The following is a 124275-nucleotide window of genomic DNA, read 5'->3' on the forward strand; positions in this document are numbered from 1 at the left end:
ATATATATATATATATATATATATATATGTGTGTATATATATATATATATATATATATATATATATATGTGTATATATATATATATATATATATATATATATATATATATGTGTGTATATATATATATATATATATATAGTATATATATGTGTGTATATATATATATATATATATATATTATATATATATATATATATATATATATATATATATATATATATATATATATATATCAGTATTGGTGAAATTCTAGCCGATAAATGGAGCAGATAACATGATCCAAACGAGGAGGAGGAGGAGGAGGAGGAGGGGAACTAGCGCAGCATGCCATTTTTGCTCTCATGACGTCAATATGCCACACCTGGGTAGAGCTGTGCAGTGTAGACTAGAAAGCCAATTTGGCACCAACAACAACAAACAACAACTTTAAGTCTCGCCCATATCTCTCTGGTTTTAAAGAAAAATAAAACCTTGTGATAACTGTGCATCTTATACCCCTTTTCCACTGGTCAAAAAACCCTCTTAAACCAACTAAGATCGGGCTTGTGTGCAATGGGAATGTTATCACCTCGGCTCAGCTTTGATCTAAACATAAGACCCGGGTGAACACGCAAAATTCCGGCACCCAAAATGATGACGCGTTATCAACATCCGGTGGTGGCGCATAAATGAGTAAGGAATTTGGGAAGTGGTTTTTTCAAGGACATTTTATTACTGGACACAGCGTTGGAGGCAGAGCCCCGTTTATTCCTATGACAACTGCTCAGTGGTGTTTTGAAGCCAAAAAAGCTTGACTTCCCAGCTATGAAAATACCTGGATCGCCGACCGTTTAGCACCCAGCTAACTTGAAGGGGGATAAAATAATTTAACATGCTGTGGGATTTCCTCTCGGTGAAGCAAGTGCTTACAGGATTGACTTCAAAACTCTAGTGCTGGTAATTACAGTCTCCAGTCTCCAGTGTGGCAGCAGAGCACAGGTCCGTCTAAGACAATTTACAAAATAATGGCCACCGCCTCTGCCGGCAATATTTCTTGACGCATCTGATTACACTCACGCAAGCAACAACCAAAGTTCACATCCATGTGCGGACCAGGAGAAAAGTTCAAAATTCATTCTAGGCTACAGCAGGTCAATTGAGTTTGATTTCTTGTAAATGGTTTGTTCATATTTTAATCATAATTGTCTAATTCTGTAAAACAGCATCCTTCATGGTTGCCTGTTTAGGTAGATAGGTGTTTTTAACAAGACTGGTGTCGACCGATAGAGTTTTTTCAGGACCGATATCGGTACTCGAGTAAATGTATTTAGTTATTCCACCTATGGAATTAACGGAGACCTAACATGCAGTTCTGTTATGTCTATATCTAGGTGCTGTATCGTAGGCAACTGGACTTATTTCAGTTTCTTGAAGACGTTTCATCTCTCATCCAAGAGGTTTCTTCAGTTCTAACTAACTAGGGTCTAGGGTCTAACTAGGGTGGCTTTAAAATTCTGTGTGGGAGTGTTCTTACAGAGTCGTTAGGGCCACGTGTGGGTCGTTGGTCAAACCGGCCTTCATGGGGGTTGCTAGGGCTAGGTGAGCCCAGGTGCGAAAGGCTGTTAAGCTGTCTGGGGAGGGAACTCAGTACTGCATTGTAGGTGGGTGACAAATAATGTCTTAGGCCACCTCCTCTGTTCAAAGACGGTCGTTCCAGTTTGACATAGATGGATTCTTTTACTCCTCTTTCAAACCATCTGTCTTCTCTGGCCAAAATGTTTACATTGTTGTCCTCAAAGGAATGATGTTTCTCCTTCAGATGTAAGTGGACAGCAGAGTCTTGACCTGAGGAGCTGGCCTTCCTGTGTTGTGCCATTTGTTTATGGAGAGGTTGTTTTGTCTCCCCAATGTACAAATCTGTGCAGTCCTGGCTGCATTGAACAGCATTAACTACATTACTCTGTTTATGCCTGGGTGTTTTTTTTAACAGGAAAGGTTGTGTTTTCACCAGCAGTAACTAAACATGACTCCTGAAACAGCTGAAAGTAAACAAGACAAAACAGTAAGACAATTATAATCTTTATAGTCTTTCTCTCAGGTTTCCTATACATACATGAGTTGAGTATCAATTTGAGGGGGAGATGGGGACTTATTACACATTAGCTGCAGTTATGAGACATCACCCCAGCCCGTGCCCGGCTTGGCCCTACTCTGGACCAGGTCTATCGGCAGTGCGGCTTGGCTCAACTCAGCGCAGTAAAACTGGTGATGGAAAAGTAAATCACCACAAATCAGTTTGACTCAGCGTGCCCAAACGGGCTAGTGGAAAACTAGTTTGAGGTGCACTTTGCTTCTTGGCACTCATCGCCTGTAAAAATTCAGCACACTCCTTCTCATGGTGTTTCTGCAAGTGTTTTATCAAGTTCGTGGTATTGAAGTTTCAAGCAGTGCTGCCACCCCTCGAAACAGCTGTTTTGCTTTCTTCTTCTCTTAGCTTCAAGTAAATCCACATAGCTTACACGATGAGTCTCACTCAAGCTCGCTCCAGCTATTCACGTGACACATATTGCTCTCTTTACAGCATGTCGCACACAGTTTTAGCATTTATGGGAGAGCTTAGGCTAATAAATCAGATCAGATTATACATTTTCCCCTCTCAGATATCCTAGCCAGTGATTTTGGCCAATATCGGACCAATACCAATACTGAATATCAGGTCGGCGCATCCTTAGTGAATACTTTTTATAGGCACTGGCTTGGTGAGAGGGGACAGCCCTCGGGGGATGGGCTGTGCTGTACTTCAGCAGGTGTAGTTTGAGTGTGGCTGGGTGTGGTCTGGATCTGATGGGGGTCTGTTGGGACAAGGGACTGTATGGAATTCAGTCTTGCTTGTGGACTGGGCAGTGTTTCTGTCCCTCTCCTTTAGCTCCTCTCTCAGTATAGCCAACTCAGTTCAACATTTGTCTCTGTCCTTCCTGAGGTGTTCCAGCTGTCTCTCTCTCAAATGAGTTGAAATTGTCTTGTTCTCTCTTGAATGTTGTGAGGACATCACTGACACTAGAATAATTAGGCTGCTGTTGGTCCAGCTGTTCTCTATGCTGAACCATCTCTACCTCCATCTGGGAGTACTGTTCTAACATGATGTTCAGGGCTTCAGAGTGCTTGGGTAAGGGAAGGTCGGTGTCGGCATCTGCAGGCTGCCGGTCTGAAGCAGGGAGAGATCAGGTGGGTGTGGCTCCCAGGGCTGTTGGGGTGTTAAAGAGAGTCTCTTTCTCCCTTTCAGCTCTCAGTCACATGTCAGCAAAGTCAAGCTCAAGGTTGCCTTGTATCACAGCCTTGTTTACTGTTATTGTTATAGTGATGATGTCTGAGTCATTTTCCTTGAGTATACTTATTTTCCATCCATTACACATACCTGTTCTCTTTACTGCTCAGTAATGAGTACTGATGGCAAAAAGCCAGTCATAAGGTTGATCATCATACAGCTGTTTGATAATTTGACTCATTAACACCAAAATTCACAGAATTAGATGACAGTGGAAAAACAAAGGATTCTACGAGGAGAGGAAAAGCAGCATAGTTAGCTGCACAATATGCAGGGACACATAATTATGAGGGACACATAATTAAGACATCACTGAATATGACAATCTTGAAACCATCTTAAACCTACACTGCCTCCTAATACATGTAACCTTTTAAATGTAAACAGTGTTTCCCACACGTGCCACACTTGGACAAGCCCAGGTATATCTGGCAACCCATTACAGCATTTTATACTGGTATGTGTCTTTTTTTTTTTTTTAATCTGTCAAAGAGAACGATGCCATTCATGAACGATTAACTGATGTTGGTGGACAATCTGCCCTAGCTCTTTCCGTTCCATCTACTGTCAATCACACACGCTCTGCAGACAGAGAGAGAGATGCTCACTGGTGTTACATCCCTCCTGTAAACACACTTTACGCACCAATGTCATTGTGATGCGACCTCTCCTATCTAATGTAGGCCTACTTATGCCATGTTTTGTACAAACTTGTAAGTGCACCCGGTTGTTGCTATGTCATTCAGTGAATTATGGTATTGATTAGTTACATACTAAACAAGCTTCCTCCACATGCAGCTCACCTGCCATAATGACAGCAGAATAGCAAGTGACAAAACCCTAACCACGAGGTGTGTTTTTTGGTCAACTTTATAAAAAGTAAATGACAAAGAAAGCAGATAATGCTGCTGGTAGAGAGAAAACAGAGGAAGAGGCAGCCGGTGTGTGCATTAAGCTGGACAATTAAAGCAACACAATGCAATGTACGCAAACTCTTAAAGGGATTCTGTAGAAAGTTAGTTGATTATAGGGTCTCATTCTCAGACCATAAAATACTGTGCTTGTGTTCATGCATGAGCAACCGTACCGTACCGAAGCACACCTCTTCCAACCATGCCAGGGCCAAGGAAGTGTACCTTCCTTGAGCATGGTACAGAGCGCTCACACTAGTTAAACAAACTGGACTGCACGGTACGGATTGCCTAGTGTGAGTGCGCCCTTCGAATACTTTTTCCACTAGTACTCTTTACTGAAAATCTTTTGAGCACCAACACAAAATTTAAGAAAGGTAATACATTTGTATTTTTACCATAATAACAGTATTCCTTAAAAATCTTTGGTAATAATAATGATAATTTAATAATAATTTACCTAAATAACAATTTTCAGTTTTATTTTAAAGGAAAAAGTCACAAAGTGAAGGAGCCCTTTCAGAGAAAGCATTTTTCAATGACTTCTTAAAGAGAGGCTTTCCGTGTTTCTTTGTCAAGGTGGGTTAAAATAACAGGATAAACCATAAAAGCTTTTAAAATTAGCATTGATAGCATTTCAATTACAAGTTATGATTAAGGGGACCCATAAACATATTTTTATATTAGCTGCTGCACTTGATTAAAAAAATCCAACTGACAACATTTGATGGTGATTAACTGATGAGAGAAGCTGTAATTCAGCAGCACTAAAACCTAATCTGGGCCAGGACACCAAAACGTGCCGAAACAGCCCTGCTCTGACAGTGCTGTTAGCAGCCGGCAGGAGAAATGCTCCATGTTGCGCTGCAATTTAAAAACTGAACTATGAGCAGGGCACACCTGATCCTGTGAAAATCTGCTGTTTTCACATCACAGACTGGATTCTCTATAAGAAAAAAACAGAGTCATATGAACGAGTCCAGCATGGGTTGAATGAACATCAGTAGATCCAATTTACATAGGCAACATCTCGTGTATGAAATATCTCTATCTACCCAATGCTGCATTTTCTTAAACTATTATAATCTGGTCATGGGTGATCTCGCCCGCAACTCCGCTGAGTCTCACTCCCTCCTTCTCTCCTTGGGAAGAGGGGGACAGTGCGGGCCTCACAGGTAAGGTAACAAACATGTTTGATAATAACCGTGTTTGTATTGAGGAAGTGGAAAAATAGTTGCAAAATGCAACTAAACGGTCACAGTCTGGAGCCCTGCTCCATTTTACTCCCTCTCCTTGAGGTTGCTCTCAGTCTCAAAAAGGTTGGCACCCCTGACACACACACACACACACACACACACACACACACACACACACACACACACACACACACGAAAAGTCAACCATGTTTTCACCATTTGCGGTGCAGCCCATTTGCCACTTCTTAACTTGTTTGGTACGTGACGCAATAGGTCAACTGGATGAAGGTACAGTAGCAACTAGTTGAAAGTGCATATCACTACGTACCGTCACGGAGTCGGACATACTTGTATCAATAAATTGATTCTCTACTGGTACTTGTATACTGAGACAATGGCAGTAGTCCAATTAAATGGCCTAATCGAGCTATGACCATAGCTAGACCTAAGTGTCCATGGAAACGTACTGACTAGCAGCTACTGAAAAAAACTTTTACAGTGGTCTGTTTTCTCAATCAAGTTCAAGTTTTATAAAACTTAAACTGCTAGTCTTGATTAAAAAAATGTAATTCTGATATCATACCACTTTCACACTGAATTAGTGTGTAAACAAGGGTTTGTTAAACGCAAGTAAACCCACTAATAAACGCAATTATTGGCGTTCACGTTGCCAGTGTACGAGTTTGCCTTTCTGTGTTTTTCCCTTGTGTGCCCCATTCGCCATCACCAACGCGCCAGAAAAACTGGAAAAGTAGAATGCAGCAGACTGTATACCTCATCAGAATACATCCAAAAGTCGTCAAACTTTTAAAAAGTCTTAATCAATAATATTCTGAATTAGACACATAATTTTTTTGTTTTTTTTTGATCTGATGAGTTGCACATGCACAGTACCGACGAGGCAGCTGACTAGGCTCAGACCACACAGAAGCTACGAACAACAGTAACTTTGTTAGTATCTTTAACTTCTGTCTCTCTCCCAAACTCAGCAGTGACACTGCTTGGCAGATACGGATTGAAAGATATTAGGCACATTTGAGATCAGCCAGTCCTGTGAAGAATCGATCAACAACGATCACCGCACAATGTGTGCCGGTTAGATTTGTGTCCGACTTGATCACGACATGACATCATGTACACATGACTGCAAACGCCTGGCTGTCATCCAATCTAAAAGCTGATTAGTTTAGATGTTGACTCAACTATATGATGTTTTATAGAAACATTTTATTTTTGCTGAATTGGAGAGATTTTGATGTTATTTGTATGATTTTGAAGGTTAAGGCTATTCTGTGCACAGAAAATATGCTGTGTGGCTGATGTGGATACTAAATGGCCTACATTTATAACATAAACTGCACACAAAAATTGTTGTCGTCTGTATAAACACTGGGCTAATTTCATTCGGCCTGTTGAAGTACTTAACAACACAAAAACTTCTGGTAAGTGGAATGTCAGGATTCAGATATGAAGGCCCAACAGCAGCCAACAGCCTACCTGACAGATCAATAATGGAAGTTATAGTCTTGTATTTCTCTTTTGTGTGTAACTGTTAATGTTTTCAGTTTATTTATATGGGTTGAGAGGGACACGGCTGCTCAGGTGATCTATAAACAGCAGCAAACTGATATGAAGCTGATTTACATGAGAATTTATGTGAAATAGTTTATTCATGACTGATATAACAGATTGCATGTGCAGCGTTTTAGTAGACTGTGGTGTCATAATTAAGAATAATTGAGGACAGCTTACAAACTGATGTATGTATCTGATACCATCAACAACAATCACAATCAGATCTAACAGGATGTGAGTTTCTGTGACTTCCTGTACAGACTGAAGACTGCTGGAAAGCTGTCCGACTAGATCGCAGCTTTTCGGCCCTGTCCCCTGCTGCTGCCGCCTGCTATCATCCACTTTCCAGCCAAGGCGCAGTTCATCTTGGAGGAGCCTAATAACATGTCAACGGCCTTAACTTCAATACACGTCATAGCATCGCGCCTGAATAAGGAGAGTGTATTAGCGTGTTCATATCACAGCCGGGCCGAGCCGGAGGTGAGCAATACCCGAGACTACTACATGGTTGATTGACCCTGGAGTAAATCCCGATTATATACATTCACATTGCACACATAAGCCAGATGTTAGCGGGTGTAACTGGGTTTTTTTGGCCAGTGTGAAAGGGGTATTTGTCACGTTAGCCGACCAGGCAATCATGACCCATTACACAAACACTGCAGCATCAAGTCAGGTTACTTTCAGCAACACATCAATGCATCCAAATGACTGACAGTGCGAACGATAGGTTGTAAAGTTAAATAGCTAAAAAAGCCGCTAGTTAGCTTGGTGGCTATCACATTGATTCACATGAGTACATTACGCTACCTTTTACTAGGTAGTAGTAGCTGCGCTACTTCAGGTATGTCAGATATGAATTGTAACGTTACTTCTGACAACACATCGTGACTGACGACTAGAATGACAGAAACAGACAGGAACGGACGCACGGCTAAGTTAACTATCTAGCTATTAGTTAGCTTGCATGGTCAATATGTCGCAAATGTGGTGAACAGTAACGTAAGCAAACATTGGCGTTAAAACGCACTTCGTTTTAATTGGCCCACAAACAGATTAACGTCCAAACAATGGGTTTTTGCACAAGCAGAACGGGCTATACGACTCCTGTTTGCCAAATAATCTAACTAGTTAGGCCCAGAGATAACTGCTAAGAGCAGCTAACGTTAGCTAGCATAGGTTACAACTTATCCTGTGTCGTGTTTAATGTCTGTTGACAACCAGAGGTTGACTTGTCATAACTGAAACTGATTGTGTCAGTGCTTCATAGAGGGCACCGGTGCTTACCGTGAAGCGCCGAAACCTGGAGAATCGCTCCCGAAGTGCCGTCAATTACTTTGATACTGCCACGGCTGGTAACGGCCAAGATAGCGTTGAGGGCCGGGTGGTAAGAGAGGCTTCGCAGGCCCTCCTCGTCGCAACGCAGGCAACCGTCTCTCAGTACAATCCAGTCTGAGGAGGTGGACGAGCCGGAGCCCGGCGAGGCCGCGGCCGCCATCTTTCCTTATTCTTCTCTTCCCTTCTGATGTTTGTTAGGATCCGGTGATACACGTAATACTGTTTAATCTGTAAGACTGGCTCCGAACTATCAGTCCTCTGCCACAGCCTACTCCTTCTGCGGCTTCTTCTCCTCCGTCCGTTGCCGCAGCAGTGGCTATTCACCATCAACGCTGAGGAACTTCAGGCAGGACTTTCTGTCAGTTACACGGAACTAGCGTATCTATGTCACCTCCCGCGATAACACCAGCTGTAAACGAGAACAACGGATGGACACAGTAACAAGAAATCAAAATAAGAGCTCTGCAGCAATAACAACTAACAGAAGATGCAATGTTTCTTTTATTGTGCCAAGCAGTTGTATACACAGCCTCAAGCAGTACTAAACAGTCAGTCTGAAATTTAAACATTAGCCCTGACAATAATTAGCATGTCGTAGGCTAAATGATATCAAGTTATCTATATTATACATGTTATCATTTGCATAGCCTCGATCATTTTTACTCACCTTGATTTTGCTTGTTGTGTTTACATGCGTGTTTGTTCAAATAAGAATGACACCAACATTTAAACCAACATGATGTCAGGATCTAGCAGGGTTTTCCCTACCACTTCAGCGTTTTTTCATATTGTATTTCACGTTAAGGTTGCGTGATATCTTTTTTTCACATTCCAGTTTCAGTGTCTGTTTATAAAGAATTAATCTTTATAAGCCCTGCATCTACAATTGCCAAAGTGTATGCCCGTCATTTTTCTCTTAAAAATACATTTCTAAATGTTGGACATGTCTCAGAATCAGAATCGGAATTATTTTATTAGTGCCGCAAACGGGGAAATTTGTGCGTCACAGCAGCCAAAGGACAGTAATATTACAATAACCAATAATAATAATAAAAAATACACAATATAATAAAAAGGTTAGAAATAGACTCGTATATACATACTATGTACAAATATAAACATTGTAAATTATAAACAGTGTGGCAGTGTATTGTTATTAATAAATAATAAATATGAGTATGAAAATTGCCCAGTTAGTGCAAACCAAAATCAGAAATGGGTTATGTATAGAGTTTTTATTGCACAGTGCACAAGTGAGGTCTACTAGGAGCAGTGCTGATTGTAGAGTCTGACAGCAGCGGGAAGGAAGGACCTGCGATACCTCTCCTTCACACACTTGAGGTGTATCAGTCTATCGGTGAAGGAGCTGCCCAGTGCTGTGATGGTGTCCTGCAGGGGGTGGGACTCCTTCACCAGCAGCAATGACAGCTTATCCATCATCCTGCTCTCTCCCACCCCCTGCACTGGGTCAAGAGGGCATCCCAGGATGGAGCTGGTATCAGGATAAGTGTATCAAGGCTATATAGGCTACATAGGCTATATTAATAATGTGTAAGTCAACTTGACAAGACAACTTAGAAAAGAAAAGGAAAAAAAAAAGTTTCTGTGTCCTTCTTGTCAGATGATGTCCCACCTTCCTTAGGTCATGCCAGAGACAAACCCTCCCAAGAAAAGGTCATTCTTACATAATAATGTTGATCACCCAAACAACACACTTATTACATCTGATATATATTTTTTGTGTATGGAATCATTTGTCCAACTGGCAACTGTAGTTTCCTTGTAAGTAATAATGTGGAAAGTCTAAAACATTGACGACCGTAGTGCTCATATCTTGCTGATTTAAATTCTAGAATGATGTACCATGGCTCATATTCTAGCCCCTTTCTAAGGTGCTAAGCTTGGATGTGTTCAGAAACATGTCTTTTCCAGTGTTTGACACAATTTAGCCCTCCTGGGCTCTCCCACTGTGCAAAGCAGCAGTTTTCAGCTCATGTAGTAGTTAAATCCATCATTAAGAAATGGAAGGAATATTGCACATGTGTAAATCTGCCTGGAGCAGGCCGTCCACACAAACTGAGTGACTGCGCAAGAAGGAGCTGAGTGAGGGAGGCCACCAAGACACCTATGACTACTCTGAAGGAGTTAAAAGCTTCAGCAGCTGAGATAGGAGAGTGGCAAAGAGAGAGCCACTGTTGAAGAAAGCTCGTTAAATCTCAACTAGAGTTCACCCAAAGGCATGCTGGAGACTCCAAAGTCAACTGGAAGAAGGTTCTTTGGTCTGATGAGACCAAAATGGAGCTTTTTGGCCATCAGACTAGACGCCAACACACCATCCCCACCGTGAAGCATGGTGGTGGCAGCATCATGGTGTGGGGATGCTTCTCAGCAGCAGGCCCTGGAAGCCTTGTAAAGGTAGAGGATAAAATGAATGCAGCATAATGTAGGGAAATCCTGGAGGACAACCTGATTAAGTCTGCAAGAGAACTACGACTTGGGAGAAGACTTATTATTATATTATCCAATAGAGAATTTGTGGCTGGACAGCGCCGCCCCTCCCTACACGCAGAACACGCGCTGTGCGTAGGGCCCCACGATCCATGGGGGGCCCCATTTTGCGCAAGGGGACACATTATCTGCAAATGCGCAAAGGATGCGCTGGACTCGAAAAGGGCTGTTCACATCCGATCCCTGTGCAACCTGACAGAGCTTGAGCAGTTTTGCAAAAAAAATGTGCATATTTACATTACATATTTTTAATTAATTGACATCACTTTGTAGAAATCTGTTTTCACTTTGACTACAGTGGGTTAAAAGGAACCACCAATGGAAAGAGGTGTATGGGGGGAGTTTTTGTTAATTAACCAAGTCTTTCAGCTGTTCAGCCACTTGATGCCACATGGACACATTTTCTTCTTTCACTCCGTTAACCCTAGCTGTCAACAGTTCTAAATATACATGTACAACATCTAAGAACATGAGAATCCATTGTCTAACAGTAAGGGAATGAGGAGGCCTCCATCGCAACGCAACCATCTTTCTAGCAGCAGTTAGTCCAGCTAGCACTTTGCGTCTTTTAGGTTGGGTGATTTTAAGCTTTGATAAAGCAATCAACAAGAAGAAGGGAATAGTTACTGGAATTAGTGCTGACACCAACTCAAACCATGCACCAGAACTGTGAAATCGATGGACAGTCCCACATCATATGAATGAAAGAGCCAGGAACCTTCAGACTGCATAAAGTGCACGTCATTAATCAGCCTCATGCAGTGGAGTCCAAGTGGAATTGAATATGTCCTGTGTACATAGTTAAAACTAAATTTGTTGATGATTGGGGTTGCAAGAAGCCTCAACAAAACTGACACAGCTCCAGTCAAAATCCAGGTTTAAATCAGAACAGTCATACCTCCACATCCTGTCAAGTGGTAGATTTTTATAGGAGAGCATGAGAAAGAACTGATATAATATTCACACCATACCTTGTTTTTCCCTTGCACAACAAATAATTTATACAGTGGGTGAATGGGCAGCGGTTACCATGGAACACCATATGCCTTAAGAGCTGATCTAACTTGCAAGTAGAAGAAAAGGGTGGAGTTCTGCAAAATAAAAGCAGCTCAAATGTCTTGAAAGGATGCAAACCAGTGTTGTTATATCGCACAAACAGTGTATGCCGCTATTATTAGAACTCAGTCATTCTTATATTTTTTTCCACAATCTGGCAACTACCAATACTGTTGATCGCTGGCAAAACACATACCACGTGATACCAACATTATACTTTTGGCTGACAAATCTTGGTAGAGGCTGGAACCAACCCTCAGGATTCTTACTATGACATAAACAAAACGATCCTTTTGGATTAGTCAAACATTTTAGAAAATTACTGACTCACTATCATTACAATGTTTAAGGAAAAGAGTTTTTTTTTTTTATTCTGCACCTCTATACACTTTTGTCAACGTAAAGATTTTATTAGTATGACCTGAAAAATTATTGATTCACCATCATAATAATGTTAAGGAAAAAGAGATACTCTGTGCCACTCTACAAGCTCGGTATTTTTAGTTTTTAAAAAAATGATTTTATGCATTAAAATGTTATCAATATGACCTTCAATACTATTGTCCAGGACCAGAGATGTAGAATTGTAATTGTTTCAAAAAATGTAACTATTTTGAATTATGTAACTTTCACAACATGTTGGCCCCCTGCAGGTAAAATGGGTAAACCCTTAGGGCCTTTCTCAAACCCAAGAATGCAAAGAATGGACTTGTGTTATTGGGGAGAATGTTCTTGCAAGATCACAAGCACATAGAACGCTGTTGACAGTTTGAGACAATGCGCTCTTGCTGATACTGCTAGCTAATATCGCTACCAGAGGCCACCAGCAGTGCTCAAAAATCAATAACGTTTATTTATCACATGCAATCATATAAAGTAAAATTAGTTAATGTGATCACAAATATTAACAAACAAACTGCTTTCATACTGCTTGTTATTTATTTTGAATATTACATCAGGGTTACATTACATACACTGTAACAAATTTCTGTAAAAATTAACGGCCAAATTCTGACACTAACACACTGTTTCCTTTTAAAACATTAACGAACTGTTTGAAACAATCCATTCTGGGCAATGTTTCCCATAAAATACTGTATCATACTGTAAATAGTTGATGAAGGTTCTCAGTCATCCAGGTCATGGTAGTTCTAAGTGCTGTATCGTAGGCAACTGGACTTGTTTCAGTTTCTTGAAGATGTTTCACCTCTCATCCAAGAGGCTTCTTCAGTTCTAACTAACTGGAGGGGAGCTGCAGGCTTTTAAACTCTGCTTGGGAGGGTTCTTACAGAGTCGTCAAGGACACGTGTGAGCTCTGAGTTTCAGAGTTGTTAGGGCCACTTGTGGGTCATTGACCCAACCAGCCTTCATGTGGGTTGCTAAGGCTAGGTGAGCTCAGGTGTGAATGGTCGTTAAGCTGTCTGGGGAGGGAACTCAGTACTGCATCGTAGGTGGGTGATAAGTAATGTCGTAGGCCACCTCCTCTGTTCAAAGACGGTCATTCCAGTTTGACATAGATGGATTCTTTTACTCCTCTTTCAAACCATCTGTCTTCTCTGGCCAAGATGTTTTTCATTGTTGTCCTCAAAGGAATGATGTTTCTCCTTTAGATGTAAGTGCAGAGCAGAGTCTTGACCTGAGGAGTTGGCTCTCTCTTAAAGCTGGGGTTGGTATTTCTGATCAGAAGCATTTTTTATTATATTTGTATAAAATCTCTTAACATTCAGACAGCAATCAAAATATCAAATGCGTTGGGGAAAAAAGGAAAATAATCCATGGTCTGTGGCAGCGTCAGGGCTGTAATAACTTCATCCAATCAATTTTAGCAGCCTGAAGATATTGTATGGACAGCCTACCTGTCTATCAATCTGTCCTTACCTGCCCACCCTGTGCTGACTCCATCACTCCCCATCACTCATTGCGGGGACGGCCTTTCATTCCGAAACACCTCCATTGCAAAACCCCTCCATTCCGAAACACCCCCACTCCGAAACACAGCTGTTCCGAATCCGACTTTCAAGTTCCAATTACTTCCCAATAGGGTTAGGGTTAGGGTTAGGGTCAGGGGTTCCCCAATAGCCTTTTCGGAATAGCGGGGTCTTTAGAAAAAATGGGAAACCCCGCCATTACGAAGAATGGAAGTCTATTTTCGGAACAGCAGGGTTTCGGAAAGGCGGAGTGTAACCACTCATTGCGTATGACCAGCGTCTATTCACTGCACTGCTGGAGCTGTGGCAGAGTTAGCTCATTATTTACAGAAAAGAATGGCAGAGAAAGTGCAGACACACTTTCCATTACCAGCTGTACCTACAGCAGCTAGCACTGCCAAACAGAGCAAGGAAAGGAAGACCAAACTGGAGAAGGCTACAAACAAAAACAAGTTGGATAGCTCAACGGGAGTCAACATTGGAGTGGCTGTTCAACGAGGGAGACAACTGATAGAGTCGAAGGCCTGAAAACGGACGCCATGTTAGCTGTGTCATCGTTAGCATTGTCAGCTTGTAGCTAACGTTAGCTAGCTAGCTATGATAGACTACTGCTGTATGACACATATTTACATGTAATGTTACCGTTTACACGCAGGCCAACATTTACATGTACTGTGGATCTAATCCATACAGCAGTGTTCACACATGCACTGCTACCCTGGGCTGTTTGGACATTAGCCAGACGAGCTGTATGTGAGGGGCGGGCTAATTCTTGTGTGCTACACCTGTGAAAGGCCAAGTCCACTGTTTGGAGGTCATGGGAAGATTGCATATATCTGTGAATATAGTTTGTATTGTATTTGTAAGCAGATGTCGTTAGATGGTGTTCATTCATATAGCCTTTGAACTGGACGTTTTAAAAATGTGCTGATGTTGCCTATTTCTGTGTTCTATAGTTATGAGAGGGACACATCAACTTCCACACCTTCTAAGAGTCAGTTATTTTCTTCATCTTATCTATTCATGCTTTTGACCAGCCCTTTATCTTTCTTAACATTTTTGTACTTACTGTGTTTATTGTTATGCACTGTCGTGGCAACTGAAAATCAGTCGCTTGTCTAGTGCAGATGAGTCAGTCAATATATGGACACAATATTTCTTTTGTAGAAGTTCTTTTTTGCTTTCAAGCAAGAGTCACTCATCAGCACCAAAATTAATTCAAATTGTGAAAAACTACTTGGCAAGAAATGTGATTCTAATTAGGGTACTTGTGTGTCCAAGTTACATGTCTGGTCGATATTCTGTACAAACACAAATAGTTGTAGGTGGTGTTTACCAGAAAAAAGCAGCAGAAATGTTCTACTTTAGATACCTGCTGATGTGCAATGAGTATGTCACCTGTCGCCCTCCCTTGTCCTTGTCCTCTGCCTCCACTTCCTTGGACACTGCTGGTTGCACTGCTGTCGTCCTCTCTGACCTGATGATGTGCTTCGCTCTGGCGTGTCCTGTCATCAAGACGACTAACTTTATGTTTTCTACAGGAGTCTCCTACATCTCCTCTCTGAAACACACACACACACACACAAACACACACACACACACACACACACACACACACACACACACACACTTTGCTTTAGTCTAAGCAGGAGTCTCCGACATATCTCTGAAGTGCGTGCACGCACACACACACACACACACACACACACACACACACACACACACACACACACACACACACACACAGATCTTTAGTCTAAGCATCAAATAACATCCAGACTTACTTGTAGAGTTTTTATTAAAGTTTTTATATATATACATTTATACTTATAGCCTACATTTAAGTATTGCACTTAATTACAATTTTGAGGTACTTGAACTTAAGTATTTCCATTTTATGCTACTTTATATTACATGCCACTACAATTCAGAGACAAATACTGTACTTTTTATTCCACTGCATTTATTTGAGAACTACACTAAATTTCAATTCCTGGTTGCTATCAACTTAATAACTCAACTTAGATTCAGTCTTGTGTTTGAAAAAAAAAATAGTAATCTAAGACTTCAGAGTAATGTGCCATTTAGCCCATCTATTGTTATTTCCCTGTACACATGGCTAAAGGTTTTACAGGACCTGCAACGGGTTGTGTTTGGATCCAATTGCAGCACACAGGATACCAGGAATAGCTGGTAATGACTTCATTGCCAAAATCAGCAGGTACAAGGCAAGGCAGGTAATAAGCACACAGCAGTCCAATACTCCAGTAAAGTCTCTTTACGACGTCAGTGGCAGACCGGCTCATACAGCAGGCCGAACCAGGTTGGGAAACGGGTGAATGAGCTGTGACACACAATTCAATGTCAGGCAACGGTACCATGTAGGCAGGCAGGCGTAGTCATGAAGGCAGAGGATCGGAAAGTCAGCAGGTGGGTCTTCACAGGACTCACACACAAGGGCAAATGTGGCGTGACAGTGAAAATCTCTATACCAAAGGAAATCATAGGTGAGCAAACAGAAACACTCACACTGTAGTGTTGTCGTAGCATGGTAACGCCAAGCAGCCACTGGAAAAACAGAAACCAAAGATGCAGAAGAAATCCTCGGCCTCGGCCTCAAGAAGTGCTGCTGCAGGAACTGGGTCCGTTGATAACCAGGATGACAAGTGAGCTTAGAAGAGTGCCCCCACTGGAGAACTTGAGACCTGACAGAATCAGGGACAAAGAGGCAGTTAGCGGGACAGGTACTGTAGTGTAATATAACCATATAACCATAAGTAAGTAGTTAGTGGTTAATGACAACTGGTAACAAGTACTGAGATATTAAAGAATCTAATAAAAATGTGAATGAATCATAAATGAATGGTTAAAACACGCATTGCTCTGCACTAGTTGATTGAACATGCACCTATTGATTGAATTGATGATTAAACTACTGAATTGTGTTAACTTGGAGTGAAATATAACCACAAATGTAAGAGTGAAATCATGTAACTAAATATACCACACTTTTTATTATTGTTGTTTAAAGAGATGCAGTCAGTAGGGCAGTAGAACATATCATGGAGGAGAGAAAAAAACGTCTCACAGCCACAGCACAGGGGAGGCAAGGCCACGACGTGGCAACACAGTAGATAAGATGTGCAGGGGAAGTCCAGGATAAGCAGCTGCAAAGGGACATCAAAGCGGATGCCCGGTGTGGAGGTTGTGTCGACAAAGGTTGGCATGGGTGGGCACATGTTTAGCCTCATGCAGGAAAATACCTGAGTCGGCAAAATTTGATACATAAACAAAAGAAAGAGCAAGGATTGGGGAGTATATTTTGTATTGAGAATTTGGGTCTTATCTGAGGAACTTTTGTCTGTGAGATCTCATGTTTTAATTGTCGATAATTAAACATTACTGCACTCAGCTTTGTAGGACTCCTGGAGATTATTTCCTTTTTATTGGTGACTTTTTGAAAAAACCTTTTTGGACAACCAAAGAATAAGAAATCGAGACACAACAGTACCTGGGTCAGGTTGAGTGCCTCCTTAACAATAGCCTCAATTTCCCAGATGGCTCTGCTGACGATGCAAGAAGGGGGCAGTTTCAGATTCTGCTAACACTGAATCAGGGAAATACTGGCGAGAGAGAGCATCAAGTTTAACATTGCAGGATCCAGGGCGGTAAGAGAGGGTGAAGGGGCCGGCAGGCTTGTCAGGCTTGTTTAGCTGACTGTAGGTAGGAGAGGTTCTTGTTGTCCATCCAAATGAGGAAAGGTACATCTGAACCTTTGCCTCCATTCCCGCAGAGCCAGAACCACAGCCAGCTACTCCCGATTGCCCACGTCATAGTTGTGCTCAGCAGTGAAGAGGCGTCTGGAAATAAAAAGGCACAGGGATGAAGCTTTTGAGTGTCAGGGTTGTGTTGGGAGAGGACAGCACCCACACCAGAGTCAGAGGTGTCTACCTCCACCACAAACTGTCACGTAAAGTCAGGATGCGTGAGCAGTGGAGCACTAGTGAATAATTCTTTCAACTTGAGAAAGGCTCCCTGAGCTTCAGATGTCCAAACAAAGGGAGAACTTGTGGAAGGGTAAGAGGGGCTGCAATCTTGCTGTAGTCTCGAATAAATCTTGTATAGAAATTGACAAAGCCCAGGGAGTGTTGTAGCTGCTTATTAGAGGTTGGAGTTGGCCGCTCAGCCAACAATAGATCTTTGCTGAAAGCCTTTACCAAGTCATAGGCGGGAAGCACAGGATATGTCAGGTGGCACTGGAGAGGAAATGACAAGAGTGTTACTGGCAGGGATGGCCGAATAAAGGCAATGTGAGTGGCAGGAAACGCTCCAGCTGGAGATGGTGGAAGTGACCCAATCAATGTGTGGATTATGTAACTTCAGCCAGGGGAGACCGAGGGAATAACAAAAGCTGAATCTGTTCACAATGATTCCTGGAGATAACCAAGGTAATTGGAACAGTTAAAAGATGAATTATTTCACCCACCCACACCCCATCTCCTATTAATAGAATGATAGTTGTTATGACCTGTCCTGTCTGATCAGAGGACTGAGATCTGCGCACCACATTACACACACAAAGACCCCCAACACCGTTCTCGTCCTCCAGTTAAATAGAGCATTTTGCTCAAATACAGTCAAATGGAGTTGTCATTATCTTTATTGATTATGAAACTTATCACGTTCGTACAATAAAATTAACACGTCATAATGTGAAACTTATCACCATTGTACAATAAACTTATCATGTTCGTACAATACGTTTTCATGTTATGTACGTAAGTGTTTTTTGTTTTTCTTATGTGGCAGCAAAAGCTTTCGTATTTAACAGAAGCTTTGTTTGCACAGAAATTAACAATCAGGTTATGAGGAGGGGCATCACATCCCTACATGTCCAATGAGAGATAAAAATGTGAGAATGAAGGAAGTGTTTGTCATCCGCTTCAAAGATATTTTAACTAGAGGTCGACCGATAAGGACCTCTTACAAACTTTTGTTATCTCGATAGGTGCGGCTCGATAGGTGCCGATGGCTGCGCAGCCTCCACCGACCACGCGGGGGAGTACATCACCATTTTGCATGGAGGATACGCTGAGTCAGTCATCATCATTTGAGGGCCACTTCTGCTGAAAATATCTAAATCCTCTTAGTGTCCCTCTCCCTCTTAATCTAAAGTAAACAAATTGACACAGACAGGTAACTGCTGTACGTTAACGTTAGATATACAGCAGCCATACCTGCGTTACATACTTTAATTAATGTCACGTTTTTCAAGGTAGATGAAGAGACTAACGTTACATCAGAGGTATTTTTTTCATAAAGTAATTCTCCACTCCATGAAATACCTTCCATGCATCACTCCGGCGACAGAGTTAGAAAAAATGGGCTTATGTTAAATCTTTGTGGTCCCAGGGTAACGTTAGACATTGGAACAGCTGATTTTACCGGAGGCTGACAAGTGTGGCATTCAAGTCCTATCTAGTCTCTCATAGCCAGACCTCTCTCATCTGATCCGTTTTCAGTTTATCTAGTCTTGGATATATAATGCAACATCACCTTGTCCATGATAGGGACAGGGCACTGAAGACAACCAGGCAGGCAGGAACAGAAACCATTCTGTTAATGTTACGTTACTTCATACTGTACTAGCAATGTGAAGTTCTCTCTTTCAAATAATCCAGTAACGTAACTGTCCATCCATTCATGAAATGAAATCGCACACTTTAGGATCCTCCTTTACCTGGGAATATGCACAAACATTAATGGTTTATAAGAGTGGCATTTAACAATGTTATGTTATGTGCAACAGAAGTAATCCTGGCCAGTTGAGCCACAGAACAGCGCGTCGTCCATTGTAAACAGAACAGATTCCAAGGATGTAATCCACTAAATCACACCGATCAGGCATAACATTATGACCACCTGCCTAATATTGTGAAGGTTCCCCTTGTGAAACCAAAACAGCTCTGATCTGTCAAGACATGGACTTAAGACCTCTGAGGGTGTCCTGTGGTGTCTGGCACCAGGGCGTTTTATAATGGATCCTCTGGGTCCTGTATGTTGGGGGGTGGGGCCTCCATGGAGCAGACCTGCTCCAGCATGTCTTACAGAAGCTCGATCAGATTGGGATCTGGGGAATTTGGAGGCCCGGTCAATTGGGCCCTTTATTGTGTTCCTCGAGCTGTTCCTGAGCAGTGTTTGCAGTGTGTCAGGGCACATTGTCCTGCTGGGGGGCCACTGCCATCGGGTAGTCTACAGCTGAGGAGAGATATGACAGGAGGAATCACTGCAGAATTACACAGAGACGAATGAAGCTACGGGTGGTGTTGCCAGTTGGATGGAGAGCCAATTGAGCTAGGCGTTGATTAGAGTTATGTTAAAACTGAGGCCATAAAGAGAGTCCATTACTTCACGGAGCATTAATTTGTGTTTGCCAACTAGGCCCCTTGTGCGGTGAGGGCTTGATGGAGGGTGGCTGGGTCCATTCCGTGGCCAGAATGTTCTATTACAGATGGGAGGTTGGTTGGGTTGTACTGGCTCTGGAAACGAAAAATAGGATACAGGAGTAAACTTAATGGTTTAACTAGAGAAACGCGTAAGAATTTTGCGAGAGGTTCAGTCATAGATACCACTTGGATAAGCGTAAACAATCTGGCAGCAAGTGGAGAGAAGACCGGTGTTCTTATGCTGAGGCTGATGAGTAGATGAGCTGCAGGTGTGTGAGGAACAGGAGCTCCAGCCAACAGGAAAACCACGTCCAGCCTCTGACAAAACACCTCAAGCACAGACACAAAAACACAGGAAAAACACTACACAAAATCCATGATTATCACACACTTTGCTGTAATACTTATGGTACTAAAGAGTTTTGCCACCCTCATACAGGTTAAAATATAACATACAAACAAAGCATAATCTGAAATTGAGAATAGTGGAACATAAAGCAGCCATCATAAATTAGATTTAATTCATAGGGATTGAGAGAGACACTCCTAACCCTCATTATTAAAAGGGAAGCATATTGGATATAAACACATAACTGCCACATGGGCTAAATGAGACGTTAGATTTAAGTCCATTCTTGTAGTGTGTATTTGTAAGTCTTACCTACATTGTCTCTGTACATACTTGTGACATATGTACAGTAAGTAGAGTTGAATCACTAACCCCCTCCTGACACAGCCTCTTGCCTTCTCCTCCCTTATTAATTATGCAAGTTTATGATTTCCTTATTTTTCAACTTTTTACTATGAATTAGATTGAACTTTATTATGAGGCTATTTTTGCACTATGTACCCTGATATCTTTGATATTTATGATATTTGCTGGCATTGTATAGATCCTGACTTTTGTAGTGTAGCGAGATGTATTACCGTCTCCTATTTTTTTTTTCTACCAGTTACGCATTTTATGAGAAATGTATGTACTTTTGTACTGTTATATATTTATATCCTATGCAACTGTATACATTCTGTGCCAACAGTAGTTGTCTGCAGTACAGTACTCATTATCTTATACAAAATGGTAATGTAAGTTTATAGTTTTGTACAGTGGGATTGTCGTGGCTATTGCCTATTATTGCTGATTTTTGTATTGGGGAATGTGACCTTGTTGGATTCTCTGCTGATCAGCACCTGATTACTTAAAGAAATACCTGTTGGCAAGTAAGTACAGAGCAACTCTGATGAAGCTACATGTGAAATGCGTAGTTCGCTCCTTCTTGTTTTTAATGTAACTGATAAATGTGCACTCTATAGTTTTGTGTAAGAAATGTTAATGAGCAGAAAAAGATCTTCATTGGCTGATTTTTTTTCTGTCTAAACAAACTAAATACACACACTTTCTTTGTTTGCATGACTACTGAATAAACAAACTGACCTTAAAGGACAACAAAATTTATACTGTTGATGAAGGTTCTCAGTCATCCGGGTCATGGTAATTATGAGTGCTGTATCGTGTACACGACATTACTTATCAGGTCAAGACTCTGCTGTCCACTTACATCTGAAGGAGAAACATCATTCCTTTGAGGACAACAATGTAAACATCTTGGCCAGAGAAGACAGATGGTTTGAAAGAGGAGTAAAAGAATCCATCTTTGTCAAACTGGAACGACCGTCTTTGAACAGAGGAGGTGGCCTAAGACATTATTTGTCACCCACCTACTATGCAGTACTGAGTTCCCTCCCCAGACAGCTTAACCATTCACACCTGGGCTCACCTAGCTTTAGCAACCTACATGAAGGCCGGTTGGGTCAACGACCCACAAGTGGCCCTAATGGCTCTGAAACTTACAGCTCACATGTGTCCTTAACGACTCTGTGTGGACACTCCCACACAGCGTTCAGAAGCCTGCAACTCCCCTCCAGTTAGTTAGAACTGAAGAAGCCTCTTGGATGAGAGGTGAACATCTTCAAGTCCAGTTGCCTATGATACAGCACTTACAATTTATACTGTTTTACTTTGTTTATATGTGGCGAAACCTGCCACCTTTCTAGCTTCAAATAGCTTCAAACAGTTCTGGGACCTTATTTTCCTCTGAGAACAGCTTGTTTATTCACTTATGGAAAAAATTAATAATTCGGAGTTTGAATTTAGTCCCCAGAACTACTACTACATTGAATATATACATGGCGAAAGGCTTCAGAGGACCACTGAAGAAGCACGTCAATAATCAAGGTAAAGCTAAAGTCCTAATGTTGTGCTTGTTGTACTAAAGTATGTGTACTGATTAGTGCCATGCCACACACATTCCTAAACAGTAGATGGCAGTGTGCGCCTGTCAAGTTGCTTACCTATTTGTAGGAAAAATTTATTTTTGAGTCTCATTCCCAACTTGTCAAATACTGACGCTTTGGGCTGGTAGGGCAGGATGGTCACCAGCCCAAAGCATCAGTATTTGACAAGTCGGGATGCCCTCACCGTCTCCGACGGAAACAGGAACATAAACATTCAATGGATATTTTTTAATTTAATTTTACTGTATTTATTATTTTTTACACATTTCTATTTCTTATTCTCTCCATATATCATAATTAATATTATGAAACATATTTTATTTAATTCTATTTTATTCAATTTTATTTATCTTATTGTTCATACAGAATACACTCTATTCGATAGTTTTTTTCATAATTTCTGTGTGCCGTTACATTGCTACTCTTGGACGTAGCAACTGTAACATGACCAAATTTCTCCACTTGGATCATTAATTTATTTATTTTTAAAAAATTTTTAGTATACTATTTTAATCCCACAAGGGGAAATTCTTTTTAAAGCAGGCTGGTTCTGATTCTAATTTAATAGTAGTCTTCTGTGACGAAAATTATTAATTGAATAATTAAAGGCAGTGCCACCCTTCTTTAATCACATTTTTTTGTCAGATATTTTTTCGTTCACCAGATAGGACAATCGGATTATTCTGCTATAGATAACAAGAAGCTTAATAATAGCCTATGGCCAGGAATTTAAAGGTTTCATTAAAACATCTTAAAAAGAAACCCGACATCATATGTGTTTAAGAACTTTGGCTTAAGCCAACTTTAGACTTTGTCATTAAAGGTTATGATAGCATTGCAGAGACAGAGGAGAGGGCAACGGGGGAGGGTGTGTCATATTTTTAAAAACAAAGATTGCAATATAGAGTTTGGGACAAAAGGAACATAGTTAGAATAATTAGTAATTGAAATGTGGGCAAGAGAAGGAAATGTCAAAATGGTTAACTTTTATAATCCATGTAAGAGGCTTTCAGAAGAGCTAATGGATGAACTGACAATGTTTAACAATGACAGTGGAATGGTGATTGAAGAGTTTATGGAGAGTAAAAATCTGTGTCTAAATGATGGAGGTGGTGCAAGAATCAATATTAGAACGGGCACAAAATCTGCCATAGATCTCACACTAGTGTCAGACTCATCAGCAGGTGTTTGCTCATGGGAAGTTGTGAGAGGAACGACTATAGGAAGTAATCACTATCCTATAGTAATTGAAGTAGGCTTGAGTTTGGAGGAACATGATCCAGGAGGACTGCAGAAATGGTCCAGTAATCCTGACTGGGAGAAATGTAACTTCATTAGTGATCAATAAATGCAAATAATTGATGTTAATACAGATGTTGATAATCTGAATATTTCTATTTGTAGAGCTACTCTCGATGCCGAAAAACAGTCGATACAGTGGAAGGGATGTAAACACGAAAAGAGGATTGCACCATGGTGGACAAAGAAATGTTATCAAGCAATTAAGCCTTGAAATGAAGCTTTTAGAATGTTAAAAAGGAACCACAGTTTCCAGAATCTGATCAAATATGAAAGCTTACCTCATAATAAACAGCAGAGAAACACTTTTGGATGTATTTTAACTCCTTGGGAAGAGAGACAAAAATTGATAACTCAATAGTTGGCTATTTAAAGTGGGAAACAATGGCACAGGCAGATGTGAATACTGTGGGCAAGAAGAAACAGTACAGCATGCAGTGGTTCACTGTCTGAGATACAGTATGAGGAAGATAGAAACCTCAGGGAAATAAAAGTACACTTTAACCTCATAGACATTCTACAACATTCTCAAGTCAAGTGTTATCAGATCCTGTTTCAGTACCTCGGAGAAACCAACAACATTGAAAGGATATAGCTTTTCTTTTTCTTTTTTGAATATTCCACCTACTAACTAGACCCTCTGATCACGCTCAGAACCAGTTGGGGGCGGTAATGCGCCAATTCGTTGCTTGCCAACCTCCAATGAAGCTCAAAAACGAAGAAGAGAAGCTACATGTCCTAGCGGAACAGACATCAGTACGCCTGCAGGTGACTGTGTTGTGAGATGTCTGTGGCTGGTGGTCGTCTGTCGCTCCTGTTCAGCCGTGTCGGACTCTTGTTGTGTCGGTGTGCTGCGGCTCCGTCATCAGTCCGTGTTGTTGGATGTAACAGAGGGACGAAGATACGCGCTGCCAGCGTCACCCTGACCCAAAACCGAGCACTGAGCGGCACGCAGCACAGTATTAAAGGTAGGCTAAGAGCTGCCAGCTAGGTAACTGCGACACGTTAAACAGTGTCCAACAGGAGTTAGTCAGCGGCGCATTCTGCCCATTCCCATTCAAGAGTGTGTTTACTCTCTCAGCTATACGCAATATCGTTATCTCAGGAGGAGTCCTCAGTCAGCCGGGGGCCATTCAGATAATACGGGGTGCGTTATTAGCTCAGTCATTGCTAATTCATACAGTAGTGCCGGTGATTAGACGGGAGAGACGAGCTCCCTGCTGGGCACGTGGCCAGCATCCGGTATTGTCCGACGAGCCTACTGTTGGTGTTGAAATGACTGACGGGGCTCTGTGTAGTGTTGGAAAAGAAACTGAAATGTGACAGTGTTTTGTCTCTGTACTCCAGCAAATTGGACATGAAGTGCAGACTGTTGTTTGAAGAATCAGGGTAACACCTACTCAGCTGCTCACATTGTAGATGTAAACAGTCTCATATTAAAACACTAACCACACAGTCACTGTGTCTTATCAATTCAATATCCTGGAGTACAGAGCCAGCACAAGCCTGTCCACTCACTGCTGTGCCTGTTGTGCATTTTAACACGTTTATCTCCCTCTGACCTCGCTACAGCCTACTGAGCCGAGGCCAGCACTGAGAGTTGTGGGTGGTGAAGTCTTGACTCACTATGTTGTCTTCCTTCCAAGGGAAGCTGGTGCGAAATGGAGAGGAAAAGAAAGCAGTGGTGAGTCTGCCCTGTGTGATCTGTGATCCTAGTTTTCATTTTGCCTACATTCATTCATCATAGTACAGTACATACCTGAGATGATCTACATTCACATTGCTGGCTGCAGGTTCTGCTGTGGTTTTTCCATTATTTCCTATTGACAGTGATTAAATACTAATAAATACTAAGAATCATTTTTCACACAAGCTCATACTTCATATCATAGTTTTATCATGTTTCTTCTTCATTTTCTTTAACCCCTGTCTCCCTGTCACTGTTCTCAGATCTGTATTGAGGGGAACATTGCCAGTGGGAAGACGACGTGTCTGGAGTATTTCAGCAAAACTAGCAACATAGAGGTAACGGAGCTAGGTCCTTGTACAGCAGTGGTGTGCATTGTGCAGAATTGTGTGTATGTGCTACAACACTAGTATCTACCCAGTTGTAACATAGCTGTCATGTGGCATGAGGGTGGTGGAGTTATTTTTTTCCAATGCATTAACAATGCTTATAATGAATAAGAAGTTCAAGTGTCTTAACTAGCTATTAACTAGATGTGACTGATGGGGCCTGTAATGCTTATTGACTTATACTCACCAATAAACACCTAGAAGAATCAAGTGTAGTCAGGACTTATTGTTTTCATCTCGTAGTGAAAATGAAGCCTCAGTGTATTTTGTGTTTTTCTTACTTTGAATGTGTTATCTGGGTTTAAAAACTTTGGCACATGCCTCAAACTGAGAAATGTTACTTATATTTCCTCCTTACATAATAATCACTTATGACCCAGCATAGATTCTTTAAAATGTATCAGAATGAATTACACGTTAATAACCTCCAAAAATGGTATGTCACGATGAAGCATGCATTATTATAGATGCCTCCATATGTACTTCACTTCACTTAACACATACAATGCAAACTTATGATAATGCATGGACTGCTATAGCATACAAGGAGTCCTGACTACAATTGATTGTTGAGGTGTGTAGGTAAGCATAGGTAGTAATAACATATTATTAGCCCCATCAGTCATTAGTTTAAACTAGTGGGCACTCAGTTTCATACAGATGAAAATTCAGTTCTAAAATCCAGTGTTTCAGCAGTGCTACTGTTGAGGCAAAGCCCAGACATTGGAAGCATTCATTAACGTTTAATTTCTCTCTTGTTCTGCAGGTCCTTACAGAACCAGTCTCTAAATGGAGGAATGTCCGTGGACACAACCCTCTGGTACTGCACATGACAGTGTTGTTGTCAGACTAATTGACAAGTATTTACAGGATACGTTCTGTGATTATTAAATAGAGTAGTACTTTTAAAATTAAGGTTTTAAAATCTGGTTTTAAAATCACAAACAAGCTAAGCTACCGCTGCCTCGGTAGCTTAGCTTGTTTGTAACTTTGATGTTTTAATGTATTAATACATCATTACGGACAGGACTTCACGTCCCCGGTGTTTAGAGGCTTGTAGTCTGATAAGGTATATGATCTGCTGCTTTCTACCGTTCGCTGGTTTTCTGGTACTCTCATGATAATGAACGTGACACACAAGAAAAACAAAACGGTACTTGTCTACTGACAATGGGAAAGAAGCCAAACACCCATTTTTAGTGGTAAGAGCATAAAAACCTGCACATACTTGATCATTTTGGTTTGAAAGATATGAAGACCTACAAGAGGCCCTATTGTCTGTTGCCATTTCAAAGACCATCAAACTACCTACACAGTTAGAGAGTGGAGAGGTTTGTTTGTTTTTTTCACCAAATTTGTGTGACTGACACTTGAATTTCACTGCAATCTGCCTAATTTATACAAATATCTCCTGTGTACTGTGTGTTTCAGTGAATTTTAGCCTAATTATAGCAATAAGTTCATAAAGGTTACCAATAAATATTATAATCTATCCTGAGGGGGCCATTATCAAGATCATACCATGTATGAAGGGTAAAGCTGTGTGATTATATCGATATTATATTGTTATGTTGTATGAGACTATACTGTATATGTATCTTATATACTGTATCTTAGATTTTGGATAACTGACGTTTCCTGATTTAAGAGGCTGCATTACAGTAAAGTGCTGTCGTTTTCTTGTTCTAATACTTGCCTGTACCCACATTATGTCCATATTACTGTTGATAATTTATCAAATATCTCATTGTGTTAATATTTTGTGAAAGTACCAATAGTCCAATAGTACCAATATTGAGGTATTTGGTCAAAAATATTGTGATATTTGATTTTGTTGCCCAGTTCTAACATTTATGAAATGCTTTTTAAGGAGATTTCAAAATATTGAGATATATACTGTGTATCACAATGTAGCCTAAATATATCACAATATTATTTTAAGGCATATACCACCCAGCCCCAGTCCTGTGGTTTGTATAGTATGGGGGTTGTGTCAGCTGTTTTTTTCTGTCCCTGCAGGCACTGATGTATCAGGATCCTGCACGCTGGGGCATCACACTGCAGACATATATTCAACTCACCATGCTGGATAGTCACCTGTCAACGATAGTAAGTGTACTGTTAGCGGGAAACACACATTTTATTTTACGCTAGTGATAAATGCGCTGGCAAACATGTTGGTTGCTGTGGACTGGTGATGCAAACATAAGACCTCATCAGGATTCAGCTGTATGTACTTAAAAGTCTCTTGTTGGTTCCAGTCAGCTCCTGTCAGGATGATGGAGAGGTCCATCTTCAGTGCCAAGTACATCTTTGTGGAGAATCTTTTCAAAAGGTAACACTTTGCACCTGGATCAGACCAAGAGACTAAATAAAGTGTCAGCTAAACTCTCCTCCTGCTTTGATGGAGTCTGATGCATAACAATTCAAGGTCATAGTCTATATTTAATACCTCCTGGAGGTGGAATTTATACAAGAAAAGGTTGCCAGTATGGATGACATTTTCTGTCATGGTTTACTACTATACTATATACTGTTTATTATATCACAATATAGCAGTATATTAAAATACAATATGTCACATATTTTCAAACTGTTTTAGAGAAAATGTCTGCTTTCTCAACCTATGAAGAGAATTAAATACCTGACACATAAAGGTACTTAATAACATTGATGCTACAGTGTGGTTAATCCAATATCAATATAAAACAACTGCTGGTTGATTTACAGCATTGCCCTATTTAAAGGAGATGTAAATATCCTTTAAATATGGTATAGAACATCTATGATGGTGGCAAATTTAGATTATATCAAGGTTTATATTAAATATTGCTTATATTGTTTGACAGTATACTGACACATGTTAATGCAAATGCTAATGTCCTCTTTATTGTTGTGTTTATTTACCCAGTGGGAAAATGCCTGAGGTGGACTTTGCTGTTCTCACCGAGTGGTTTGATTGGATCACAACTAACATTTCCATTCCAGTTGACCTGATTGGTGAGAAAACACAAAGCAGAAATACAAACACACATTTAATCAAGATTTGATGAATATAAGAAATGCAGTAGTTGCAGTGGTTTCTTAAGATTCCAGACAGAGGCTGATGGCAGATTGGCAACCTCTGCATGCCTACCATGATTTCAAAGAAGATGTAATAAGTACCTATAGGCATCCTATCTGAATAGAAAGAGTGAACTGTTAATGCATGATACACAGACAGGAAACATGATTTAGTATATTAGATATGCAAGTTCACTTAGGTTTGTATAATGTGCATATGGAGACACCAGAGTGTCTGCTTATTCAATATTTTTCTCTTGGCAATAAACCAGAAGACAAATCTGTAATAGAAGTGTGTCTAGAACAGGATGCACGGGGTCCCTTTGTTCTACACAGTGTTCACATACACAGAATCTATTGTCCTCTAATACATTCCAGTGACAGAAGTTGCACTACACTGATAAAGCACCACAATTCAGTAGATCATCATCCATAGAAATGGCACAGAACAAGTCGTCATTATCAAAGCGTTTTTTTAAAAACGCTGCAACTGAACTGAACCGGACTGCTGTTCGTTCTTTGACTGTTTGCTTTCTTCTCCAGTCTACCTGCAGACCTCTCCTCAGACCTGTCACGAGAGGTTAAAACAGAGATGCAGAGAGGAGGAGAAAGTCATTCCATTGGTGAGGACACACACTCAAACAACAAAAAAGACAAATTTAGATTTTCTTTTTTTTGAGAATTGCAAATATTAACATTTTGTGAGTAGCACACCAGTGTACCATCTTAAATGAGACCTCAATCCTCTGTGTGTGTCTGTGTTCACCAGGAGTATCTGGAGTCCATCCACCAGCTGTATGAGGACTGGCTCATCAACCGTACCTCATTCTCTCTTCCTGCTCCTGTTCTGGTGAGTGACCATCACGGCCAAGTTTTTTCTGTGGTTAATGTAGATACTGTACCTACATACAGCACATACTGTATGTTCAGGTAACCACACAAATTAAACTTTTTTCTGATGCTTTTGTTTTGCTGATCCTCCTCTCTTCATGTGATGTTACGGTGTCTTAGTGACCTTGAAATCTGTAGTTTCTTTGTCTCCTTCAGCATCTGATGGCCTGTAACTCTGATCTTTATCTGATAATAAATAGAAAAAACATTTTTTTCTGCAGGTGATTCCTGCTGACCATGACCTCCAGAAGATGCTCAACCAGTATGAAGAAAACCGTGACAAAATCCTAGCAGCTAGCTACCACTGATATCCAGTTACACACACATCTCTGCATGGAGACAGGACATCCCAAACCATTGTTATGCAATTGATCTGTTACATTTACTTAAAGCTTTTCACAACCAACTAGAGCTCTAAGATTTTGATTTTAATTTTTAACACTTTGACAACTCATTTTAAAAAGGGCAAATAACTATATGTAGACGCTTACCAAAAATGTAAATTGAATGTACATTAGGGTGAAAAAGTGGAAACAGAACTAACTTATATAAAAACTTATACAAATACTGAGTTTTTTAAACATAACCTGAGAAACTTTTAAGTGTCAAAGACTTTACTAAGAGCTCTGCAGACAACACTTAAACTGTGACATTTAGCAGATTTGTTCCACATTGTATGTAGTTTCTGGTGCAGTTGTTATTTATTAGTTTGCTTTTTATTCCACTGTGTAATGTAAAGCACTTAAGTTTATCGTTAATTGTCAATGATGAACAACAATGATGGAGTGGTTCACAAGGGGACCTCCGACACCAGTGTTTGATTTGTGGAAGTGGAGTGGAGTGTCGGCAACAACCAGCACTCCACCTGTTACAGTTATAGAATACATACCATAAAGTGATATAATTGATTTTGGGACCACATGAAAGTCATGTTGTGTTTACATGTTTCTGTTATTCCTTTGTATGAGGGAGTGTATGATGTTTGATCTTCTGCCATATTAAATCAGTTCTAATTAAAGTAATCCTAATATTTTTAAGCATTTTCATCTTTATGTATCTGTCGATATGTTAGTGGAAAAAGTTGGCAAAATAAAACAAAATATTAGATATGTTTAATTCTTGCCATGAAACAGTTAAGATTTTGTGGGGGTAAGTTGCTGCAAATGATTACTTATCATCAAACAATGTCACCTCACAAATGCAACTGAACAGACTGCAGCATTGACCGGCAGCATTGTTCAAACATAAGCTATTGCTCTCTCATGAACTGATGAATTTTTTTTTATCTTAAGTGCTGTTTTTATCCCTGCACACATTTTATATTTTTTTTCTGTAGCTCTGTTAAGGAAACCAACACTTGCTCAGCCGAGGGATTATTTAAAGATAAGTTCACTCAAAAATGAAAATTGAGCCATTAAGTACTCATCCTCATGCTGATGGAAAGTCGCGTGTAGTCCAAAAAACTTCTGGAGGTTCACAGCAAAACAGCGTTGCAGCATTCTCCTAAACTGAAGTAGATGGGGACTTGTTTTCAATGTAAAAAAACAACCGTCTTGTCAACAAGTTTCAAGACAGTTCAAGCACCAGTCGAGCACAACTTCACTTCTAATTTTTGAGTGAGAAATCAACTATGTAGGTTTCAAATCTGGGCAGTTTTATGAAAATCGATGGCGAATTGATAATATGTTTCAACATTTGCCAGTTGAGTGGCTACATTAAGTGTCTGTGGGGGTAGCTAGCTAACGCTAACTAGCCAGCCGGCTAACTGCCTTGCTGGTTGGCTTACAGACCCCTCTTTCCCCCGGTCACACAGACCACTGCAGCCAAAGCAGTCGATGACTTCAGCAACATTTCTGTCAACTGTATCACATTTATTCTGTTTATTTTCCATTATTACAGTTAAGAGCTGCTTTAGGTAAACTCCATAAGATGCTGTACAGAGCCAGAGACACAGATGCTCCTGGCCCTTTTCATGCTCAGTTGTCTCTGCTCTTCTGCTTGTTAAAGCACACAGACAGCAGCTGCCCTGTCCATTTTTTATTCTAATAATTATTTTAATAATAATAATAATTCTTTATATTTAAAAAATCAATTGCTAAGCATGTCTCTTTACCTTTCATCTCTAGTTGCCTTAAAATAATATTGTAAAATATTGGGCTACATTGAGTGGTGGACATGATGTTGATTAAAATTTGTGATAAACTATTTTCATTCAATGGTCGCAAAGTATATGAAAGTATGGAGGAGACTAATGTGATTGATACAGTTGTGTGATGTAGAGAAGATGCATTGTTTCAGTATAGCTTAGTGTGAATGCCCTGCTGATGGTACCAGTATGTACTGATGAGTGTGTAGTAGGCAGTATGTCAGTATGTGATCTCAAACATAGCGTCGGATTATGCCTGAAGAGCTGCATGGAGCTATTATATGTTGGGGTTTTTTCATGTTTTTTTAAAACATGTACTTGTGATGTGAAGCTCCAGAAATGTTTTGTGGACTATGAATCATCACCTGACTTTCCATGGCATGGGAATGAGTAGATAATGACTAACATTGGGTTAGCCTTTAATACTTTTATATACAAGCAGTTTGATTTCTTAAGTGACCATGGAGTTGGTTTGTTATTTGTTATTTGTTACAAATGTCTCAATCTTGTACCGCTAAGCCAAACTATCAACTAAGGTATCTGCATTATAACATGACCCTGTGGCCCTGTGTCAAAACTCAATTTAAATAAACATAGCACAAAAAGTAAGGAAATTTGTGTTTGGTAGATTATTTCTTTGTTGTAACAATGCTTTATGGCAATAAATCCTATATCGTTGGAAAGCCTGTTTATTTCCCTTTTAAATGGTGCCACATTTGTAAGGAACATGCATTTGTGGGATGAACAGCAGAGCTGAGTATGTGGGTTGCACCCATGAAAAATTTGCCAAATCTTCTCTGCCAAACAGCTCATTCTGCCACTGACTCTTGTTTGGTGTTGTTTGGTGGATTGGATGATTGAAGTCTGAAGAAACAAGACATATTGGCAATCACAATATGAAAAATAGAGAATATAAAATCACAATAGAGATTATATATATATAATATATCGTTTTTATATATTATATATATATTTATATATAGAATATCTATTGTGATTTAAAATGGAGAATATATAATCACAATAGAGATTATATATATAATATATCATTTATATATATATATATATCTACCTGCCTATCTGACTATGTATTATATGTATTATTATTATTATTATTTAAAATAGAGAATATACAATCACAATAGAGATTATATATATAATCTCTATTGTGATTATACATTCTCTATTTTAAATCACAATAGAGATTTTATATATATATAATCTCTATTGTGATTATATATTCTCTATTTTAAATCACAATAGAGATTATATATATAAATATATACAATATATATAAATGATATATTATACATCTACTGTGATTTAAAATAGAGAATATATAATCACAATAGAGATTAAATATATAATCACAATAGAGATTATATATAATATATCATTTATATATTATATATATATTTATATACGTATATAATCTCTATTGTGATTTAAAATAGAGAATGTATAATCACAATAGATTATATATATAATCTCTATTGTGATTTAAAATAGAGAATGTATCATCACAATAGAGATTATATATATAATTTCTATTGTGATTTAAAATAGAGAATATATAATCACGATATATATATTTATATATAATCTCTATTGTGATTTAATCTTTATTGTGATTGTGATTATATATATAATCTCTATTGTGATTTAAAATAGAGAATGTATAATCACAATAGAGATTATATATATATAATCTCTATTGTGATTTAAAATAGAGAATATATAATCACGATAGAGAATATATAATTATTTATATATATTTAATTATATATTTATATATATAATCTCTATTGTGATTTAAAATAGAGAATGTATAATCACAATAGATATTATATATATAATCTCTATTGTGATTTAAAATAGAGAATATATAATCACGATAGAGATTAAATATATTATTTATATATATTTAATTATATATTTATATATATAATCTCTATTGTGATTTAAAATAGAGAATATACAATCACAGTAGAGATTATATATATATAAAATCTCTATTGTGATTTAAAATAGAGAATATATAATCACGATATATATATATATTTATATATATTTATATATAATCTCTATTGTGATTTAATCTTTATTGTGATTGTGATTATATATATAATCTCTATTGTGATTTAAAATAGAGAATGTATAATCACAATAGAGATTATATATATATAATCTCTATTGTGATTTAAAATAGAGAATATATAATCACGATAGAGAATATATATATATAATCTCTATTGTGATTTAAAATAGAGAATATGTAATCACAATAGATTATATATATAATCTCTATTGTGATTTAAAATAGAGAATATATAATCACAATAGAGATTATATATATAATATATCATTTATATATATATATATCTACCTGCCTATCTGACTATGTATTATATGTATTATTATTATTATTTAAAATAGAGAATATACAATCACAATAGAGATTATATATATAATCTCTATTGTGATTTAAAATAGAGAATATATCATCACAATAGAGATTATATATATAATTTCTATTGTGATTTAAAATAGAGAATATATAATCACGATATATATATATATATATTTATATATATTTATATATAATCTCTATTGTGATTTAATCTTTATTGTGATTGTGATTATATATATAATCTCTATTGTGATTTAAAATAGAGAATATATAATCACGATAGAGATTAAATATATTATTTATATATATTTATATATATAATCTCTATTGTGTTTTAAAATAGATTCTCTATTACAATAGAGATTGTAATATATATAATCTCTATTGTGATTTAAAATAGAGAATGTATAATCACAATAGAGATTATATATATTACAATCTCTATTGTGATGATATATTCTCTATTTTAAAACTGACCGATGGTTGGAACCCCCACCCAGCGCGCCCCAAACACAATCTGCTGATTGCTGCTAATGAAAGAGATCATGACAACAATCAGGTGAAGGATGAGGAAAAGAGGTAAGAAGAGGTTTTGGTCATGATGTCTGGCAGCATTAGGCAGCTGACAACGATTAAAAATTCACAGAGATAAAACTGTAAGATGCGCCACAACTATCATTGTATTTTTTCCCCATGGTTTCATATTGTGGGGATGGCTAATATGTATATTATATAAATGTATGTATTCATTTATTTAGTTATATGTTATTCTATAGTCATTTAATCTAGTGTGTTATCTCTTCAAAAAAACACGAGTTGTAATTCGATGCTGAATATACAGCTCTGGAAAAAATTAAGAGACCACTGCAAAATTATCAGTTTTTCTGATGTTACTATTTAAAGGTATGTGTTTGAGTCAAATAAACAGTTTTGTTTTATTCTATCAACTACTGAAAACATTTCCATCACAGCTTTCATGCCTCTTGGCATGCTCTCCACCAGTCTTTCACATTGCTGTTGGGTGACTTTATGTCACTCCTGATGCAAAAATTCAAGCAGCTCAGCTTTATTTGATGGCTTGTGACCATCCATCTTCCTCTTGATCACGTTCCAGAGGTTTTCAATGGGTTTCAGGTCTGGAGATTGGGCTGGCCATGGCAGGGTCTTGATCTGGTGGTCCTTCATCCACACCTTGATTGACTTAGCTGTGTGGCATGGAGCATTGTCCTGCTGGAAAAAACAATCCTCAGAGTTGGGGAACATTGTCAGAGCAGTACGTGGCTTGATTCATGCGTCCTTCGCACACAATCTGCGGTTGCTGAGTGACGGTCATCCCGGTCAGTGGAGAGTCGTTTTGGCCCTCTGCCGGTCTGTAGCTTTGTTGTCCCCAATGTCTGAAGCTTGACCTTTTCCTTTTCTTACCGCCGTCTTAGAAATTTTAAGGATGGAAGCAACAGCAGCAGCTGACGCTCACTGTATCCCTCTGCCAGTCAAGCCAGAATTGAACCCTTCTTTTCCTCACTCAAAACTTTTCTTTTCAACTCTTTTGGCATGGTCATAGTTATTTTTTGATTCCAATTACTTTTGAGGTATTACTAGCACTGTTTTTGTCATCCAGCTGGTCCTATTGCAAGAGCATAGTGATGACCACAGCAGTGGTTTTTATACTTTACCTCATTAAATAAGATTTGGGTACTGGTGATCACCTAATCAGTACCTCATTAAGTAGAATGAGGTGTGCTTGGGTTGGAACTCAACAGACACTGGAATGGAATGGCTGTCATACATGTTGAGATGCTGATTTCAGATTTTTTTTTAAAAATTTTCCAGAGCTGTACATCTGTTTAATGTTTGGTGCTTTTGAAATCAAATACGTTTATCAATCTATTGTTGTTAAAACTATTTAAAGAAGCATACACTTAATGTTGAGTGGCATTGTGAGTAATGTAAGCGCCAGGTTTTGACAAGAGAGCAGAATATGTTGAATAGAAAAGATAATATATTTGTTCTGATGCATTAATTTTTTTATCCTCTTTTTCAGTCTGTCAGTTGTGTCTGAAAATGTAACAGAAGTTCAACGTTAAATCAGTGAAGTATTTAGGCCTGATATGCCTCTTATTATGCAGAGTTTCTTCTTTAGCCCTGAGATTTTTGGTGAATACGGACACAGGTTGGAATGTCAGCTAAAATTATTTTCCTAAATTAAAATCCTGCTGAACATGAAAAATGTGTCACATTAATAAATTATCAACATCTCTATGGCAAATATGTACTGAACACATAAAAACATTAAGATGAATGCAGTTAGTTTGAAGAGCTGCTCTCATCTGACTTTTCAAATGGGTTTAGATGGTCGGTTTTAAGGGCCAAAACTATAAATAAATACATAAATTACTGTATAATTGAATATGTGTGTGTGTGTGTGTGTATAGAATATAGTAAAATTGTTAAATAATTGATTAAATAAAGAATTATTTATTTGAATGCTTAACTGTGGACAGTTACACTTAAATAAAATCCAGTCTTAACAGTTAAGGAATTATAGACAATCTGTTTGTATGTGGTTCCACTATTTATCTGGAACAACCGGACTAGCAGTAAGGATAACCATCTGTGACAATACTGTGTGAACAATCCCAAATCGGAATAATGGGATGTTTGAATGTAACTTAACAGCCACGTGTGTCCGTTTGAAGCCTGCTATCCAAAACTGGTCACTATGCAGCTAAAGCAGCTGAGAGCACATAGAGACTTCTGTCAGTGTGTTTTTATTTAAGAAATGGTACAACACAGGTTATGTAACGCATTAGATTGCCCTTCATTTTATTAAATAACATTTCCTTCACCCACTCTCACTTGGCAGCTGATGTATTCACAATACAACATTTCACAAATATGTATCTGCAATGTTCCAAGGCACAAGCCCACACATAACATGTTACATGATTTAGAATACACTCACTCACAGTGAATCATCATCATTTAAAAGAGAAAGGAAAAAGCATTTCATTTATTTATGTAATTTATTCATGTGACTCAAGACCATGATCACATGGTATGGAGCACAAACTGAACATACATCAATAACATAATAACAGCACATACATAGCATGGCCAAAGTACAACAAATGTTACTTAAATAATGGAAGATCGTTCTTCAGAAAGGCATCTCGTTTATAAAAAACTTTCAGTTTATCTGATTGTAATACCACAATTAATTTAAAGGTGTCATTTGTAGAATATAGCCAGAATTTGAAGATGAAAAAATATATATGGGGGATAGCATATCACCAGAGCAATCAAGAGCTGCTGCTCTTTGCTAACTGTCCTTGGCTCTAGCAAGCTACCGCAAGCAAATTAGCTCATGGCTCAGTTAGCCAAGAAGTCGATGGCCATAGAGTTTATCTGGACCTGGACTTAAGATCATAGAGGGAGTCACCATGGGCTGCGTGGCTCAGCTTAGCTGGATTTGGCTGCCTGATGTGAGAGTGAACATCGGAGGCTTACTCATGCAGCTCCATCATGGCAATCTTACATCAACAATTATAATTCATAATAACACAGAATCACTGATTACAATCAATAGCCTTTATCCAGTGGGTAGTTCCCTAAGATACTTAAACTTCTCAAAGTATTGACAAGAAAGGTTCATTTCGAGTAGAACATTTTTCACAGACCCTCATTGTAAATTTACCCAAAATCATTACATCATTCAGCCAAGCAGTAGCAGAATGGAGGATGTCAAGTTGTTCTGCTTTTTTAAATCTCTTCTTGTGTACTGTTAAATTGTGATTTAAACTGACCGATTCAAACAGTATTGGTTGTGCTTATAGGGCTACAACTAATGATAAATGTCATTATATATATCAATATGTTGATTATTTTCTCTATTAATCAGAGTTTTTTGGTCTATAAAATGTCAGAAAATGGTGAAAAAAAATGTCAATCACTGATTCCTAAAGCCAAAGATTATCTCCTCAAATGTTTAGAGCTACTCAAGTTTTGGAGCCAATGCCAAAATTGATTTTAGGAAATTATATATTTATATAAATTATATATGTATATATATGTATATATGGGTTTGCTCAGTAGTTTTGTCATTATTAAGTTCCAAACATGTAAATGAACCTCGGAGCATGTGATGCTTGGCTACACTATGACGTAAGTGTGTGCCAGCTGCTCCTCCTCTCCTCTGCCTGCCTCTGCTCTTTCAGTGTCTTCTCCGTCCTGCTGCCCCGAGCTGCCTCCTCTACAGCTCTGACGGTCTGCCGTACTGACAGTCAGTGGTGAGGGCTTCTTCTGCTCTTTCATCACTGCAGGATCAGACTGAGAGGATCTGTTGCATCTCCTGGCAGCATGACTCCGCGCTGGACCTGTCTCTATCACTGGCCTCCTGAGGTTCTGCTCCTCTCCCTCTCTCTCTGTGCTTGCCTTTCTCTCTTTCTTCCTTCTCTCTTTATTTCTGCTCTCCTCACCTCTCTCCTTCTCTTCTTTTCTCTTTGTCTCCATTTTGGCTTCATGCACATGAAGCTGGCCCATCTTCTCTGCCAGCTCTCTCAGCTCCTGCTCCTCATCCATGGAGCTCATTGAGGGAGGCCCTGGGCTGGCCGGTCTCTTATTTTGTGGGTCTGTGAAATAAGAGTTTCACATTCACACCCCAGACTGTAATTCAGTACACCAAGTAACAAAACTGATTTCACAATACGGTAGGTTGTGTTGTCATTATGATAATATTAATCATAATAATTATGCATTTAGATTTTGGTCAGAACCAGACGGTTTTATGGAAGATGGCCGAAGTCATAGTCCACTTCATCAGCACACGGTTAGTGTTCAGCTGTGTTTGTGTGTGTGTGTTACCTGCTGTGGTCTGCTTTTGCTTCCTGGCAGGAGGTTCTGCTGTGGGCTGAGTCTCTCCTGGCTTCAGCCTCTTCTCTGCAGTGGATCCAGCTCTCAGTGTGATGTGCAGGGAAACGGCCTGAGGATGACTGGGCTCATCATCAATGTTACTGAAGTTGCTGCTGATGGCATCTCCTGGGACAGAGGTCTGACCACTACTTCTGCCATCCTCACCAAACACTTCAGCAGCTCTGCTGCCAAAATTTTTACTGCAGGTAGTTGTAGCAGCAGCTTTGGTGTCTTTAATAGAATCCTTTCTGTGGAGCTCAGCAGCTTTACTGTCATCACTGGAATTACTAGTGCTAGCAGTATGAACAGCTTTATTGCTGCCCCTGGTGCTGTTTGCTCTGTGAGGTTTGTCTGGTAGGAGAGGGCGGCCCCTGATGGCCAGGTCAGGGTAGGTCATCTGCATCTCCATGATGGAATGGTCTACACTGATGAGGTGGCAGGGTCGAGGCTTGAGCAGGGGGTTCACTGCAAGCCTGCTGTCTAAACACTGAGGTACCTAGAGAAATAAAAGAGATAAGTTTAGTACAGTCTGCAGCTGGTTTATTGTGTTATGTTGTGAACCTGATCCTCAGTCTATGGTGTCATCCATCCTCTCACAGTAGTCCACTACCAGGATGTCCTTCAAGATCAAAGAAGTGGTGAAACACCAGTGAGAGATGACGTCGGCCAACAGCACTGTCAACGGTGCATCAGGTAAGTGAACATTTGTTGTCCGCGCCTTCAACATAGCCTCAAAATCTTTTTGGACCAATGAAGTATTAAATGCACAATATGTAATTTCTTTTAAACAAAAGAGGGTAGGGCAGAGTGGGGGGCAGAGCCAGACCTTCTGGAGGCATAAACACCCAGAGTCACATCAGATTCTGTTCTGATCTGGAGACGTTTAGTGACAGGAGGAAAGCTCAGAAAGTACTTTCTAACTTTTGGGATTAAAAAGTGAAGTTCACTCCCTTTTATCAACCTGACTGCAGCAGTGATCCGCAAAGGTGACCTCCAGTGTCGGGTGTTTATTTTCTGTAAAGCTGCCTGCTGACTGGAGCTGGAGGGGAAATGTACTTTACTTCATGAACAAAACGTTACAGAGAGGAGAGGGGAAAAGAAGAGAGAGAACCAGAGTCTCTGGTGAGTGCTGAGTAAGGTGGAAGGTGGACCTGAATTCACAAACAAAGAAACACATACCTTGGTGTGTACCGTTGCTGGTTATCTTACGGCTGGAAGTGATCACACCATTACACAACCTACATTACTGATGAAAATCAATCTGACGTCATTTAGGCACAAATGTTCACAGAGAAGGTAGTGTTTTAGTTTTGTTTACGCTAGGTTTAGTCTCATTCAATGACTTCAATAGCTCCAAGAGTCTGGGATACTGCCTTTACTAGTTCACAGTGCTTTCACACAAGCCTGCTGCTAACACAATCAGGTTAAGAGAACCCAAAAACGTTATTGAACATTACGATGAGCTTCATGGAAACCAGAAAGCATTTAATCCATTATGATTGTGGCTTCTTTGTGATGTCAGTTGAGTAGGCTGTTCTCCAATGTGGCCCAGGCCAGGACATCGTGTGTACACACTGCTAAAAATATGTGGTCACGTGTCCCTAGCCACCTCCAAATGCGGTCTGACCGATCAGATCTCAGATGTGTCCTCAATGCGGCTCGAGGGTGTTCACACGTGTACTTAGAGCTGTTCACATGTGATCAGATCACTCAGGATGCATGTTGATAACCAAACCAACAACCAACCAACCAAAGTGAACCAAGTGCTGGTTCTGGGCTAGTATTAGTACTAGTTAAAAGTTGGTTCAACTTGTGAACCTTTTAAGAACTGCCTTGCTTTTCAGTTGGCATGAGAGCCACTGTATAGTCACATCATTCAGCCTCTGTAATTGCTAGTAACAGCTACAGCAGCTACATGGATCAGTCAGAAGGAGCTACACTAGCTCTGGTTTTTGAAAATGGCAGTCATGAATGGTTTTAGTTGGACCTTGGTCACAATAACCCCACCCTCAGCTCCTGACATATGCGGTTCTTTGTTCTACACCAGCAAAGTGTTGGTGCCTCTCTGGAACCAGTTTTCCTGGACAGGAGCCAGTTATTTGGCTGCGGAAATGCAAAAAAATGGTTCCAGAGAAGGCACTGGCTCCAAACCAGCACCTGAACTGCCTTGGTTGAAAGGGGTATGAGTCTATCCCGAAAGTTGCGGCAACATGAATCGCACCGTAATCTTGAGGAAACTTGTAGATCTCTCCAGGTTTGAACATTGTTGGAAACATTTGGGATAATGTAAGCACACAGCTTGTAAAGTATGCATATAACAGAGGTCTAGTCATTTTTAGATTAATTGTGATTAATAATCATCTCTATTATTAAAGTGACAAATAAAACCCTGTGATAGTCTGGTTTGAACTTTGATCACAGCTGTCAAGACTTAAAATCTTATAGCCTTATTTAGTCAAAGAAAAGGTATTTATTAAACAGTAATAGTTTATCAATGTTTATCCAGTTTTGTCTAGTATTTGTGCATACAAAATGTATAACGACAGTCTGACATACAAAATTACAAGTTGTGTTAGAGTGTGGGCATGCACATACATCTGTTTATGTGTGTGTTTACTTGACTGTGAGTGCATCTCAGGTGAGTAGGGACCATAAAAAAATCTTCCGATGGAACCCATCACGACCAGCTGATTCCACTATCATGTACAGCCATATACTGTACGTTAAAGTTCCCATGAAATAATAATTGATGTTTAAGTGTTTATATCACATGTGGCTTGCTCTGTAAGTCACCTATGCACTAGTATCAGGCCCAACGATGGCAAGAAATGTTAATGATCATCCTGCACTCAGGGGTGTATTCTTTGTCAAATAAATACTCTCGACTTATGACGCTGCTTTTGTGATTCCTAACTGCTGCTAAATCTAGCTGCCATTAGCACGTTAGCTGTCCTATTAGCTGACTCTGATTCTCAGGATACCATGAGCCAAACCAGGGAAGAAAACAAGCTTGGTACTGTAATTCTGGCCTGGTTCAGCCTTGTTTACTTGGACCTGCCAGTCAAGGGAGAGCTGGCAGACCGCTAGGCTATCTCTGTGACAAATGACACATGCAGTGACACCTGTATCAAAGCAGGAAGGTAACATCACTGATGTTGAAACATCTGTTGCGACCACAAAGTTGGGATTAATTTTTATTTGGTCCCACTGCTTTGCTGTCAGCTCCTTTTCTTCATTTCCTCCTCCTTCTCCACATAGTCAACCATCCCTCTGCACTCAGCCCTACCTCTTCTCTATCTGCCTCTTCCTTCTTCTCCTCCTCCTCCTCTTCCTTGTCCACAATTTTTGTCTTCTTTTCTGTGGGTTCTTCTAGTTTTGAAGCCTGCACTCTCCTCTGGAGAAGCTCCAGCCACTTCTGCAATGTAAGATTAAAACTGTCACAGGGAAGTCATGAAATGGGACCACTTACTGTGGCCTTTGACCATATCCTATGGCTGTGGTATAATCAGCTGCTGTCAATTGGACTGTAACATGGCAAAACATGGTTGGATGACTTCTGATCTTACCTGTGGTCCCGGCTGGTCCTTGTCAAGGAGCTCCTGGAGTCGGTAACACTCCACCCTAGCCAGCAGCAGCTCAAAACCCACCAGCATGGCTCTGTCTGGGTTAGCATCCTCGCTGAGTCTGTACTCGCTGAAATACATCAAACAGTGGAGTCAGCAACTGAGAAAAACAATACAAAAAGTGAGGAGAGAAAAATATAAATTGCTCCTCTCACACATCAAATTTCATTCAAAACATTAACAAGAATAAGAACAAGTTATTGTTTCCACACAATCCAAAATCAGATGGAGATTTTTTTCCCTACATTTAAGGGACACTGGGCACCAAAATCAAAAATACATATTTTTCCTCTTAGGCTGGAGATATGCTTGCTTCTGAACCACAATTTGGTGTAGACAACAGGCTGCGTTGTGATCGTAGTTGTTCACACACTAGCCTATATACTGAACGCGTGTTACTGGAGGATACAACTAGATGGCACACATAAGCTTATTATCCCTTTGTTGTCCTTGCTGCATTTGCGTAGCATTCATTTCTGACGACGTGCACAAATGGACGCGGGCCAGACTGCCCTCATGCCTAAAAAAGCAAGTACACTCCTCCAAATTAGTTAGGGATATTGGGATATGGGTGCATATATTTTGCCAAACAGTATATTTGTTGCTTCAATGGTTTTACTCATGGAGAGTCATGTGTATCTGAGTTATGAAAAATGGTTTTGTTTGTTTGTAAAACTGCTTCAGCTCAGCTGTGGGGTCAAACTCGACACTCACACAAATATGGTGGAAGCTGTTGTGGCCACTTAAAATATTCATAGTCAACTGATGTAAGCTGACAGAGCAGGAGCACCACCTGGCTTTGGCCTGTATCCAGTCAGGGAGTAGGCAAATTGATGTTGCAAATGAACTCCAAGTGTCTCAGAGTGTCATTAGCAGACTGGTCTCTAAAAGGTCTGGTAGTGGTGCCCCATGAGTCACAGACAGGGCAGATCACCAGTATCTGATGCCCTCCGCCTTACGCCACTGGGATGCCACTGCAACACAAGCAGTTGTTGTCAGTGGTGTCCACTGTTGAGAGCAGGATCACCCTGCATCAGAATGATGGGTGGCAACGCGTTTGGAGGTGTTGAGCACTATGCAGCAGTCAACATGGTCCCAAATCCTTGAGCTGGAGGAGGTGGTGCGACAGTGTTCTGGGAACTCCATGGACAGAAAAACTGATCTGGTGTTTGTCAATGGAACAGTCACAGGTCAGTCATACCTGCTGGACATCATCGAGCCCATCATCATCCCCCAGTGGCGCCAGTACGCCCTGAACTTCGTGTTCATGGACGACACCGCACCCCCACATCGTGCTCGTGTGGTCATCCCGCATCTCCAGCAGGTTGGTGTCCCTCACACGGAATGACTGGCAAAGTCACCCGACCTGAACCCCATAGAGCATCTCTGGGACCAGTTGAAGCATCATGTCTATGCCCCTGACCCACCACCACGTGATCTCCAGGAAGTCTGAGTGGCTGTCGTTGCAGAATGAAGTGCCATGGAGCAAAATAATATCTGACGTCTAGTGAGGATTATGAACCAAAGTTGTAAGGCTGTCATCGATGCATGTGGTTTTTGACTTTGTGCTGATTATTAGTTGTGAGGTCTGTGTCCACAGTTGGATAGTGGATATGCAATAACAGTTAAATGAAATGTGTCTCATTGTTTTTGGAGACCAAAAATATTCACAAAACAGAAAATAAAAATTCAGATATGTCAGAAAAATATCCTAATATCCCTCACTAATTTTGAGTAGTGTATATCATTGACCTTACCGGTAGTGTTGTGTATCTATCTAGCTCGTATTGGTGTGAGTTGCAGTTTGGAAGTTTTTCATTATTTTCTAAATTTTTATTATTAGAGCAAAGGCAAAAAAATAATAATTTTGAATTGGGATTGAACTGTACATGAAGACACTTGTAAATGAGACTTAATATCCCCAGGTATAGACACGTTTTCCCTATTTGGACGTTTATTTTAACACTGTTTTCAAATTGCTGTGTTTAGTGCATGTTTCTCCTGGCATGCAAACACCCTAACAGCAGCTAACAGGCCTTGTGACTTTATATCTAGTGCATCTGTAGTCACCCCTCTGGTTCATCTTGTTCCCTACCTTTGTTGAGTGTCAGTATCGGGAAGGTAGCCAATAGAGGCCAGCACGGATTGAATGGAAGAGCTGCTGAAAACTGGCAGGAGACAGTAAACAAATGGACCTGTAAAAGTCTGAAAAAGACACAGAGAAACAGAAATACATTTCAGTTTAAAACTTTATTAAGAATGTCTCAACTGTGACAATATGTAGGAAGTGGGCCAAACTTGTCAGTGCTCTGTCTGGACACACTGGCTGACAAACATATATTTGGCCTTTCTGTACTGCATTTTCTTCTTCCTTCTTAGCTGACATATAAAATAGGTATTTGCCATAAACTTTGTCAGCCGTTAATATCAGCCTGCCATTTCATCAGTCAGGCTTTAATTGTACAAGTGAAACATTTGCCCTGATGGTGGCGCTAGAGAAAACTCTACTTTCATGGAACCTGAAGCCTAATTGTTGAGAAATCTTACTTGCGCACACAACATTCTATTCACAGGCTAAAGTTAGTTACCTGGAAAGGTGGAGTGGCTAAAGAAAAGAAAAGAAAAGAAGAGAAAAGAAAGAAAGAAAGAAAGAAAGAAAGAAAGAAAAAGAAAGAAAGAAGGAGCCACCTTAAGTGTCTTGATTTCCTTCTTCCATGGTTGAAGGAACAGATTGACGCAGAGGGTCTCCAGCAGTTCGACGGCTTTGATAAAATCAGACACAAGTCTCCCGTAGTCTGTGCTCGGGGGTTCACCAGCCTCAATTAAAGACCTGTAGAATGGGAAAAGTGTGAAAGTTCCACTGGGCTCTGGTTCCCTCTGCAGGTACCGAGCCGCCGCGTCCAGCAGGCAGGCATCGCGGCACGGCCGAACATCTGTACATTGAAGATACCACTTTACGTAATCGTCATAAACCTCCTGACGGGTCACCTCCACCTGCTCTCCTGCTCTAATATCGTCCTTCATGACTGTCACACCGACCAACACACAGCTAATTTCTGTCGAACTACAATGAGGAAGTATACCTGTCAGACCACTTGAAGGAGGAAGTAAAAGTGAAAGAAGCTTCACCATCACTCTTTTCAACAGATTGCAGAAACAGCTGTGCCTTCATAAAATTTCAAAGTTAACCATTTAATTGGTACATTCCGAACGAAACTGTGCAACTGCTCAATTAGTCAACCAAAGTTACATTTTGTTGAAAAATTACAATGAAGAAAACCAAGGCTACACTGTTGTAGTGTTATTGTAAAGTGTATGTCATTTCAGATTGTTGTATACATTTATATATTTTAGAAAGTTGTAGGATGGCGGTGATGCTGTTATACAAGGTAAAACAATATATTTCCATATTAGTAATTATGCTGGGATATTTTCAAACAGCATCTCTAAAATGTACCACATAAGACTGTTCGTGTTTTATTTTGAAAGCCATCAACCGGATGTATTCATTATTGCTTCCGGGGTCGGTCTTGTGTCTGTAGTCACGTTGCCAGAATCCAAGCACAGTAAATAGTCAGTTTAACGGAAGAGTTGATGACATTGTGCTATGTGGTGTTTCTGTTGAAGTAAGTAACTACGTGTCACGCTCAAGTTGTCGTTCACTCAACAGTTTGAATGTGTGTGTGTTGACTCATTTGTGTTTCCACATTACAGACAGAAGTCAATGGGACACACACTATAGCTCGTCAACATCCCAAAGGAAATGTTACTATAAAGTCCGGAGTTCAAACCTTACATTCTGTTTACATCGCTAACTATTATCAGTGTAGTAGCTAGCTTAGATAGTGTGGCCTACCTTAAATGTGTATGTGTGACACTACTTTGACAGTGTGTAGAAATCTCTTGCAATGTCTCCATACTGACTGCATGACAGACACCATCATGGCATCTAATGTCACCAAGAGCCAAAGCTCAGCCTGTCTCATGGTGCCATTACATTCTTCTAGCTGTGGTTGCATTTCTGATGTTAGTCTTGTTGTGAATGTCCTGCTGCAGGCTCAGAGAAGCACAGACATGAAGAACAGAAGTGGTGGCTGGGTGGACAGTCGGCTCAGACAGAGAGTGGAGCAGGTACAAGTCTGTCTTCTTATTGACCAGGGGCTGTATGTTATGAGCCTGGGTGGGAATCACAGTAACTCATGATACAATTTACCACGTTGCCCATGGTAACGAGAGTATTACAATACAGTGATTCTGCAATAACCAGTACATTGCATGCCAGTCATCTACCGATACATCATGATATCTGTCTAACTGAAGCTGAACCCCTAAAAAGTCAAAGTGCAGTAATAATGTATTTATTCACCACGTTGTTGTGTCAGTTTCACAATTGAGATAAAGAATTTATAAAATTGTGCCTCTATATCTCACACAATTCAATGTAAAATAACCGAAAACTGCCACAGGCCGAACTGCCAGAAGGCAGAACAGTAAAATGTTTAAAGGAAAGAAACAAGTATGGCTCACTAAAATCTTGTTAATCTGTGCAAATTAAGTTTACAGAAGTTTAAACCACAAGGAGTCATGAAGTAGCAACTCAGGTCAGTCAACTTCTAGAATTTAGAAAACCCACCTGTTTTAATACATATGTAATATGTGTAAAATCTTTATATTTGGTGCCAGTGTATCAATAATCATATAGCAAGAGGAACTAATATGTTAAGTTGCTGTATCGATATTTTGTCCCACCCCTAGTTATGAGTTCACTGGTAGAAGTTTAACAAATATGCCTAAAAGGAAACAAACACACATACCCCTAATACATTCTAGAGTACACCCTCCACAGAATAAAGAACAATTCAATCTCTAATAAAGATATAAGAAATATAACACATTTTAGCACCAAGAATGAACTTGTATAGCACCTAAACTGTGTGGCCAAAAGTTTGTGGACACCTGACCATCAAACCTATATGAGGTGTAAGATTAAAATTAAAGCTCAAAATTATAATTATTAATATGGTGCTACTAATCGAGCAATTATTAATCCACTGAGGTAACTGCTGAGTCCACTTAATAATACCAATAAACCAGTCTTGTTTTACAGTCAAGGATAGGCCTATTAAAACACATATACATTTAGGTGAATAATCAATTGTAATTCATAGAAAATATAGTCAAACATGTATTCACTAATCTACAGACGAAAACATGACAACAACATAACACAAACTAAACTACAAACAAAGCTGGAACATACTGGGAAATCTAAGTTTGAACTTAGTATTTCTCTATCATAGCCTGCACTTATTGAACCTGTAAGCCAACAACCTTGTTCAACAATTGGAAAGCTTGGAATACCTGTAGGGGAAGGAGGAGACGTGTCTGATGAGGATGAAGAGGGAGGAGGTGTTGCGTCGATCCTCCAGTCGGCTTTTATTGGCTTGGGGTCCTGCCTCTCTCTCTCTATGTCTCTCTCTCTCGCTCTCTGTCGCTCGATAATGTTACAGAGCTTTATAGACATCAGGTTTTTAACAAGCCATTATAAATTAAAAATGTTTGTCTGTGAAGATTTCATGGTTATGTGCTGATTTTAGTAATGGGTATGGCTAAAACTACTGAATCTAATAATTAGCAGGAGAGTCCACTGACTTTTGGCCATATAGTGTGTATCAAACAGTAACTGAACAAGAGACAAAGATGAATGACAGTAGGGTCACTGTCCTGCCATCAGAGGAGATCATGATGAGACAAAAGTGGTGATGTCACATAAATGTAACAGCCCAAGTCTGCTCGTGTTCTTCCATGAATTTCATGCTGTTTCCATGTTGTTTTTCTTGCTAACTAGATATGTGATTAGAGAGTGGGTCTGAATTTCTTATATTGGAGTCAGTCATGTTGACTTTGTTTCATGTTGACTTCTGTTTTCAGTATCTGGCAGCCAGCAACAGGGAATATGTGGACCTGTCAGCCATGGCCCTGGATCTTCAAAAACTTCACAGGCAAGTTAATCAAAATAATGAATTTTTTCAGGAGGGGTTGTAGCCAATTCAGTGGTCTGTCCACTGACCATGGTCACTGTATATGGACCACTAATCCCTACCGCTAAGGGCGCTAAAGCTAGTGATCCAGTCCAGAAGGTGAGTGATCGCTGGTGTGGTCCGTACCACTTAGTGAGTTGGTGGTGCCATTATCCGTGTTAATCAGTGGTCCGTGGCGTGGTCCTTGTGGTCCCTGGTATGGTCCTTGTGGTCCGGACCGGTTGCTCAGTGGTCTGTGGCATGGTAAGGAACAGTTAGTGAGTGGTCCATGGAGTGGTCTTTGTGGTCCTAATCCACATTCTCCCATATCTGACTATGTTGTCAACGCTGTTGCCGAACAAATGTTGGAGATCATAATCTTTACCAATTAAATACATACTTTCATCGAAATGTCAGAGATTACAATTATTTGTATATTAAATATTATCGATTATGCCAACTGTCACATGCAACCTAGAGAAGTTTGGCTGAGTTGTTGATGTCAGAAGAGTTTGACATTATGAATGTGTATTGTGCTAAGGAGCTAAGATTAATATTTTGTCCACTCACAAAAAACAAGATGACATCATCAAGTATGCGACTTACTAAGCCATACACTGATTTGCGATCCTTTCAAGATATTAGAGCTGCTGTAAATCTGCAGAACTCCACCTTACCCCACCACTTTATGAATTATTTGCTGTGCAAGGAAAAAACAGAGGTATCGAGTCAATGTTATATCAGTTCTTTTTTTTGTGGTCTGATATAAAAATCTACCACTTGACAGGATGTGAAGGTATGACTGCCCTGATTTAAACCCAGATTTTGACTGGAGCTGTGTCAGTTTTGTTGAGGCTTCTCGCAACCCCAATCATCTGCAGCTGCAGCACAAACTACAAGCACAAAATTATTGTACTTTTTTAAAACTACATGTACTGTGAGCACCTTCATGAAGGGGGAAGTTTTTAGCACGCTTTTTGGATTAGGCAGGCCAGTGATTGTATGTTGATACATATGTCTGTTCATTAAAGTCATGAATTGTTTGCTTTATATCATATCCATAGAATGGAGTATGGAAGAAGAAACAAGACAGCATTCAGGATTCAAGTAGAGAAAGGTAAGAAAAGGCAAAAGCACTGTAGTTTGATGCCTTATTACACTTACACTTAGCCTGATTCAGCATGCATCTTGAGTGATCCGATCACAGGTGGACAACTCTAAGTACAGGTGGGAATGTCCCCAAGACAAATTGGGGATGCATTGAGGTTAGAGCACCTATATGTCTTCTGTAGGTGGCCACTTGTGACTAAATTCTTTTAAGAGTGTGTGCGCACATGTGTTTTGGGCCACATTGAAGGACCACCTACTCAACTTTCATCCTCTGTGAAACAAGAAGAAGAAGAAGAAGAAGCCACAAGAACAGGCAGAACTGATTACATACTGTCTGATTTCCATGTGGTTAACTGTGACATAAATTAATGTTTGGGCTCTCTTTACCTGCCAATGTTAGCAGCAGATGTTTGTGAAAACATTTTCTGTTTCAACTGATCCAACCACTGAACTGGTGAACACAATATCCCCAGACTCCCTTAAAAAATCTCACAGTTGTTAGAATTGTTGAGTGAGGAGACGCTTAATAGACTTTGTAAAATGGCTACGGTAAAATCGAAATCATTTGTGCCTTCTTGTAAATTTGGCATTAAATGCTAAACATGAAAGTGTTTCTTTCTTTGTAGAAAGTGTCCGTTAGTCGCAGCATTGCTGTTAAGTATCTTACCCCTGTTTGAACATGCTGATTTCATCATTTACACCAAGTTTATAAAAGAAGACAACATTTTATTGACAGCAAACATGTCAAATTTTACACATACAGTAATCAGTTATTAATATAGGCTACTAAGTCCCCAGACTTAAAAATGACTAAATTTTGTGAGTTGTTGAGTTAGGAGAAACGTTATAATATTTGTGAAACATTGTCTATGACAAATTTGTAACTATTCGGGCCTTCTTGTAAATCCAGCAAGTATTATACATGAAGACATTTCTTTCTTTGTTTTAAATATATTGTGGCAAAACACTAGTGGTCACTCGAGATGCATGTCAAGATGCATGTTAATGCCAGGTGTGAACTGACGGACCTTAAGCTGTCCACTTGTGATTGGATCACTCAGGATGGATGTTAATACCAGGTCTGAACAGGACCTGTGACAGTAGATTGGTGTAGATGACAGTAGATGTGTTACATCTATGATTATTTAAAACTTTAAATTCACACTGGAGTCGCGTTCTATTGTGGGACAGACAGGACGAGGATGAAGACCATTGTTTTGGTTTAGTTTTAGTCGGGATGATGGAATTATTGTCATGCAATCATAGGAGAAAAGACCCATCCATTTAAAGTAATACTCGTAATTCTGATAAACCAAAAATAATCACACACATGACCTCTCCAGCCTCACAAACCAACCAGTCCATTCCAGCTTTCATGATCAAATGCTTGTTTTGGAGTATGTACTGTGAGAAGCACTGATTTTTCTTTCTCCATCTACCTCTCCTCTAGTGTATGAAGCCATCACAAAGGAGTCTGACCTTAATGATCTGGAGAGCAAACACTTGGCCAAGAGGGCCAAGCACAACCACACTGACACTGGGTAAATGACCCTCTGCTTACTGCCTAGTTTGAACCAGTAGGATTATGCCATTTTCTATGACCCTCTCTCTACTGTATCCTCTATTTAAATATACAACTAATGCCATTCAAATGTGTGTGTTTACAGGGAAGGCAGCAGTAGTTCAGAGGAATCCTCTGAGAGTGATGACCATATTCTGGAGAACACTGTAAGAAATAATATGAAGGTTACATCTGAGGGCAAACTATGGTAGAAGCAAGTTGGTCATAGAGTTTTGAAGCTTATATTATTACATTATATAACCCACACCAATTGCTAATCAAACATATCCATATATTCAGCACTCAGAGAGGACTTGGCTCCACCTAGACTGCACAGCCCTTTTAATTTAGGTATTGAAATGATTAATAATGTTTAACATTTTTAGTCTTGATCTGGTTCTACATCATGTCAAAATACACACAATGCCAAACTATCAAGCTGATAGGAAAGACGACTCTGTGTAAATATTAAAACTTGAAGGATGAATGTTGAAAAACTTTCAGTGTGTCAAAATTGGCTCGATGGCGCCCCCTAACAGTTTTCAGGGGTCATACTTTTACGTCCTCGGCCGTTAATACAATCCACTTCAAACTTGGTCAGCCTACAGACAAAACCTTAAAGATCTTAAAGAGTTATTATAATCAGCATAGCCATGGCAAAGCATCAATTTGTATATTTTTCCATATTTTTCTGGTTACTTAAATTAAAGCCACAAACCTTTTTATGCCCCTGCTCCAGTGATAGCTTTGGCTGGAGGCATTATGTGTTTGGGTTGTCTGTCCAAGTGAAAGCGATATCTCTCAGTGCCTTGAGAGAATTTCTTCAAATTTGTCACAAATGTCCACTTGGACTCAAGGATGAACTGATTACATTTGAGTGGTAGTAAGTTCTATGATACATATGACAAATGATTTTTATTTTATTTTTTTATATAATTTTAAACAAATGTTTAATAGGATAAAATGATTAAGTGAAGACATTTTAATTCCTAAAGGTCAAGCTTCAGTCTGACATCACAATATTCTGCAAAAAATGTTCTGGCCATTATTCAACGTTACATCTCAGGAATAGCAACTTTGCGTGAAGGGGGTTCTTCTAGTTGACTGTGAGATTTAACCATACCTTGATGCTGCATTGTGTCATCCACAGCCCACCAACCACATGAACAGCTCTCTGACATCTCTGTACCGGAAAGGACATCCAGACTCCAGTGATCAGCTCACTGCCAGCAGTACTGCTAGCATAGCTAACCCCACTCCCAGCACAGGCACGCTGGTCTCCGCAGGAGGATGGTTCATTGACAAAGGCAGGGGCCCTGAGAAAAGCAACGTCCTCATTGACCTGTGTGACGAAGAGCCAACTAATGCAGATACAAATGTATGTATGTATGTATGCATGTATTTATGTATGAATGGAGGGGATGTCTGTACTCAAGATGCAGGACAGTTAAAGGTGCAGTCAGTTATCCTAATACAACACACTTCAAAATGTCATGTCAAAATGAAGCGTATATGTCCTCGCAGTAAGTTATCTAGGTGTGTTGGATGTTTGTACACATCCCTGGCTCTGTCAGGCACTGCCACACAACAATATTCCAGCCAATCAGCAGCAGTAGTTTTCAATGATTTTGATTTTAATAACCGAAGAATCATTGGAATTCTTTTAGAAAATGTATCTGGCCCTGAAATGAAGGGACAGGACTCCATCTGTGAAGGAGGAGTTTCTTCATTGCCTACAAAAACATGCCACTTAATACAACAACAAACTAAGTGAGGAGTGAATGAAAGTTAGTGTGGCCACCTGATAATGTGACCCTTCGACTGTTGGTATTTCATGTGGACATTTACTTTGTCGTTCAGCTGATGATGCTCAACTCGTACACTGATTGCCATGTATGTTTGTCTCCAACAGACAGATGTGTCCATGCTGGAGCCTGAGAAAACTCACAAGAAGTCAAAAAAAAGAATGAAGAGCTCCACTGACACTACTGAGTCCCGCACTCTGAACAAGAAAGGTACTATTCCGTCTAGATAGTGCAATTTAACTATAAAATACTTTATATTTCTAATGTATTATTGAACCCCACACAACAATGCAATCCATATTGAACTTTCATTATTTATGAATACATGTATTTTTGTTGACAGATAACTCTAACAAGCCGATCCCACAGTCAACTGTGATCTCTGTAATAGTCTGGTCTTTGTTCCATTGTAAGTTATTTTTTCTGTATGAATTACTTCTTAGCAAAATCCAAGTCCCCAGAGCTGCAATATCCCTCTTTGAAGTTTGAAGATGTGGGAGGTAATGAGGAAACATTAACGGTTAGTATCTTTAAACATCCTACTTCCAACTGTTGGTTGCTGCTAGGAAATTTGCTGGCAAAAAAAAGTCAGACATTGTTTAATCCCACATAACTGGACTGTTGAGTGTATGCTACATTCTGCATGTGTTTTGTAGTTTTCACCAGCTGTTTTCACTATTTGACATTGTTGCAGGAGGTGTGTAAGCTGCTGATCCACATGCGTCACCCAGAAGTGTACCAGCAGCTGGGAATGGCTCCTCCAAGGGGCTTTCTCCTCCATGGACCTCCTGGCTGTGGAAAGACCCTGCTGGCCCAGGCTGTGGCTGGGGTGAGTACTGGACTGCACCAGCTCATGGAGAAAATAGCTTACCATTGAAAGTTAACTGTTGTGTTTCAGCAAAGGGTACAAAGGAGGACAGAGGGTTAAAACATAATATAAATATAGATATATTAACTCCCATTCCCTGAAACCTAAAAATACAAACAAACAAAAGAAACAAACATTTCTGTACCAGGTCTGTGGTACAGTTGCACAAAGTTAATTATATGTGTAACGCGCATAACGCGCATAGTGGTGCACGTAGGGACCAACGACTTGGCCCGGGGCGCCTCCGAGCTCACCAAAAGGGATTTTACCTCCCTCCTGGACTTCTTGGGCACGTGTGGAAAGTCCGTATTCATCTCCGGTCCCATTCCCACATTTGGTCGCGGGGACGCGCGCTTCTCCAGACTGCTCCAGCTGGACTCCTGGCTCAAGCATGCCTGCTACGCTCGAGGTTTCAACTTCGCGGACAATTTTAATCTGTTTTGGAACCGCCCCTCCTTCTTCAAGCCCGACGGCATTCACCCAAACACCACAGGTAGTCGCATGCTTGCAGCCAACATACAACACACTGTACATTTCGCTCCACGAGAGTGACTATTTACACCACACACACCCTTCACCGACACTCTTCCTCATCCCTCGCCAGCAGAAGCACAGACCACTGTCCAGCTCACTAGCGCCCCCGTACGACCCAACCAGTCATTATCCCTCCCACTTGAAACATTCCCCATACAATCCATTATAACACAGAGACCACCCCGCCCATGCGGTACATCCAGGACTACGAACAACAACAACTTGCTCCCCATACACTGCACTCCTGCCACCCCCTCCTCGACTCAGATCCAAAAACACCTCAAACTGGTCCTACTCAACACCCGCTCACTGACCAACAAAAGTGCCATCCTACATGAACTTATCACTGACAATAAACTGGACCTCCTCTGTCTAACCGAAACCTGGCACAAACCTCTAGATTACCTCTCCCTAAATCAGACCACACCCACTGGCTACACCTACATTGACAAGCCACGCCCTGACGGACGGGGTGGTAGCGTTGCTGCCATCTTCAAGAAAAATTTCCTTGCATCCACTATCTCCATCCCTCCTGCTCAGTCTTTCGAACATATTGCCCTCAAACTGCCTGGTCCCACTCCCCTGGTCATCACCATCATCTACCGTCCCCCCAAACCAAACCACTCCTTCCTCTCAGACCTCGCCGAATTCCTCACCCAGCTATCCGCCATATCCCCCTCAATTCTGCTGCTGGGTGACTTCAATATCCATATCGATGACCCTAACTCCAAAAGTGCAATAAACCTCCTGGAACTGCTTCATTGCCTTCAATTCACCCAGCACGTCAACTTCCCCACCCACTGTCGCAGCCACATCCTGGACCTAGTCTGCTCTGCCGGTGTCACCCTTCATAAACTCTCCAGCCTCAACCTACAGATCTCTGATCACCTGGCCATCATCATGGATTTCATCACCCCCCTGCGTCCCCCAAAACTCAAACGCAACATTACCTTCAGGAACATTAAATCCATCTCCCCCTCAGCTTTTTCTGACTTGCTGGCCAACACTCTGTCCACCCCCCCTTTAAGTTTTAACCCCACTGACCTGGTCAACCATTACAACGACACACTGTCCCTCTGCCTCAATCACCTGGCCCCCTTAAAAACCAAATCAGTCTCTTTCACTCACTCAGCTCCCTGGTACACTCCCCAACTCCGTCAAATGAAAATCCGTAAGCGCCAGCTTGAAAGACTCTACAAGAAAACCGGTCTCACAGTCCATCTCAACATTTACACAGACCACCTCTCAGACTACAAAAACGCCCTCACTGCTGCACGGTCCAACTACTACTCTCAGCTTATTCACTCTGGTTCCAACAACCCCAAGACTCTCTTCTCCACCATCAACAAACTCCTCAAACCCTGCGACAACACCCTCACCTCCTTCACAGTCAATAAATGCAACTCCTTCCTGGCATCCTTTCAGTCTAAGATCGACACTATCTACAATCAACTTAGCACTTCCCCCCCCATTACAGCCTCTCCACCTCTCACCCCCCCCATCACCACCACCACTACTCAACCCCTGTCACAGTTCACCCATGTCTCTCCCCTGGAACTCCTCTCCATTATCACCAAGATAAAAAACTCAACTTCTGTTCTGGACCCCATCCCATCCTCCATCGTTAAATCCTGCCTCCCTACAATCTCCCCATTAATCGCCATCATTATTAACTCCTCCCTCTCCTCTGGCTCTGTCCCCGAATCCCTCAAACTGGCCGCTGTCACCCCCATCCTCAAAAAACCCGGCCTGGATCCTGACATCATCTCAAACTTCCGTCCTATCTCAAACCTCCCTTTCCTGTCAAAGATTCTGGAACGTGTTGTCGCCTCACAAATCCAAACCCACCTCCACTCTCATGAACTGTATGAACCCTTCCAATCTGGATTCTGCCCCAAACACAGCACCGAAACCGCTCTCCTTAAAATCACCAACGACCTCCTCCTCTCTGCAGACTCCGGCCACCTCAGTATACTCATCCTCCTTGACCTCACTGCAGCCTTCGACACCATCAACCACTCCATCCTCCTGTCCCGCCTACAAACATTTCTCAACATCACCGGCTCCGCTCTTTCCTGGCTCAAATCCTACCTCTCAGACAGACAACAGTTCATCCATGTCAACAACTGCTCCTCCTCCACTGCCCCCCTGCTTCAAGGCGTCCCCCAGGGCTCAGTGCTTGGTCCTCTCCTCTTCATCATCTATCTACTCCCCCTTGGCTCCATCATCCGTCGTCATGGTCTCCGTTTTCACTGCTATGCCGACAACATCCAACTCTACATCTCCACAAAATCCATCACCCCTGCCACCCACTCTACCCTCACAAACTGCCTGTCAGAACTACAATCATGGCTGCAAAAAAACTTTCTCAAACTAAACTGTGACAAATCTGAAATCATACTCATCGGCCCAAAACCCCTCACCACATCGACCCAGAACTTCTCCCTCAGCTTTGACAACATCACCCTGTCTCCCTCTCCCTCCATCCGTAACCTCGGCATTATCCTGGACAGTACTCTTTCATTCGAACAGCACATCAGTCGCCTCACCCAAACTGCCTTCTTCCATCTAAAAAACATTGCCCGCCTCCGCCCACTACTCTCCTTCTCTGCAGCTGAGACTCTCATCCACGCATTTATCACTTCAAGACTCGACTACTGCAACAGCATCCTCTATGGTTCATCCTCCAAAGTCCTCAATAAACTTCAATACATCCAAAACTCTGCTGCCCGCCTCCTCACCCACACCCGCTCCCGTGAACATATCACCCCCGTACTCCAAAACCTTCACTGGCTCCCTGTCCCACACCGAATCAACTTCAAGCTCCTCCTACTCACCCATAAAGCCCTCCACAACCAGGCCCCTCCCTACCTCACGGACATGCTCCACCACCACACTCCTTCTCGAAACCTCAGATCCTCAGACGCTAACCTTCTCTCACCCCCCCTCAGGACCAAGCACCGTACCTGGGGGGACCAAGCCTTCTCCATTGCTGCCCCCTCCCTCTGGAATTCCCTCCCCAAACACATCCGCGACTGCCCAGACTCATCCACCTTCAAGTCATTGCTCAAAACCCACCTCTTCAAATCCGCTTTTCATTTGCACCCGTAGCTGTCTGTTGTCCTCAACCTGTTCTCCCTAAAAACCTACACAGATCCATATCCTTCATACATTGTTCTTTTTTCTACATATTTCTCCTTCTATCGCACCATGCACTTGATTTTATGCACCATGCACTTGATTTTATGTATTCTTGTATGTATTCTATTCTTGTAAAGTGTCTTTGAGAGTTTTTAAAAGCGCTGTACAAATAAAATGTATTTTTATTATTATTATTATTAAAGGTCACCAGGCCCTCAGGTTTCTTAACTATGACAAGGCATGCTCATACATTTCACCGTATCCAAAGATTTTTTTTAAGCCCAGGTAGCAGTATGAGGCCGTTCTTGGCTAAATAACAGAATCAATCAGGGTTATCATCAACTGAGCTTAATACCCTAATATCCAAAGTGCTTTAATATAGCGGCCTTATTGTTCATATTAGTCTACGGCATTGATTGCATTGTTGCATGTGTTGTGGTAGATCTTTACTATAAGATCTATCACACAGACACATGTACTATACAGTTTGCATCAAGTGAAATGACATCGCTACCTCACGGTCGTCAGCCACAGAGGACAAGTGGGGAGATCTGCACACTAACTAAGGATTCATTCTTTAGAGTCAGATTTTTGGATTTGTGGTTGGGTTTTTTTTTTCTTTTTTAAAACAGTTTGGGCCAAAAATGTTCCAGCTAGGAATAAAAGTTCAATGTATTTTGTGCATTTGTTAAATAAAAGAATGTGATTGTGTGTTTCAGGAGCTACAGCTGCCCATGTTGAAGGTGTCTGCCCCCGAGCTGGTGTCTGGAGTGTCTGGGGAGTCTGAACAGAAGCTCAGAGAGCTGTTTGACCTGGCTGTGGTCAGTAGTATATTCTTCTTGATCATACTGTATTAGTGTTGTTATCAATAATGAATGATAAATAATGTTGACTTTGTCTTTGTCTCTGAACATCATTGGTTCTTTCCTCCCCTTGCAGAGCTCTGCTCCATGTATCTTGTTCATAGATGAGATAGATGCCATCACCCCTAAGAGAGAGGTGGCCTCTAAAGACATGGAGAGGAGGATTGTAGCCCAGCTGCTAACCTGCATGGATGGTAGGATACACTGCCTTTGCCCAGAGGACAAAAAGACTAGCTTCATTATATTGTGTATATATTCAGTTGTGGTCAAAAGTTTACATACACCTGTAAAGAACATGTATATCATGGCAGTCTTCAGTTCCAATGATTTCTACAGCTCTCATGTTTCTGTGATGGAATGAGTGAACACAAACTACTTTGTCACAAAAAACATTCATGAAGTTTGGTTCAGTAATGAATTTATTATAGGTCTTCTGAAAATGTGATCAAATCTGCTGGATCAAATATATACATACAGTAACTAGGTGATTATAGAAAGTTGTGTGAATCAAATGTTCTTAGTAGCATGGCCTCTTAACTTCTTCTGAGTGATTCTGATTGATAACAGCTGCTGACTTTTCTGGGCCCATTTTAATGGAGCTTGTTTGATACACCCATTAGACTCAGCCACAAACACTACAATGGAAAAGTCTAAGGAGCTCAGCATTGATCTGAAAGAACACATTGATTTGAACAAGTCAGGAAAGTCACTTGGAGCCATTTCAAAGCAGTGATATGTATGTATGCATGTATGTATGTGTGCATATGAACTTAAGCTGCAAGAGGAAATTGCAGGTCTCCTTGGACCTGATATTTAAATAACTGATGATCTATAATTGATAAACGACTGGTCTCCGCACACGCAGTTTGGTACACGTATTAAACACATGCAAACTTTAGACTTCCACAGGTGAGATAATTTTTTTTGGTGCTTTTGTACTGACAGACTTGAACAGTCTGACAGCGACAGCACAGGTCCTTGTCATCGGTGCCACCAACAGGCCAGACTCCCTGGACCCCGCCCTCCGCAGAGCCGGACGCTTTGACAGAGAGATCTGCCTGGGGATTCCTGATGAGGCAGCTCGTCTCAGGTCAGTTAAACATATTTAAGGAGAAAAGAGGATTCACATTATTATGTAAAAGATTGAAAGGGTGATAATTATTCATCTGTTATTAAATGTATCGGTTTGAGTTATTTCATAACTAAACAAAACGGAGAAGTAAAAATAAATTCAGAGTCAGGGTTTTCTGGATGGACGGAACAACTGACACTGTGCACTGAGAGATTATGTTGAATTATTTAGTCAAGATAAACTGCATATTTAATTTATTATATATAGCATGGCTTTGTCAGTTTCTGTTGATGATTTACTTTCAAATCATGTTTCCTGTGGATTGATTTGAACACAGGGATATGTGCATCAGTTGGGATTTAGGCATTCACCACTCGATGATCACAGTCTCTGACTCTGTTGATGCTCAAACAGTTTGAACACTTAAACCCAATGCTTTGTGCTCTGTCAGGATCTTGAAGACATTGTGTCGAAAGCTGAAGTTGCCGGAGGATTTTGACTACAAGCAGCTGGCCAGGCTCACACCAGGCTACGTGGGTGCAGACCTTATGGCTCTGTGTCGCGAAGCTGCTATGACCGCTATAAACAGGGTTCTGCTGGAAACAAGGGGACTGTCACAGAGCCACAGCCAGAGCTCCAGTAAAGAGCTGCTACCAAGCAGAGATCAGACCGAAGCTGATGTGACGGAAAAAGAGATCAGCGAGCAGCAGACAGCAGACATCAACCCAGGAGCTCAGGAGGAGTCGGGACAGAATCCCCAGCAGGTATGAGGAGCGTTGATAGTACACCTCAAAAACTCTACTCAAAGGAACAGTTCACCCAAAAATGAAAGTTCATTCACTATCTACTCACTCCCATGCTGATAGAAAAAAGCTTTAAGTTACTTCCAACCATAAAGACTGCTGTGTTTAGATGTTATGAATGTGTTTTCCTATCTGTAAGGAAGATATTAGTTTTCCTTTTCAGTCAGTATCAAAGCAACCTGCAGATCCTTAAAGATATAATATGTAAGATTTCTGCAGTAAATATCTAAAAAGGATTAGACTTTTATTGTGTATTTTGTTGAACTGTGTACTCACGATATCCCACTCAACAATGTTCAAACCCAGAGAAATCCACAATTTTATCAAGGTAGTAACGTGTTTCATTTAGTCACCTGTCGCCATAACTTCCCGGAGAGAGTCAGAAAGTGAGGAAGAACGTTTGAACAAGACTAAATGTAATGTGAACAAAACTTTACAACATTAACTCGTCTGTGAACATTTGTGCCTGTGTCACATAGAGGATTTCCATCAGCAATGGTGGATGTTTAACAACGAAGACAACAAACTCCCTTGATCCCACACTACTTGCAGCATATGTTTTGTTTTAATTGAGAGATCCTTAGGTGGCAGAAATGACATACTGTGCGTTTAGACTTTTTTATTGTTGTCAAAGTTTGACCCAGACAATCATGGAAGTTGGACTGATTGCTTTGTTGTATTTATTCGCTACACTTATGCCACACTGCTGTCTTTGTGTTTCACCAGACACAAACTAAACAATCTGTGTTTTGTTCATTTTGTAGATTTCTTATCTGTGGCCTCAGTCATGGCAGCAGGAGTTGCAATCATTTGAAGTTCAAATCTGTAAAGTTTTACCAAATAAACAGGGCTTTTAATTGATAAAAAAAAAAATCTGTTTATTTAGAATTTTTAGTGAAAATCCAAAAAAGTCATAAAAACATCTGGGTCTTGAATTATAACTCAAATATAAATAATTATTACTTATTAAATATGTTATAATACTGTGATTCAAGAAAAACTATTTGCAATGCAAGCTCTGTATTTAAACCATGAATTGATTTTTTACTACTTTGAGGGAATCTGGAACATTTTTAGGCTGATTATTTGCATTTTGTCCCCCTTTTTATGTTTTTTTTTCTTTTTGTATTCTATCATTGGAAGCCTTTTCTGAGCCAGGCTCATTATAAGAGAAATTATAAAATGCTGTGTACCTTGATGCCCTCCTGCAGCTGGAAAATCAACAACTGTTGAATGTGTGCAACCACAAAATCATGTGGAAAAAATGAAAGGGAAAAATAAATCCCCCCCCCAAAAAACCTAAAATGAATGAAAACCATAAATAAAAGTTTTGCATACAAGTTACAAAAATATTCACATGTATAACTGAAGAGTAGGGTCTATCTGTCATGATAATGTACGTCTGTTGCTGAACTACCAACATAATGTTAGTACCTGTCAGTTTGAGAGTGTTGGCATTTCCAGTTCTGTGTTTTGAACTTGTTTTTTATTTCCTGTGCCCATGTGTTATCTGATGAGTTGTGTTCTCAATCCAGCAGGGGGAGCTGTGTCACTTGTTGCACTTGTTGAAGAACACTGATACACTGTCAGAGGAAGAGTTGGCCAGCCTGTCCATCCTCATGTCAGACTTCCAGGCCTCTCTGGCCAGTGTCCAACCCTCAGCCAAGAGGGAGGGCTTCGCCACCGTGCCTGATGTCACCTGGGATGATGTGGGAGCCCTGCAGGACATCAGAGAGGAGCTCACCATGGCCATACTGGTAAACACCACATTTATTCACACTGAACATCCAGGATCCAGACTGAGTTAAGTTTCATTCCTGGCTATGGGTTCATTAATCTGGGATCATTTGTCATACTTTACCTTTGCCCTTACAAACTGTTGCCATAGATGAGGAGGGTTTTTTTTGGATCCCAACATTTGTTCTGCCCTGTGCTCTCTGTGATCTTGATATAAAGTCTTCAACTTTTTATTTTGTTGACAGTGAGTCAATCACCCTGTACTTGGTACTTTGTCACAAATGAGACTCAGCTAACCTCCTGCTGGGACCATCAAGTCCTGCAGGGGCAAAGGATAAACCTTGTTAGTGTAGATTGTCTTGTTGATTTATTCCATGACTGAGGACATCGTCCCTTTTTATATACGCTACTCGAAATTATTTTTATAGGATATTGGGATATTTTAGGGTTTCATGTTGTGATTGTTTATTCTGACATATCTGAATTTTTATTTTCTGTTTTGTGAATATTTTTGGTCTCCAAAAACAATGAGACACATTTCATTTGCCTGTTATTGCATATCCACTATCCAACTGTGGACACAGACCTCACAATTAATAATCAGCACAAAGTCAAAAACGGTATTCCCACCACGTGCATCGACGACAGCCTTACACCTTTGGTTCATAATCCTCACTAGCCGCAGATATTATTTTGCAGCATGTTGCTCCATTCTGTAATGACAGCAACGCAGACTTCCTGGAGGTCACGTGGTGGTGGGTCAGGGGCATAGACGTGATGCTTCAACTGGTCCCAGAGATGCTCTTTGGGGTTCAGGTCGGGTGACATGGCCGGCCATTCCATATGACACCACCAACCTGCTGGAGACGCGCGGTGACAACAGGAGCACGATGTGGGATGCGGTGTCATTGATGGAAATGAAGTTCGGGGTGTACTGCTGCTGGATGGTCCAACCAACATGTTGCCTGGCCTGCTGCAGATGTGCCTGACGATGCCTGGCATTCAAGGGTGTCACATGCAACGGTCATCTGGCGTTCTATTAATAGTGGTGCAGCCTGTTCCGGATGGTCTGATGAGACACATTGGTTCCTCTGACAGCCCTCAGATGTCTCTGTAGTTGTGTCCATTAGCAAAATCAATTTGCCTACTCCCTGTCTGGATAGGGGCCAAAGCCAGGTGGCGCTCCTGCTCAGTCAGCTTACGTCAGTTGACCATGACAATTTCAAATGGCCACAATGGACACTCACTCATTATCCAGTGCCTTTTAAAGCCCCCAAACAAACATTTTGTTCAATAACAGCTTCTACTATATTTGTGTGAGTTCTGAGTTTGACCCCTCATTCGAGTTATAGCCACAACTGAGCTGAAGAAAATATAAATGTGCCACTCAGTCTGTGTGCTGGCTGGTTCTCCACCTGTTATTGAATACAAGTCACTGTCATGTACTGACTGACATTATCCATAGCTACAACATAAACAGACTGGGCTCTTTAGAGTTCAGTGGTGGGCTGAACCTGCTGTGACCTGGCTGTCACTGTGCATATTCTGAGTGTTAGCACAGAATAACACAGCTGTCTGTCTGTGCGTGCGTGTGTGTGTGTGTGCTTGTGTGCGTGTGCATGTATGTGCGTGTGTGTATCTTGCAGGCTCCGGTGCAATCTCCAGAGCAGTTCAAAGCTCTTGGACTCAGTGCTCCATCTGGTGTGCTGCTGGCTGGACCTCCAGGATGTGGAAAAACACTGCTGGCCAAGGTTCCTCTTCACACCAACACAATCATTCCTATTAGTTAGCTGAGTAACACAGTCATGTCACTTCTTTGAACACCTTTAGTGCAATTTACTGTAAAATGTTTGGCAGTATCTGGTATTCTGTTATAGACTATCAGCTCACCACACATTTTCACAAATTATTCATAATGAAAATCTAGACTAAATTAACATTTTAGTCTGACATAGATGGCTCTAATATTTATTTACTGGTAAAGTATGTTCTTAAATTCATAGACCTGTTAAAACCTGAAAATTTGACTTATTCTGTTAGATATTCATAAAGCTTTGTGCACCTGTAAGTTCTTTGATAATAAATATAAAGCATTTTGAGACAAATAAAAAGATAATTTATGCATAGCATGTTATACATATTGGTACCAGAGATGTGAACTCGAGTCATTGTGACTTGGACTCAAGTCTACTAGAGTCACTGTTATGATGACTTGCAACTTGACTTGACAAAAAATGAAGGACTTGAGGCTCTACTTGGGCTTGGTTCAAGACTTGGGACTTGACTTGAGACATGGTGACTTCAATGACTTGCCTGTCTCTTGTCTGTTTCTGATTGTCTGGATCAGTGTTTTTTTTTATTTTTATCTGATAGTCGATAAATTAGTAGTATCCTTGAGTAAGATACTGAACCCCAAATTGCTCCTGATGAGCAGGTCGGCACCGTGCATGGCAGCCTCTGCCATCAGTGAATGAATGTGTTTGTGAATTGGTGAATGTGACAGGTGTTGTAAAGAGTGGAAAAGTGCTATAGAAATGTAAGTCCATTTACCATTTAATGTAGTGAATAAAAAGTAAAATATTTGCCTCCATAATGTAGTGGAGAGTAAGTATAAAGTAGCAGGAATTGGAAATACTCTAAAGTAGTAACTAAAATTGTACTTAAGTACTCAAGGTAAGTACTTGAGTAATGTACTTAGTTATATTCCATCACTGATTATCAATAGATTTAATTTGGGAATACAATATTTTGATGAAGTATTGTAGAAGAAATTGAGAAATGAATAATTTCACTGAATATCAATTATAATACAAATTGTCATAATGGGGGGCAGGTGACTTGACTTGGAACTTGACTGGCCTTGACTTGAGACAACCTGTGACTTAACATGACTTGCCCAAGAAAAATGAATTGGAACTTACTTGAGGCTCAGACCAAATAACTTGAGTCACATGTCTGGTTGGTACTTTGTAAGGGAATAGTTAAACATTTTGTGAAATACACTTTCTTTCTGGGAGTTAAATGAGACAATTAATAGCAAAGTCATGTTAATATATTAAGTACAGATCTGGAATCAGGATCCTTGCTTAGTGAAAGTTCAAAAATACACCTACTAACCCAGAAAGCAGCACAGACGAAACAGAAATGTAAGAATGACTAGTTATAGTTTTAGTTGGAGTTGCATGCTGGAACCGTTTCTTGTGCAGCAGTAGAAGTGCGGTGACTATGCAGCTTTCATAACGTTTTGTCATCTAGGTGAGAAATGGTTCCAGCACATTTTGACAAATTCTGGTCAAAGACAAAGTCTGTCCTGTCACTGTCTACGTTTGGACAGCTCTGCGCTGGAGGAGACAGAATAACTTTCCAGACCAAGAAATGCAAAGGTCCCATACTATGATTATTTTCCTGGTTCATATTTTTATATTCTTCTAGAATATGTTTATATGCTTTAATGCTCAAAAAACATATAGTGTCCATTGCTGCAGCACCCCAATTTACCCTCTGTCTGAACCCTCTGGACTTTTCCAGCGGGGGCTCTTAAAGGCACTAAAACAGTCTTCTCTGATAGCTCAGCTCCCACAGGTACTACCCACCATGCTTCCAAATCAGCTCTGCAGGTGTTCTTCTATCTACAGCTGTGCCGGGGTGTAGCTGAAGGCAGTGGCTGTATATTTGTGACATCACAACCTTACAGCAGTCCTGAAGATTGAAGGGATAGTTTCAGAATACAGGCTTTATTTCTTCATGTGTTGAACCTTTTGATACATTCACAGTACTTATGTAGCACCCAGACCTGCTTTATAATAAAAAAAATACAGAAAATCTCAGGTGGGACAATATTTGACCTTTTAATAAAATGTTTGTGTTCCTCTGCCTAAAACAGAGTTAGATCAAAATGTGCGGACAGATTTTTCAAAGCTTAGCCACTGACATCTAGACCAATATTTAAGTCTGTCTTTACAAATGGAGAGTGAAGCTGGCTGTTGTCTCACTGTGTCTCACTGTGTTGTCTCCTGATAGGCTGTGGCCAATGAGTCAGGCCTCAACTTCATCTCTGTCAAGGGTCCAGAGCTGCTCAACATGGTGAGTCACTGAGCTGCAGGAACATGTTGATGTAGTGCAGGCTGTCTTTGCATGGCTGCATTGTGTGGTCTTGGATCTTAGTACAACCAACAGAAACTCCCTTTTCAGCTTTTAGCCTCTGCCTGTAAGGGGCTCATTCAGTTTGTTCTGCTAGCATCACATCAGTGAGCCTGTAGCTGGTGTTTCTGTATACCTTGATGTTTTGTTCAGACTCTGCTCCCTTTTATTGAGTTTTCTTCCTTGTGTTATTTTCTTTACATCTTCACTCTAAATATTGCAACAGCTTTTGGAGCAATACATTATCCTTGTTCTTATTATCCTTATTCACCACACCATGTATCAGAATGAACTGATTGCAACTGAATCTGTGTGTTTCTCTACAGTATGTGGGAGAGAGTGAGCGGGCTGTCAGACAGGTCTTCCAGAGAGGACGCAACTCAGCTCCTTGTGTCATCTTCTTCGATGAGATCGATGCTCTGTGTCCTCGCCGCTCAGGCCATGAGGTGAGAGGTCTGAGATGAGGTCTGAGTGAATCCATGACCAAGACACCAGATTCTTCAGTGCAACACACTGTCCACACCATTGGAATACACTAGATGCATCATAAAGACACAAAAAGCAGTCAGTGTTTTAGTAGCAGTGGTTCTGCTTTTCCTGTTGATGTACATCTACCTTGTGAAATGTGAAATGTGTTGTTTTGGAGAGTTCTGAACAACTTGACATCGGGGTGGAGGCTTTCAAAACAATGGTGTCTCGATGTGAGTCATGTGCTGCTAGTTTGTGGCCATTAGTATGTAATTTCTGCCCCTAGGGCTCTCTCAATCAAAACAAAACTGCTGAGAACATTTTTGAACCGTTATGCATGTTAGTCCATAAGTTAATTTGCATACAGACACACTGTCTGCTAACTTCTCTACTGGAGCAGTCTGAGGTAAAAAGTGAAGCGTGCTGAAAGAAAGAAAGAAGCTTAGTGTGGTAACATTTTCACCAGAAAGGCACAAATTCAAATGTAAGATAAAATGTGCGATGCTACCAGTTTGTTGGTAATGTGGTACGGCATAGTGCCAGTACTACATGTCTGCCAATGGCTCACAGCCACTTCATCAGTGCTGACTGGGAGGTGCAGTCCAGTGTGCTCCTTTCTCCAGCACTGACACAGTGACAAAACAGATTGTGGAAACTATGTGAGACTAGTGTGCTCCTCACTCAGAGCCTCTCCATCTGTTGCATGCTGCACAGCCTCACTGAGATGCTGACACAGTGTGCTGCAGCTCATTGAGTCATTGGAGCACCAAACTAAATAGAAAGCACTTCCTGTAATTTATGTCATTTTGCTTTTTTTCTTCATTATTAACCATTTAGTTATTGGTTAATGGGCGTTGGGCTATCAAACTTCCCTCCCCACTCTCTGATGTATCATCTGATGTTTCCCACAGGAAGTCATCGTTACAGGCAACCAAATTAAACATTATATTACAAATATATAATGTAAAATAAATGATTGCAGTATTGGATGAATACTTTTTATAAGCACTGTAAGTACAGGCACTGCACTGTAAGTACACAACTCAATTAGAGACCATTTTGCGATGGGATCACACGAGCTGTGACACCTGTCAACATGTTCACGTTCTGACCCATGGGCACCTATTATACATTATATGATGACATGAGACTGCATCCTCGTCAAACTTGGCCTTCATTTTAACTCAATTACACACCTGTAGTTCCTCTAATGTTACAACCAATAACTCTTAACTCATTTCTTAATTTAGTGTTGAATGAATGTGTTCATTTTTTTAAAAATACAAGGATGATAGCCTGTCCAGCAAATAACACAAACCAAACAAACAAAAAAGATGACAGGATTTTGTAAAAAATAAAAAAAAATAAAAATTGTATTCTGGTTTTGATGCTGTAAAAGTCTGGTTTTGATAAACAAAGGTATTGAGCTGGCATGTAAATCAGTCAAATCTTTCTTGACTCAGTTTCTTGTTTTTAGCGCTCTCTGTAGTTGAAAATGATACTCACCAAAGGAACAAGAAAAAAACTTTAGAACGATACCACAGGAGGGCCTTTTTAAAGAGGGCTCCCCCTCCATGAAGATCTGCCGGTGGTGGGTGACGAGAGTGGGCTGATGGTAGGATGGTGCTGCTGATCAAACTGTGCTTTAAACCTGTTCCATACCAGGACTGATGGCTTTATAGAGCAGGTTGTAGTGAAGCTGATGATGTGGCGTTTGGTGCAGGTGATGTCATGATGGAATTGGAAGTATTCCAGTTAGCGCCCGACCGATATATCGGTTAACCAAAAATGCACAGACATACAGACATACAGACATACATATTCATTCTTCCCACAGGTAGCTCAAGCCAATATGTCCCATACCTGAGACCGTGACGATCATTGAAGCAACAATGCAGAGGCACCCCCAGAAATCTTTGATAGGAAGGCAAGAAGGGCCTTGTATCGGGGTGGCCATGTGATCTACTGTATAGTTACTGTTCATGCAGCTTGTTTTTGTTGTGACGTAGAGAAGTACTGCATGTGTATATGATGAGTGCTGGTGTGTCTTCAGTCAGGAGCCAGTGTGCGGGTGGTCAACCAGCTGCTCACAGAAATGGACGGCCTAGAGATGCGACGACAGGTGTTCATCATGGCTGCAACCAACAGACCAGGTACAAATCCGTCTTCAGTCAGACCTGAACTTCAGAGTATCAGAGGCTGACTGGAGTCTGAACCCAGCTCAGATGATTCCACCTCTTGGTTCACCGGAATGAGAGAACAGCTGGAAGAATTGTCTTTTTAGGGCACTTTTTAATGGTGATGGAAATTAACTGAGCATTTTAAGTTGTGCAGTAAGGATAATTTTTGATATACTTGTATTTTATTATTTCCATTTTATGCTACTTTACACTTTTATACATCCGTACTTTTACATAAGTAGCATATTGAATGCTTGTAAGGGAGTATTTAGACATTGTTGTATTGGTTTTTTAGTAGTATTTATGTATATATGATCCATCTATTCTTCCAGCACTATTGTTTTAACATGTAAATTGGATTTCAAACGTAATTAATTATCTGTTGCTCCTATAAACACTGACTGTCACTGTCTTATCTCTTGCCAGATATTATTGACCCTGCCATACTCAGGCCAGGTCGTCTAGATAAAACCTTGTATGTGGGTCTGCCTCCTCCAGCAGACCGCCATGCCATTCTGCTCACCATTACTAAGGTAAAGTAAATACAAATGAATAATTACCCATATGTGATCCTAGCTTGATCTACCTATCTACCTATCTACCTATCTATATAGATATATAGATATATAGATATGTATATATGTACTCAGCTCAGTGTCACCTGAATATCGTATGATGTTTTGCATGCCTTCTCTATCCACTTCCTTGTGTAAAGGGATTATAAAGGCTTACTTAAGGTTTTACCTGTGCCACCTGAAAACAGTTGTGCAATGTTTGGGAGCAAAATACCTCTTTTCATCCTTGGTAACTGATAAGCCTTTAAGCTGTTCCTGTGGCTACATTTTTAACTGGCAGCATCAGGTGTGTTGTTCAATTCTCTGTTCAGAATGATCAACCACAATCTAGTAGTTCAGCACATCAGGCAGCCAGAAAAGTGATTCTATCATCCAAAAGAGCTGTGTCACTGGGAGGTGAAGCAGCTAGGCTAGCAGTTTCCCTTTACCTCTAGTCTTTGTTCATTCAAAGATGGTCTGACATGGGGTTAGCCTAGCTTTGCACAGAGATGAAACAGCTGTTGATCTTCTCAAGTGACTCAGGATTCTTGTGTTACAGGGCGGGACCAAACCTCCACTGGAGCAGGATGTCTGTCTAGAAGAGATCGCCGCTGACGAGCGTTGCGATTCTTTCAGGTAAGTCTCTGCTGGAAACACCAGCTGTCCTCAGACACCAACTGAAATCTCCATACTGTATCTCCTCCCTTTCTGAAAAATTAACTTGCTTGAATCAGTAGACATGTTTTTTTTAAGTTGAATTTGCTACTGACTAAATGCAAATATAGGCAAATATAACAAACCGAATAAAATGTGATCCACACACATTCTGTGTGTGTGTGTGTGTGTGTGTGTGTGTGTTTGTGTTCGTGTTCGTTCCAGTGGTGCTGACCTGACTGCGTTAGTAAGGGAAGCGTCTGTGAATGCCCTGAGGGCCTACCTGAAGTCGCAGCATTCCTCAGCCTCTTCATTTGGTAACTTGACACCTGCCCCTGCACAGATGTTTAGTATTTACGTATGTAACTAACAGTTTGAGGTGTGGCAGTAACAATGGAGTACATTTGAATATTATATTGAAATATATATAGTGTTTTCTCGAGATTTGCATATTATTAGAAATAATTTAGCTACATACCAGGTCGACACCTTCAATTAAACCTGGTGTCTGTGATGTTTACCTTTATCTCTTATCTTATGTTCTATTTGCATGTTAATAAAGTAGTTCAGTCCTGTTTTTAGAAAATTACGTTCAGAGCACTCAAAGATGTACTTCACCCCTGGAAAGATGATCCCTTAAATAAAACTAGGTGGTTTTTAGCAGAAAGACACTAATATTATTTTAAGCTGGTGCTACATGAACAGAAAAAACCATTGAAAAAGGGGCTTTGGTATTCCCTTTTGCTCCAAAGGTAGAAAAACGTACAACAACCAGAATGCACCGCACCGCACCGGACCAATCAAAACTTGTGCTGATGCCTGAGGCACTTGCAAGTGGGCGGTGCTTGGTTTTGGCTGGAGTCCATGTTAAAACAGGAAACTGTACACCCAGCTGGTAACAAACATAAAAACATTTCAGGAGAAAAATAGACGATTAACATGACACTGGTTCATATTTGATCAGCTCTGCCTTCTTTTAAAGTTTAATGGTAGTTAATTCAGCCTCCATTTTCACAGTACAGACACAATATGGCAGCCACTACCTGTTCACAAGCTAAGAACAGTAGACTAAAATATGTCTCTGAAAACATTTCAGGCAGAAGTAGGCAGTGTAGTAACAGAATCGTGGTTTATCAACACTGCCTTGTTTCAACAGTTTGATCAGAGTTTGTTGGCTGGAGAGCAGTTTACCATTGTTCAGTTGCATATACCAACATTGTAGTGATACAAAGCTGGTTGAAAATCTGAAAAATATCAAAACTAATCCTGTTTTAGTCTGAAGCAGTTGTTTCCAGTCAAGTCAAAACTGTGACAATTCAGTTTCCTTCATCTTGTCTTTCTTTTATTCATAGTAAACAGAGTGAACTGTGATATAACGGCAATCAGTCAGTACAGTTCTTTAGATTTAAAGAATTCTGAAATGTCGTACTCAAGAGTACCACATGTTTCTATAATCTCAAATCAGATCATATTGTAGAGACAGAGAAAGCTATTTGTGCTTTTCATTTTTTCCAGAAGAGTTTACTTGTAACTCAAAGCCTGCTCATGTCTTCAAGTCATCCAGAATCCTGTAACAAGACCGCCAACCCTGACTACAGACAGATCACAGCACCCATATTCAGCTCATTTGCACTGACTGCCAGTTTTAGAATAGGCGGTGCGTCTCCTCTCGAGGCTAACAGACAAGCATGACAACCTTTATCCTTGGCTCAAACTGTGCCCTGTTGGGTCCTTGAGTTTGGGGGAATTTGGCCTAGAAATTCATTGAAAAGTCCCAGAATTTGATTAAAGTGTAATGAGCACTTGGATGTTAATATGAGAATGTGTCATGAAGCAGCCAGGACTGAGTCTCGTGCTGACTTTAACTCTCTTCAGATAATTCTCTTCATTGACTTGATGGTGTGTGTACTGTTACACATAGGTCACACGTACTCATCTGGCTCCGTCGCTGACATCAGAGTGAGCAAACAGAACTTGGATGATGCCTTCAAGAAAGTCCGTCCATCTGTGTCTAAAAAGGTAAGAAAATATAAACAGTACAGTAGCTGCTGTGTGTCATGTCAAACCTGAATAGATTTGTTAACAGTAGAGAAGCTATTAAATATCTTCAAAGTATTGGTCTAACCTGTGAGCTTTTACAGGTACAAGTGATGTTGGTACTGTGACATCCACTTTACATTTTCATCCATAACTGTGTTTACCTGACTAACCAAACAGGCTCTGTTGCTTTTTTGTTTCACTTCATTTTTATAATTTATCACCATGCATTCATATTTGAATCATTAAACAAAATGGAGATGTTAGCTGTGACTCACAGGCTGAAGCTAGGCTAACTTCTATGTAGTCAGATCAGACGAAGGCCTTCAGCACAGTGGCCAAAGTTAGACAAGAGGCTATAAACACATCCAGGGAGAAGCCACCAGAGAGGCAGTGTGTTTAAAAAGACTTGGACAACATTTATGCAGCTGACTTCCACCATCTAATGGCTTCATATTGATTTATGACAAGGTGAATGATCCATGTTTCTTTACTGGACCAGAGTGTGTCACATGACCTGCAGTGTAACTGGAGCTACTATTCTCAAAGGGCTGCATTGCCCAGTTTTGTTCCTGGGAGGTTTGATGCTGTTGATGCTGATTTCAGACTGATGCACAGATGCACAGACGTACTGTCCCTCAGCTTTGACCACTGTGCTACCTGTGGCATCCCTTAAATTTATTGTATTACTATTACCAGTATTGTGATACCTTTATTACTTTATTATTGGAAGTGTTTTTAAAATAAAGTTGAAATTATTAGCTTAACATCCCAGCTAACACTGGGTACCATTTAGTGTATCGGATACTAGTACAATATCGTACCTGAATTTCGTACTCCTTATGTTTAAACATGTATACATGCCTTAGTACAAGAACTCTTGATGCCTCCACGCCAGCAGTAGCCGTGGCCAGAGACATTATGTTTCCGTGTTGTCCATCTGTCCATACCATTTTCATGAACATTGTATCTCAGGAACACGTTGAGGGAAATTTTTAAATTTGGACTCAAGGATGAACTGAAAGCAACTATAATTCATTAATTAATATTAATAATGAAATAGAATACAGTCTAAAACTGGAAATATTTTCATTTAAAATCAGGATCTGATCAATATTTTGAATCTGTCCAGATGCAAAATATTGGTATTTGACAGATTTTGACACCATGTACCACCAGACACATTTCAGTCAATATAATAAAACTATTCAGGTTCAATACCCAGCTCACTTTATTACTAACAACTCATTTAATAATGCAGTGGTTTATTATGTGTCCAATACTCTGACAGCATTCCAGATCCTTCAAATAATAACAGACTGTGTGTGTCACTGGCAGCTCTATAATAAACTGTCTGTTAGATCACTGTCCTTCAACCTCCTGTTATCCAGTAGCAAGGAGAACCAGTCCGACCAGTCCCACAGTAAACACTGCAACATTAAACTGTGGATGTGTTCTCCAAATTCCTTTATACCCTCAGACAATAATCATATAAGCTTTACAGACAGAACACTTAAACGCCAGGAACAAATATTAGTGTAGACAGCGGTGAGGAAGCAGAGTCCTCTATCTCACTTTCAATCAACACCCAGTCAGCTAATCAGTCAGACAATCAGTCAGACAATCAGTCAGCTGTTGTTTGTTGTGAGAAGTGAAACTGAGAGAAGGGTGGACATCCTTGTTTTGGATCCTTTTAAAGCTGCTCAGGCTTTTGTTTCTGTGTCAAAACCAAACATGCAGTGACTGTCTGTGTTCCCTGCAGGACCAGAAGATGTACGAGCAGCTCAGAGAGTCCCTCAGCAGATGAGTCTAGACCAGAACCAGAGACATCACCAGCAACTGCTCGCCTTTGACATCCACCTCAGATATTAGTGAATAATTTTATTTCATGTATGTAACACATTTTTTTATGGTTGAATCCTTAATACAGATTCCTGATTTTGTAATAAAAAATGTATAAAAACGAGAAGATGAACATAATGTTTGGCATGTAAAGACTGAGTTCTTATCAGATGTACAGATCAGCTACTGTTCTGTCATCAGGCCTTTCTCTGAGCACCACTCCACCACTGTGCGACTGTACACATTCTACTGATAGCTGTCATGTATACACACACTTCATGTATTACATTTGTTATAAATCCAGAGTTTGCTGCAGTAAAAGATGATGACTGCTCCATGTGTCAGCAGTCATCATCTAACAGCGTGTATGATTATGTTGCATGTGAGTTTATCGTCCTAATGGATGGAGCTCGATGCTATGAAATACCAGCATTCTTCAGTCATATTAATATTGAAAGTTAAAGCAGAAAAGAAAGAAACTTTCATTTTTGTTGGACAAAAGGTGTCGATGGTGAAACGACATAAACTTTGTTTAAGCGCCGCACCACCCGACTACAAAGCAGATTCTTTCCTCAGGCTGTGACACTCCTTAGTTCATCCTCATCTTAATTTTCTGATTTATCAGACCTGGATTATTCATAATCTGACCCGGTGACTGGCATTAAGAATAATGATAATAACTATTGACTATATAGAAAAAGCCAATCTTCTCACGGGTGGTTTGCTTATGTAGGTCATATGAAGCATCAGAATTAAAAGTTCCTTGTATAGTGTTTAAAAACGTTTCCTTAATAATTAATTAGTGTACTTGGCTCCATCGCATATTTTAATTAATTTTCAATACTACAGCAAGCCTGTTCGTTACAAAGGTGCAGACTTAAGTTTTGTTTGCACTTGCATATCCTTGTGCAGGTAAGTCGGCTGGCAGCTAAGTCGGCTGGCTCAGTATAATGTGATGGGGACAGAACAGTTCTAAAACGGATTTTAACTCTTAAAGTGGAGTGAAGAAAAGGAACATGTTATTGTCATTGATGTGTTCCAATTGCAGTCTAAATGGGCCAGTTTCTGGACCTACAAGTCTTCGCTGCAGAAAAAGTACAGGTGTGATGGCTATTTTAGTTATATGTAATTCTTACCAGTGAACCAGCATGCAAAGTAACCTGGACCTTGGTAATGTAACACATTGAGTGCAGTGTTGGTTGTCAGTACCATGCTGTATGAAAATCAGAGTGATGTTCACATTTGACCATGTTTACAGTCTAATTTCAGCCCTTATTTGCCTCATCTTTGCATAACATAGGGCATAAGTTTTTAAAGCAACATGTGACAGCTGACTATGCCAAAGAGACAAGTTGTTGCTGTTCATGAGCTTAAATGAACAAAATGTATCTATTTAAAATGTTTGGGTTTTTTTGTTTAATTTTAAATATATTTATTTAAATGTAAATGTATTTATTTAATTACTGTACAGTCTGGTCAAACATGACAGCATACACAAAACTGGAACATTAACTGAAACTAACCAATAGAGATATTCCATCATATAGATTTAAAATTCTGCTAATGACATCTCATAATGACCCTGATCATTAAGTTGCTCCTGAGTTAAAACTGCAATAATAACCATAGACCCCCAGTATCAGTACTGATGTATGCAACCATAAACACCTGTAGACTGAAGTCGTACAGTCCACTAATAATGCTGACTCTGCGTGTGTAAATGTGGGTAAAACATTTGATGACACCTTAATAAAATTAACTCCAATGCAGAAACATCAGTGTACAGCTTCAAAATGTACCGCATACTCAGATCATCAACCATCTAATGTAGCATTTAACAAAGACTAGACATGAGGAAACTAGAATGGCACACATACCTCCACCAAGGCTCAACAGTCCCAACCCAATATCAAACTTACCTGGATTCCTGGATCCGCACCAAAAGTCGAGACCCATCCTCCATCCAAGTTTTGTGGGATTCCATTCACTAAATTTTGTGTAATCCTGCTGACAAAGCAACCATCAAACTAACCAACAGACTGACACCAGTCAGAACATAAAGTCCTTGGCAGAGGTTAACAGTCTCCAATCAAGGTCCACTGTGTTGTAAACTGTAGGTTTCCAACAGATTGCATGGCTTAACCAACAAGGAAGCCCCTTTGAAGTACTGATAGAAAGGCCTGTTTAGTGCCGTACTTAAATTTACTGGTCTGATTTCTTCATGATTCAAGTAGATGCCCTCTACAGTTGCTGCAATTGAGTTCAGTCATATGTGTTGACTGTGAGTGTAGCAGGCCAGACAGTCATGGTTTCACCTGATTGATATCCCTCAATGGTTTTTGCACCATGACAGGAAGCATTTGTTACAACTACCCATCAGCCCATTGAGGGGCATTATGGCTATGCATGGATGAACCTGGTCTACTAGTCTGTAATGGACCCTGTGAGCCAGTTGAATGATTACTTCACCCCCAATGTTCAGCCACAGTCTACCATGGTGCTGAACTGGGACTCATCAGAAAGTCTTCATGCAGACACTGGCAACCACTTCCCATGTGCAGCGACCCTCAGAAGGATACATGTATTGGAGGTACATTGTAAGATTGACTAAAACTAAAAGGTAAAATTTGAGGCATTGCATTACAACAAAGAAGAATGGAAGTGAAATAGCCGTTAATAACATAAGCAAATGAAATAAAAAAGGGATTTGTTTTGCAGAAGCAATGTTTTTATTTTTCAGTTTAGAAATGTCAAGGATCAGACAACTGAATTTAGAACTATTGCAGACAAATTATTATTGCATGACCACAGATTACTATCCTGGTTTTGTTGGAAATGATTTATCTGGAACTCCCAGGAGAGAACAACATGGACAATGACCCGCAGGTCATTTGGGTTTAAGGCCCCTGATCTTCACTACACTGCCAGGAAAATAGTCTTTACTTATGTATTTAATCATTTATTTTATTGGCTTTAAGTAAGACAAAGTTAACTACTGAATATCAAAATAGCAATCATTTCAATAGCAATCATATGTAATTTGGTTCCGAGCTGCTAAATCTCCATTTCAAACATAAAACTTATCTGTTGGAAACTAATGTGGAATTGAAAACAAAGTTCTGAGGCAAAGATGAGAAATACACTTAGAACTCACTTCACACAACGTCACACTGACACAGTCGCAGTTCGAATGCATGTCAGCAGATTGTATGATGTTGTGGTATATTAAAGTGCAGCTAGTTAAAAAGCAGAGCAGTTGGGGAGCAAAAAGGGTCATAGGCCAGAAAGGTTAAGGACTACATTTAACATAAAAGGCAACTAATACTGTACATATGATTAAGCCCATCAACTCAATACATGTGATGTCAAATAGGCCAGATCACGCTTACATGACAGCAAAATGTTGCAACAAACTTGATTCATATGGAGGGATCTTAATGAGTGAATTCAACTTTGGTTCACTTTCTCACACACACACACACACACACACACACACACACACACACACACACACACACACACACACACACACACACACACACACACACACACACACACACACACAGTGATGGTGTTGACCAATAGCAAAGCTGCTTTTATGTCCAACATTAAGAAAGATATCATTTACATTCATCCAGTTGTATACAATGTATCTCTGTGGCAAACTACAAACTGCAACGTGAACACTATGGATTGCCCTCAGTCACCATACAGGAGTAGCTTATTTTTACTCGACTGTGTAGCTATCTTGATGACTCAGTTTTGGGGGCTGGTTGCATAAAGACATGTTAGACTGGTCTACAGAGGAGCCAGTTCTATCTTACAAGTCAAAACAATTCAACAAAAATAAAGACTGTCTACAGATTAATTTAAGCTGTAGACAAGCTTCAAACAGAGGACAATATGGCTCAATGGATGGTTTACTCCTGTAATGCAGTGAGTACTTTATGCTACTGCTTCACTCATCGATGTTTTTTTAGTACAAGGTCCTTTTAAGGAACAACTTTCCCAAGGCACAACAGAGAGAGGGAGAGCATTTCATGATAGCAAGGGGGAGGTTTCAGTTCTCTCACAGGCTGCATCACCACTGCTTTTATTTAGCCATTAAAGCCTTAATGGCCACTGTGAGTGTGAAGGACACTCAACTCCAATTCATACAGTGAGTCAACAAATGATTTTCCTCATCCGCTTTATTTAATATCATTAGAGAGTGAATTCTGCTGCTGCTTTGTAGGTTTATATCATTAAGTGTCTATAGCCATGGTAACAGCTCCGTGAGGCTGTACAGTGGTACTAAATGTTAATATCAGCAAGCTAACATGTTCACAATGAAAAACACTGTTTAGCAGGTATTGTTTAGTTGATTTAAAGGAAATTCATTGCAATCTATTTTGATAATCGATTAATCGTTAAAAAAATGTCAAACAATTGCTGGTTCCAGCTTCTTAAATATGTGGATTTGCTGCTTTTCTTTGTCATTTATAATTGTATATGAAGAGTCCTGTTGGTTGGACACTTTGGGGTATTTGAGTGAATTGTGATGAGCATTTTTCACTATTATTTTTGACATTTTACAGACTAAACAATGAATCGAATAATAGTGAAGATAACCTGCAGATTAATCAATAATGAAAACAATAGTTAGTTGTAGTTCTACTATGGTCACCATCTTAATTTAGCATGTTTGCATGCCAAGTACAGGAGAATAATAATCTTCCACTGATTATGACTGCATCATATCATATTCTGGTTCTCCTCAGTGTCCAGAGTGGTCCAAAAGTCCACTGGAAGTGTTTCAGAAGCACATCTGATTATATTTGAATGTTGGTCCAGTGCATTAATTGCACTCACATATCCAGTGCACATTAGCACGCCAGCTAGAAAGGGCAGCAGATCATTTGAAAGCTGTGAAAGACACTGAAGAAATACAGTGACCTTAAATGGACATTTGGAACTAGATTCAAACCAATGTATGGGACAAAATCCATCCTGAGAGGGGCATGAATGTCTATAGCATATTTCATGGCAATCCATCATTTCATCATCATCATCCAACATTTCTTCCTTGTTCAGAATCAATAGCAAATAAGATTTATCTTAATCTTAACTGAAGTCTTTGTGCAACCAGTCCCGAGATCTTCCTACAGCCACACTGACAAACTCCACTCATATTTTCAATGTAACATCACTGGGCTGAGTTTTCTGAACTGGTTAACAAATATCTAAAACTATTTTCTCTTGTGGAGGAAAAGCACAATTCCAAACCCATGTACACAATTCACCCATGTTTCACATGCAGATGTATTAATAAGCAGAAGCTGTTAAGTTCATAAGTTGGTGAACCGGGCTGCTGTCAGGGTGGATACTGCAACTTTGTTCCTGAGAAGCTTTTGGTGAAGTTACTCCTGTTTGACATCTCCCTTCAGCTTCCTCTTGACTCGAGAGTATGGGCTCAGTGCATCATCCATGATGAAATCGTACAGGACCTTCACCCACGATGTGTACTGAGGCAGGTCATCATAATACTCTGCTGCTATTTTCTTCACCTGGAAGCAAATGAGAAAGAATATTGAACACTGCTGAATGCTGCCTTAGAAGAGTTTAAATTTCAAAGAGCCCCTTCCTGTTTACGCAGCCTTTTGTTTCACAAGAGTAAAACAGTGGCTCTGACAGACCTGTAACAGGGCTGATACAAACTTCATAAAGAAATCCAACTAATTTTGTAATGCTAATTATATAAAATCCATTTTCAAATCCCACTGTAGTATTTATATTATTCTTCTTTTATATTAAAGATTAAAAGTTCACCCAAAAAGGAAAATTCAGTCATTATCTTCTCATCCCCAATGTTATAATAGTTTTGGATTTTTCATTATAGTTTAGTTTGAGTTAGTTTTGACTTTTTTTTCTCTAATTCAGTTAGTTTTAATTAGTTTTTAGAGCGGGTTTGCTAGTTTTAGTTAGTTTTCGTTTTTTACTAAATGCTTAGTTTTAGTTTAGTTTTTATTAGTTTTAGTATTAGTTTTAGTTTTTTCATACTTTGGTCTCAATAAACATATTTACGAGTGCATCTTCCCGCTTGTGGTGTTCCTGCGTGTTAACTAACCAGCATCTATTTGGTCGTCGGTGAAAGCAGTCCATTATCGATGTCTCCTCCTTCCCGGTGCTACCTGGCCGGGATGTTGCTTCACTTTCAGGGGAGCGACTTAGAGAGGCCACTTTGTCAAGGTACTCGCCATTAGCCTTCTTGTGCAAGCTTCTCAAATGGACTTTCAGATTCGTGGGGTTTTTTCCCTTGAGAAGTATTCCACAGATTGTATCACCTGTTTCCACGACAATGCACTTGCTTTTGTCTTTCTCGCTGTCATATTCAAAAAAAATCCCATATAGGACTCTGTCGCTTTTGCCCAACTTTTGACGCCATTTTTTGCCGTAGAGGGGCGAAGAGAAGCCGACTCTGGCCGGCTCTACACGAGAAGTGACGGACCGTGAGGTGCCGTATGGCGCCGCCAGCTCACGTAAAATTGCTTGAGCGAAATAAATTGATTTCATATCAATCCGAAATTGACAAAGACGAAAACGAAGGGAATTTTATCTATAATTTCAGTTCGTTTTAGTTAGTTTTGTAATCACACAATACAGTTTCAGTTAGTTATCGTTTTTTTCTTTTAATTATAGTTTTTATTTATTTCAGTTAATGAAAATGTTTTTTCAATTCTAGTTTTCGTCATTTCGTTCGTTTTCGTTTACGATAATAACCTTGCTCATCCCCATGTTTCGTAGTCCACAAATCATTTCTGGAGCTTCACTACACAACAGTGTCGTAGAAGCCCATGGATCCCACATGGATTTGAAAAGATGTTAGAACATTCTAATGATAATGACTGGATATTCATTTTTGGGGTTTCCTTTAAGGTCGTTGTAATAAGCATTAGTTAAAACGTAATCAGTCCTAATAAGATGATTGTACATAATATTAATAAGACTGTTATATTATATAATTGTTAAACATTTACTAAGCTGTAATTAGAAGATTACACACTTTATTAAGCACTTATTAGCAGAAACTCATAAGGTTTTTATTAACATTTTTAAGCAGTATATAGACTGTGAACAAGTTTCTTATACGTGTGCATAAATGTCAATTTAACAAAAACGGCGGGTTTATTATGCTATTATTAACACTTATACAGTCTTGTTAGTGTTAATAAGCATCTTATAAGGACTTGTGAGGGCATTATTACCTCACAAGTCCTCACATTAACTTATTACAAGGACCTTAATATAAAGTGTGACCAAATCTTTTAGCCATTGCACAGCAGATGACCCAATAACACAAAAATCAGGATCCGTCTACAGACAATTATTCATTATTATTATTCAACATACTGTAACAAAAGCCTGTGCTGTTTGAGTCTGCTCTTGAGTACATAATCATTGAGCTGCTGTGTCCAAGTTTGACCTACTTTACAGCTTTTTTTATGATGAGCCTTACACCCTGGTATATCGTGTACAGCACGTGTGTCAGCATTTAATTGGTGTCTTATCTTTGCTGCTGAAGATTAGTTTATCTTTCTGCTCAGACAGGTGCCAGTAAACTATGAGAAAAAATTAGATCAAGTCCAAAAGGTTCTGCTCCATGACTGTGGCTGGAGATTTATTTTAATTAAGGGAATATCATATCTTTCTAATCTACTATGTAGGTAAGGATATAAACATACACACATTCAGCATACTAACAGAATTTAGTAACTAACTAGAATTTTAAGAACAAAAAGCCAAAATGTTCACAAAATGTGAATATTTCCTGCTTTCTTTATTTCATTTCAAAGGGATTGGATTGGCCTGAAGCCACACAGCCACATTAACCAACCCACCTTCGTAGGTGTCCCATTGGCTGATATGTGTGTGGACGCATTTGGTTGTTTTTTTATATATATTTTTGTTTCTTTCTGAATTTTTCCCCACTTTATATCTAAACAATTTAAATGTTGTTTGTAATTTATTGTTCTAAAAATACAAGTGTTGCTGGAGTTTTGACCTTGTGTCTTTCCACTTCTATAACAGTACACTGAATATCTTTGGGTTGTGGACAAAACAAGGCGTTTGAGGGTGTCATGAGCACTTTGCTGCAGGTTGTACCTTTTTGTTGGATGCTGTTTTGCTGTGAAGCTCCAGAAATGTTTTGAGGACTATGAAACGTCACCCTACTTTCCATCTGCATGAGTGTGCATTGATAATTACTAAATTGTCATTTTTTGGGTGACCTTGTCCTTATATTGATATCCTAGGGGACAATTTAAAAAGTAAATCTGAGTTTCTGTGTAACACTGTTCTCACACACTAACATGTTTGCACAGCTGTACTAACCATGGGCAGCCTGCGTCCTGGGATGCTGGGGAAGTCATGGTGCTCATTGTGGTAGCCCACGTTGAAGGTGAGCAGGTTGAGGGAGCCATAGTAAGAGTAGGTCTCATGGCCCTTAAGGAACATGTAGTGCTCAGCTATGAAGTGACCAGAGATGGGGTGCAAGCCCATCCCCAGCATAGAGCCAGCCAGCATGTAGACCACAGGCTTGGCCCCCCACAGCCAGTAGAGCAGGATGTTAAAGGTGAGCTGGACCACCAAGTTGGTCACCTCCAGCTGAGTGATGGGTTTGGGGTTGATGCAGAGGGGCCGGATGGCATAGAAGAGAGGCTGCAGAATAATCCAGACAAACTTGCGGAAGCGCGTGCAAAAGAACCAGCCTTCAAACTCAGTGGGAATGTCTACATCGACGCCGTCTCCTCCCAGGTAGCGGTGATGATCCAGGTGATAGCGTTTGAAGGAGGCAGAGTAGGGCAAGCCAATGGGCAGGTTGGCAAACATGGCAAAGTAGCGGTTCCACATAGCCTTGTTGTTTCCAAAGGCAGTGTTATGGGAGACCTCATGAATAGCAAGGGTCATTGAGTGGTTGATACAGCTGCCAAAGGCATAAGTCCAAAACAAAACCCATTTCCAGTTCAAGTCTTTGACCAGGTAGAAAGCTAAAAACTGTATAACCACCATCATGCACACGACCCACTTCAGCCTCGGGTCAGGACCCATCAACGTCTTGATTTGTGGGTATTTGGCTGTAGGAGAAAAACAAGAGACTCAGTCAAAATTCATATGCTGCAAAAAAATATATATGTATCAGTTCATCCGTTTTCACAACAACACATTTGAAAGAAGGAATTCTGTTGATTGATTCAAGTTTGTTTGTGTGGAAATAACAGAAGTAACACATTTTCATACATCAGTATTATCTAGATTCAGACTGGGCAAAAAGAAGTGTTTCAGAGTCAACTACTGATTGGCACCTTGTGAAATGTATTGCACCATGCAACCAAGTAGGCAGCAGCAAAAACAAATAAACTAAAAGTGGCAGACAGTCCTTTTATACAAGTTCTCTACAATACAGTCTGGTATACAAGCACCTCAAAGGTTCTACTTCCAGGAGGGATTAACTGTACAGTTACAAGGCTTACACATGCAAAATATTTAAAAAGCAGGGGAGAATTTTTATATGTTGTCACCATTTAAGGAAGTCCAACTCTACACCACACTGTGCTTCCTGTCATTTCTAAAAAAAAATTAACTTGAAATAGAAACTCCTTTGTGAAGCTTGTAATTATGTGATTTTTGTTAAGACTGTGCTAGCGTTGTCATTTTTAGGCTGTAGATTGTGATGTTGTACAGGGCTGCCTCATACTGCAAGGTTCAGGCCCCTCTGTTTGTGCAAGAAGTGAATGAAACAAAAGAGCATCTTACAACATAATGCAATTTGACATAAGCTAGCACTGCCACACACGAGCTTAAGTAGGTAATAATTGCTTACTTTGGCAATAATCTTTTATCTTGGGAAAGGAAAAAACTCCCAACTAGTGTATATTTTTATGATTGAATCTTTTATAATGAACAAGTAAATTACCAATCATAAATTTGCTATCAATGATTATAATATGCTTGTAAAATTTTATTAATCATTTGCAAGTAATCTTATCAAAAATGATTCCAAGAATTTATCTCATCAATTTTTTTTATTATAAAACAAATAAGTGGGTCGCAGTTGTGTAATTTATGAGCAAACACTGCCATAAATAAAATGGCAGTCAGTAGAGTGTGTAACAGTCAACAGTCCCCTTTTGCACTCACCTGTAGAAACCAGCTACCTACATACACTTGATTTTATTTAGTCAAGATCCATACATTATTCCCTAAGGAATTAACGAAAAGGTTTCAAAAAAAAGAAAGAAAGAAAAAAAGCCCTATGTCTTAAAGCAACATTATGTAGAAATAAAAATTTTGTGCGATTTGCCGCCCCCCACAATTTGATTTCAACACCACTATTGTAAATAAAAATCCCTGGTCTGCAACGATCTGTCAAAAGTAGGGTTGTACCGATCCGATCACGTGACTCGGAAATCGGGGCCGATCACGCCACTGAAGACTCGATCGGGACTCGGATGTTACGACCCGATCAGAGATCGGTTTTATATATATTTATTTAGTCATTATTTGTATTAGATTGTTGATATATGGGCTATTGGTGATTCAAAATAAAAAAAAATAAAATGAGTATTTACTACCACCGTTTACGACATGCGCATGCGCAGAAGACCAGCACGCCAGTTTGTTTTGAAGCGGAGTGGCGAGTTGTGGCGCACCATGTCTGCTGTGTGGAAGTATTTTAAAGTGAGTGACGAGAACGATGCAGTTGCAAACTGTCAGATATGTAAATTTGGGATATCGAGGGGTGGTAAAATATAATAAAAAATAAGGGACACCTTGGATAGTTTTCTTCGATCTTTTTAATTTTTTAAATGTATTATAAGAGTATCGGATCGGGACTCGGTATCGGCAGATACTCAAAAATCAAAGGACTCGGACTCGTATCGGGGGCAAAAAACCCTGATCGGAGCATCCCTAGTCAAAAGTAATGTAGGTGGTAACTACAAATAAAACTAATTAGGTCATAACAATGTAATGTGTTGAAAACTTGTATCTTGAAGTAAACATGTATGTAACGCTGTGATCCTACCCTATCACATAGTGCAGAAACAAGTGATAGAGATGGCGGAGTGGCTGTGACAGAGACACCATTCACTCTATTACAAGTCACTGCACCATCAAAATGATTTTAAAACTGTTTTTAAGGTTAAAAAAATTTACAAAATGTTGCTTTAATATAAAAAAAAAAATGAAAAAATGAGAGAAAAAAATCCTGAATCTGTCCCTTTATCCGGATCTGCACCAAAAGTTAATGGGGTCTATTTTCCTCCATCCAAGTTTCATGGCAATGCGTTCAGTAGTGTGCTGACAAACCAACCAACTAACATCCTTAATGGTAAATGCCATCCGGAGATATTTAGCGTATTGCACAATATTAACTGTGAAAATGTTGATGGAAATGTTATCCTTGTAATACTGCCATTTCATTTGTAATAACCATGAAATAAGCCTTCAAATACTCACATATGTTGGGCCATGTTGCTGTAGATGCAGCCTTATCAAATGTTGAACATGCTAACACATATCAGTCATGAGCTGATACTATGACTTTTGGCTCTCACCTCTCTAACTGGGGTAGCAATGGAGACGTAGGCTGGAACTATGCAGGAAAGCCTTTTATCTCATCTTTGTTATCTTAATTACTGATAGGAGACCGAAGAACAGTAAACATGTACGGGAATCTCAGGTGACTTGCTGAAGTCATGCAGCTCCAGGCCTTTTCTGCATGTTCAGACTTGAGACTAAAAGACTTAATCAGTAATCCACAGGACTAGTGGGCTAGCCAGTGCAAAATATTACTAGACCAGTGTTCATGCAGAGCAACTCAGATTTCTCTCTATAACCAGCAACCAGGCTGTTCTATTTTTTATGTTTCAATATGGCAGTTTGGTTGTCCACATAACTACAGGCAAAAACACACAGGTTCAGCATAAAGGTCATTCAGACAGGCTTGATTCTTCAAATACCAGAATCCTGTTGATCATCTAACAACAGATATGTTTTAACTCTTCCCAATTGCAAGACAATGGTGTTGCAATGTTTTGTTCTATCTACAAACCACACCGTTCAAGCTGTGAGAAGGTGTATTTGTTTAATGACGTTAGGAGCAAAAAGACTTCCCACATATTTTCCACATCAGTCTTGTGTAGCCTCTCTGCCCCAGTCATTGATCAAATACACAACTGATCCTTCTTTAAACTACATACAGACCAGTAAAGAGTCTGAATCTATGTATTTCTTCCTTTAGAGAAGTAGACTATTTGTTGTACAGTTTAAGCATGTTTTTAAATGGCTAGGTTAAGCAGAGTGCTTCCATACAGATGTATTATCTATAGCTTCGTTGTTTAAGAGAGGGGAAAGGCTGTATCAGATTGATATCGGTAACGCAGATACTCTGTTGTCTTATCGGTATCGGACATGAAAACCGGTATCGACCCATCCCTAGATAAAATGTGTGCACAGGATGCGTATCTAGCAACATCACTGCAGATGCTGTTAGTGCCGACTGTCCTTTGCTCCAAACTGAAATTAAGAGGAAAATAAGCGGTTGCTGTAAATCATCAACATTAGTACAGACTTCCCAACTTTTTCTTCAGAGCTCTATTTTCCATTGGACCGTTAAACATGATCTTGAGACCCATACTTTCACCCAGCTTTGTACTGATTCAGTCTATATACGTATAAAAAACATTTAGTTATGTATTATATTTGTTACTCAGTCACTGTCTGTCTGTCTGTCTCATTTGAACATGTTAAATTTCAATTAGCTGCTTCTTCTTGGATTACTTCAGGCCTTGCACCAGTCATTGTCCTCTCTGGTGGGTCAATCTCAGTCTCAATGACTCTATTAGACCTTATACTTTGAGTACATGTTTGTCCTGCCGATGAGAATACTGTTAACTTCCTGAAAACCTCTGCATCTCTCAATAACTCCCAAGTCATAACATTTGGGGATTTCATACTCAGCTTTAAATAAACTTAGTATCCTGCTCTTCAGAGACTATGTCTGCTGCCTCTGTGGCAATACATTCATAGCAACCTGGCTAATCTGTAGTGTAGCGGTGCCTGAGAGTCTCCTGACACGGTTGCATTCACTCTGTACTAACATGAATAATTTAACCCAGGAGACAGCTCTGCTGTCAATGAGTATCTTTCTCAGTGGATCTGGTCTCACTCTCCACACAACGGCAGTACTTTGTGTTGACCAATTAACTTAAGTGTGTGTTATGTTAACAGAAAACCTATACACCCTCAATCATTCAAAACGAAGCCGCGGCCCCAGGGGACTCACACCACCTGATTGTCATATTAGGTCAGTCTGACAAAAGCCTTTTGTTTGCCGCAATAAAAGGAGCAATGCATATCGACCTGCTGCTTTAATTCAATGACGTGAATCATTTGACACACGTTAGTGTCTTAGTTTAAGTGCCCTATTTTTTTTTAATTTCTTCTTTGGCAATGCTCAGGCTTGTAGGGAAGTATAGGAAGATCCTGAACTTTGTAAAGATAGCTAAGATGTAGGCTAATTTCACAAATAGCATAATACATTTTAGGGCTGGATCTAACAAATCTTTTCATAATTAATTCATGTGCTGATTATTTTCTTAATTAATCAATTAAAACTTGGTCACATGAAATTACCACACACCCAGGAGAGATTTCTTGTGTTGCCCTACCAACAGTCAAAAACCAGAGGTGTTCAAATTACTACAACTGTAAGACAAAGAAAAGCAGCTAATTCTCATATTTAAGAAACAGGAAACATAAAATGTTTGGCAATATTGTTTGAAAACCTGCTGCAACAATGAAATGATTATCATAATTATGGATGAGATAATCAGATGATCAGACTTGATCAACATAAAATTAATCAATCACTCTTTTCAGGAATTAGTTAAGTTAAAATATCATAAATGAGGCTGTTCCTGCTCCTCCAAAGTCACATGTTCCATGTGTCTTTACTGTATCAGTAAGCATACCTTTGGCTTTGTACTGATATGCCTCAGTACGTAGTTAGCACCCAAGATAACAGCTGGTTACACAAAAAGGGTTTAGTAATTTTCTCCTAATGTGTTTAATTAACAGTGGCTACAAAGCCAACAAAACACTTCCTGAGGCACATTTTTAACAAATGACATAAGTGTCAAAGACTTGTCCGAGTCTAGTCTTCCGTTATGTTGTGTCCAAACCGTTACTGCAACTTCGCTGCGAGAAGCTGAGGACTGAGTTATGTCATTTCAAGGAGTGGCCACATCACTAAGTGGCTGTAACGTTGCATTGCTAACGCCGATGTGCATCTAATTTCTACATATTAAATTATATAGGTCGGAGTAACATCCATAGTGGGTTCTGTCAGTCATTTAAACGGGCATAATAAATCTTTCACCAACATTAACGCATCTTGTGCCTGTCAGCTAACATCGTGTAGCAAATACACGGGCGGATATGGAACCGTTAGCTTAACGTTAACTAGTTACGTTACCAAACTGAGCCTTCTTACGCTGGCAGCGTATCTATATAAGCACCATTACACGCTTCACTCATTTTAGTACTCGAAGCAGCCACAAAGCTAAGTAAACATAGTTATATCTAAACTAGGTTAACAATAGGTTTATCCAAAAACTTGCTAACGGATAAGCTAACTCACCCAAGATCTCTTTTCTTCTGTCGGCATGCGGCTGGTCCGTATACACCCATTCGTAGTCTTCGCGGGCGACCCGGTTCCCCATCTTTTAGATTAACGTTGCGGTGTTATACAACTTTTTTTTGTTTAAAAAACAAGTATCCAAATATCACAGAGGTCGTTTAAAAAAGAACTTCTCCGGTTCTTCTCCCCTCCTCTGAAGTGCTCCCACTCTCCTCTCTGCTCAGTCTGCTGACCTGCCCGAACATCAGTCAGCTCTCGCCCCAATCTGCAGCTCCTCCTACCGGCAGGCCGATCACTGGAGCCACCGTGCACCGCTGAGCCAACCGCTGACACTGGTGAGATAAGTGTAATCTGTCAGCCAGCTTCAACAATCACGTAACTTTCAGCTGACATAATATACATCCAGAATATCAGCCTTCAGGGCAAAAGCCACGCTGATAGGGTTTTTATGTACGCCTGTGACATTCATCAGTTCTCTGTCTATCAGCCCTGACTTGTTTGTGTTCAGTGAACCTAAAAGAGAAAGAAAGGTCATTGGGTGACCGAGTGTTGCTCTGGGGCCCAGACTGTGGTGATAGTTGTATTGAAGTCTATGGGAGATGCATGGAGAAACACACTCAAACCCAACATATTCACATCTATGACTTCTGATGAAGGCATGGCTCCAGACAACAGACCACACTTCAGAGAGTGGGTTAAACAAAGTCCAACCAAATATGAGCACAGTCCTGCTGCTTAGGCAGTACAACTTGGGCACATCTATATAATCTATGTAAGTGCAGTCTATTTACCATACACTTAATAAATGGCAGCAGCAACTGTGTTGGTGCTTAGTCCCCACTGACCAGAGTGACAGAGTGAACAATAGCCTGAGAATATTCCTCCCCAACAACAGCAGAGTTGTATGTTCAACAGAGGAGCACAGTGTCCTTCAAATAAGGCCCAGAGGGATGTCATCAAGCCTAACTGGTACAACTGGGAGAGTGTAATCATGTGGAAAGCAAAGACGATTACTGTCAAACTGTTATTGTCCAGTTGCAGTAATTCATAAGCTTCTCTCATGAAGATGTATTCTGTGGTGTTTGAAGGTATCAGTGAAGATGTTGATCGGGACATTGATTTGATTATTTCAACATTATAACACTGACAGGAGATTATGTCACAATATTTTAAATATATCATAGAATTATATAATGTATTTATATATCCAAAAAAGTCAGAAAAAGTTGTGATGAACCATGAATCCAGAACATATTAAAGGGGGACATAATTCTACAAATGGTTAAATATAACTGTCAGAATATAACTTAAAACGTGTGCACATGGCTTGGTAGTCTGACACATACCATGCACTCGCAACATCCCGGCTTTGATTCCAGATTGGGAACACTGTCAGCTGTAAAGTTCCCGTTATGCTTCCCCTTCCTGTTTGTGGTTCTTTAGAACTTTAGCTTTAGATATTTGGATTGTTTAGCATTTGTAAATAATTGAATAAAATGTGATTTACGTAACAGATAGCCTCTGTGTGTATATAAAAGGATGGGCAAAATTATAGTGAATTCTGTTGAAGCCAAAAGAAGGGGCGATATGAACAAGATTAAAGAATATAAGAAAATACTTTACTGATAAAGATAACTGTATGCCAGTAAAGTTACAGAACAAAATATGTAATTAGATTACAGATATATTCAGTAAAAAGGGGGATTACTAACGGGATTACAAATTTAAAATAAAGAATGATATTCTAGTCCATAACTGTGCACATGTGCACACATGACAACACTTCCTGAGTCTCCCAAGTATCCTTACAGGATACACGCTCGTTATTAAGATTAAACAAACGTTGTCTTATTGATGTTTATTTTCTCTGGTCTTTATTTGCATATTATTGGTATTGAGGTAATCCATTTTTAAGAAGAGCATTTTGCAGTTTGTATAAATTGTTCTAGACACATCTTTGGCTGTAATGCCATTACATAACACTGCTGTTTCTCTCCAGCTTATCTAAGTGCAGGGCTGCTGCAGCTGTAGAACATATAACAATGGAGCGCTTCCTGTTTTGTGCCACACTTGCTAAGTGCAAGATGTGACACATTCAGCTATGTGACCTGTACTTGGAATGCAAAAAATGTGAACTCTGCAGTTGGGGTAGAAAGGCACCATAGTTCTCTGGATTGTGTCTTTGTGCCACGTTGTCTCAAAACCATGTCCGAGTCAGGTACAGTTATAGATAGTTGGGTGCTCAAAGACACTTACAGAAGGCAGTGTGGGTTACAGTGACCGAATGAGAATGCACAAAGTTTTGTACTTGAAGTATTGACAGATGAATTCTATATTATGTCTGTGCTTAGGGACAAGTTAGGAGAACGTTTATAGGTGCAACCAGCTCCCACAACACCTAAAATCAGCAGCTGAGGGGCACTCCACAGATTTTAAAGCTGCACTAATGGATATTTTTAGATGAACAATTTGTGATGAATATGTGTAATGTCACAATGGCCACCCTGGTATAAAAAAAGAAAAGGCACAGACAAGGCTTTACATCTTAATGAAACTTAAGAAGGCTACATTTCTGTGCCAAGTTCTAGTCAACTTTCACAGAGGAGCAATAGAAAGCATCCTGACTGGAAACATCACACACTGGCATGGTTCATCAGGGCCCAGGACAGGAAGGCTCTGCAGCAATGATTAAAACCTCCCAGAACATCACTGGTACCATATACAGAGCATCAGTGACATCAGTGAAGTGAGATGCCTGCACAGAGCCCAAAGATACTTTAAGACAACACCCACCCAGCCACAGTCAGTTCACCCTGCTGCTATTTGGAAAAAGATAGACGTATCCGCTGCTATACCACCAGATTACAGAACAGCTTCATTCATCATGTGACGTTCCTGAACTCATCCACCACAGTCCGCCATGAATTGTTTATTTTTGTTTTGTCTCTCTATCATTTTTTGTGTTTTTGTGTGTATGTATCTTAGGGAATAACAACAGAAATGCCATTATAGAATCTTGTGTTGCATAATGGCAATTAAATTCATTTTATAATTTGAAATATTTTTTGCTTTTGTCTACTTCTTTGGTTTATGGCCAAATATCTGCAAAATGAACGGCATTATCATAAGCCTCAGTTGTATTTGAGCTAGTTGCTAATGTTAGCAAGCTAACACATAAGATGGTAAACAAGGTAAATATTATACCTGCTGTATTTGTCCCCGCATTCCGCTTAGGGCACTACCAGCCTCACTAAGTCCCTATGGCTGGCTGTTAGTCTTGTTTTATTGTGTCTCTCACAAGTTCACCAACTTTATAAACTTGCTAAACTAAATCTTTGGAGTACCCCTTTATATATAAACAATATAAATTCACCCACATAATGATAAAGGGTGTAGAACAAGAGCTGTAAAAATAAAGCCTGTAATGGGTTTAAACATACAGAGATAAGTTAAGTTGAGTTTTTAATAGGTTTGATTTGTACATTTGTAACAGTAATGTGTGCAACAAAACCGTACAGTTAGCCCCAAGTTGGCCAACCCAAAAGATAGTTCTCTTGGTATACATACATGAAATAATTCACAATCTACACTTTAAAGTACATGAAGATTACAGTATTTTTTTCTAAACTGAGACGCAGTCTCAAATTAAGCCACTAGATATATCTTCTTGTGTGTCATTATAATACACGCGAGTGTTCACCAACACGTGAACTGTATTTCCAAAGTTTCTTTACCAAAGGTTCATGCCATGAGTGGTTCAGGTCATCCAAACAACAGAAAAGCTTCAAACAAAGAAAACAAAAGTGCTGCCACAATATGGGCTCACAGCTAACCTAGCCTTACAAGGCAAGAGATGAATTTGTACAGGAGAGAAGAAGAGTACCGCTGCACAGGGGAGTTCGACAACAGCTGGGGAAACTAATCTGACTCTGAGCCTTTTTGTTTAGCAGTGACATTTCCAGCACCACTCTATTGTGGCTGCAAACCAGTCATATGTTCTGGTAGCTCCCTTAAACCAGTGTCAATGGGCTGATTTTAAACTTCACTTCTAAAGTTGGTGTTACAACATGGAAAAGTGCCACCATTCTCTCTTACTTCCCTCTGACGGTTTCCATCCATGCAGTTATGCTTAATGATATTCACTTCCCTTATTTTGGGGCCGAGGCAGATGTCTCACAGGTTTATCTCTACATAAGCAAAAACAAAACAAGCATGGCACTAGAGATAAAGAGAGACAGACCCTTTGAAAGTCATTACATAGACAGTATACTTTCATAATCTTATATAATTTCTGCTTCGACTTTAAAAGGTGCAATATGTAAGAATTCTAGTTGACAACATTCAAACATGAACTAAAATTATCAACAGAATGATAAGAAATGTTTTGAAGTGTAATGACGTCTACGTATTGTTGCAGAGGTATCTACTGAAGATGGCACGGTAACCAGCTAGCCCCAGTGTGTCACGGTCCAAAGCTCCTGTGCTAGTGGTGTAAACACCAACACTCCCCCACTGCTTTTAGACCCCAGTCCAGATAGCTAGCTGCACGGCTAGTTGGGCACATCAAGTATCCAATAGCAGCTATAGTTTGCAGGAGCTAGTGGTTACTCTGTGATATGCTGCGCCCTATTGTTTTGGAGTAATAATTCCACATAGGTAGCCAGGTCAACATGTTGCACCTTAAAGGACCATAAAAGTCTTTTTCTCAATTTCTAGCCGTCTGCTACAATTATTAGCCGAGGAATCGCTAAGTGTCTGAGTCCAGCAGGTATGTGTTGGTGTAATCTGGCATAATGTCAGCACTATATATGATGATCTGATTCACAGTCTCTAGAAACTGAGTGTCAACGTTTGTTCTTGTTCATCCTTGGAAACAGACCAAACTCCATCCACTGACGGCCATGAGATGCAGCTGAAAGCTCTGAAAAGAACTAGGAAGTGGATCTTAAGTTAAGGTTATACTGTGAAACTAGAAACAGAAGTTTGATGAAAAAATATACATAAATGTCCACTTACTAGCTTTTCCAGAGCTATAAACAACATCTGGAGGTCTTAATCATTGGAAATTGTAAAAGTATGATTGTGCAATTGCATTGTGTTTTTCTCTCATTCTGAAGAAGAACATTGTAAAAAAGTCTCTAGCAACAGCAGCCATGTTTTTTATAGTTTCAAAATCAAGGCAAGTCATGACATGCAGGTTTCTGCAGTGAAATGACTGTAAATCAATGGCTGTTGGGTAGAAAGTAGAAACACATTCAATAACTGTCAAACTCAGGGTTTCTCATGTTTCACTGTACTGAGCTGTAGTTATTGTAGTAAATAGGCTGTAATATGTAAAAACACTAGTATGATCCTCAAAGGACAGATGCCAAATATTGTTTTAACATTAGTTTCTTTGTCCTCCTCAATACAACACATACAGCAACATCGCATATAAAAGAGAAGCATGAACATCAGGTGCTTTCAGGCACACCAGAGCTAAAAGGTCTGCTCTCGCTGGAAACTTTTGAAAGAATCTAAGGATCAGAGGACAGGGATATCAGTCAGTGGCTGCAGAGGCACAGTGGAAAGAAAAATCCCCTCACTAATTATAATCTACCTCTATGTTGCACCGCTGACAGGCAGGGGAGCAAGAGTCAGCAGATGACACTTGATTAATGTTACCTGAACAATGCCTTCTTCCTTCTTTAAGATCATCCTTCGTTTTTAGACTGAACTGAACTGACCTAAGCAGCAATGCTGGATGGACAAACCAGGCTACTGGTAAGGAATACTGATTACTTTGTAGATGATTTTTATTGCACTTGGCCTAAGTTAGAAAGCAGTAACTGTGAATGACATGAATGCTTGCGGATTTAGACTTCCTACCCATGTGAAAATGGAAAGGAGATCACGGATTATTTCACTGATTCAATTATGTTGAAATTTAAGGCCTGTTATGACTCGTGTGTGTTTCCGAAATAAAATCTCCTGGCAGATTTGATTTCAGACATATGAACTGCATTGATCACATGAGCAACATGACTTGTGTTAATTCAAAGACAATCAGATTTTTCGCTTGGTAAACCGTTTTTTTTTTTGCAATCACGTCAGCCTCTTAGAAAAATTTAAAATCTGTACAGTTGTTTAATGTAACCTTCAATAAATAGTCTTCTTGGTCACACTTTATAACAACCATCATTAATAAATGGCAAATGTATGTTAATTCAACTAAAGTTAATAGTTATTTGACTCTTAACAATGAAATGATTTATAAACCATTTATCAAGCAATTGTTTACTAAAAGTTTTAACAGATATTTATAATACTGTGGAGTTCATCTATAAACATTATTTAGATGGCCATTATAAAGTTCCAACTTGTGTTTATAAAACTTTACAATTGCTTAGTGAATGGTTTACAATGCATTTCACTGTTAACAGTTAAATAACTATTAACTAAAGTTAAATTAAATATACATTTACATTTATTATTAACATTTATTATAAAGTGTTATCATGTTCGTCGCTGCATGTGGCAGACCTCCTGCCCATATACTGATTTAGTTAAGTGGGTAAGAACGTTTGTAAGGATAAGTTGGGTGATATTCTACGTTTTTCTTCTTGTCCATAAGTCCCATGTACAGAGCAGAGAGAGAACACTGGTAAAGCAAAGTGTACAGGGATACTCCTGGTTCATCTTAGACAGTACAGGTGATGAGTGACGCAGGGATCGGGGATAAGGTGTGATCGGTCAGACCAGAAACCAAAAAACAAAACTTCAACTAAATGACACACTGAGTCTCTTATTTCTTGCTGCGCAGTCGTTTGGACTGTCGTGGAAGGTCTGAGCTCTTTCTGGTGCGTTTGAGTGATGACCCTCCCTCGCCCTCTGGCTCTAAGGGTAGAGAGGTTGCGGCCACGCTGCCACCTGGCAACACAGTACCAGACGTGCTGGCAACAGTGGAAGACACAGCAGCACTGCTGGACGTGGAGGGGACAGCTGTGCTGGGCCTGGGACCTCCCATAGCAGCAGCACTACTGTCCATCAGTTCGCGGAGCTTGTGTTCCAGCTCGGCCAGGCGGGCGTTTTGCTCAGCGATCACCTGGGTCTGTTCCAGCAGCTTCTGCTCCTGGTCCTGCAGCTGCTTCTGCTGCTCCAGTTGCTTGACACGAATTTCCTGCATCTCCCTTCGCAGTACTGTCATTGACGCCCCGTTCACCTTCACCTGCTGCTGCACTTTGGTCATCTCTGAGCGCGATGGCGTGTTCTTGGCCAGCAGAGACATGGTGGTTAGGGAGGTTGATGGACCTGCCACTGAGGGAACAGGACAGAGGGTCAGAGGTCTGAAGGATTTTACTGGTATAAAAAAATGCAAAACAGAAGAGATTCTGCAAGAGGAAAGCTAAAATGCAACAGGCCAAGACATTTTATTTTGGCTGATATTGAGCATGAGAAGTGATCTTTGTTTGGAAGATTACTGCTCTAAGCGCACAAGGGGACACAAACTATTGCAAAGTATGCCTTAAATCCAATTAATACTACTAATTACTACTACTAAATGTTTATTGACAATTTTTTTTCTGTCAGTCATTTTTTCAATTAATTAGTTTCAGTTAATTACTACAATGCCCCTCCTGCGAAGGGAGATGAAGGAAACTCAACACCCATACCCAATAGTCCAGGTGATATGCTGCAAATTTGAGGTGAATCGTTCAGTTTTTCACAAAAGCATGAAACTCTGAAACTACACATTTTTTCAGAAATGGGGCCATCGCAAAACTGCCACATGGCGGCCATTTTACTTTTATTTGCCATAACTGAATTATATATTTTGCATATCTCCTGAACCAAACATGATAACACAGACGAGGTGATGTCTACCCCTATGTTTTGATAGTCGAGGATTACAATGATACCATAATTACTTCATCAGATTCAGGTGAACAGTTAATGCTGAATTCAGTGACATTGTGAGAAGGAAACAACAGAATCTGAGAACCATAGTGAGAATTAATGACGTCATGTCAGTTGCATACACGTTATGAGGAGTTTTAAAAGCTTAATCCTTTTATTAACCCTGTTTACACAGTGACTGTAAAGAGTAGAACAATATTAAATATATACATTTTTTAACCTTAATTTATTTAGGAGAGTTTCACTGAGAGCAATGCTCAGGAATGCCCTGATCACATTCACAGTTTCCCATTTACACCTGGAAGCTGCTCAGTACAACCACAGTCTGATCTGCCAGCCACTGAAGCAGTTGGGGTTAAGGGCCTTGCTTAAGGGCACCTCAGTGGTGATAATGGGGGAGGGGCAAGCGCTTCTGATCCAGGGATTAAGCTACCACTGCCTCCAATGACCATAGCAACTTAGACTAAAAGGAATTTCTGGACAGATTTTGTCAACGCGATAGTGTCCCAATCCTGCTAGACGCAGGCATTTCAAAACCTGCTGAAATTATTCATTGGCTCTAGGCAGACCAGGATCTTTACAAGATCTTTATGACATGAGGAGGGGGTGCGCAAACAATCCACAGGGGCCAGAATCAACAAAAAATAAAAGTTCTTTGTAGTTGCTTTCAGCTAAGTTCTCATGGTCATATTGAATATTACATTTATAGTCACTGTACTGTCAGGGTTAATTTACGATATTATTGTAAAGTCTGGCCAAGGTTCTCAGATACTGTGATTACATGACAGTGTGTCTGGTCAAGTTTTCAACTTGGGAGTCTGTGTGTGTTTCATCATGGCAAAATGTGGTTCTGGTGACACCTACTGTAGTAGGAACCAGCCACAGAAGCGGTTTTGAGTACTAGCCAGGTGATATGTCTGTCTGTGAACACATTTTGTCAATGTGATAGCACCATGACGGTGCAAGATGCAGTCATGAAGCTTTACAGGTGTGTAGTTCAGATCAAAATGAAGGCAAAGTTTGAAGATGGGTGTGGGCTGACCCATGACTACCGAGTACTGTAAAATCCCCAAACTTAAAAAAAAGCCTCTTGGTGCCGTGCTCTACACTCAACATAAAGCAGAACATTTTTAATTTAATGTTTGTTTGATGTGCACCTTTTTCCATTTACATGTGCATTACTTTTGTGAACTCCAAGTATATCCACCTCAAATGTAGTCAGCTTCAGTCAATCTTAAGACTTTGAGAAAAAAAACAGGAAGTTGTTGTAACTTGACTGAACATTGACAAACCTGCCCCAAATTTGACATGCTTGATAAGCATCCCAGCCTGAAGATATCTACATGCAAATATTGAGTCATAGTCATAGCACCACCCACTGGCAACAGTAAACATGCCTAACTTTACAAATATTCAGTTTACATCACGTTTACATTGTGTGGTATACACTTGATATACAGCAACATAATGCATAATTAGTGTGTGTTCTCTAGCGCCACATAGTGGACACAGGACGTGGTATTTAACTCCTTCACTCAAAGTCCAATATTAACATTAAAATTATGTCAGACGACCTCCATTTAATGCATCACTGCAATAATACCTCACTTATGTAGCACCACCTGCTGGCAACAGGAAGTGAAGCCAAGGTAACACATACATATCAATATGTCATCTCCAGTAGGGACACAATTATTTTCATCAGTGATTAATCTGCTGATTATTGTCACAACTAATCAATTGTTTTGTATATAAAATGTCAAATAAATTGTTAAAATCAAAATTTCCCGGAGCCCAAAGGGAAGTCTTCTGCCCAAAAGACCCTGAATTTACTGTCAGAAATATTTAAATGCTGGAGGCAGCAAATATTTGACATTTTTGCTGAAAAATGACAGAAACTATTTAAGGATCATGAAAATAGTAAGTTTCTTAGGATCACTAACTTATTGACTAACAGCTCCATCTCAAGTGCCAAATAATCCACACAGGAAATAATAACTTACTCATTCATGCAGTGTACAATAGTCATAAAAAATTGACAGCTGTGTCAGCCAACCTCCAGTAACAAGACCACAGCTGCCATTCCCCCGACACTTAGCGGTACAAGGCTCGTGTCTGCCTTCAGTTTAATTTGTAATGGGAACCTCTGTCAAAATTATGCCCAATGTGCTGCACCAAATGTTCAAATTTGTGTTTTTATGTATTTAAGCTATAAACACCTGTTTCTTTTGTTAATGAGAAAAAAGGCATCTTGTGCTGAATAGTTCATATCTAGCTGTCTAAACACTCTTTTAAAAACAAACATCTAACAGAGAAGCTTCAACCATCAATGATAACCAATGTTTAAATTGTGACTGAAACTACAAAAGTTTCCATTTTAACTACATATTGGTACCATCTTATTGAGAGCAGAGGTAATGGGAGTTGCTCTGGGTTAAATTTTCTTTTGAAGTCTAACTTTAGCCAGGACAAGCACATGTCTGTTTACCTGGTGCAGAGCCAATGAGGCGGCCGGACAGGTCGGCCCCTGGAAGCTTCTTCTTCAAGATGGGAACAATCTTCTCATCAAAGTACTCCATGGCCATGGAGGAGATGTCCCTCAACTCCTGCAGAACCTCATGAGCTCGCTGGGGGGCTCGAGTGGAGTTCACGTAGCGCAGCACGCGGTAAATCTCATCTATCACCTGACAACACACAACAGTACATGATCAGGACATCACAAATAACACAACAAAACCAGATAACACCCAACAGACATGACTTAAACACAAACAACTGCATGGGCAGCTGAAAAACTGGGCTCTTTGTGTTCATCACATCATAGTTGTCTATCTTTTAAAGTCGACACATGCAGAATTTAAAATGTGTTACCTTAGAGTACATGTTAAATTCAGTTAACACAGAATAAGCATCGACGGCAGGGAAATAACATGTATATCAGAAGAGATGGTGCCAAAATGCTGACTGAATATTGAACCTGTCTTCGAGCCTGTCTTACTTGGACGTTTGTTAGTCCATGAAACAATACAGTGGGTATTGTGTCACTTTGATACACAAACCCTGATACAGTAAAACACAATTTCGACCTGTGTTAATAATAACTGATAGGATTACTATGGACAGCTAAAAGGAAACCTGAGGTTCCAGCTGCAAGAAAACATCACTCAAATCAAACTGACATAAATTAAATTGACAAAATCTCACTCAATAGCATGTTGTGTACTTGACTCCATTTCTCAAGATAGGGATGGTACATTTAAAAAGTATTGCTGTGTATTCAATGTTACTTTTCCTCTAGTGTTTTTTTTTTCTTTTTCCTCCATTTGAATGTTGGAAATTCACTGTGTAGAATGATGTGTAGTACGGTCTAGACCACCAGTTCAAATATTTATATTTTGTATTTCTTTTGAATGTATTATTATTTTTCATTTCAAATGATAAAATCAGCTTAGCAGTTTGAGTGAAAAGTTAAATCTTTGTAAAAGGTCAATGAATTTCTATCTCTTAATATTGGTATGTCCCCATTGGCATTAATGACAGCATACACTCGAGCTGGCATGGTCTCCAAATATGAGCCCAAACACTCAAAGCTTTGACAGAACTACATGAAGACCAAAGAAGACCAAGGAGTCCTGACTGTCATGGACTTTCCTCCACAGTCACTTGACCTCAACCTCTTTGAACATTTAAGGGGACAATTTAAGACTGAGAAAGCCAAGCATCCTATGACATCACAAGAAGCTTTCTGGAACACTGTTAAATCATGCTGGGATAACATGAATCGGCAGGTTTTACACAAACTTGTGGAGTCCATGCCAGCTCGAGTGCATGATGTCATAAAGCAAAAGGTGGACATACCAAACACTATAAAGATATTGTGAAATTCATGGACATTTTTCAAAGATTCAACTTTTCACTCAAATTATTAAACTGATCATTTGTAGTTAAAATAACAGTCTTATATCCTCCTGTAAATGTTAACATATTTGCTATTTAGGAAATTTCAAAGAAATTCAGATCTTCCAATAAGCCAAATATCAAGCTACACCATTTAGCGGTTAAATCTGATCTTACTCCTAATAACACCCCCTCATGGACTTATCATCTTTACAGGACGGGGACAAATTTTTTGTTGTCTCTACACAAGACCAAAACTCGGGGTATAAACTGTGAGTGCATCTAAGACATCACATCATGCATAAAATAAACCTGTCATTAATGTGAGTTTGCGGCTGTACTGAAAAGAACCATTTTTATGAGGCATTAGGAGTTGATAAGTCTGTAAGACTATTGTTACTGCCGTTTGTGGGCCACAGACACCTGTGCTGACCTTTCCAGGGATGAAGCAGCAGAGGTTGGAGTCGACATATTTCATGAAGGTCATGTTGAGCAGAGAGAGGCGCGTCTCCACGGCAGCCAAGATGTCAGCATGACGGGCCAGTGAATGGTTTCTCCTCTCTGACTCTCGCCTGGAGACACATCATGATAAACACACTGGTGAAGACAGGTTTGAGTATTGGACCCCTTGTAATGAGCCTCAAGAGACACAACTAAGCCACATAGCCTGAAATACATCTGGAAAATACACCAAACAGCCAACCAGCTGTGTTTCTTCATTTCTGCTGTAAGAGAATGAAAACCCATCCTCTCTGTGTCCAGTGAACACCAGACATATTTCAACTGCGTTTTTCAGTGGCCTATCTCACGTGTGTCTGATTGAGCAGGTATAGTATGCTTCAGTTTTATTCAGCAGAGCTGTGTACACTGGCCAGTAGCTGCATATCAGCTATTCCTTTACAGGCCTATCTGCAACCTGAAGAATTCTTTCAGGCTTTAAGTAAATTCTTGTCTTACTACTGGTGTACAATGTTCTGAGTGCACAGCAGTGCTGTGCCTGAACCCCTCCAGCACAGAGAGGACTGAAGCTTCTGCTGTTTAGTTGCTGACATGCCGCTTTCACCACGGCCAGTGCAGACAAGTTGTAAGCTCAGCTCCAGGCTTGTTTAAATGCTGTCAGCTTGAGTCTAGAGCAGAGATGTCCAAATGTTTTCCCTTGGAAGACCAACAAATGAAATGTATTGGCGGGCCACAAGCCAAGAGCAAACAGCTATTGTATTGTAAAAATGCAAAATGGCACCAGGATCCCAAGTTTACTTAATTGACTGACTTCTTGTGTCACGCTGCTCTTCCTGCCTAGATTATGAAAAGGTCCAATATTCAATATTCAGCCTCACTAGATGTCAGGAAACAACTATTTACTATGTACAGATATAGTGGAGTAGCAGAGTGTGATGTCACACTCCCTCTCTGTGTGTTAGCATTGAGCTTCTCTGTTTTTTGTTTTGGAGCCAGTTTGGCTGCATGTGCAGGTTAGTGCATGTGAGCCACCTCCTGTTGGAACCTCTGTGCTGCTGAGAATGACGGCGGTGGAGAAGGCGGTGTGGTTGTGGGGTGGTTTGTTTTGGTCTAACATGCTTGTGCCGAACTGCGACCACTAGTGGTGCTCAATTTGGCATTTAGGCAGGCTAACTTTGCCCACAGGCCCCATTTTCGACAGCCCTGGTCTACAGAAATTCATGTTAGACACACATTACGTTTCTTTTGTAACCTTTTTAGGATCATTTTCAAGTGGAAAGAAATATATTAGATTACACATTATTTTAAGTTAGAAAAAAAACTATATATCAATTTTAAAAATCTTCCCCTGCCCCCTGCAATACCATTCCTGACCACAAGAGGGCCAAAGACCCACAGTTGGTAAGTGAAGGAAGACATTAACTCCAATCCAGTCTTCAGAAACATTTGTGCAATCTATGTCCATGTCTATTCCACAATTTGAGGCTGTGCTGAGTGATACAGACCTGGGCAGCTGGGCTTTGACTTGCCTCTGGCACAGACTATGGTAACGCTCCACCTTCAGGAAGCCCTGATTCAGGACACGCTGACAAATCATGTCCATTCGCTTACACACCTAGAGAAGACGAACAAGAGAAAACAGGTGAACAACAGGTAATCCGTTTTATAAGAAAAATAGTGAAATAGTGTTGTACCTCTAGTCTCTAGTATTGCCATTTTTACAGTTGAACTTGGCATTTATGATTACACTTGGGGGTGGCTGTTTTGACAAACTTATTCATGATCTTGAGGACATGTTTACTATCCTCTTGTAATCTGCCAAACTATTCCCTCCAGTGTATGGTCAACAGGAGGATTATCCTGTTTCACAAGTTACATATGCATCCCATGACCCATTCACTTACCATTTTTGGTTAGCTCAAATAAGATAGATCATTTGAAAAGTACTGGCTAAAAGTCTAACTTAAGCCCAATACGGACAGCACTAGTAAAACCAGGGACCTCATGTGATTTCGAATGACAATCCTATGTTTGTGTTTTGTTTAGTTAAGTCTTTATTTTACTCCTATTTACTGACATTATCTTCTGGATATGATGTCAAAGTTCTGTGTAACATAAACTTTCAGAAGTGAAGCGTCTGTTCTTCAGCAGCCACATTAATAATATAATTTAGAGTTGATTTGCCCACTTTAGCATATGTTACAGCATAAATACACATTTGCAGATCAAGAAGAAGTTGCTTTGTGGTTGTACTTGAATATGACTACATATTGTCATTCCTAACCTTCTCTTTCATCACATTTAAACACCGATACAGCCATTATCACAGGACAGCTGTTGACTGATGTTCAACATAATATGAGCTGTGAGCAATTTTTTTTGTTTAGACAACAGAAAACTGATGTTTAAACAGAAATACAACCCCAAATCACTGACATACCAACATTATCACATGACCTGTGTATTTGGTGGAAATATGCAGTGGAATTTCTAACTGACAAATTACAGACATAGCTCATGGACATGTATTAAAGATGTCCTCTGCAATTATTACTAATTACCAGAGGTCCACAGGTAATTCTAGTCCCTCGTGAATAGGGCTTTAATGTTCACCAGAGGAGATACTTTAGGGAGTATTAAAGAGGAAACACTTTTTTTATTTTTTTTTATTTTGTCTTCCTGTTGTTAGTCTCTGACTCTAAAATCAATGCAGAGGTCTCACATTCAGAACCACAGGCCTACCGGTTACAGGCCTGAGGGCCCCTATGCAAGAGTCTGTCTGAAGTGTATTTAAAGCTAGCTGGGAGGGGACTTGTTACATGTCTGTGCTCGGGGGCCATTTAGTCACTCATTCAGAACAAAGACTGCATGAAAGGCACAAGATGAGGCTGATCATTTTGCATGGCAAGAACTGTATTAAGCAACACAACATGACTGCCATACAGTCACCCTGTATGGCAGTCATGTTTAAACCTCCAAGAGCAGCGCAGCACTGGCAGAATGAAGAGGCTGCTGAAGAGCTGCACTGAAAGGCTCAGCCAGTGTGCAAACAGACTGATAAATGATTCCAAGCTAACCTCACCTGCACCTTTTCTATCCACAAAAGGGACGGGCAATGTCTGGTGGGTCGGAACATCTACACACGAGTCAAATTTGAGACCGTTCGGGTTTTCCTTCCTCCTATCGATATTCATCTTCTGCTGTCTGTGTGTCGTGTAACATCATTCCAGGCACTGCTTAGCTAGGCTGTCCTGCTAATTAGATAACAGCACAAAAAGCACTGCGGGCCGTGGCTGCAGGTAGACGGCTGCACAGACACTTAACACCGGCTAGAAATACTATCAACAATTATTTACGACGATACAAAACTAGTATCCATATATAAGCAATGCATGCGGCTAGCGTTAGCTTTGTTCCCTTCCTAGCTGGATTGTTTTTGTTCCCCTTACCGAGCGCAGCAGGCTGATCTCATCGTAAGACAAAAAATTGAGAATAGTCTCAATGGCCACGATGGGCAGTCCTAGCAGCGGGTTGTTCTGGTCCGGTGGAGGGCTTGACTGTCTCGGTGACACCGCGTCTGAGTCCAATGACCCAACACATCCATCAACTCTGTCTACGACGGTCGCCATCTTGCTTTGCGAAGGAGGAGGCGGAAGTGACGTTTCAAACAGGAGCGCTGGCTACGTGCACTAAGAAAGTGAAACAATTCAAGTGACTTCATCAGGGACTGAATATATCAGCTGGTAATGGAGATAGTTAGTAATTTAATCGGAAACAAAACCGAACTGACGGGAGCAAAAACTAAACGAGTTTACAAACCTGAGTTTCTGTTAATAATGGAGAATCATAAACACAGAGGATGATCTATTTCCTCAGGTCTTTTCCATGTGTCTGTGTATGAACAGGATATTTAAGATAGGAGCAGCTGATGTTATCTGTTGTTGAATACTTTCTATCGAGAAGTGCACGAGTCCTTTCTCTTTTACAGATGTTGGGCATCTTGACAATGAAGCTCCTGCTGTGTCCCTGAGCTCACTTCTGCAAACTGAAGTCAGAACTGAGAAAACAATGATTTCTTTATGTTTGCTGTTCTTGTTTGAATTTTCTGGGCCTGTAGTACAGTACAATAATAATAGTTAGAATATATCTGAAGAAGGCACCGGCGTATGAACTGCTACATCTGGTTCAATCAGCAGGAAGAGGCCTTGTGTTCAAATCATTGTTGACCCTCTCAACAAGAAAAGCGGAGAGTTGTTAAAAGGCTGTACACCACTTGACTTTGGTGAAATTATTATCACTATATTGACATGTTTGATTCCAGTAAGAAACATTCTTAAGAGACTATTTTTATGGAGAAGTACAGACGACAGATAGAGAGCTTTGTCACATGGTGCAACAACAATCACCTGTGATCAATGAGCAAAACCAATGAGCTTGTGTTGGACTACTGCTGTATGTCTGTTAGTGTGTAAGTTCATTAAGAGAAACAAAAATCAATCGAATTCCTTGTATAAATCTGATTCTGATAAACACAAAGAAGCTACCAATTGTAAAATGTTGATTCTTCACACACAGCTTCAAGATGGAGACCCAAGATTAGAGTCACCAATTCAGTAGTCCCTCTCACACTGCCCTTTCAGTGGGGGAATCGTGCACTGATACTTGGCCTCGCCGTCTGTGTGAAAGTCACAGATGGGGGACAGTTTCGCTCCGACTCTGATCTGCCTCCAGAGGTAGTATCAGAGCCGCAGCAGAGGCGAGCCGGCAGCTGTGTGAATGTAAAAGCCAGAACAGGTGTGTTGGTCTGATGGTGTTCACAGTCTGATAACTAAACAGATCCTTCACTCAACTAATAAAAGAGAAATGAAACACACTTAAACTGACAAAGCAACGTTACAGGACCAGACAACAGTAATGTGGTAACTGTCTTTGCCAACTTATATGAGGAAAAAAATACTGCATCCGTACGTGGAAAAGCCTCTGTCATCCTGTCTGTCCTACCGACTCTTCGTCACATTTCTGCCTGAAAAACAGCGTCTGTCCCCGGCAGCAGAGCCAGGTGGCTCCTGCAGTTGAATGGCGATGATTATGTGACGTGATTTAGAGCAAAAAACTTTAACTCACTATGTCTTTGTCGCCTTCCATTATTGTGTTGTTGTAGTTACTGTCTCTGGAAACTTGTATTGAAAAATATCACCGCGACAGTCAGCCCTCCTGATCGAGACTTCAGTGAACTTTCCAGCAGAAAAAATCATCCCTCCCTGCGAGTGAGTCAGACAGGGTCCTCTATATACTGATGGTTATTATGTCATTTAGAGCAAAAAAACTTTGTCACTTTCCACGATGCATGTGCCAAATTTGAAGAAATTCCCTCAACTGCCTTCATGAGAAATGGATGGACAAGTGTAAAACTTTATGCCTCCAGTGATGGCTGTCGCCGGCGTAAACGCATAAACTTGGGTGATGCTTGGTATCTCGACATCCTAAGATGTTTTTTAAAATGTTATTTGTACAACTTTTGCTCAGGAACCCATTGGAATTGAAATATCAAACTATGTTAAAGGTTTTCATGATGCAAAATATTTGCAGGTATAATTGCTAACTGAATAAATAAAATATGGAAATAAATAAACATTTTATTTGTGCTGTGTGTCTGGCTGTGGCCCATAATGAACTGTGTAGGACATTTTACAGTTGAAATGGAACATTTTCAGTGGAAAAGCAAATTCAGTTCAATTCTAAATACTTTATTTGTCCCCGGGGGCAATTTAAGAAAATGGAGACGCTGTCTCTAATGTCAAACATTTCTGTGCTGCAGTTCCTTGTTATCAGCCAACAAATACACCAAAATGACATGATGTTGTGTTGCTCCCAATAAAATATGATAGGAAAATACAATCTGTGGAATATTGGGATAAATGAGAATGGCGTATTCCTGGTACTTTATTGTAGAGAAACACACAGCCTTGGGAATGCTATTGATGATGTTTTTATTAAATTCCTCATGTTTTTTGAAAGAAAACTGAGCTCAACAACTCAAGAACGGCATATAAAAAAACTAGAGACAGCAGTATATACATACTTACACACAAGTCTACCCACCATGATAACATCGGCTTTGCAAATTCTGATAATTCAGTGTCAGTTTTATAGACAGAGCTACTCAACTGTGAGCACAGTATCATCAATTCAACCCGATAGGCTGTGGCATACGTCAGTGTCAGAACCTTTATGGTGGGTGTGAGCATGCTCAGTTATTTCACTTGATGTCAGTAGAGTCCAGTTCATTGAGAAACCTCTGACACTTGGCCATGAGGACTTTGATGGCCTCTGTGACCAGGACATCTGGAGGCAGGATGCCAGTCGACTCCACAGTAACTGTATGAGAAAGCAGATCCATCAACATAAGTAATACAAATCGCTTTATAGACATGCATTTAAGAAATTACAATATAAGATATAAATTGATTTCCCCCTAACTTTTAATTAAAGAACCAGAGGAGTCACATGACAACATTACTCATTTCTTCTTAACTTGCTGACTGACCAGGTGGAGAAATAGAAATAAGTCATTGTAGTTTTGGGAGCACCAGCTGTTATTTCACAGAACTACATCACAATCAACAATAGTCAAGAATTATGACGTTGTCTGACTCCGTATCTCCTCACAATAGCTTTCTATTTACTGTACAGACATCAGTCATTCCATGCCAACTCACCCAAAATTAAGAACTTTTTCCAGTTCATGTCATGGATTTCTGGAAAAAATCCATTTATGTAATCTAAATTCATGGGACATTGCAAATGTTATACCTGTCCTAAACCTTTTTTAGTATCTCTGCAGTTCTTCTTATGTGGATTCTAATCCTCACCAATTGCTTAATTTAAAACAAACAAACAAAAAAATTCATACATGAATGAAGACTTTCATCTTGCTAAATATAGCCTTGGAGCTGATAAATTCACTTTTTAAAATTATTTTGACTGTCGGTTTTCCTATTGAGCCTGCTTTTCTTTGGGATCAGGAAATTTGCAAGTTACACCTTACAGCATGCATTGCATATTAACACTTTCACAAAAAAGTTTCAACATAATTAAAGAAGTCCTTCTTGGGAAAATATATAGTCAAAATACCTTACAAACAAAGATTTGCAATTAAAAAAAGTATATGGAGTACAGCTATAAAATTTTGCTAGGTCACATGAAATTAAAAGAAGTTTCAACATGACTTTTTTTAAAGAAAATGCATGAACCTAGGTGAGATGGTCTGGAATGACCCTCATTAGAATGGTATTGATCTCCACTCAAAATTCTCCACTTAAAACTTTTCCTTAAAGGTGAGTCCTGATTCTCATTATTGTTTTAATTTACAGGGATTTAATGAATTTTAGTGCTGCAGAGTCTGAACGCTGTCTTTAAAGCAGTAATTAAATATATGAACATACAGATGAAATGGTCTCGCACTCTCCCGAGCTTCACCACATTCTTCAAGTCATCATGTCGGAGGACTTCCCTGCTGCATGTATCCAGACGACTGTTCACCACTTTGGCAACCTTTTCCCCTGAGGTAGATGACACAAGAAAACAATGATGATATTTACAGATCCAGTGGCTCACTGCAGACTGAGCAAGAATTAAACTCAACTGCCATCCTAAAATCTTTCCATTCTTGCTTGATCACTGAATAAAACAGACCAAGATATTTATGTCATATAAATGATGGAGTGTTGAGAATTTAAGATTGTAACTGGAAAGTTTGACTGTTTTTTCCTGTACTTCCCAAGTCATTGAACCCTTGCTTAAATCACTACAAGTCTCTCTCTCAATTAAAGAAAAGTCTACCAGCTGCTAAAGTGGAATTGTGCTACATACTTGCGGAGTACCGCCTGCAGACCAAAAGTCCACGTATTTAGTTTTTCCATCATGTCCTCTGTAGAGTTGGATTCTATTTGATTTCAGATTAGGTCTTTCTTACCATTAACATCTTCCAGGTCGATAACTCCTCGTGAGAAGCAACGCTTTAAGCGTTCAGCCTTCTCCCCCTCTACCTGCTCCAGCAGGGTGATCTCTGGGAGGAGGCGGTAGCTGGCTGTGGCCACTGGAGAGAACTTAGCATGGTCCTTACCTGAACCAAGAACACACTTCAGTATCTGGGTGTCTGGACTGATAACATGATCAAAGCACATGTAGTATGTGTCGAAGTATGCAGCATATGAAAAAGTAAGGTATCCCACTGAGATGAGTTGTAACTTTCATATTATTTATATTAAATATATACATTTAACTACAGAAACATGAAGGTCAAAATGTGCTGAGATTCAGACCCTGAAAAGCTCTTACCAATTCCTTTGACACAGTGCATGATAATGTCCAGCTCCTGTCCTGGTCGTAGCTGAGCTATCAAGATGTCATCATGTACCGGCCCGATGCTGGAGTCTGCAAACACATCTGCCTGGTTCCCAATGGGGACCCACTTTATGTCCCTGGAATAAACTGAGACGAGACAGATCGTTGGTCACATTAATGTTCGATCTTATCCAGGGATATTCTTTCTGGCATAGATATGCTCTCCCCCTCGTCTAACTGATCATTTTCAACAATCACTCATTTGTCTGTATCTGCAAACAATACCAGTAATCGTTGGTTCACTTGTCGTCACCTGAGACCTACCCATGTGGTTCAGATACAGTTCTCGTGGATCAGAGGAGTCTTTGCTGGCTCGGGGGTTCCTGCTGCATTTAATCTTCAGCTGTAGTTGAATTGTGTCTATTTCTGAACCTTCCTCCTCTGCAGCCTCTTCACCTGGAATAAACAGCATAACCCCACATGTTAAATGAGATTTACGCACAGTATGTAACCCTGGTTCTATGAAGTCTGGATGACAGACACAGGCAGAGCTTAACACTGGATGTTTTCTGTCTTATAATATTTGATGCACTGTTGATGTTAATGTGATATTTGACAGCCCTACAATAAAACTGTAAAAAAAACAACAACAACAATAGCAGTTTTTTTAACAATACTGACACCTAAGAACTTGGTATAACACATTAGTAGCTATCATGTTCCTCATATCTAGGCTTTGGTTTCAATAGTCACTTCCATTTTGGATTGGCTGACAAACTGAGATCTACCGAGCTCACCAGTGGTAGATATTATCAGCTGGAGTAAATTCAAATCAATTCTCTGAGTAACGTGACCGAAAGCCAAAATGGGTACATGTCTGTTATATGGTTAATGTGCTCTCTGCATGTCAGCGTCTGTACCGACTAAACATGGTTGGTTAGAGACATATGTACTACTCTCTATAATCACTGTAGTATCGCCAGAACACCATGTTATTTTGAGGTGATGGATGAGATGATCAGTCAATCAATCACATGAACCTTTATACATATCATGTCAATATACCTTAAAAGGTGTCATTTGTAAGAAATGGCCAGAATTCAAAGGTAGCTCCAAAACTATAGGGGGCAGCATAACCCCTAACTGCTGCTCTATATACTGTTTGCTGTAGATTTCTTTGACTGTAGTGACTACTTGACGTTAGCAAGTAAGTCAATTAGCTGTGGATCTAAATGGCCCTTTCAAACCCTCAGGAACAGCACCAGGCTTTGAAGCCAATTCAACATAGTGGCCCAACTGTGCAATTGCAATGTTTTGTGATGCACAGGGGCCCAAAGACTTTCCCCTAAGCTTACATTGTCAAAGAAGCGGGGGAGTAACCACAGCTGGTTAGCATGCTAACATCAGAAAACATCTCTAGGACACAATAAACAGACGTCTTTGCCAATATAACTAAACTGTTGTCTTCAATTTTTGTTGATAACATAAGTTCATTTTTTGAATGTTTTAGACTAAAATTCTGACCAAATCTTATAAATTCAGCTCACAGTATGAATGCAACAAATCTGCCTCCATTATTTGGAGCAAGTAGGTGGTGAGAAATAAGGCGTAAAAGTCAGTAGATTACAGCTGTTATTACACTGTACCATGTACATATTAAATCAGCATTTCATAGCTGCTGCTGTTCTACTGCATTATGTATGAATGGCTCACTGTGTAGTCTTACCAGTGTTCCTGTACTCAAACAGGCGAGGGTCAGCTCTGATGGGGATAAGGCCTAATCTGTGGGCCAGGACTTCATCCTGGACGATGGATGTGTTGTTATAGATAAACACCTTCTCTATAGCCATGGTAGGCACCTACAAGCAAAGATAATGCAAAGCTCTCATAATAAACTTCCATGAAATAAAAAAAAACTTAGACTACTTTTCTTACAAACTGCCCAGATACACAAAATTGACCATGTCTTCACATCAAGTTCCATATATGTCACTTACAAAACAAACTGGGTAGAAAATGGCTTTAAAAAACCTGATTAGTTTATAGATATGATACATAACACAGCTGAAAAAAGCTGATTGAATGGGACTCCCACCTCTGCTAGCAAGATCCTTCTGAAGGCATTGGCAATGGCTGCATCAATCCCCACCATGTCAAACTCCATACTGCTCTCATCAAGATGCACTATGTCAATTCGGAAGTTCTGCAAACAGAGAGGAGATTTTCATGTAATAGAAGTGTAATCACATATCAGTCTGAGTGCTCATTGGTTCAAAACACAAATGACACTTTAAACTAAGTTTGACTGAAAATAAGAGTAAATTCATTATTTCTTGTTAGTCATTTAAAATTATGTTTCAGTTTGACCATCCTAAGCTTCTTATGGATAGGTACAAATACATTTTTAAGATATAGATTTAGAGATTTTTTGTAGATCTGATTTCTTGCATCTCTCTTAAGGTTACTTAAGTGCTTTCTAGTGCTCATCCAGTCTACATGTTTTGTGGACTTGGAGGGGTCTCACTACCCTGTCCACTAATAAACCCTGTGTCTGGGCTCACCCATAGAGATATGAGGTAAGACATCTAGGAGGGAGCTCAGGGTAAAGTTACTTCTCCTTCAAGTTGAAAGGAGCAAGATGAGGTGGTTCATATAAAATATTTCATTGTGCTTGGGAACACCATGGGACCCCTATGAGGAGCTGGAGAACGCTGTTGGGGAGAGGGACATCTGGACTACTTTGGATGGATAGAATGGATGGAGTCTGGAAAAACTGAATTTAAAGACAGATCCAAAAGTCTTCCTCATCACCAGAAGCACCTTTCAGCTGTAAAATGACAGAAATGTACCTTTTGAAATTTCTGCATGTCCCAAGTGTCATCATAGCCGGGGTAGTTTCCAGGGAAATCTGATGTATGAACCTAAAAGCAACACACAAAAAAAAAAAAATCAACCAGCTGTTACTCCAAGGTGTAACTTGAAAATTTGGGAGTGCTTCTTCTGATGGAGCTCTTCTGAATATTCTGCTGCAGTCTGCACCTGTACCTGTACCTGTGACTGTACCTGTACCTGTGACTGTGACTGTGACTGTACCTGGGACTGTGACTGTACCTGTGACTGTACCTGTACCTGTGACTATACCTGTGACTGTGACTGTACCTGTGACTGTACCTGTACCTGGGATTGTGACTGTACCTGTGACTGTACCTGTACCTGGGACTGTGACTGTACGTGGGACTGTGACTATACCTGTGACTGTGACTGTACCTGGGACTGTGACTGTACCTGTACCTGTGACTGTGACTATACCTGTGACTGTGACTGTGACTGTACCTGGGGCTGTGACTGTACCTGTGACTGTACCTGTGACTGTGACTGTACCTGGGACTGTGACTGTACCTGTACCTGGGGCTGTGACTGTGACTGTGACTGTACCTGTGACTGTACCTGTACCTGTGACTGTGACTGTGACTGTGACTGTACCTGGGGCTGTGACTGTACCTGTGACTGTACCTGTGACTGTACCTGTACCTGGGACTGTGACTGTACCTGGGACTGTGACTATACCTGTGACTGTGACTGTGACTGTACCTGGGGCTGTGACTGTACCTGTGACTGTACCTGTGACTGTACCTGTACCTGGGACTGTGACTGTACCTGGGACTGTGACTGTACCTGTACCTGGGACTGTGACTGTACCTGTGACTGTACCTGTACCTGTGACTGTGACTGTACCTGGGACTGTGACTGTACCTGGGACTGTACCTGTACCTGTGACTGTACCTGTACCTGGGACTGTGACTGTACCTGGGACTGTGACTGTACCTGTACCTGTGACTGTGACTGTACCTGGGACTGTGACTGTACCTGTACCTGGGACTGTGACTGTACCTGGGACTGTACCTGTACCTGGGACTGTGACTGTACCTGGGACTGTGACTGTACCTGGGACTGTGACTGTACCTGTACCTGGGACTGTGACTGTACCTGTGACTGTACCTGTACCTGGGACTGTGACTGTACCTGGGACTGTGACTGTACCTGTACCTGTGACTGTGACTGGCCGGCAAATGTCGTTGCTGAGACTCTCTGAACAGACTAACAGTCACTATGATATAATATTATACTTTTATCACACGAGGAAAGATTCATTAACCATCTACTGAATAGCTCCAAAAGGACACATTTTTAACGTAAAGGCTGATGTCATATATTAATATTTGGGTAATATTGGGAAGCCGACTATACTATACCAGAGCAAAATCATTAGTTTCAATACGAATATTTTGAATACAGGTGTTGTAACTATATAAATTATGTTATGAACAAGAATGTCGTACTTTAAGTCCAGACAGCGATATGACAGGAAGTTTAGGGTCATGTTACACATGTCAGCCTGCTGACTGTTCTACAATGACACTTGTATTTACACTCATGGTATATTTACCCACGAGGTACTGACGCTAATCATTTAGCGACATGAACCTGATTAAGTTAGTTCATGTCAAACCTACCTGAACGAACACACAGACACACAGACACAGACACACACACACACACACACACCGTAAAGTGTGCGACAGCTAGTGCTCAGCTCTGCACACACGCGGTGACGGTGACGCGGGCCTGTACCTTTCAGCCTGCACATCATGTTGTCATAAATCCATTAAGAAGACGGTACTTACATTCCTCACACCAAATTCCCCAAGAATTACTCTATTCCGAATCTCTTCCACGTTCTTCATGGTCGCAGCCATTTTGCCAAGCAGTCTGCTTTGCTCCGCCCACACTTCCGCTCCAGTTTTGATTGGCTGTTCTCAGGACCGTCGCGACCGTCCAGGACGTGAGGCCACGCCCCCGGTATTTTTTCTGGGTCTTTGATATGTTCATCTTAATATCTGTCATATCATTAAAATAAACAATTACATATTTTTAAACTATTATTAGCATTTTTTTTTATTGTTTGCAATTGATGTTAATAATATTTTGTAAATGGTTAATAAATACTGTCATTCATTTATAAACATTATTTGGCCATTAGAGAGTTGCAACTGATGTTTTTAACCATTAAAATAAATAATAAATGTTAAATGAACCATGGCATTGTTTCTTAACAGTGAAATGACTGAAACTGTATATTTACTATTCATTAATGATGGCTATTACAAAGTTCTTTTTTTAGCATAGAAATAAGTTTAAATAAGTTTCATACATTTAAGTCAAAATTAGCCATATTTGTTATTTTCTTCTTCTTCTTCTTCTTCTTCTTCTTCTGTCGGAATTGGAGTCCAATTTAATCCGTTTCCTGTAACTGATATTATTTCCTAAGTGATTATTGGTCCTGTGAAAATGCAGAGAAACGTACAGATTTATACTATAGACTAAAAAATGTTCTTGGTGGATGGGTGGGGTTGAGGGGCATGACCTCAGCATTTCTAAAATCCTGGCTACTGCCTAGTTTTTAACTGCTTCCATGCTGTTTATACCGCAGCATCACAGTATACTGTGAATACTGCATTATGGCAGTGTAGGGCGTTTACGTTCTTTACACAGAATCATCTTTGCAGTGTAAATTTACTGTGTTCATGATGTTCACATGAAGTCACACCCCTTCCTGTGGACCCCTTTGGGTCCTTATTGGGTCCAAGAATATTTGAGTATTGTTAATGAACAGTAAAATTAGATAAAATCGACTGATAAACTCGGGTACAGCTGTATCATATCACATACTCCTGATACATATGTCTACAAAATACAAATAAAGCGGTTTATTTCCATGGTTCTGGCAGGGCGCGTCTACCGAACGGCAAAGCATCATCCTTCATCATTGTCAGGAGAGAATACAGAACTGATCAGAGCTTTTATCATCTATTATGATAACAATTAAAGGAGCACTCTGTAGTTTTGGAGAATAAATGTTAATGAGCATTGGCTGATTTTCTTCTGCCTAAACAAACTAAATAATCAAACTCTCTTTGTTTTCATGACTAAATCATAAACTGAATAAACAAACTGACCTTAAAGGACAACACAATTTATACTGTTTTACTTTGTTTATATGTAGCGGACCCTGCCACCTTTCTAGCTTCAACCAGTGTTCTTGGACCTTATTTTCCTCTGAGAACAGCTTGTTTAATAAAAAAATATATTTCTGAGTTTGTATTATTACCTCATTATTATTGTAAATATTAAAATTTGGAGTATGAATTTCTTCTCCAAAACTACATAGTGCCCGATTAATAATACTGGTTAAGACATATTATCAGCGTTATAAATAATATTACAGTGTGAAGAGGGTCATTTGCGTGAGTCTCACGCACAATACATGAATTTGGCAGCTCTGATGATGTCTTTGTCCAGACCACATCTCACCTGGCAGTGCAATATGACTTCAGAAAAATACCTCCCCATTAATCACTATCATCTCATTTTCAACCTACAAATGAACAAATTATCCGAATAATTACTCATATTTGTGTTTTGTGACACAATGATGTTGTGACACAATGATGTTGTGACCGCATTTTAGACATTCAGACCGGAAGTCACACAGGTTTTCTTCTAGAAATCAAAGTTGAATTCTCGCGGTGATGACCCTGGTCAGTGGACTGTGGGAGTGGAAGAGGGAATGACACTGGTCCTGACATGTCTTCACTACGGAGCCCCTGTAGGGCCACATGGTAGCAAAATAAATACATTTTAAAAAATGACTGTGGAAATCCATGCACAGTTTGCCTTTGACAGTGATCAATAATCAATAAAGATGATGACTGTCCGTGTATCATCTGTTTATTCAATTATTCCATTCGATCTGGCAAACGAAAAATGAATGAATTGATGGAGGGAACACGTCTCATTTTCTTAGGAGCTACTTATTTCAATATGTCATAACAATGTGAGTTAAAGGATTGGAACAGTCTCAGTCATCGACCTCAGTGTGTGATGAAAACACTGCACTTGAAAACCTCTCCACTGACATGTGGATGCGTGAGGAACTTACACATTTGCAAGATGGAGATCCAAAATTAAGAGACATGTTGAACAAAACACAGTCATGGTCAGTGAAAGGAGCTCCTCAGTATGACCCCTGCTGTGTGAAGGGCCAGACACCTGCTGAATAAAATTAAAATACTCAGTGATATTAATAAAAATCAGTGGCGAAGGTGCAGGAGGCATCATCAGCATGAATATTAAAATCACCAACCATGATGACTCTTTATAATAGAGCATAAAGATTCACTGAAATCAGTTATAAAAGAACTATTAAAACCAGGGGGTCAATTAATTCAAAGACAATAAAATGGATTTAAACAACCAACTTTGGTTATTTGCGGTTCCAGGAGGAGAAAGCACTAGCTCACTGCTCGATTTGGAAAGCAGCTCCTGTAAACCACTGCCAGCCCCCCACCACGGCCCGAGGTCCTGGGAGTGCTGATAAAAGTACAGCCGGGTGGACATAATTCTATTATCCATGTCCTTCTGCCAAGTCTCAGTTAGAAACAGAAAATCCAAAACTTTTGGAGACTGTCAAATTGTTCAATATGAAGGACATTTGTAATGCACACAGCATTTAACGGAGCCATCCTAATGCTTTGTCCACACTGGCTGCTTGTTTAGTGCATGGTGGCTGCGTTGCTGAGCTGCTGCTGTTCACTCATGTGTGTGTGTCCACACAGGCAGCATTGCTGCAGCAGCACAGCTCCTGCCTGCCCTATCTGGTTACATGGAGTTTGCCTTTGATCATTATCAATGAATATGACCTGATTTACCTCCATTGAAAGAGCGAGAAAGCCGGAGGTGGAAAGAGAGGAAGAGAAAGAAAAAGAGTGCACAGGAAAAAAAACTGCCCTTCACCTGTTGTGTGTATTCTCTTCATGTCTGTGACATATTCTACAGATGCAGACATGAAAACTGTAGTGGAACACTGCTATGATGTGGATATGACTGTGCACAGGTCATTTTCAGGTCTTTTTTTTTTTGCTGAGAATTGTACACGTGATGTGATAAAAATAGGCAAGTCTGAATCATTAGATGACGCACCGCTACAACCTCGCTTGTCATGCTGGTGAGACGCTCTAGTCACACTAGCAGTTTGAAATAAAAGGGGTCCGTGCTAACAGGTAGCTCGTCTGTGGCAGGCGATCCAGACCATCATACAAAAGCAGGAGCGCCACCATCATGTGTGAGGCCACATTGCCAGATGAGCTGAACACATTTTATGCTTGCTTTGACCTCCTCAACAAAGACTCAGCTGGAAAGTCTAATCCACCTCCAGAGGACCGGCCACTGTCAGTAACCACAGTGGATGAGAGAAAAATTCCTGCAGAGAGTAAATATAAATAAGGCTGCTGGTCCAGGTAATATAGCTGGCCGTGTACTAAAATCATGTGCCAACCAGCTAGCTGATGTTACTAGCGACATCTTTAACATCTCAGTCTCACAGGAGACTGTTCCCTCCTGCCTAAAGACAGCCATCATCGTTCCTGTACCTGAACAGTCTGCTGTGTCTAGTCTTAATGACTACCGCCCTGTGGCTCTCACCCCCATCCTGATGAAGTGCTGCGAGAAACTGGTTCTACAACACATCAGACACAACATCCCTGCCAGCCTGGACTCTCACCAGTATGCTTTCAGAACCAACAGATCCACAGAGGATGCCATATCTACTGCCCTTCACTCAGTCTTCACACACCTGGAGAATAAGAACAGCTACGTCAGGATGCTGTTTGTTGACTTCAGCTCAGCATTCAACACAATCTCACCGATTAAGCTGATTGGAAAAGTTATCACTCTGGCCTTTTGTACAAGACTCTGCAAATGGATATTGGACTTCCTTATCAACAGACCAGATGACACCACCATCATCAGCCGCGTTCCTCACAATGATAAGGGTTCATATTGGAGGAAATCAAAAATTTTGCAGAGTGGTGCACAGAAAACAATCTACTGTTCAATGTCAGAAAAGACAAGGAGCTGATTGTTGATTTTAGAAAAAAGGAGGTAAAGACACACACCCCTGTCTATATCAGTGGAGCAGGTTTATGTTACTGCGGATCAGCATTACAGAGAACCCTAAGAAGGCTACATGCCAAAGTCTTGTCAACTTTTTCAGAGGAGCAATACAAACATCACAAACTGGCATGGTTTGTACAGGAAGGCTCTGCAGTGGGTGATTTAAAACCGCCTAGAACATCACTGGTACCTATAGAGCATCAGTGACATCAGTGAAGTGAGATGTCTGCACAGAGCCCAAAGATACTAAAAGACAACACCCACCCAGCCACAGTCTGTTCACCCTGCTGCCATCTGACAAGAGATACAGAAGTATCGGCTGACGTACCACCAGACTACAGAGCAGCTTCATTCATCAGGCTGTGAGATTCCTCAGTTCATCCTCCGCCGTCCACCATAAAAAATACATTTTCTTCTGTAGCAAAAAGCAACAACAGCTTGTATTATCTAAGTGAACTGTCAACTTGAAAAATAATAGTACACCATGAAGTTTCACTTCACAATTTAGCATTTGCGAGTCTTTGCAGCCTAACATCCACCAAGACAAAATCACAGTTTCCAATCAGTTTCCATAATTTTATTGCTGGCATCAAGATTTGGGCACATTCTTCTTGTATACACACAGTTTAAACAACATGTAACAAGACCTTTAACTGACAAACTGATAAAGTTCACATCGGTATTGATTCAAAATGTTTGAGTTTACACAAAGTGGGACATATTATATGTCAGCATTTCTTTACCATACCATTGTGTTGTCCACTATAATTGGCAACTTTTGTTACTTTGCAGTCAGAGTAAATACACACTGTCAGATAAGAATATTAATATTGGTTTCATTTCTGTATGTCCTGGAACACCACAAACCACGGTTTTGTTTGGAGTATTACACTGGTCATAACTGCAGCTCCACTGAAAATGTTGTTTCTCTTTTGATGGCGCGGAGCTAGCAATCTGCTTCCAGTCTTTATGAGAAGCTATGAACACTTCATAGATCTGTCTATCTCTGTACTGGAAATAACAAGACTACACTGATATCCATCCTCTCAGCTCACTCTGGGAAGACAGCAAAAGATGAAACTAACAGAAAACAAATATGAATAATGAAGATGAAAATTACTAAACAGGAAAACAGGAATACATTCAGTGTCCATTTCACAAGTTGAAGTTTGTTTTAAATAGGTGTAATGATTGATGTATATACTGTAGTATGATATACAGTATAGTAAACTAGAAAATGTTTACATTTCACTGGAAATAAGTAAAATGTCTGTTCTCAAGAAACAACTTGATAACCTCCACGTGTTAATAATTCAAGGGTTGTATTTCTTCCAATAAAAAAAGTCTCTAGTTTTCCCACCAGTGCCAAGAATACCTGACAATCCGTCGTGTTGTCACCGCCATTAACATTTTTTTTAAGCATGCAATAACACTATCATCGGGTGTGTTTATACGTCACCTATAGTTTCAGCATAAATGACTTTAAATTGTCTAAATATTATATCCAGGAATAATAACATAACACTAACTAAGAAAACAGTAACACCTGCCAGTGGCCCCTTGAGGCTGCAATGTTCATTTAACCCAGTAAATACTAAAGTATGATGAAGTGGTTGTCCTATGGCAGAGGCTATCAGTTTGACACTTTACCTGTTTGTGAAAAGTGGCATCGACACACTGAAACAAGTTAAACACAGTTAAACCACTGATATACATATATACTGTATATATTTTTCTTGTAATTTTGGCAAACTCTTATTATTTTTTACTAGTTTTTTTTTTTTACTAAGAATATTGCACCATAAAAACTATGCAACCATTTCTCAATTGTCTTTGAAATGTTGCATGAACCAAAATGTACTTTCATTATCAGTGAAAAAGTCATTTGTTTGTTTGTTTTTCTGAGTAGCTAAATCTAATAATGAAACTAATGACCTTGGATTTTTGCCATTTAAGGTCCTGTTTGTAGAATTTAGGGGTAGAAATGGAACATAATATTAATAAATTATGAATTGTTGTGTTGCAGTACCTCAGAATTGTCATTTATAACCTTTATGGCACTGCCAGGTCTCTACAGCTGCCCAGAACGGACAAACTAAACACTGGCTCTAGAGAGGGTTCTTTTTGCATTTTTCACATTTTTAGTGGCCACCATAGGGAAGGAGGCTATTATGTTGCTTGCAAACTGCAACCTCAGTCAAGAAGAAAATATATCCAGGAAGCATCATGTAATTTTAATCACAACCAAAATAGCAAAAACCAAACAAACAAAACAACAGAAACATAAAACAAAACCCTTTCACACATGCACTGTAACTGGATTTATCCAGAGTTTACCCAGAGGAGTTGTATGTGTGAACACAAATGTTTGCCCCGGACTTTACCCTGCCAGCTCTCTTGTCCTCAATCCAGGTGTGAACAGAGCAGACAATTGTCCGGAGTGAATTCACAGCGAGTGAGTGGGCAAGTAGACAACGTGTATTCTTCTGTGTTAGTGCTGGTTTAATCAGCTGTGACACATACTCAAATGTACACCTGGACATGTGAAAATGGTGGTTAAACGGCTCATCATCAAAGTTCTGCAAAACAGGACATTTCCCCACGCGGTCTCTCACTCTTCCATATGGCCCCTTCACGCTGCTGCTGGACACAGAATGCTGCAGCGTTCTGTCTATGGAGGGATCTTCATGCACGGAGTACAGCTGCTTCATACTCTTCTCTGCTTGCCTGTATATTACTTTGCACTCTTTTGTTACTATTGCAGATACGTCCAAATACATGCAGTATTTGATGATAACGCAAAAACATTTATCATTATGGAGCAGTCTGTAGCCTGCCAAGCAAACTCATAATAAATATGCAGGAAAGGAAGAAATGCTTAAACTATGTTTATAGAAGTACCCGCTAAATAACCATGGTATGTCCATCACTTACTCAATAAAGGACTATCATCTTGAAACATTTCCACAGTCTGAAATCCCCAAACACATATAAAAGACGGAGTGTTAATCTCTTTTGATATGGAGCTCCCTTCAAAAGCAATCTATCTTCATTGTCTTAAACAAACAGATAAGTGTAAGTTAATTTGTCCTCTACTTTTACGTTCTTACAGTATTAATATGACACACTTCCTTTTTCAGTTTCATGTGCATGTGTTTTGAAGCTGTTAAAATCTCAATGGCTCTCAATGCCAGGCGTCCACTGACATGTGCTCTTGTTACAGCCCAGTCAGCCAGGAGGAGAGGGAGTAGTAGGTCTCTGTATTGAATTACATTTATTCCCCCTCCACACATTCATTATAACAAGAGTAGTATTTATAGCAGGACTGTTGTATCAGATCAATTTAGGTGTTGTTTCATTGTGTCTCTGTCCTGAAGGTAGTTTATCACTAAAACACACCTGTATGGTGTGGCTCTCAGAAAACACTGGCAGTGCACAGCTGCAGGAATAATTTTTATAGTAGCTGAAATATTGAACCATAGACAACAAATGTTGAAACATAAAGCTGTGGTTTGTTCATCTTTAGTCTCCTCTGAAGCACTTTTCAGTTTGATTTCCATTTTTCATAATAATTACACAAATCTCTAAACTATCATTTCATGTGAAGATTTTCCATTGGTTCTGGTATGCAGAACATTCCTGTAGTGTGCAGATTATTCTATCTTCTGTAGACCTTCTGATCAGGTGGGTCACATTTGAGGCTGAGGCTATGCGTAGCCATACTGGCTACTGAACACAGTGTTCACAGGCTGACAGGCTGTCCTGTCCATCAGTCAGCATGTCAGTTAGTCGACAGCTGAAGTGGTGCGAGCGCAACAGGCCGGTGCTCGGATGGAGCCCATCATCCTGCTCCTCTTCCTCTGACGGCCAGTGATCCTGCTTTGCTGGGAGGTGTTGGTTTTCTGCTGAGCCAGCTTGGCCGCATGGTTTGCTGTCTCCTTGATCTGCAGCTCCAGGTGTTTCTGGATGGCCAGGCCTAGCTCCTCAGGGTCCACAGAGGCGCCATACACTTCCCATGTCATCCCTTCTGCATCCCACTTCACCTCCTTCACTGGGGACTTGTGAGCACTACCCAGTTTCTTGTCTCCATCCCTGTCAGTGTTAAGAGTTTTGCCGTGGGAGGTCTCCCTCTTGCTCTCCTCTGCCAGACAGATCTGTGGGAACACATGAGGTGTGGCAGCCTGCCCTGTCTGCACCCCAACATCTCTAAGCTCTTTTTTGGCGGTCATAGTCCCCGTGTCCCGGGTCATTGTACTGAAATGGCCAGCAGGACTGCTGCAGCACACCTCTAAACCAAAGTGTTTTTGGGATGGTGGCCCAGCACTGGGAGGAAGCGTACCGATCCAAGGGCAGTTGAGGTTGCAGCAGCGCAACAGGTGTTTGGCATCCAGGCCTGTCTCACTGACGGAGGAGATGAGACGAGGCAGGGTGAGGTGGTTCAATGCTAGAGGAGGTGCCACAGGACGCTGGATGTCACAGCTTGACTCTATGAGGCGTGGCAGCACCTGGGAGGGGGCTGGGATGGGCTGGGGATGGCAGTAGGCAGCAAATGTGTCCTCAAAATTGGTTTGATGGATATAAGAACCATAGCAGAGTGCCTTGTCACAATTAGGGGGAAGATGGTCCTCTTTTTCCTCCGCTTCTGATGCCGTCTTTGGGGACGAGATACACACACGCCTGGTGGGAGGCTGTTGTACACTGGCATCTCCACAGCTGGCCCCCCTGCACATAGTGGTGATAATGTTGCACTGTTGCAGCTGCATGGGTTGCTTGCAGGCTAACATGGAGTGACTCTCAGCCTCTTGGATACTCTTATCCCCTCCATGGTAAGCAAGTCCACAAGTCTCAGTGTCTGGAGCTGTGGGGGCCACTCCCTGTTTAACCAGAGGTAAAGTGCCTGAGTGACTCCTGTGAACAGGCAGAGAGGCTGGTGTCATGCTGTGCACTGTTCTGCCAGTCTGAGGGTTGGCACTGATTGCATTCACGACTATCTCTTGATGATATGAGGGTGTATGTGCCTCAGTCAGACTATGAGGGCGGCTTGAAGTTTGTTTCTGTTCACCAGGCTCACTCACACTGCCATGGTTAGTTGCTCCTTTAGAAGGAGGTGCTGAATGTTCTTTAAAGATCTCACTGATCACCTGCTTTGGCTCCTCCTGGCAGGTGTGACCTTGTCCTCCAGCCAGTCTGGAGGGTGATATTGCCTGTGTGCAGCTCTTGGAAGTGTCAATGAGCAGCTGACCAGAGTGTGGAGATTCCAAGGAAACAGCTCCCACCAGTGGGTAGAGGTCGGACACAGAACGCCCGGCCGCTGCCATGGAACACCTTTGAGAGCAAATACATAACAGAGTGTCGGTGTCTCACATGTGATCAGCTCAGACACAAAACACACAGAACATGAAAATCCCATAACAATCAATCAATTCTGAAGCCGTTTGGTATCAAGGTTGTAAGAATGACTTTTGCCTACTGAATTGTTTCAGTGACACTGGGTTATTTTTTATAATGTAATGTAAATAAACACAATAATCAATACAATATGTTATATGACTTAAATTAGGCCTGTTTTAATCACGTGACAAGAAATAGTTGTATTTGATCTAGAGTCGGTTATTGTTGTACTTT

General features: G+C 40.2%; 7 protein-coding genes across 8 annotated transcripts in view; 2 read left to right on the plus strand and 5 right to left on the minus strand.

Moving 5' to 3' along the window:
• LOC141009601 (uncharacterized) overlaps nucleotides 1–10900 on the minus strand; it is a 205646-nt gene extending 194746 nt beyond the window's left edge. Inside the window, exon 1 of the mRNA XM_073482275.1 lies at nucleotides 10871–10900. The gene's annotated coding sequence lies outside the window, so the exon portion shown is untranslated. The remainder of the gene's footprint in view (nucleotides 1–10870) is intronic.
• A 13694-nt stretch (nucleotides 10901–24594) lies between these two features.
• On the plus strand, nucleotides 24595–30922 carry tk2 (thymidine kinase 2). Of its 2 annotated transcripts, none has more exons than XM_073482585.1 (10): nucleotides 24595–24822; nucleotides 25501–25538; nucleotides 25805–25879; nucleotides 26697–26750; nucleotides 27950–28039; nucleotides 28192–28265; nucleotides 28842–28930; nucleotides 29537–29616; nucleotides 29763–29843; nucleotides 30106–30922. In XM_073482585.1, exons 1-10 carry the CDS (start codon nucleotides 24639–24641, stop codon nucleotides 30190–30192), a joined length of 852 nt encoding a protein of 283 aa, XP_073338686.1. In that variant the 5' UTR covers nucleotides 24595–24638; the 3' UTR covers nucleotides 30193–30922. The 2 variants fall into 2 exon arrangements, with proteins under 2 accessions (XP_073338686.1, XP_073338687.1); XM_073482586.1 differs by having other exon boundaries at nucleotides 24732–24822; nucleotides 25427–25538; nucleotides 30106–30295.
• Nucleotides 30923–37234: 6312 nt separating this feature from the next.
• LOC141009448 (uncharacterized) lies at nucleotides 37235–45995 on the minus strand. The gene is made up of 6 exons (XM_073482080.1): nucleotides 45660–45995; nucleotides 45067–45176; nucleotides 42915–43041; nucleotides 42635–42763; nucleotides 39301–39844; nucleotides 37235–39068 (listed from the first exon to the last, which is right to left on the minus strand). Exons 1-6 carry the CDS (start codon nucleotides 45993–45995, stop codon nucleotides 38590–38592), a joined length of 1725 nt encoding a protein of 574 aa, XP_073338181.1. The 3' UTR covers nucleotides 37235–38589.
• Nucleotides 45996–46494: 499 nt separating this feature from the next.
• On the plus strand, nucleotides 46495–74498 carry nvl (nuclear VCP like). Its single transcript, XM_073482505.1, has 24 exons — nucleotides 46495–46597; nucleotides 47028–47102; nucleotides 48903–48973; nucleotides 50056–50108; nucleotides 51552–51642; nucleotides 51769–51829; nucleotides 52813–53040; nucleotides 53575–53677; nucleotides 53911–53987; nucleotides 54162–54296; nucleotides 58730–58831; nucleotides 58950–59067; nucleotides 59819–59963; nucleotides 60397–60709; nucleotides 62284–62505; nucleotides 64132–64236; nucleotides 66506–66568; nucleotides 66952–67071; nucleotides 69147–69246; nucleotides 69700–69806; nucleotides 70387–70463; nucleotides 70707–70798; nucleotides 72403–72500; nucleotides 74281–74498. The coding sequence occupies exons 2-24, from the start codon at nucleotides 47046–47048 to the stop codon at nucleotides 74323–74325; spliced, it is 2583 nt and encodes an 860-aa protein (XP_073338606.1). The 5' UTR covers nucleotides 46495–46597; nucleotides 47028–47045; the 3' UTR covers nucleotides 74326–74498.
• A 2568-nt stretch (nucleotides 74499–77066) lies between these two features.
• On the minus strand, nucleotides 77067–89307 carry degs1 (delta(4)-desaturase, sphingolipid 1). The gene is made up of 3 exons (XM_073481998.1): nucleotides 89041–89307; nucleotides 82731–83473; nucleotides 77067–79906 (listed from the first exon to the last, which is right to left on the minus strand). The coding sequence occupies exons 1-3, from the start codon at nucleotides 89120–89122 to the stop codon at nucleotides 79760–79762; spliced, it is 972 nt and encodes a 323-aa protein (XP_073338099.1). The 5' UTR covers nucleotides 89123–89307; the 3' UTR covers nucleotides 77067–79759.
• A 3182-nt stretch (nucleotides 89308–92489) lies between these two features.
• fbxo28 (F-box protein 28) lies at nucleotides 92490–104946 on the minus strand. The gene is made up of 5 exons (XM_073482441.1): nucleotides 104742–104946; nucleotides 102798–102907; nucleotides 101267–101405; nucleotides 99425–99620; nucleotides 92490–96336 (listed from the first exon to the last, which is right to left on the minus strand). Exons 1-5 carry the CDS (start codon nucleotides 104919–104921, stop codon nucleotides 95825–95827), a joined length of 1137 nt encoding a protein of 378 aa, XP_073338542.1. The 5' UTR covers nucleotides 104922–104946; the 3' UTR covers nucleotides 92490–95824.
• Nucleotides 104947–107265: 2319 nt separating this feature from the next.
• polr1c (RNA polymerase I and III subunit C) lies at nucleotides 107266–114398 on the minus strand. The gene is made up of 9 exons (XM_073481863.1): nucleotides 114324–114398; nucleotides 112488–112559; nucleotides 111734–111841; nucleotides 111365–111497; nucleotides 109963–110094; nucleotides 109633–109785; nucleotides 109268–109417; nucleotides 108738–108854; nucleotides 107266–107670 (listed from the first exon to the last, which is right to left on the minus strand). The coding sequence occupies exons 1-9, from the start codon at nucleotides 114393–114395 to the stop codon at nucleotides 107552–107554; spliced, it is 1056 nt and encodes a 351-aa protein (XP_073337964.1). The 5' UTR covers nucleotides 114396–114398; the 3' UTR covers nucleotides 107266–107551.
• Nucleotides 114399–124275: the final 9877 nt, after the last annotated feature.

The sequence above is a fragment of the Pagrus major genome, chromosome 15, assembly GCF_040436345.1.
Source record: "Pagrus major chromosome 15, Pma_NU_1.0".
In the NCBI taxonomy this organism is placed as follows: domain Eukaryota; kingdom Metazoa; phylum Chordata; class Actinopteri; order Spariformes; family Sparidae; genus Pagrus; species Pagrus major.

What these genes read in the sequence shown, in the direction of transcription:
- nvl (XM_073482505.1), top strand. Translation starts at nt 47,046, where the DNA reads ATGAAGAACAGAAGTGGTGGCTGGGTGGACAGTCGGCTCAGACAGAGA. An exon ending in CAACTAATGCAGATACAAAT is followed by an intron (nt 53,041 to 53,574) that starts GTATGTATGTAT and finishes TGTCTCCAACAG; the next exon opens with ACAGATGTGTCCATGCTGGA. An exon ending in TTCCTCAGCCTCTTCATTTG is followed by an intron (nt 70,799 to 72,402) that starts GTAACTTGACAC and finishes TGTTACACATAG; the next exon opens with GTCACACGTACTCATCTGGC.
- polr1c (XM_073481863.1), bottom strand. Translation starts at nt 114,395, where the DNA reads ATGGCTGCGACCATGAAGAACGTGGAAGAGATTCGGAATAGAGTAATT. An exon ending in ACATGCAGAAATTTCAAAAG is followed by an intron (nt 111,842 to 112,487) that starts GTACATTTCTGT and finishes CTCTGTTTGCAG; the next exon opens with AACTTCCGAATTGACATAGT. An exon ending in ACTGTATCTGAACCACATGG is followed by an intron (nt 109,786 to 109,962) that starts GTAGGTCTCAGG and finishes GTCTCGTCTCAG; the next exon opens with TTTATTCCAGGGACATAAAG.
- LOC141009448 (XM_073482080.1), bottom strand. Translation starts at nt 45,995, where the DNA reads ATGAAGGACGATATTAGAGCAGGAGAGCAGGTGGAGGTGACCCGTCAG. An exon ending in AGGAAATCAAGACACTTAAG is followed by an intron (nt 45,177 to 45,659) that starts GTGGCTCCTTCT and finishes TGTCTTTTTCAG; the next exon opens with ACTTTTACAGGTCCATTTGT. An exon ending in GATACTGACACTCAACAAAG is followed by an intron (nt 43,042 to 45,066) that starts GTAGGGAACAAG and finishes GATGTATTTCAG; the next exon opens with CGAGTACAGACTCAGCGAGG.
- fbxo28 (XM_073482441.1), bottom strand. Translation starts at nt 104,921, where the DNA reads ATGGCGACCGTCGTAGACAGAGTTGATGGATGTGTTGGGTCATTGGAC. An exon ending in AGATCAGCCTGCTGCGCTCG is followed by an intron (nt 102,908 to 104,741) that starts GTAAGGGGAACA and finishes CGTCTTCTCTAG; the next exon opens with GTGTGTAAGCGAATGGACAT. An exon ending in CCTCATTGGCTCTGCACCAG is followed by an intron (nt 96,337 to 99,424) that starts GTAAACAGACAT and finishes CTGTTCCCTCAG; the next exon opens with TGGCAGGTCCATCAACCTCC.
- degs1 (XM_073481998.1), bottom strand. Translation starts at nt 89,122, where the DNA reads ATGGGGAACCGGGTCGCCCGCGAAGACTACGAATGGGTGTATACGGAC. An exon ending in CAGAAGAAAAGAGATCTTGG is followed by an intron (nt 83,474 to 89,040) that starts GTGAGTTAGCTT and finishes TTTCTCCTACAG; the next exon opens with CCAAATACCCACAAATCAAG. An exon ending in CAGGACGCAGGCTGCCCATG is followed by an intron (nt 79,907 to 82,730) that starts GTTAGTACAGCT and finishes ATTTGCTTCCAG; the next exon opens with GTGAAGAAAATAGCAGCAGA.
- tk2 (XM_073482585.1), top strand. Translation starts at nt 24,639, where the DNA reads ATGTCTGTGGCTGGTGGTCGTCTGTCGCTCCTGTTCAGCCGTGTCGGA. An exon ending in GCAAAACTAGCAACATAGAG is followed by an intron (nt 25,880 to 26,696) that starts GTAACGGAGCTA and finishes CTTGTTCTGCAG; the next exon opens with GTCCTTACAGAACCAGTCTC. An exon ending in GTGGAGAATCTTTTCAAAAG is followed by an intron (nt 28,266 to 28,841) that starts GTAACACTTTGC and finishes TTATTTACCCAG; the next exon opens with TGGGAAAATGCCTGAGGTGG.